At 48.0% G+C, this 135035-nt stretch overlaps 6 protein-coding genes, 1 long non-coding RNA gene and 1 pseudogene across 12 annotated transcripts in view; 4 read left to right on the top strand and 4 right to left on the bottom strand.

Moving 5' to 3' along the window:
* LOC144144397 (mitochondrial fission process protein 1-like) overlaps positions 1-1190 on the top strand; it is a 9231-nt gene extending 8041 nt beyond the window's left edge. Inside the window, exon 3 of the mRNA XM_077675825.1 lies at positions 745-1190. Coding sequence (XP_077531951.1) covers positions 745-1050 — 306 coding nt within the window. The 3' untranslated portion in view covers positions 1051-1190. The remainder of the gene's footprint in view (positions 1-744) is intronic.
* Positions 1191-13486: 12296 nt separating this feature from the next.
* Positions 13487-36590, bottom strand: LOC144144396 (tubulin alpha chain-like). Its single transcript, XM_077675824.1, has 6 exons — positions 36270-36590; positions 34991-35531; positions 26563-26571; positions 15411-15929; positions 14549-15076; positions 13487-13853 (listed from the first exon to the last, which is right to left on the bottom strand). The coding sequence occupies exons 2-6, from the start codon at positions 35516-35518 to the stop codon at positions 13554-13556; spliced, it is 1884 nt and encodes a 627-aa protein (XP_077531950.1). The 5' UTR covers positions 35519-35531; positions 36270-36590; the 3' UTR covers positions 13487-13553.
* A 17971-nt stretch (positions 36591-54561) lies between these two features.
* LOC144144394 (tubulin alpha chain-like) lies at positions 54562-96474 on the bottom strand. The gene is made up of 6 exons (XM_077675822.1): positions 96317-96474; positions 94918-95462; positions 90550-90554; positions 56535-57053; positions 55655-56182; positions 54562-54939 (listed from the first exon to the last, which is right to left on the bottom strand). The coding sequence occupies exons 2-6, from the start codon at positions 95447-95449 to the stop codon at positions 54640-54642; spliced, it is 1884 nt and encodes a 627-aa protein (XP_077531948.1). The 5' UTR covers positions 95450-95462; positions 96317-96474; the 3' UTR covers positions 54562-54639.
* LOC144144395 (uncharacterized) lies at positions 78891-85125 on the top strand. The gene is made up of 2 exons (XR_013317241.1): positions 78891-81449; positions 84709-85125. It is a non-coding gene; the product is annotated as an uncharacterized LOC144144395 (long non-coding RNA).
* Positions 96475-99371: 2897 nt separating the features above from the next.
* Positions 99372-102643, top strand: LOC144144391 (glutathione S-transferase C-terminal domain-containing protein homolog). The gene has a single exon (XM_077675817.1). It carries the CDS (start codon positions 99558-99560, stop codon positions 101319-101321), a length of 1764 nt encoding a protein of 587 aa, XP_077531943.1. The 5' UTR covers positions 99372-99557; the 3' UTR covers positions 101322-102643.
* Positions 102644-104922: 2279 nt separating this feature from the next.
* LOC144144392 (E3 ubiquitin-protein ligase RNF185-like) lies at positions 104923-122288 on the top strand. 4 transcript variants are annotated; one of them, XM_077675818.1, is made up of 6 exons: positions 104923-105158; positions 112240-112404; positions 114491-114619; positions 119617-119674; positions 120095-120212; positions 120979-122288. In XM_077675818.1, exons 1-6 carry the CDS (start codon positions 105097-105099, stop codon positions 121071-121073), a joined length of 627 nt encoding a protein of 208 aa, XP_077531944.1. In that variant the 5' UTR covers positions 104923-105096; the 3' UTR covers positions 121074-122288. The 4 variants fall into 4 exon arrangements, with proteins under 4 accessions (XP_077531944.1, XP_077531946.1, XP_077531945.1 ...); XM_077675820.1 differs by lacking the exon at positions 104923-105158 and adding an exon at positions 105234-105639; XM_077675819.1 differs by lacking the exon at positions 104923-105158 and adding an exon at positions 105246-105544.
* A 4484-nt stretch (positions 122289-126772) lies between these two features.
* Positions 126773-130569, bottom strand: LOC144144390 (selenoprotein M-like; annotated as a pseudogene). Its single transcript, XR_013317240.1, has 4 exons — positions 130321-130569; positions 130121-130191; positions 129500-129578; positions 126773-127599 (listed from the first exon to the last, which is right to left on the bottom strand). The product of XR_013317240.1 is annotated as a selenoprotein M-like (transcript).
* Positions 130570-133478: 2909 nt separating this feature from the next.
* LOC144144389 (putative N-acetylated-alpha-linked acidic dipeptidase) overlaps positions 133479-135035 on the bottom strand; it is a 46245-nt gene continuing 44688 nt past the window's right edge. For both annotated transcript variants that reach the window (XM_077675816.1, XM_077675815.1), the window contains one exon: positions 133479-135035. This exon is cut by the window's right edge and continues 3399 nt beyond it. The gene's annotated coding sequence lies outside the window, so the exon portion shown is untranslated.

Raw genomic sequence — 135035 nt, 5'->3', positions numbered from 1 at the left:
AACATCTGCATCTCAAAGGCATTTTAGGGCGTCACAATGATCATGAGGCTCGATATTTAACTGAACTTTGAGTCGAAAAAGGTTAGGTTTGAACACATTCAAGACGCCAGTAGAGAACAGGTGTCAAGGAATTGCATTGCCCAGAATTAAAATTCTCCATAATGGAATTCAAACGAAACCAGATACACTGATATAGAAGTACAAAGGGGAGAAAGGCTAGTTGTTTGAAGTGCATCATGAAACGAAGCGAGGTTTAGAAACATAGATGAGAATGGGGAATGGGGCCAGTGCTTACTACCTCCAGAAAAAAAATTTGCGCTCATGCGCAATGATCCCAAGAAGATTGAAGGGTCTCTCTTTCCTCGCCTCCGTAGGGACACTGCGAGTCCCCTATGCGTATGTGGAGCGCCTTGGCTACCTCATGAGTTACGCGATTGTAATGTGTGAAAACTGTCTGCATGCATGCAAACCGCAGGACAGAATGGCATTTCGCACAACACAGCACACCTTTACTCATGCGATCCTTGTGGCATAATTTTACTCGACTCTTTTGCACCTACACTGACCACAAGAATAACGGAATAGCGAAGCTGATGGTGTTGTCACTGCTTGATGGGATGGATTCAGCAGGATGGGCCAATGTGCCCCGAAACCTTTCAGTTTTTCCTTTCAGCGCTCTGCTCGGAGTGCCGCTTTGCCTGATGCCCTTTCTTGTGCAGCTGATGTGAGTGTTTTGGCGTGCAGCTCAAGTGCCCGGGTGCCAGGGAGCAGCAGAGAAAGTTGCTGACCACTGCCGTCGACACGCTGGTCTGGCAGGCCCTGGCCTCCATCATCGTGCCTGGCGTCACGATCAACCGGGTGTGTGCCCTGTCGCTCTTCCTGCTCAAGCGCTACTCGAGGCTACAACTGCAGACCTGCAAGTGGACGACAACTGGCGTCGGTCTCAGCTGCATCCCGTTCATTGTCTCACCCATAGACCATGGCGTGCACGTGCTCATGGACAGGACGATTCGGCAGTGGTTGCAGATCCCCAGGTCTGATTCCGACTGACCGTTTTACTGCTAGGGCCGTTCTGTTTTGTCTTCCCAGGCTAGAGACCTGTACGATCTATGCAAGTAGACTTTAGCGAATAGTTTTATAACAGGACAGCTTTTTGGGGACGCAACCCCACAGCCATTTTCAGCAGCGGCAAGCCAGGTGTTGTTTTGAGATGTTGAAAAAAGTCATTAAGCAGCTAGAACCTTCTTTCTGGAGTTTTGGGGTGTGTGAATATCCAAATGTTTGAATGTTTAAGAAAATAACATGACATTCAATTTGGCTTCCAATATTCAAAATCTTCAAATGTCTTGGGAGTAATTTTGATGATGAGAAACATAAAGGAATGCTTGAAAGGGGATCCAAGATGCATGAAATTATGCATAGTTGAGAACAACGCCCCAAAGAAAGCAAGAAAAATGTTTTCTTTGCGATGAGTCAGAAATTTATATTGGTATATTTATACAGGCACCAGGTATATATTACACTTTGAGCACTTACACCTGACTGCCACAAATAATGTCTTGCTTTCTCTGGTAGCAGTGACAGGCTTACCTGCAAAGAGCACCAGTGACGTGCCGCTGGGGAGGAACCGGCAGGCGCTTTTGAAGGGCATTTTAGTGTCTCCTTTGAATTGGGCCAACGCAATTCTCATGCTTCAGTGTTCGCATCCTAACAGCACCACTCACCCTGCCCTGGTGTTGACCTGCCCCATTGAACACTATCCAGATAAATAAAGCCTAGCTGCATGCTGCAGTAGCCCTGGTTTCCTGATCAAATCATGCAAGAAGTGCATCTTTTTGTACGTAAGGGAGAATGACAGACTCGGCTAGCATCGTACTCGTAGACGCAGAGACAAAGCTTTTCTGGTGTGAGCAATAGATGGGGTATATCTGCTAAAGTTTGCGCCATCAATCCATGGACAGAGCACAACATAACGCAGAACGACAGGGTGCGTGCTGACAGAAGTAACGTCAAGCCAAGCTGGCAGCGGTGGCGCTAAAGCCCTTCCATACTGCTCTTGTCCGCCGCCCAGGTTGTCCGCGCAGCTGCGGCCTTGCTCGGGAAGCGCCACCTCCTTACCGCATGGCGGGCCCAGCGTCCGAGCGTACAATGGCCCCGAGTAAGCGGCAAAAGAGAATGGAATGGGACAACGAAGTGCCAATACTGGTGGACAGCAAAGGGCGTGACAGGCGGCCAGTGTGGCTGCTCAGCGAGCCAATGTGACCACTGGGGCGGTTAGAATGCAAAGCATGAGCAGCGTGCGCCGCATCGTGGGCTTCTAAAGCCTAAGCAAGGCGTGAATATCGAGCTGAGCCTCAAGTTCGCAGGGGAGAAGGATTAGAATCTCACGCATATTACAGATACACCAGTACTTCTTCCATTCATTTTTTCTTTATAGAGATGGAAGAGTGTTGACACTGTGGTGCTGGCAGAGCTAATTTGGCAAGTTTGCACGCCTGTTTTGCAAGGACACTCGGGCAAGCCTTTTTTTTCTTTTACAAGCTAGTAACTGAAGCATGCCCAAGAAATTATAAATTCCAGATTTTGTATTGAAAATCACTTAATATTCACTTTGACTTACAACTGTTCATATTCACGTCGACTCGCAACTATTCCAACAAAGTCATCATTCAGTTTGTATTTGCTTGGGGGCATAAATCACTATTCGCACACCCCTATGAAGAAATGTGTACAATTTGTGGAAATAGACTTTAGGAAGTACCTCACCTGTATATGATGCTTGACCTCACCGCCATTGCAATAAGAGACATGTGGTTCTTCCATTAAAATGTTATTTCCGGAGATTAAAAGATTTCTTCTAAAGCTTTTTTCATGCTTTCGTGGGTTCGCTCGAATACTCCAGGCTTCCATATGCTCCAAGTAGAGCAGCCAAACGGGGAGCCGTGCGAGTAGTAGCACAAGCAATTTTCAGCGGAAGCTTCGACACTGCTTTTGCTTGGCAGACTGCACAGTGGATTGAGGAGAAAATGCAGAACACAATCACTGATTGACAAGAGGTGGAAAGCTTGTACTCAGCTCAAGCCCTGCTGACATCTTTTGAATGGGCGTGCTTTGATCCTCAGGGAGGACAGTGGCGTGTGGTCCTCCTCCGCTGTCCCGTGAAAGGAGGACCCTTCTGATGAGAAACACAGGCAGGTAGGCAGCAGTGGATGCCACTGTCCCGCAAGAGGCGGGATCTTGCTCATTGATCCCCTTCCCGCTTCAATGAGGACCAGGCAATGATGTTGACACGCTCTCATGACGTTTGTTCGGAAAACTCTTTTCTTTCGTATTTTCTTTCTTTCTCTTTTAGAGGTGTGTTTCCATGGAGAAACAAAAAAAAGAGGCCCACCACATGGTACTAAAGTATTCCCCGCAAGGCTCATATATGAATAATTTCTGCTTTTTTTTTTTTCTGCCCTCAGTCATCAAATAAGCAAAGCATCAAACAGTAGATTTTTATCTAGACATCCCTTCCTTTGTTTGACCTTTCACATATCCAAACAGGTCATCATTGCAAAGGCAGCGAGTGCGTTGGGGCTTGGCATAATTCCCAGTATTTCAGGACACGTAGAGGGCACAAAACATTGAAGGCATCATCACTGTCATCATCAGGCACACCCTCGAGTTGATTAATCCAGAGCACAACTTGGCATTTTTTAGTGGATCCAGATAATAATAGATACAGCTAGAACAGCTGGAAGCACATGGTACACAGTTACTTCTTTTGAAAAAGTCTGTATTTCCCAACCTTGCAGGCACTATGTATTTCACTTTGAAAAAAAAAAAAAAAAAAAAGAGGAAAACCGCTAAAGAAGTTAATGACACATGCAGAAACGCAGGCCGGTCCCACACTATCCAATTTGCCCGGCGCTGATGTCATGGAGCGACCGTGCTGGGGTACATGCTAAGAACTGCAATATTTGATGCTATGTAAGCGACGTGGCGTAAACAACTCATGGCGTCGACATGTTCACCCGGTTCGAAAGGAGATCGCATTGAATTCGTGACATCGTCTGCTTTTCTCACCTAGTTTGCTTGTTGTCAATGCAGTATCGTATGTGCAAATTAAACCTGAAAAGTTACAGAAACAACTTGTGTCACGTTCACAATACTCGGATTAACACACTTTTTGCACCACCCAGAGGAACAGTCAGCTGCGGTGATGAAATGTAGGGGCAAGTTCTGTTGCTGTTCTTAAGTTGTACTCGGATATAGTCTATTTTGCTACCTTGCTGCTATACTGCTGGTTCCGGAGGGGGAGAACTGCTGTTGACAAATTAAAGAGCATCTTCCAAAACGAGTTTCACTTCGTTCTTCCTGTGCCAGATTCCCCTTTCAGTTTGTAGTCACTGATTCTGTTGAGGGTGGATGTTAGGCGATGAGGGTGGGTGTTAGGCAGAACTAAGAGGCATTTATGGTGACACACACAACCATGATAGCTGTCCCAAAATGCATTTTTGTGATCATCGCCTTAATACAGCGACTGAGTGTTATCAAAAGCTTTGGCTTGCACCCTTGAGAAGGTGACTGCTAACAAGTTATCCCAGGTGACCAAAGAAACGAATGCGTAGGTGGCATTTACCAGGCTACTTGATTATTTTATTTCTTATCATAGAACGAATGAAAAACAGTACACCACTGGTATTTAAACAACTCCCTTGCTAATGTACGAAGGAGATTTGACAGTATGCAGGCCCAACTCTAGAAGTTTAATGGTGAGCGTGATGGGCAATTCGACAGACAGAATTGAGAACTGGGAAAAAAAAGGGGGAAGTATTGGGGGGGGATTGTATCCTACAGTTGCGAAACCTTTTGCAATTGCTTTATATAGTCCCTGAAACAACATAAGGGCTGGACAGGAAAGTATCAGGTAAATTGTCCGTACATCATCTGTTTTTCTTAAAAGAGCACTGACACCAATTTTCAGCGTTAATATTATTGCACAGTTCGCTTCCTTCACTCAACAGAATACCCTGGCTGAAATATGAGTGGCCTGCGACGCGAAGAACATAGTTATTGGATCTCATTTATCGCGCCGACAGAGCAGCACGCGGAGCGGCACTCAGCAAATGGACATCAGCGTGACATCACCCCGTGAAGCCAAAAGAAGTGACGCGACAGCACTCGTCAAAAACTCATGACGTCACTTCACGCGCGTGGCCCCACGAGCGGCGAGCAAGCGCAACACCCTCTCAGCAGGCGGGGTTCCGTCATATGTGCCGTTCGGGATGAAAGCGCGGGAATTTCAAACAAATGATTTTCAGGCCGTTCAATGTAATTAACTATCGCGCGCTGAAGTATTTGAAGTGCTGTTTCAGGTTCGCCAGACCATTAAGCATCAATAAAAGCAATAAAAGTGTAACATGAAATTTTCGTATCAGTGCTCCTTTAATATCTGGCATAATTGCTTACCGTTGTCTTTAAAATTGCATGTTGTATTGAAAAAAAACACTACTTTATGTATTATATTATTATAATATTATAATATATTATTATATATATATTATATTATTATATTATATTATTATTAGAATTATATTTTGCTTTTATGGTCGCTTTCATTCCTGAAATGTTTATTAAATAGAATAGTGGTGTTAAGGGAAAGAAAGGACGGAGGGGTGGTCCTCCTATTCTGGCGGGTCAAGTGCTGCGGGCCTTGGCTCGGTTGATCAGTAGAACCTGCTCTTCCAGCCAGCCACTCACAGCAAGCACTCCCGCCTCTCCAGAAAAGGGTGGGATGTTTGGGGCATAGCCATACTAGGTGGGTGGTAGTGTTGAATGTGTCTGGGCAGTGGGGCAGAAGTACGAATCTGTTATGCGAGAGATGTGAAGGTAGGTATGATTGTAACAGGCATGTGCTTGAAGTCTTCACCCCATGTGGACTTCTTAGGTGTTAAGGGATGGGTCGGGATGGGAGAGTGTTCGATAGGAAGTCTGCAATGGTGGAGGATGTCTGTGTAAGTTGGGGACAGAGGGAGTAGCTGGGGGGGAGATGCCAGTGAGCCATCGTTATCTTCCACTGGGAAGGCGTGGTGGGCGAGTTTGCGGCGTGTGCAGACTCGTTCCTAGGAAGAGATGTGTGTGCAGGGGTCCACAGGATGCAGGTGGCGGGGAGATCACCTCGTTGGCTTAGTGAGGGTAAGGCGTGAAATTCGTCGGGAGGCCTAGTGACGGCAGGTCAATTGTGAATCCGTACTGATGGTGATTTCGGGGTTCGATGCGTGGATGATGGTCAGTGCGATGGTGGCCTCTTAGTGCATATGGTGGATGTGGCGAGAGTTTGCTCACTTGAGTCGATGGCAGGTGCTTCATAGCCCCGATGTGTAGCGGCGTCGGTGCATCACATGTTCTGTGGTGGTCGGTTTCGTATCGCCGGAGGAAGAGCTTGGTGCGGTGGGCAAGATGTCCTGCACTGAGCGCAGAACGCATGTGCTTGGGGATCGGCAAACTCTTATTAAGTTCCCATAGTCGGTTGGCAGAATATGCAGAAAATAGAGGTCGCAAGGGGTCTTGTGTCCTAGGCATTAAAGGAGTGATCGTCCTGCGGTAGTTAGGTGAGACGGTGGATCAGACTTTAGTGGTGCACTTCAAAAACGTCTGGAACAGTGTTGGGCATGCCGATGTTCTGTAGGGGTGAATGATGGTAGTCCCAGGGCCGTCTTTGTGGCTTGTCAGAGCATGGTGTAAAGTTTGTTGCAGCCTTGCACCTTCGGTGAGATGTAGGGTGTAGCTTGTGCGACTCGACTGATGAGCACTGCTTGAACGAGTTGGCAGGTGTCCCTTTCGCGGAGGCCCCAGCAGCGGGTGCTTGATGAGATGGGTCAGCTGAGGAGAGACTGTTCTTTTTTGAGTGGCAGAAGAGCCACACCCGATCCATCATGGTGGTATGGCACACCAAGAATTTTGAAGATTTGGACTTGGGTGATCGGTTGGCCATTGGTGTGGATTGTGGTATCGGGTCGGCGGATGGTTGGGATGGCTGCAGAGCAAAGGCACTGAACAGTAGGAGGGCAGATTTTGCTGGCTGAGGCCAATCTTTGTGGATAGTCAGTGTCGTGTCGACGGCAGTTTGTAGGGTGTCTTGCTGCTGTCTGGTAGATCCTTGGGTAGTCCACATGGTCGGATCATCCGCATATAAATCGTGTGACGAGTTGGGTATTTTTTGGAGGAGTGACTAGAACACTGCACGGGCCTGATTTTAAGGGGGGAGGCTGGTCTTAGACAAACTTTTTTATTTTTCAAGCTATTGAGATGAAAACTTCCAAACAGATGTATTTCAGCATTCTGATTTCAAATATCAATTTAGATTTTGGATATCACAAGTAGTTCTAATTTCATACAGATTTCATTGTTAAAAGCCTATCCCCAATTAAAAAAAAATCTGCTTTAATGATGCTTCTAAACTGCACTTCACTGCATTGCTTAGCAACCAGGGAGTGCAATAAAAGTATTCCCATGCTTCTAGCCTTCCTACAACCAATTGTATGAGGGTTCAAACTTCGTTGTTTGAACAAACTTCGTTGTATGAGGGTTCAAACTTTGTTGTGTGAACCCTCATACAATTGGTTGTAGGAAGGCTAGAAGCATGGGAATACTTTTATTGCACTCCCTGGTTGCTAAGCAATGCAGTGAAGTGCAGTTTAGAAGCATCATTAAAGCAGATTTTTTTTTTAATTGGGGATAGGCTTTTAACAATGAAATCTGTATGAAATTAGAACTACTTGCGATATCCAAAATCTAAATTGATATTTGAAATCAGAATGCTGAAATACGTCTGTTTGGAAGTTTTCATCTCAATAGCTTGAAAAATAAAAAAAGTTTTGTCTAAGACCAGCCTCCCCCCTTAAGGCCCGAGCCCGGCCCGAGCCCGACCCGGGCCCGTAACACCGAGCCCAGGCCCTGCCCGGGCCCGGGAATTCATAAGTGCACCTAGCCCGGGCCCGGCCCGAGCCCGTCGTCTCAATCCAAGGCCCAGCCCGGGCCCGTAGTCTCAGGCCCACGCCCAGCCCAAGCACGGTCTTTTTTTTTTTTTTTTGAGCCTAGGGAGGGCCCGCATGTGTGTGACCAGGCCTGGTCTTAGACGTTGAAGAAAATTTGTTTATTATATTTGGTCGAGTGTCTTCGTGGCGGGAAATCAGACGGAGCATGTAGTCTGTACAAGCACGCCCTGAATTCTAACGCAAAAAATAAGAGTTTAAAAGTACACGTAGTTTAGCTCACACCGTCTGCAGTTCACGCCACATGGGCGTAATAATAGCTCGTATTCTTACATGAGAGACACCATCAACTTTGTTGACCAGACTCTTGGCAACTTCATGGGGCTGTTTCGGTCACAAGTTGGTATTAATGAAATTTCTTGCTCTCCATTTCAATCCACGAGCATGTGCGTGCGTTGAAATATTTTCCCTGGAGTGGTTGTTAAGCGGCGGCGCTTCTCTAGCACGCGAGTTTGATTTCCAGCCACGGCAGCCGCATTTACATTGGTTCGACATCTAAAACACACGTACATAGACATAGGTGCACAGCTCCAGGGTGGCATAATTAATTTCTTCCCCGCTAGGGCATTCCATGTAACCGTATCTTTGATATGTTATACACCAAAATATAAAATCTTGATGCAGTACATGAAATGTCATTAAAGTTACAGTATAGTGACTATCAGCCCTAGCAAAACACGTTTTTAAAACAATGTGTACAACTAACAGCAAGAAGCGCGTAAAAGTATACTCAGAATAATCAATTTTATGCTCTTTTCTACACTTCACGTCGGAACTATTAACGGCCGGGCCTATGAATTCAAGCCCGAGCCCGACCCGGGCCCGTGGCGTCGAGCCCGAGCCCGGCCCGGGCCCGCTGCACTGAGCCCGAGCCCAGCCCGGGCCCGCAGCACTGAGCCCGGGCCCGGCCCGGGCCCGCCGATAATCGACTTGGGCGGCCCGGCCCGGGCTTTCGGGCTGGACCGGGCCCGTGCAGTGCTCTAGGAGGGACGGTTGGCCATACGAGGCAATGTTAAGACCTAACGGGGATATAACAGATCCCTGTGGGATGTATTTGGCTGGTACCATTATAACGTCGGAGGTATGTGGGCCGATGTGTATTTTGGCTGCACGAGGTGGAAGGGATGCCCTTATGTAGTAGTTGGAGCCTGGTGAGAATTGCCTCGAGTAGAGGTTGGATGGTGGTTCTTTACGCTAAACTTATGCTCCGATGTTGGTATCTGCAGTGGTGCCGCTTGGTGCAGCACTGGTGACACGACAACCGCTAAAGTGGGTTTTTAAAAGTGTATATTTACGTGGGAAACGTGCACGGTATTTGCACGATTGAACATAAACTTGAACAAAGTAAGAAATGAAGTGAGTGTTCTAGCCAGCAAACTTTGCGCTACCTGGCCACCCACCAACGACAAACCCTGGCCTAAGCCAACCCGAGTGGTGGGACTTGGCTAGCGCAGCGCGTGGGACACGTGCAGCGTCCATGGCGCCGGGGAACCTTGCACCTCGTGTGCGACGTTGTCAAAGGCCCCTGGTGGGTGCAACTGAGGCGGTGCATACGGGCTCCTCTTTGATTTGGAAGTGAATGTCTCCGAGCGGGCAAGCGGGAGCGAAAGCCAAACATGGTGTCAGGGGGGGCCTCTTTCCTCGAGGAAGTCCTCGGGTCTTCGGGTAACCAGCAGTACGAATTAGTTTCCCCGACACTCGAGGTTAGGGGTATGGGGCACAAATTATCTGTTGTGACAGGGTTGTGCGGTTTTCGCAGGTAATGTCTGCGTAGCGCCAGTGGGTAGGATAGAAGGGCTCCTAGTTGGTGGTCGTTCAAGTTTTCCAGGAGGTTGCGCAATGCTATTTTATCACAGCCTGTGGGATGTGCGATTTTTGTCAGGGCTTACTAGAGTTCTTGCATTGTGAAAGGGGCGTCGAATTTAGGGTTTGGGTCTCCCCGATTGTCAGGGTGAGCTTGGATTAGTGGGGTTGTGCCAAATCATTTGTCCTGGGGTGAGGTAATAAGCTGCTGGGGCGTCTTTGGGTGGTTGTGTAGGGGGTCGGTCGACATCTTGGGTTCTGGATGATTGCGCAGGAGTTGTGCCTAGATGTCGGATAATGCAACAGGTGTGCTTGGTGGATAGCGTGCCTTCGAGTTTTTCACAAAATGAACTACAAAAATTTTTCCACTCTTTGCTAGTAATTAAACTCGCCGAACCTGTTCGCAAACTGGCTCAAGGCTTGTGAACCTGTTCAGTAAGTGGTCAAGTCGAACCGGAACATAATAAACTCACCCGAACCGGTATTTTTCTCAATTTGGCACACTGATATCAGAAGTTTAGCAGCGAAACTCTTTAGCAAATCAACTTTCCTCTTCTGCAGCTAAAAATACCAAAATGCAGAGCACTCGTGTGCACATGCCTCGCGGCGCCCGCCCAGTGTCCTGGCACACGTTTGTAAAGCCAAGCATAAAAAAATGAGAGAGAGAGAGAGAGAGAGAGAGAGAGAGAGAGAGAGAGAGAGAGAGAGAGAGAGAGAGAGAGAGAGAGAGAGAGAGACCAGCGTTCGCCATAATTGCGGCAACACTTGCTCAGAACAAGAGACGTCTTAGCGTATGCCCCTCCAAAGTGCAAAGTGACGTCTAATGATTATCGCTTCCAAACAAATGAAGGAAGCTCACACTTATAGCAACGATTGAGTAAAGGTTGTTGCGGCAGCGAAGAAGCAAATCGGCTGCAATCGTGGACTTAAACCGTCCTTTACAACTGCTATTGGCGGTGAGATGTTTGAGTGGCGCCCCCTGGCTCTGACGTCGGCTTAGGGACTCGCTCCACTGTCGTCTGCTACATTCGCGCCGCTGCTACACCCGCGCCGCGGCCGCCCGCTTGACTGGCAGCAGTTCCTGTGCTAGAAATCGCCCCCTTTGATGCTTGGGTGCTTTAAAAAGCGTATTTTCAGTCAGATTCAGACAGCTCTGAATGATTTCAAGCTCTATACCCCGCAAGTTTACAACACACGAGGAGAGAGAGAACGACTTTCATAGAGCATCGCTCAGACGATCGTGTGTACCTCGTCCAATCTAGCGTATTTGCGAATTTCAGCGCTCAGAGCTAATCGATAAGTATTCAAAATGCGTAGGCTTCCCTAAACTATTTCTGAGATGCCCTTATGAAAACTCAGCAGTCTAATGCTACGCACCAAGCAGCGGGTCGGACAGCAGGAAATAAAACGGGTGTCTTTTATTTCTTTCCTTGTTGTTGACTTGTGTTAGATAAATGTTTTTTTCTGTGCCAAATGCATTAATTTTTCTGCGCCGTCCCAAACGTTCTAGGAGATTTGGGGATGTTTGCGAGGCTCACAAAGTTCGTGTGGATATTTTCTTCGCGCTCTAAGGTATACAGTACCTTCGAATTCGGAAATGGGCTTTCCTTATGGCTGCGCACAAAGTACATACCCACAGCGCGAGTTGTTTATTCACATTTAAATGCAATGAGAAGTTTTCAGCTATATACGCCGCCGAAAAACGGCGCAGATAACGTTGTCCACAGTACTCAAAGGCGGCTTTTGAGCACCGAATTTCTATCGAACCATCATTATCGTAACGAACTCAATCTCAACCCAAACAATTATGTCATGATTACGGTGTTGAAGGCTTGCTTTACTTGCTAACGAACGCTAATAAATAGTATACATGCCGGTTTTCAGTATAACACAATTCGAAACCGATGAATATGTCCAAACAGCTCTTTATTGTTTTCCTACCCCTTCAGTCGCACAGAACAAATCCTGGCCTACTCGGGATGACGTTCGATGAATTGAAGAAAATTACTCTTACTCCCTCGTCTTGGCCTGAGGAGCCTGCCCACTAACCAGCTCGATTTTACTGTTAAAGTTTTATCCTCCTCCTCGTCCTCCTCCTCTTGAGTGCAGTTTTACTATAACGCCTATCTGAATATTGGGATGATATGGCTGCGGTGAATGCACCGAAATATCCCTCCAAATCTGAACAAACATGGTCTTACTGTGTGTTTGCCATACAGGTAACTCGTTTTGCTCAATAAGCCTCCATACTGGTTAGAAGCCTGGTATAAAATCAGCGCGCGCCTATACACACAGCAGGTTTTTTCGGAAATCAACCTACATTATTTGTGCCCCATAGTGCATGTCGGCACACTTTCATGCCGTGACAACGTAAAGTGACTTGATACAATAGTTTCGAGCGTTAGGTAAGGTTGCCAAATCTGTTTTACCTTACATACGATTAGCTGGAATCGTAATGCCTTCTGCCAAAACTGACAGCCCCGAAAGCCTGCAATTTGTTTTGGTCGTCCATTTTCGCTGTTGTCAGTTGTCATACTCCGGCGGTTACCTTTGTTCGAAAGATTGCTGAATACAGAAGCTGACGCCTAGCTCCGACTCTTCACGCTCCGCACAGGACCAGCGTCGTAGCAATGCATGGGCGACGCCGGCAATGTTTTTTTTCCGGAGCGGTATCAAAAACTATACTTAAAATCACGCCTTAAGCTAGTTCATGCGATTTTAAGTCTTTTGTTACGAAAAAAAGTTGTGCATACGCGAGATCTCCTACGGACAAGCACAAAAAGTCAACCGCGCGCGAAGAAACAGCATTGAGAGCGAGCCCGAGTGAAGCAGACGACAAATGCGAGAATCCCTAAGCCGACGTAACGGAGGCGCGCTCCGCAGCGCCGCCCGTGGTCGCGCTCACCGCCAATATCTTGAATAAAAAACTCCCAAGCATTTCCCCGAGGGTGAACATGGTTAAGTGCGAATGCACGGGGTGATGCTATGAGGGGGAGTAAAGTTAAAATCCGTTGGCATTCGCCCGTGAGCGCGCGCGAGCCGACCCACGGAGGTCTGGCAGTTTATCGCTGCATATATAGGGGGGTACGCCGCGCCGAGCGCACCGAGCCAGGTGGCTGAGAGAGGAGGCGAGCGCAAGGGGAGAGGGACAGCGGCGCACGGCAGCTGCAGCCGAGCGAGGGGGAGAGGAGAGAGTGTGACGTCACGGTGGAGAGAGAGGCGCGCGGCAGCTGCTGGGGAGAGGAGGCACGCTGTGACGTCATACCATGACGTCACGGCGCGAGGAGCGGTGCGGGGAGCGGCGCGCACCCGCGCAGCCACGGCGAGGAGGCGGAGCGAGCGTGGTCACGTGGTGAAGTGACGTCACCGCGCCGTTGCTACCGACGCTCCTCTCCGCTCCACGCCATTGCTAGGGAGAGGAGGACTGCGGACGCCACCGCCGCCGCCGGCGGTGGAAGGTTTGGGGTCGCTTATAAAGTGCATTCGCACTTAAAATGGCAACTAAACGTGGCTTTAGTACCATGGCATGAACGCATTTGCTTGGTACGCAACCCTGTCAAGGTGGTTACAGCAAACCTCGGGCTTGTCTGTATTTAAATGCAAATACAGAACGGGCGACCAAGTACAGAGACAATACAAGAACGCAGGTTTCACACTGCTCTATTTTATTCCATGCCTTGAGCAGAAAGGCAAGAGAAAGCTTTTTTCTTTTTAGAACTCCTCCCCTCCATCATCCTCTGCGCCTTCAGCAGAGTCGATGCCCACTTCTTCGTAGTCTTTCTCCAGGGCAGCCAGGTCCTCCCTGGCCTCGGAGAACTCGCCCTCCTCCATGCCCTCGCCCACGTACCAGTGGACGAAGGCCCGCTTGGCGTACATGAGGTCAAACTTGTGGTCCAGCCGGGCCCAGGCCTCGGCAATGGCCGTTGTGTTGGACAGCATGCACACGGCACGCTGGACCTTGGCCAGGTCCCCTCCGGGAACCACTGTTGGTGGCTGGTAGTTGATGCCCACCTAGTAGGGGGGGGGGGCAGGCAGGGGAATTGAACAGATCCAATGCATAAAAGGAAGCTACAATGATTCAGACCAGGCCTTAAGCCCCTATGTACTGCTCTCGTCGACCACCAAGGTTAAGTAGCACCAACTTGCCCTCCCCATCTTTGCTTTGAGCTGCGGAAGGAGATATATTTCGCTGCCACTGTTTCCACCGCCCACTCTGAAATCGCACTATGGTGACTGGCTGCAGCATGCTATGGATGGAGCTCTGTTATTTTGAATCGCAAGCTGTGTCTAAGGCCCCTGAAATAGTGCTTTCATCATCCGCCCAGTGAACATGATCGAGGGCTTTATACTTCTCCTCGTTATCTTCAAACGACACATGTGGAAGTACTGCCATGATGGTGAATGCAACCACATCGTGGCACACCGGTACATGCAGTGTTATTTTGTAGCATAGAAAGTCTGCATGGACAGCCAAAGAGGGTTTGGAAAGCACGTGAGACGACACGTATTTACTGCCCGTGAGGGTTCTCGCCAAACATGACAAAAAAATAGAAGGAACTCGTTTTCCGAATCTGCAGGAAGTGAAACTAGGCGGCGGCACTCTTCAAAGGTTGGCACTATGCAATAAAGCGGTTGTGGACGCAATGAAAGGGCTGTAACGAGGCCCAGCCTAGATTAACTCTGCGTAAAACAAGGATTGTTCGTACCTTGAAACCAGTGGGACACCAGTCGACAAACTGGATGCTGCGCTTGGTCTTGATGGCCGCAATGGCAGCGTTGACGTCCTTGGGCACCACATCGCCCCGGTAGAGCAGGCAACACGCCATGTACTTCCCGTGCCGAGGGTCGCACTTGACCATCTGGTTGGCCGGCTCGAAGCAGGAGTTGGTGATCTCAGAGACCGTCATCTGCTCGTGGTAGGCTTTCTCGGCCGTGATGACCGGAGCGTACGTCACCAGGGGGAAGTGGATGCGCGGGTAGGGCACCAGGTTGGTCTGGAACTCTGTCAGGTCCACGTTGAGGGCTCCATCGAAGCGCAAGGAGGCCGTAATGGAGGAGACGACCTGGCCGATCAGCCGGTTCAGGTTGGTGTACGTGGGCCGCTCAACGTCCAGGTTGCGGCGGCAGATCTCGAAGATGGCCTCGTTGTCCACCATGAATGCACAGTCAGAGTGCTCTAGGGTGGTGTGCGTGGTCAGGATGGAGTTGTAGGGCTCGACGACTGCTGTGGAGACCTGCAGAGCACGGCATACCAGTGAGATTGCAGTAAAACAGAGAAAATGGTAGACAGGTAACTGAGGATCTGCGAATTCTAGAATGTCCCCTGCATGGTTTGTCCCCAGTGTCCTTGTCCAAAGGACTACACGAAGAATATGGAATATGCAGGGGTCTAGCCCACACCGGCGAGTGCCGGGAACAAGGCTGCTTTCAGACACTGTGGCATGGAAAACTGCGCAGGCAGCCCCTGGGCCACCAGGATTAGCCAGCAGCCGAGCCAGAAGCCGGGCCGCCGACACCTGCCTTGCGTCTTTCACCCACGAAGAGAGGGGGAAAAGAACGGAGACTCGCCTGTGGAGCTGGGTAGATGGCGAACTCGAGCTTGGACTTCTTGCCGTAGTCCACCGAGAGGCGCTCCATGAGGAGCGAGGTGAAGCCCGAGCCGGTGCCCCCGCCGAAGCTGTGGAAGATGAGGAAACCCTGCAGGCCCGTGCACTGGTCTGCCAGCTTCCTGATCCGGTCCAGCACCAGATCCACAATCTCCTTGCCGATCGTGTAGTGGCCCCGGGCGTAGTTGTTGGCCGCGTCCTCCTTGCCCGTGATCAGCTGCTCGGGGTGGAACAGCTGCCGGTACGTGCCCGTGCGCACCTCATCCACCACTGTGGGCTCAAGGTCCACGTAGACTGCGCGCGGAACGTACTTGTCCGCACCAGTCTCGCAGAAGAACGTGTTGAACGAGTCGTCCCCACCCCCAATGGTCTTGTCGCTGGGCATCTGGCCGTCCGGCTGGATGCCGTGCTCCAGGCAGTACAGCTCCCAGCAGGCATTGCCGATCTGGACACCGGCCTGGCCGACGTGGACTGAAATGCACTCGCGCATCGTGGCAGGTAAGCTACGAGGGGGAGAACGGGAATAAAATGAAGATTAAACTTGTGCATCCTGTCGCGATGCGCATAGTGCGCACAACATCCAAAATATGAATAAATACGCCATTTTACAAATGAGGGAAAAAAAAAGAAAGAAAGAAAGCTTTTCCCCGCATGGCTTTTCTCCTGTGCCATTGTCCAGAGGACCGCACAAAGATATGGAATATGCGGGGACACCACCCTCACCCACCTAACACTTAACAGCTGGACGGTTTCACCCTAAGAAAGTAAAAAAAAAAATTCACCATCCTCGTGCCGTGCACACTATTCAGCAAACTATCCTGGAGTTGCATAATTTAATTTGGCATTGCTGTGCAGACCGTCAATTTATCCTCGTGAATGCACTCCACCATGGTTGCTCACCAGATGATCCTCATGCCACACCTATAAATTGGCACTGCACTAGACACCTCCCTGCAGAGCAGTCTGGCACAAGCAGTGCGAGCCAGGTTCTACAACCCGCTCAGTACATCCGACTGTCATTACTTCCCCCAGTGGAAGTTGCCTACATGACTCCTGGAAGATTCAAGACTCCTTTATGACTGCACAAGCTATAGAAGAGACATGCCGCTAAAAAAAAATTGCCGTTAACGAAGCGTGGGAAGAGCAGAGAACTATAGTTCATACCACAAGCTAGGTGCAACACTGTGGAGACATTATTGTCAACAGTGCGCCCACTGAGGGCGCCTAACTCGCCTGAAGGGTAGCCTTGAAAGGCGATTCCCTTCTCCCCTTCCGGCAAGTGGAACCGCAAGGCCCCGGCGCCTTTTGTCGCTTCCTTTGCGGTGAGTCATGCGTCCTGAGGGGGTGGGTTGTTGACAACAAAGTAGCCTCCACAGTGCTGCACCTAGCTTGTGGTATGAACTATGAGTGCATGGATGTGGCAGCGCTGGCTTCACATGGCTGCTGACATTGCTTTGGAGACAAAGTCGAAGCGCGGCTCGTCACTTGCCCGCCTCTCGAAGGGCGCTGTGACTCCCGGCACTGCTTGTTCATGGTGTAAAATGGGGGGCACAGCCGCTGCAGTGCAACAAATGATGAAGGAACCGATATGACGGCGGCCAAAGCCGGTACTGGTCGACAACAAAAGGGCGACAGGCAGCCAATGCCACTGTTGAAGCGGGAAAAGGTGGCTATAAAATAAAAGCCCAAAGCAAGGTTGGCGAGGTGTACGAGCGGCGTGCGAGGAACGCTGTGTTTGCGGACTTGTATAGCTGAGCAAGGTGTGCACATCGGGCCGAGCCTCACGTTCGAGAGGGAGAGGGACGAGAGGCCTCCCCTTCCCCAATAAAAAGTACTACTACTTCAAGCTACCAGAAAACAATACTAGCTATAATATATAGGTGTAAGCGAACAGAGCCTTCACGGGTAAAGTGAGAGACACATGGACGATTGGTGCACGCGATTCGCATGCACCTGATAGTTATGACCGGCTTTGGCATCGTTTGCTGGTCAGAGGAGGCTCGCGACATGCGACTGGCAAGCCAGATGCAGTCGTGCCATCGTTGCGATCGTCGCGAGGCCACAGCCACAGACCGCAGCCGCACCCAGCCGAACCGATCGCTGCCAGAGTTGCAGTCGTTCTTTCGTCGTGCGTACGTCCATGGCATTGTCGACGCCGTCCTCGAACCCTAGCGCTTGTTGTACAGTGGCGTTGACTCTGGCAGGTGGGCGCAGCTTGTGGCAGTGCAGCATCAGGTGCTCCATGCTTTCCTCGTGGTCGCCGCATGCCCTGCACTTTGCTGCTTGAACCTCTGGTGTGCTGTCGTAGCGCCGGCAGTACAGCAGCTTGCGCAGTGCCCCCGCACGGGCCTCGAAGGGGAGCGTGCTGCCGCTGCTGTTGTCTTAGACATGCATCCGGCCTATATCTTGCCTGTGGCTGCGGTATAGTTCCGGGGTAGACTTTTGGTGCATTGCGGTCTGCCAGTGAGCGCGTTCCTCCTCTTTCACTCTGGAGTGCACCTTCTCCGTGATCTTGTGCGGCGGGCCCACCTCAATTGGGCTGGTAGTGAAGCCGAATTTTCGACGGAGGTGGTAGAGGTTGCACCACTGTGTGTGTACACCCTTGAATGCCATGTAGTGGAACAGTCGCCGCGCCCAGCGTTCGTCGTTCATGACTCGGAGTTGCTCTTCGAATGCAATCTTGCTGGTAGCCTTGCGAACATCAAACACTGACCATCCCAGGTCACCTTGTATGGCCTCCACAGCCACTCGGCCATGGCAGCCCAAGGTAAGGCGGCCCACCTCTCGCTGACCACGCTCGAGCCACCCCCATGTTGGCGCCGACACACACACACCACAGCGTTCGCGAAGGTGAGACATGGGACGTGCACAGACTTCCACAGGTCACGGACCAACAGGTATCGGTTGCACACCCATAAGCACAGTCTGCGCAGGATACAGCTGGCACGTCTCGACTTTTCTTCCATTAGTGCCTTGTGTGTAGCATACTTGTCGCCAGTGGTGCTGAAAGTGATGCCAAGGTAACAATAGCTGTGCATCGATGGAACCTCTTCACCGCCAGGCAGCAGCACAATGCGAGCTTTGTCCTCTGTCCTCTGGGTCGGAGAAGCACAGGACTGCTGACTTGCGCGTGTTGAAGGCCAGTCCCAGTGTTGACAGATGCTCAGCCGAGGCGGTGACAAGTCCCTGTAGCTCAGCCACACTTCCAGCGAGCAGGACAAGGCCATTGGCGAAGACCAGCCCCGGAAGCATCCACATTTGCGGGAGTCCATCTTCAGAATAGGGCAGCGCGACACCATGTCCCGACGCAATAAGGGCTTTCTCTAGCCCTGCTACGTACAGCATGTATAGCAGCGGGGAGAGCGGGCACTCCTGCTTCAGTCCCCGGTGTATTGCCACTGGCCCCGTGTGGACTTTTCCAAAGCATGCCACTGCCAACGCGTAAATGTGGGCTAGTTGGTTCGAACTGCGAAATATGGTTAATTGGCGCGGCGGTAAGGACGGGACAAAAGTAGAGACCACACAGCACTACCGCTAGACATCAACTGAAATTTTTGTCCCGTCCTTACCGCGCTAATTAACCATGTTTCACATGCCACTGCCTTGTTTTCGGTGTATAAGCGCCGCAGAAGGTCAATCCATTTGAATGGCATAGCCAGCTCGCTCATGTGTTGCAGCATAAGGTCATGTGGGACATTGTCATAAGCCAGCTCGCTCATGTGTGGCAGCATAAGGTCATGTGGGACATTGTCATATGCCTTAGTGACGTCGAGAAAGCATGTCACCAGGCCCCGGGATTCTTTCCGTGCAATTTCTATGCACTGGGAGAATACAAACAGGTTGTCCTCCACCCGACGACCCCGTCTAAATCCATTTTGCAGCTCCGTCAAGCGACCACTTTGCTCCACCCATGCGCTCATCCAAGCCTTCAGTACTTGGGCAAAAAGCCTATACAGCATGCTGGTGACTGTGAGTGGCGTGATCACTGAGAAGGCTGCTGTCACCACCTTTCTTTGGTATTAATGACACTTTTCCCAGCAGCCATGCCTTTATGATGGGGTCGCCATGGATTATGCCAGTGAGTACTGCTGCAAGGTGTGCTTGCGCCACTTCCCCCAGACACTTAACCAGCTGCGCAGGGATGCCATCAAGTCCGCTTGCCGTGTGAACCCCAATGCAAGCAAGAGCACATTTGAGAGCCAGCGGTGTCACTTCCCATTGGCAGTCAGCCATGTACGAGTCCTGTTTGCTTGGCGGCTCTCCTATCGGGCTGGCTCTGTGTTGGACGTTACCTTGGTTGGGTGCATGTTCAAACATTCTCTCAAGATGCGTTATGAGGTGCCGACGTATATCAAGCACTGTGTCACCCGTCATTTCATCTTGGAGCGTTGGCAGTGGCGATTTGCGGTCGAGTGAAGAAACATAGGTCCAAAACTTCTGGGTGCTGCTGCAGCCTGCTGTAGTGATCTCCTCCAGTTGCCATTGGTCGTTTTCTGCAATTTTGCCATTGGACCAACTGTTGCACTGCTCGTTTGCAGCGCAGATACTGTTCCCACGCTAGGAGGCATTCACTGGTTTTTCACTGCATACCTGTGTGCCCGGTTCGCTGCACGCCGCTTTTCAAGGGCCTCTGATTTCACTGTCCCACCACCGCTTCGTTGAGGACCTTCACAAGAGCCTGTGCGAACCTCATGTTTGCGCATGATTCTCGAGCTCATCGACATGAGTACGTTGCCTTCCTTGCGTGGACGGGGCTGCACTCGAATTCGTTGGCAACTGTTTTGCACGCCGGTGCCGGCGGATAGCGCTTTGCATGTTTTCGAGACTGTCGCACACGTTTTTGCACACGTTTTTGGTGGGGCGATGATGATGATGATGATTAAAGGCCTCCCCTTTGAATCGGGGTGACGGCGTGCGCCATCTAGCCTATCTTAGTAGTTTGAATTTAAATTTAGTCCCTCAACTCGGATTTCTTTTTAATTCTGCCCTGCCGCTACCCCTGGCTGGGATGTTATTTTATCGACTTCCCTGCTTTTTTTCCACCAATACTCTAGCCGCTGCTTAGTAATACCTACTGCTGACCAGTTAATGCTTCCATCAATTGCGAATCCCAGTGCCTCAGGAAGTAGGACTTTCCCCCCAATTCTATCCGGCTGAATCTTTTGGCATCCTATTACTATGTGGTCGATTGTTTCTTTATCCCTGCCACATACAACACATGTATCATCCTGGGACGAATATTTGCTCATGTAGGTTCGAGTTCTCAAGCAGCCAGCCCGCACCTCAAAGAGCAACGCACTACCTTTATTGTTGTCATAAAAGTTCTCTTTCCGGATCTCTTTTTTGCTTGCTTTGTAGATTCCCAGCGATCCCTTCTTTTCCATCCTCTCTTTCCACATGAGCGTCTGTTTCCTTCACTTGCTTTTTAACTGCCCCCCCTTGTTTATTTGCCGCGGTCAAGGTATATTTAGTCGCCAGCTTTCGCGTCCTCTTCCGCCATTGGGTGTCCACACTTTTAAGGTACATGTACCTGTGCACTCTGGCTGCCCAGTTCTTCTCATCTAAATGTCTAAGCCGCTCCTCAAAACGTATCTTACTTTGCGCTTCTCTCGCCTCAAATGAAGCCCAACCCATATCGCCTTGTACCGCCTCATTTGTAGTCTTACTGTGAGCTCCCAGTGCTAATCTGCCGACTGCCTTTTGGTTAACCTCCAGTCCCGACAGGATATCGGACTTTAAGCATAATACGGCATTAGAGAACGTGAGCGCCGGCACCATTACCCCTTTCCAGATGCCTCGCACTACCTCGTACTTATTGTATCCCCACAGTGCTCTATGTTTCATTACTGCTGCATTTCGTATCCCTTTCAGTTTGAGGTGTTCTTCATGGGCATTCAGGTACCCTTTTCCTTCATTAAGCCAGATCCCCAAGTATTTGTACTTATTTACTAATGGTATGGCTTCCTGTTGAATTCTTATTGGTGCTGTATGAGCTTCCTCGTTGAACACCATGACTCCAGATTTCTGTGGGTTAAAATGTAGGCCTAGGTACGTTGCCTCATCCCCACAAATGTCGGCCAATTTTTGAAGGTCTTCCGCATTATCTGTCAGCAACACTATATCGTCCGCGTACATCAATCCCGGAATCCGTTGCTCTACCAACTCTCCATTGCTTCGGTACGACAAGTCAAAGCCTAATCCACTCTCCTCCAATCGGCTTTCCATTCCTCTAATGTAAAGTGTGAACAGCAATGGCGAAAGGGGGCACCCCTGTTTTAAACCTCTTCGAATGTACACGGGCTCTGTGCCTGTACGTCCTTCCCATGTAATATGCGCCTTGTTATCCTCATATATTGCCCTTATCAGCCCCACAAATTCTGACCCAATCCCCTCTTCTTCCAGTATATGCCACAGCAATCCCCTATCTACGTTGTCATAGGCTCCCTTTATGTCCAGGAACAGTAGCCATGTTGGTCTACCCTGTGCTGCCGAAATTTCGATGGTCTGGGTTATTACGAAAATATTGTCTTCTAAGCGTCGACCCGGCCTAAATCCATTTTGCAGTTCCCCTAAAATACCGTTACTTTCCACCCACTTCAACAACTCGACTTTTATGGCTTGTATAGCTAATCTATAGAGCACTGACGTGACTGTAATCGGCCTGTATGAGCTCGCCTTGTCCTTCTCTCCCTTGCCTTTATAAATCAAACTCATTCTGCTTTCGCGCCATTGCGTGGGAATCCTCTCGGATTTTATAGCGCGCTCGATGGCTCTATACAAGTGCGTCTTTCCCGCTGGTCCCAAATGGTTGATAATCTCTATTGGGATACCATCCGGTCCTGTTGCCGTACTTTTGGGAACACCGTGTTCTGCCTTTTTCCAATCCAAAAATTCGATATTGAATTTTTTTTCTGTCGCTCTTCTATTGGCCACATGTGTCCGGGTAGCCGATATCTCGCGTGTTTGGCCGAAAGTATTTGCCATGACTCCATGTAGGTATTTTAATGCGCTGTCCCCCAGGAGAACGATACCGTCCCCGTCCTGTATCTGAGTCTGCACCTCTTTAGTTGTCGTTCCCAATGCTTTTAAATGATTCCAGAATTTTTGGGGGGCGCTCTTATCCTTCTTACGTATACCTGATATCCATTTCTCACTCGCAGTTTTAATCTTTGCTTGTACTAGTTTTTGCTTCCGCGCATGCTTCCGCGCAGGTAGCGCCATCTCTCGGCCGCTCGGCGCACCGCGCGCCGCGGCGACCGGTCGCGGCAGATATATGATCGCCGCTTTTAAAATAAGCCCCGATAACAATCCCTAGCACAATTTTTCACCACACTAACGCCTACTTTCTCGCGTGTGGAACTTGTTTTTAGCGATCAGATTGATTCGGAAGAGCAGCGACAAGCGGTTGCTACCGTGGTGCGCCGGTTCGAGCCGCTGAGTGTGCCGAGCTGGCAGGCGCGGCCGCCGTGTGCGCGGACTGTTTCCGAAGGCAGAAAACGCTTCACAATTGCCTGCTTTATCCATTTCTGGTGAACTACTCGCAGAATTCACAAATTCAGCTCGGCGATCGTCGTAGTTGATGCGGGTGAGTCAAGGAACGAGCCGCAGGTTTCGCTTCAGCCATGGTCACGGCAGTCTCGCTGGCTGCGAGAGCACATGCAAGAACGCTCTCCAGCTTTGGGGCGCCCGCATGGAGTTAAAAATTTCCTCCATGGGCGCCCGCTATTTCGGCAAAATTGCAGACAAATGCTGCCAGCGGCACCTACAGCCATCGCCTCATGTACAGGAGGCGATGCTACAGCATGGACGAGCGGATTCATGGGTGCTAAATGTTCCCACACCGCTGTACTGATAGCACTATTCATTATCACTGCAAGTTGATTCTTTTCCAGCTCGGATATTTCTCTTGCACATATCTAAATCGGCCAGAGTGCGCCGTAACTGCTTAAATAGGGGGGCAAGCATGGAGCAAAAACACTGGGCCCATGCAGTGGGCGGAGCGGCGCCATGGCGCTGACGACGCATCGCACGCGCGTATCATGCCATGTGTCTCAAATTCACGCGTACGACTAGTCGTGGCGACAGTCATAACGATCAGTCGCATGCGATTCGCATGCACCAATCGTCCATGTGTCTCGCGCTCTAGGATCACGGGCTTAGGCCATGGAGGATACACCCACGTAACCGGTCAAGGCGCGGCCGCGGTCAACGGAACGGAGCGCCGTTTCATTCCCCTGGCCATGAAAGACAGAATAGCCAGAGATATGCAGGTACACGCAATAACACGAAGTTCTCACAGTTGAGCGGTACAACGTGGAGGTAGAGTAATCACGTAATGATAGCCGAACGGTACTCACGATAATACGGACCGCACAAACCGTCCACCGACGCTTACGATGATGCGTCAGCAAACAGAGGGTCGAATACGGCCGTACCGGTCGCAGCGGTTTATATAGTGCGGCGAACGTCGTCCGCGCGCACTTCCGTTGAGAACACCTCCTTCCAAGCTTGTTCTATAGTGGTGACGTCAAACTTTACAATTGATGAGAAATAAAACAACGTAAAAGCGTTAAAATATTGTTTAAATGTTTTTTTGTTGTTGTTGTAGGGTATGCGTTACTTTTGAATTCGTATGGCACTATATTTTGCAGCGCAAGCTCTAGGAGACGTGCCGTTGTAACGTTCCGCCCAAAATATTCAAATATGAAAAAAACGTTCAACGGTGAGAGGCAACGTTTTTAATAGACTAACGTTGTTGAGAAGTGACACAACGCCCAAACGTTACGCCCGTTACGCATTGCAAATAGTAGAGCTATACTCGGCAACAAGTTAAGAACGGCACCAGCTCAGGTACGGTATCACTCCGCCTAAGCGACGGACCCGGATGTCAACGGGCGCGCGCGTTTTGAAAGGAGACTGCCACGAATGCGTGATATCGTCTGTCTTTTCTCACGTAGTTTGTTTGCCGTCGGTGCAGTAGTTTATAAGCATTTTAGGTCCAAAAAGATACAAAAATGGCTCGTGCCATGTTCAAAATATTCCCAGTGCTGCGCGGAGTGACATCCGGCTGCGGTGATGAGGCACAGCGGCAACTTCGGTGCCGTTAACCGAGCACTCTATGCATGGAGGAAGAAAATTTCTTTCCTCCACTTTTCTTTTCATGACTCTATGATCCAAACCAGGCCTCTCAAGCTTGGACGTTCCCTGTCTTCCCTATAGGCACCGGTCACTGCTCAGAGGGCGCGACGAATAAAGTACACCCAGCGCCGCCCCGCGGAAGCTTGAGCTAACTCCGGGTCGGTGAGAGCCAGACGGCCGGCGCGCGTTCATAGATTCGGCACCTCTGGGTTGTTTGTTTGTGCGATTCTGCGATTGTTTTTGAAAGGTGTCTCGTGCTTGAAAACTGTTCTGGCAAATAGTTACCCCATGTCTCAAGTGCTTCTGTGCGATTTCCGGACAATTACGGGGCTGAGCTACTAGTGTCGGCCTCGCGTGCGCGAGAAGTTAGAGATTGTACGTTCCCGCGCGCGTATGCGCCGTGAAAGAAATTGATAGAACAGACATCGTTGCGAAGTCCCATTCTCAGCAAGTGTCAGCGGTCTCCGAAGCATCGGATAATTATCGCGCCGAGAATGCTTGCGCCGAGAGGCGAAAACGAAAGCAGACACCGGCGGCCTGCCGAGGGGACCGGGCTCGGATCACGAAGCACTCGAAACCACCACCGCCGCAGCGACCGCGGCCGGATGTTTACACCACCGAGCGTTATGGTGCGAGCTTTGGACTCTCGCGTGGTGCGTGTGTGTGCTGTTCGCCCAAGGCAGTCGCCCCACGCCCGAGCTGCGCGCCAGACGTCTTCTTTGAGTGCTCCTCCGTCTATATATGTAATCCCAGTTTTTTTCAGTTAATTAAACATCTTTTTAAATTCTCAAACCCCAGTGTTTTCCCACTCAATATGAGCCACGATCAAGCTGACACAAGGGAAGGTTATTTACAGCGCCAATTCAGGTCAGTAGCCAGCGTATACCACGGCGCTCCACGACAGAAGCGTGTCTGTGTTATTGTTTCCTCTGCTCGCCCAACCACACTACAGTTACTTTTTCGGTTGCCCTTCTTCAGCTCGGTTGGTGTTGTCACTGATTAAAAACGGATTCCAAAAGCTTATGACACAGTAACACAGTAAGCGCAGTTCACACAGTTGGAAATCTGCTGTGGAGCTGCGGTTGTTTTTACGAAGATTTCGTTTAGTTTCGGCTTGTGTCGTGTGTGTAATGTTAGAGTCGTATAAGCGGCTAATTGTGATACAGTTTGTTCAGGCCGTTCAGAATTCTCCAAAAAAAGTATTTCCTCCTCCTCCCCATCCTCTGCTTAAACAATAGCAACCTCAACTTTCAGAGTACGCAAAACGCATTAAAGAAGTCAGCGCGAGTGAATGCAACCTTGCCTTTGATAGCTTTCCACGCTCTCGCTTGGAATGCGTGGTCGAACTCTGTACACTTCGGGAAACAAAGTAGGGCAGTAAGTGGGATGCGTACTGACCGTCTTGCCATTTCTTTTGGCATCACCCGCGAAGTGCTGTGAACATATTCTTGTACCGCCTTTTGGCATCCATTCGATGCTGTGAATGTCGCTAAAAAAAGGTTACTGCTGATAAAACAATAGTGGGGGAAGCCGTAATACCTTGTGTTATGCAGATACTACGACGGCATGCGATTCATCTCAGCGCGCGATGTGTATGGAACACTGAAAGAAAACATTTTAGTTTTACGGCCCTTCGTGTCTGCGCTGCGCATAAACAGTCATCGTACTCATAATACTCCTTCCACTGACAAAAAAAAAAGTCATGGCTTTCTTACTGCTAAAATCCATTTCTTGCGACGCTGCCCGAGAAACCTGTACAGAACGATGGCAGGCTGCCTTCCGCGATTGTGGCAGTACTTCACGCAGCAGTAGCGGCGTGTCCACTAATTCTTTCCTGCAGCATTTTGATCCTTTCGGACACTGCAACTTGCAATTATAACTATGTTTCTTAAAAAACTTCCGCCACACAACGTCGAACCGCACGCAGCGCGCGTGTTTTTACGTGCGCTGAACGGCCGGTCGCGACATCCACCGACCCGGAGTTGCTAAGCGGCGGCGAGAGATGGCGCTGCAGTCGCGCGCAAACTTCACTGTCCGGCGGCGTAAAAATCGACGCCCCACGTGACCAACCTAAAGCGCTGTTTTCGACCATCAAGCCCACCAGACGGCGCAGGCAAAATGTTACTTTTGGTATAGAATACAAAAAATTCATTCCGTGACTCAAAGAGCCCACACAGTTCGCTTACAATGTGTTATTTAAAAATACTATTAACAAGTTCCGCATCAAACATTCGTTGAGCAAAAATGTACGCAACTTTTTACGAACAGCCGACTGGTGCACCACCTCGTTTCTGAATTCGCAACCACAAAGCCGCCAATTCAAATTGAAACCGCTGCAACGGCCGACCGTTTCAATGTGCGCGGAGCACCGGTTTCGTGACTGTTATTGCTGTTATGTGCTTTTGCGTCCATCAGTTGTTGAGAGGACTGGCAAAACACGGGAATTGAGTGCTTGTGGAATGACAAATGTGGGAAATTCCGCATCGGAAGACAGCTGTCGAGGCCAGAATATTCGATTCTTCCAACAGAAGGTGAGTGTTATGCACTCCGCTAGAAAGACGGTGCAAAGGAAACCGTTGTCGCCGTCAATACTTCATTTGTGCCCTTCGTTCGAAATCTTAGCGCAAGTGAACGAGTTGTTATGGCAAAAAAAAAAATGTTGTCACGAAAGCGACGTACAATTGCAGCGATCGAAATGAAATGATGTCCTGGCCTCTGTAAACTTGCGGATGTCAATAAACGATTTGTTCTCACTTGCTGCTCACTGTGGTCTGTGCCAGTCGAGGCCATCTGGTCACCTGGCGTAACATCACTTCACTAGCGCGGCGCAAGTAAACACGCGACCAGCGTGCCAGCCAGGAGCCAGCAGGAGCAGCCACGGCCGGACTCGACGCCCCTTTCGCGCGCGGGAGGAGGAGAGTCGAGTCCGGCCGTGGAGCAGCGAGCCGGCGGCCGCCGTGCGAGGGCATCCATGTTATTAAGGAGCTCAAGCGGCCTGTGCAAAAAGCATCCGCCATGTTTAGATAGATAGATAGATAGATACTTGACGGTCGTTCCCTTTGAAGCGGGCGGGCGCCTCAGAATAAGGTCACCCAGACCAAACATGAAAACAAAAAAGCACTAAAGAACAAGGAACAATGGGCTAAGTAAAAAGAGAGAAAACAATAAATCAAAAACATCACTAAAGAACAAAGAACTATGAATGACAGGACGCAAACAGCAAAGAAGAAAAAGGAAAAGGAGCAGATACAACACTAAGTGAGGAACAAAAAGGCGAACAAGCAAAAGTCCGATCACACGACAGAGTCCTATATTCTCGGACAGCTGCGTACCATTGTCCACCAGTGCGTTAGGCGGCGCTTCGTCGTGGTTACTACAGCGTCCGCACTTGTACACATGGCACTGTCGGTGGCGTCGTCTGTGGGCTGTGGTTGAAACCCAAGTGCCTGTGGTAGGGTGGCGCCCTCTACTGGGGGTGGAGAGACACCCGGACACAGCATCACAATGTGCTCCATCGTCTCCTCGGTGGCACCGCAGGCTCTGCACGGCGCTGCCCGCACTTGGTCGTCACCGTCAAAGCGACGTCTGTAAACGAGCGTGCGCAGTGCTCCTGCTCGGGCCTCAAACAGCAGCGCGCTCCCAGGACTGTTGTCGTAGATCCGCTCCACTCCTATGGAAGACTTGTGTTCACAGTACGTGGCAAGCGTCGATTTGTCCGCACTGCTTCTACGCCACTCTGCCTCCTCTTCCTCTTTGATCTGTAGGCCTGCCTGCCGTTTCCACGCTGTCTCAGACTCCGCGCGTAGAGGAGTGCGAAAGAACCCATACTTCTTTTCGAGGTTGTATAGGCGCTTGGTCCACTTGGTGCGGAGACAACTGGCCGACAGGTGGTCGAATACACGCCTGGCCCATCTCTCACGGCTCATGAATTGCAACCTACCCCGGTATGCCAGTTTGCTTGACGCCTCGCGTGCCTCGAAGCTTGACCAGCCAAGGTCTCCCTGGATAGCTTCCTTGGCCACCGCCCCATGGCACCCCACGGCTGTGCGCCCGACCTCCCTTTGGCGACACTCCAACCACTCTCGGGTGCACGCTGAGAGGCAAACCACTGCGTTTCCAAAGGTGAGGGCCGGCACGTGGACCAGCTTCCACAGGTCGCGCACCATCACATACCTGCTACAGCCCCACAAACAGCGGCGGCGTAGTATGGCCTGGGCTCGGAGCGCTGACTGACGGATGGCGGCCTCATGCTGCTGAAAAATGTCCAGTTCATTACACAACAACACACCGAGGTAACGGTATGACGCCCCGACGCTGAGGGTTTGGCCATCCAGCGTCAGAGTCAAATTCTCCGTTGCTCCTGCAAACTGCACGACGACGGTTTTCCTTGCACTGAAGCGCAGGCCTAGATCCTCGATTTCGGCAGCGCATATGGAGAGCAATCGCTGCAAGTCCCCTTGGCTCTCGGCCATCAGCACCAGGTCATCCGCAAACGCGAGCCCCGGCAGCCGTCGGCTGTCTACGCCCGTCACGCTGCAATTTAGCCGAAAGCCTGTGTCCGACTGCAGCAGCTTCCTTTCTAACTCGGACACGAACAGCAGGTACAGTATCGGGGATAGTGGGCAGCCTTGTCGCAGGCCTTTGTGGACGCCAATTTGTCCTGTTCGTACCCCTCCAAACTGAGCCGTCACCGTATTGTCCAAATATAGCCGGTTCACCATGGACAGCAGGGTCTCTGGCAAGCCCAGGCCAGAGAGGCGGTCGAAGAGCTTTATGTGGGATACATTGTCGTAGGCTTTCTCGACATCTAAGAAGCAGCAAATTAGCTTCCGTCCCTCTTTTCTTGCTATCTCGACACACTGTGTCAGCGAAAACACGTTATCCTCCAGGCGGCGACCACGGCGAAAACCATTTTGCATCTCTGTGAGACAATGTTTGGCCTCCGCCCACGCACTGATCCAATCCTTTAATATGTGCGTAAAGGCCCTGTACATGACACTTGTGACCGTGAGCGAGCGGTAATCACTGATGTGTTCCGCTTGGCCTCCACGCTTTGGAATCAGTGCCACGCGGCCGTGTTGCCATGCCCGCGGTACCTCAGCCCCGTTGATAATGCCTGTGAACAGGGCAGCAAGCTGCTCACGTGAGTCCGGGCCGAGTAGCTTTAGCAGTCGAGCTGGGATGTCATCAGGCCCCGTCGCCGTGTGTGCACGAAGGTGGGACAATGCCCGATCGACGCTGCGGCTAGTGCACTCCCACTTTGGTTCGCACGAGTCGCGAATAGCTTGTCCCTGTGACGTCCGCATATGCTTGACGGTTTCTCCTGCAGACCCGTACAGAGATGACAGGAAGTCAGTGATGTGTTTTCTCAAGTCCATGACGGGCTCTCCTGTATCGGGATCTTCAAGGGCAAAAGGTGGCTCAGCATTCCTGTCCAGTGAACGGACATAACGCCAAAACTTCTGGGACGCCGACTTTCCATCCTCCTTAATGCTCTGCATTTGACGCAGGTTGGCGTCCACCAGTTTTGCTTGTACGAGAGCCTGTACCTTGTGCTTCTGCTGAAGATACAGTGCCCAAGCCGCTGCAGTCGCCTTGGAATCCCCCGTTTTCACCATGCGACGGTGGGCCCGATTAGCCTGTCGACGTGCCTGCCACGCCTCCGCTACCTCCTTGTCCCACCATTGTTTGCGTGTCTTCGTCTTGGATGTCCGACCAATCATGTGCTTGAGCATCACCTGCCGTAGAGCTTCGACATATTGCTCATACGAAGTAGCTTCTCGCCGCTCCCCGCTTTCCTCGAACTCTTGCGCCACAGCCTCCAGCTCTTTCCAAGGTAGGTAGGGGGAGCATTTGCCCTTGATTCTCTTGGTCGCCTGGTGTGAGCGGGAGAAGTCTAGCCGGAGGCGGTTGTGGTCACTGCTCAGGCTGTACACGCCCTCCTCGTCTATGGTGATGCGTCGCAGCAAGCCCGCAAGGCGAGGCGACACTAGCGCGTAGTCGATCGACGTTGCACTACCCCGCGCGCACCACGTGTACTGGCCCTCACAGTGTGCACTCAAATTGGCAATTTCTAGGTTTAGCTGGTCCGCGAGTCGAAGGACGAGGTGCCCATTCCTGTCCGTGCACCCATCCAATTCTGCTATGTGGCCGTTAAAGTCACCAACTATCACTAGCTCCTTGTCTGTAGCATACCGACGGGCGTCCTTGAGCATACAGGCAATGAGCTCCACGTTCTTCTCTAGTCGGGCGTTTTGCACTGACAGGTATACTACACAGACAGCAGCAGGTATTCCAAGCAAGTCGCCTGTAGCCCACAGATGATCAACGCACTCGCTCTGTTCGCTGCACCTCCACGGTAGTTCTCGGCGCCACAGCAGCCCGACAAAGCCGTGTTTACAGCGCCATCAAGCGGGCGTACTGGGTAGTTCACGACGCCGCCACTACGCTTTTTCTGGCACTACAGGCAAAGCTAGACCTTTGCTTCTCTAAAATCCTCCCTGTTCTGTGTCCAAACCATTTAAGGCATTCTCGCCGTAATATACAAAAAGCTTCCGGAAACATTTTTCGCAGTGCGCCTGGCCCTGCACATGCAGATGGGGCCTCATGAGGCGATCACTGATAAGCAGCAGTGAATATGAATCGCGGAACAGCAGCTTGCATTGACTAATGATACATCATATATGAAGACCAAAAAAATGTTACAAATTGTACTCTGAGACGCATACATAACGTACAGAACTTGTCGTGTTTTGTTGTATCCTTTATTTTCATTTTTTATTAATTTTACAGCCGACCTAAGAACGCGCACATAACAGCAAAAGAACGAGGTAGGCCTTGTTTGCCGCCAAAGCCGAACGAGATTGCGAAAGCCGACCCTAGCCGAAAAATGCCGCCAAGCCAGCCGTCAACCTCTGTTGTTGCGTTTCCGTAGCAACGTCTACGACCGCGCCGAACAACCATTGACGCTCTCCTTCCTTCTCCGGCTGCGCCACATGCTGCTCACGGCGACTCCTTCGCAGGCGCGCCGTAGAGGGAACGGGAGAGTTTTTCCCCGTGGCCCCTGGGGCACCTTAGGCTCCATATGTATGCCTTGTGTCACTAGGTGTGTCTACGGCCCTTGGGATTGCGGAGATAGGGTTGAAACGCGCCCGGAAATACTCGCAGAGCTCCTCCGAACCGAAATGCTGACTATGCCAGCACAGGGTTCGGTGCACGCATGAATTAGCCATACAAAATTTTGCTTCATGCGTTGGGGTTTATAATATACGCTTTTACCGCACCTCCGAATACCATTTGAGTTCAGGATCCAAGTAGGCAACCCATGGAGAAAAAGCTTCCAAATCTAATAGGGGCAGATGCAAGTGCATAGCGGCAAAAGAGGGAAGGGATTTTTAATTGGAGTTAGGACCACATATAGAAGGATACGGAAGAACCCCCCACCCCTCTTCATGACTGTGCAACAGGTGGCAGGGCAACGAAATATAACATTAAGTGACGAGCAATCCTGAATCAAACAGAAATAGTTCGCGACCATGGGTCTAAGTTTATTTCCAAAATGCATGTATGATCTCCAAATATGAAGTGGGCGCTCCTACGCGAAGCGCCCACGCCGAGAAGTGGCGAGAATCGGAGACAGTCTGCACGTGCGCACTATAGCACCTAGAATCACTGTATCCGCACTGACCACATGAGAACGCAGTGCGCATGTGCCGGCTGTCTCCGATTCTCGAGCGCAGCATCCACGCGCTCGCCGTTTCCCTTTAACAGCGGACCCCACTGTACATTGATGGCCGGCGTAGTTAAAAATACCAAAAAACTGCCAAGCCCCGCGGTGACCGCCCAGCAGGTAAATGCCTAGCGCTCGTGTGTCCCAGCGTCCCATGCGTTTGTTTGTCAAGCCAAGCGTACCAACTTAGGGAGATTGGCCACACACACGTGTTGTCTTGTCTCTCCTTGTGTTTGAGTCTTTCTTTCGCTGGTTTTCCCATCCGTCAATAAGTACCAACTGACCCAGCAAGCTGCACTTCGTCGAGTATATGACAGAGACTCTGACAAAATGAAGCACAAGATATCATACCCGGGGGGGGGGGGGGGACTAAAGACAACTGAGGTGTTTGCTCCAACTTTATTGCAACACTAAGGCAGATGACGAAAAAAGCAGAAGCTTGACTGCTGGCCTCTCTTCTAATACTCCTCTCCACCATCATCCTCGCCACCTTCAGCGGAGTCTATGCCCACTTCCTCGTAGTCCTTCTCCAGGGCAGCCAGGTCTTCCCTGGCCTCGGAGAACTCTCCCTCCTCCATGCCCTCGCCAACGTACCAGTGGACGAAGGCCCGCTTGGCGTACATAAGGTCAAACTTGTGGTCCAGCCGGGCCCAGGCCTCAGCTATGGCCGTCGTGTTGGACAGCATGCACACGGCTCGCTGGACCTTGGCCAGGTCTCCTCCGGGGACTACGGTGGGCGGCTGGTAGTTGATACCCACCTGGTGGGGAGGGGGGAGAAGGTAATTTAGCACAACTGAATGTTGCAACACAAAAGGAAGCTACGGGTACTAACAATCCAGATTGACCCTGCGGAAAACGAATACTTCGTACCTTGAAGCCAGTGGGACACCAGTCGACAAACTGAATGCTGCGCTTGGTTTTGATGGCCGCAATGGCAGCGTTGACGTCTTTGGGCACCACGTCGCCCCGGTAGAGCAGGCAGCACGCCATGTACTTCCCGTGCCGAGGGTCGCACTTGACCATCTGGTTGGCCGGCTCGAAGCAGGCGTTTGTGATCTCCGAGACCGTCAGCTGCTCGTGGTAGGCCTTCTCGGCCGAGATGACCGGGGCATACGTCACCAGGGGGAAGTGGATGCGCGGGTAGGGCACCAGGTTGGTCTGGAACTCTGTCAGGTCCACGTTGAGGGCTCCATCGAAGCGCAGGGAGGCCGTGATGGAGGAGACGATCTGGCCGATCAGCCGGTTCAGATTGGTGTACGTGGGTCGCTCAATGTCCAGGTTACGGCGGCAGATGTCATAGATGGCCTCATTGTCCACCATGAATGCGCAATCAGAGTGCTCCAGGGTGGTGTGTGTGGTCAAGATGGAGTTGTAGGGCTCAACGACTGCTGTGGAGACCTGCAGAGAACGATAAAAGATTTGTCAACTTGCCTTATATGATGGTAACACGCTGCAAGAGTAAATATACCTATGTGCAGTAAAAGCTCCTTAATTCGAACTTACGGTTAATTCGAACTGACGCCATGGTCCCGGCACAGCCCTGTATATTTCAATGGGTGAAAACTCCTGATAATTCGTACGCATCCGTATCTGAAACGGTTAATTCGAACTCTGATCCCCTGGTTTGCATCACTCCTTGCAGAATAAGTCAGCCCTGAGGATTACAATGTCTTGCAAATTCAAACCAAATTTACTACAGATGCAAAACAATAAAACAGAAAAACAACAGTGTAGCGCGTGCCTGCACTGCAGCGACAGCTTTTTTTGCTTCCGCAGCGGACTGAGCAATTAATTTCGTTCGCTGTTCGAGCTCCATGAACATCATTTATGAAATCGTCTGCCACAAACGTGTAGTAGCACATTATCCGCGATAACAAGTTCAGAGGTGGCTTTTTGTGTTCTGTCCGTGCAGTGTGGTGCGACGTCCATTCATTGTAGCACCCTTCCGCTAATTCGAACAATTTTATGGTCCCCTTCGAGTTCAAATTAACGAGCTTTTACTCTATAAGCACCTCTAACCGGCATTCACACAAGGGAGCCGAAGAATGAGGAATGCGTATATGTTAATAAACTGAAAGACATATCCTCTCTTTGCTTCTCTGAATTGCCAGAGATGGCAGGATGGTTTCTGCAGCTTAGGCAAAGTATACAGCCACTGCGATATCACCACAACCATCACCGCCTGCTCTTGTAACATACATCTAGGTGCAATATTCAGTTTATGATATGCGGCGCAGTAAGGGAATTGATGTTTTCCGCAGCGTGAATAGCACTTTACGTAACGTACCTTGATGGTATCTTTAAGGCATTAATGTGAAGTGAGCTGAAGTCAACAGGTCACATTTATTGAAGTCAACCAGGTACTTATGGTACAGTCTCATACCCATTCTTATTGAATGGAATCCGGTAGTCTAAATGTACACCAGCTACTCCAGGAGACATTTCATGCAGCAACTTCAGAATCACTAAAATTAGCCAGCCTCCAAGCTGAGAGCCAAATGGTTACAATAAAACAAAAGTCAAGGAACACATAGCACTCACGAAGTGCATTCCTTGGCTCTCTCTGCTTTCTCTCACTGTATTATGCTAGAGTAGCCCAAAGCTCTCATGAAGGGTCTCCAGATCACCCCTGCCGTCACACAAAAAGATTTACGTGGCCAGGGTGGCAAGCCCACCTGTGGAGCTGGGTAGACCGCAAACTCGAGCTTGGACTTCTTGCCGTAGTCCACCGAGAGGCGCTCCATGAGCAGAGAAGTGAAGCCCGAGCCAGTGCCGCCGCCGAAGCTGTGGAACACCAGGAAGCCCTGCAGGCCCGTGCACTGGTCTGCCAGCTTCCTGATGCGGTCCAGCACCAAGTCCACAATCTCCTTGCCGATCGTGTAGTGGCCCCGGGCGTAGTTGTTGGCCGCGTCCTCCTTGCCCGTGATCATCTGCTCGGGGTGGAACAGCTGCCGGTACGTGCCTGTGCGTACTTCGTCTACGACAGTCGGCTCAAGATCCACATAGACTGCACGAGGAACGTGCTTGCCAGCGCCAGTCTCGCTGAAGAACGTGTTGAACGAGTCGTCCCCGCCCCCAATGGTCTTGTCGCTGGGCATCTGGCCATCAGGCTGGATGCCATGCTCCAGGCAGTACAGCTCCCAGCACGCATTGCCGATCTGGACACCGGCCTGGCCGACGTGGACTGATATGCATTCACGCATCGTGGCAGGACAGCTGCACAGATGGAGAATGAAGTTAGAGCGAAGTGCATGTGGCAACAGACACAGTTGCCCACAGAAGCTGAAAGCATAGTCCAAATGCCCCACCTGCATTGTGGAAGCGAAACTACTGAGAAATACAGCCACTTTCGCCTTGTTTCATTGTCGAGAGGTAAGGGTTAGGTTAGGTTAAGACAGCCTAGCAACAGGGCAACCCAGCTGCCATCGAACAGCTTCAAGCGCTGCGACGGACGGTGACGTGCCATACCTGTACCTCTGAAGAAAACCAGCTCTAATTATATAATCATATCACACCCACTGCTTTAATGTGCAAATCTCTCCAGCGTGGGTACACTAACCGTTCACTCGCATTCAGAAAAGTATTGTAGAAACAAAGGGGCTGGGCGACCCGCTTATGTATTCTGCGGTTTTTAAAAGCTTTACGCAGAGACTTGCAGCAGGTCATGGCCACTGACTGAAGTAGCATTGTCACTGCCGGCTGCGTTCAAAGTGGCGTAGACTTGCTACGACCAAACCTTCAAGAAAGGCGGTGGATAAGCCCCCAGACAAATTTTCTAGTTTACAGCTAAGCCAGACACGAATAACAGTAGAGGTCCGATGGGCCACTAAAATCTAATTCTAAAAAGTTAATGTTAACAGGCACAGTGATTATTAGAGGAGTGAGAAGAGAAATAGGCCACACCTCAGCTGGGCAGTAAAACGGTAAAACTATTGATTTATGAGTCATACTTACAGAAACCCAGCCGGACAAGCTGTCAACCGACGCTACCAGGGAAACGGCTGCACAACCGACGAACACAAGGCCCAAAATCGTTAAAATTCCGATTCAGTCGTTTATATACGCCGGCAACGCGCACTGCGCATGCACAGCCAACGGGCCAACGCCTTCTTTCCTGTCAAGTTGCTAGCAAGCCAATAAAGATCTTCTTAGACTAAACGACTCAGCTGAGCTACAGGTGTTTTAAGCATAATTAAAATAGTATTCTAAAAATAAACATGGAATAATGCTTGTGACATTTACGCAATTTGGCAAAGGGTATGTCTTGTGCTACACATAATGATGATGATGATGATCAAGGGCCTCCCCTTTGAATCGGGGTAACGGCGTGCGCCATCTAGCCTATTTTAGTAGTTTGAATTTAAATTTAGTCCCTTGACTCGGATTTCTTTTTAATTCTGCCCTGCCGCTACCCCTGGCTGGGATGTTATTTTATTGACTTCCCTGCTTTTTTTCAGACCAATACTGCCAATACTGCCAGGGCAGCGTCTTCTGCCACGCGTGTGGCACCAGCCACGCCCCCCTGGCAACGGCTGCTGCCACGCGTGACGTCATAATGACGTCATAACATTAATAATTGTCATTATTTTGTGTAGTGTAGTCCGAAATACGCATTTTTTTTATTTGCAGTACAAAATAACGCACCATTGAACTGATAAAACTTTTCTAAACAAACAATTTTTGTTTTTGCGGGAGCAGCCGGCGATGCTCCTGCTGCTGCCAGCTGCCGTATCGCCAGTATCGCGTACATGGAGTCGCTTATCCGAAAGCGTGACGAAGCTCCGATTTTCTCGGGCCGACAACGTAGATAAACCGGAGTTCATATTGTTAGAAGCACTATCTGAAAACGTGAGAAAGTTGCTTGTGATTATGTATTGCGTGGGGACCCAGCCAGCCTTTCCAGACCGCAGCAAAATAGCCGCTCTCGAGTAATGTTGACCTGTGACCGCTTGGTTATGCTTGGTGTACGCCGATGGTACCTGCGTACAGTTTCAGCGTACGTGAGACGACATCGCACAGCCGACTGGCCCCATTCGAACAAGCTACGTTCCACACAAGAAAAGACACCGTCCGAGCGTAATTCTGTGAACCTTCCGACGCATGTCGGCGCGGCGGCATCTGCTATCAACAGTTTGCACCACGGCAAGTCCAGAATGCTTGAATGGGCGGCCTGAAATCGCGGTGTGTGTTCTCGAAATGAAGACAACTTAGCAGCGCCAAAAGATAATCAGAATGTACACTGCCGAGGACGAAGGTAGTGGCGGCAACCGTTTTTTTACGGCACATGTGCGCATTACAATTACAGACAATTGCGCCAAGAATAGGAAAGGTAATCTTTGGTGTCCCCGCACATGTACCACGTACGTACCACTACAGTAGATCTCCTCTTCTGAAATATTAGCAAGGAAAACTTCCAAAAATCGGGCACTTGTTATTTTCTAGTGGGCGAAATTGTAGCTTAAAATTTGTTTTACACCCACGATACGTTTTATGAGCAGAAAAGTCTTGTGAGCATGCGCCACAAGGATCATAATTACGTGATATTCAGCGCTTAAAAAGATTTCCTAGTAGAAACCAAAGATTTCGTAGTAGAATACATGATCTTACGACAGTTTAGGACCTGCGACCTTCAAAAGGTAGACTAGCTAGACGCTTCATCTCATAGCCACTGCACTGGTATAACTTTCACGTCTCACTGTACCGTGGTGTACGCTATGTTGGCCAGACTTGACTGAGTCCCTCATGCAAAGGAATTTAATTCAGGACACACACCCAGACGATAGGGTCAGAGAAGAGGCTGTACAGACGGTAATAGGAAGGGTGTACGCTTGGCCAGCCATCATGTCTAATACACCTACATGCACTCCAGCATATGAAAACCTATGGGTTCTGCACAGGCTCAATAAGCAACGTCAAAGAGAATCGTAAGATGTGCTTGGAACGTGAAAGCATCTACGGATTGTTTGTGTAAACAGGTATAAGCAGCGAGCATGCTGCAAATGTAATTGATAGGCAAACGTCAAGGCTGTCATGGGGCGAATTTAACAAAAATAAATGGTGAAAAAGATCCCAATTTCAAACTACATTGATGTTATATGTGCATGCACTATAAACACAGTCATCAGTATGTTAACTGTACGTAAACACTATGATCAAACGGAACTAGAGGCCCCACTACAATTGCCCAGTTATGTTTCTTTGCAGTGGAATAGGTCGGTATCTGTTAGTCGCACAAACAAGATTCTCTGATGGCATGGAGAAATAGCTTGAAAGTGGCTATGGAGCTCCGGCTGCTTTACACATTTTCTGTAATACCAATTATTTGTTTGAAGTTTGCAATAAAATTGATGTCATTTGTTAGTCTTTTTAATGAACGAAACTTTTTGTGGCCACAAAACAGTGGTCGATAAACAAATGCTCACTTTCTTTGGTAGCTTGTAAGGATTCACTAAAATTTCCCATGGCCAACCCAAGGAACCCATGGCTCGTACACTGCAGGGTAGTGCTAGTCTCCAAAAACATTTGACAGGAGGACTGGAAACTAGCACGGCCCACAGGCTCCATAGGTGGAAACCAGCAGCCCACCCACACAGTGCCATAAAACAGCTAATGAATGGAGTGTCTCTGCTAAATATTAAGCAGGTTCAAAGGGTAGGTTCGCATCGATAGATCTTATGCCATCGTTCACTGTACGTAGATTAACTATTTAACGGGCACAATAGTCATTTTTGTTATTTCGGACAGTTCTTGAAGGGTTGCCTAAATGTTCTTTAACAAAACAAAAAGTGAAAGCTCTCAGTTAGGGATCTCAAAAACATTGTTTAGCCTCTCCAGCAATTGTCCCAGCCTGAAGGAACTCGGCTGACAGTTGGGCCGACTGTCGTCCTCGCTTGTTAGCTGCCTGACCAAGCACATGAATGCAGTGACTAAGAAAGATGGTGACCAAAGTGAGAAGAGAAGGTGGATCCCGTACAACAGTCCTTGATCATCTAAACACCAGAAAAAAGCGCCGATGACTCACAGACCACGACTAGGGCGTTAAAATACCTTTTGACATACAATTACAGGGCATTTACAACCTTTTATCAAAAAAATCTTATGATTACACACAGTCCCTCCATGGACAGGGTTTGTTTCTGACAAGGTCGTTGAAATTTGTTATTAGTGACAACATAAACTCGTCATTGGTCCCTTTTATTCAGCACACTTACGGGCTTCGTTTTAAAAACCCTGCTGTTTCTATTTCACGTAGCAATGAACTGCTTATGCAACATTCCCTTATTTACCTATGTTCGAAGTAAACTGTGTTCTACCGTAAAATGTGATGTGCTGAGTGCATGCAGGTGTAACATTCTTCAATGGGACATGCAGAACATGAAGCTCAGTGCTGATAAACTTAAATCAGGGAAAATAAAGCTTCCCATGTTGCTTCTTTATTTTTGTAACTATTCTCTACCAAATACCTTGGTGGTAACTCAACTAAGCTCACCTTTTCCCTAGGCCTTGATAACTGTTTTGCTCTGCAATTATACATTCTCAGCTGGAGCATGCCTGCTGAATTCAGGCCCCAACCACGCTTTGCTATTTCACAATTGCAGCTGTATGAAATGTTGCTGTTCAGGTTTTGCCAACGATTTCCAACAGGTCACTTAACTAGTGTCAAAACCATTTTATACCTTTAATTGCTATTTATAACAAACAGTATTATATCATTTCTCATAACACATTTTGTTGTAACCTCATTCAATGATTTTGTTACCCCGCCAGCCTGGTTCATAAATCTTTGCGTGAACATAAATGTCTTGCAGCTAATCTGCAGTAACAGACACCACACATTTTGGCTTTCCAGCGTAGCTTTGGTGTCCGCAAAAAGGAATCTTTTTCTTGGCTCGTCTGCAGCGCTTCGTAGAAAAAGATCACTTGCTGGTTTGGCTTTCCTGTAGGACTAGTGCAAGAGAGTATCGCTTGCTTATTCCTTTTTTGTTGAGGTTTTAATGCTGTGCATCTTCCAGGAGAACTCTCGCATTTTGTTTAGAAACAGCTTCACACCACAAACAGTGCACAGAAAGTAGAGCTACTCACTTTTTGCATAGACACGGAAGTTTGGCAGATCACTTGTCATTGACAAGCAAGTGTTTGACTTCTGACTTAAGGTGCAACGCTGGGATAGTTTACTAGTTGGGGGGAAAAAACGCAGCGCTAATAAACGGCACTGAAGTACTAGGAAAGGTGCCGTGATCAACATGGTTTCCATGTGTTGGCAGCTTTTTAGTCCAGTGTTTTTCATGAATATTTGCCAGGGGGCCTTAACATGGCCTGCTTTTATGTAACAAAAATGTCAACAGTGAAGCACTTATGACTGCTCACATGCTGCTCATTGATACCAGAGCAAAAGTACGTTCAGCAGTCATTTTATTGTTAAAGCCACCCATGATCCATACACCTTCCAGCTGTACTGCAACTTTCACAACCACCGACAGGCATTCACATCCACGCACATGGCCTTGGCTCCAGTTCTTGCACAAGGTATTAAGAAGTATTCTCGGTAGTGGGCAATGTCACGCTCGACACCAACCATTACCCCGAAGTTGTACGTGATAAACTATTTTTTAAGCCTGTTGGCTTAAAGGATTGTTTAAGTACAGCAAATACAGCAAATACAGGAGGCGATGCTTTGTGGTCGATTTTCTCGATTGTTTCTTTATCCCTGCCACATGCAACACGTGTCTCATCCTGTGACGAATATTTGCTCATGTAAGTTTGAGTTCTCAAGCAGCCAGCCCGCGCCTCAAAGAGCAACGCACTACCTATTGTTGTCATAAAAGTTCTCTTTCCGGATCTCTTTTTTGCTTGCTTTGTAGATTCCCAGCGATCCCTTCTTTTCCATCCTCTCTTTCCACATGAGCGTCTCTGTTTCCTTCACTTGCTTTTTAACTGCCGCGGTCAAGGTATATTTAGTTGCCAGCTTTCGCGTCCTCTTCCGCCATTGGGTGTCCACACTTTTAAGGTACACGTACCTGTGCATTCTGGCTGCCCAGTTCTCATCTAAATGTCTAAGCCGCTCCTCAAAACGTATCTTACTTTGCGCTTCTCTCGCCTCAAATGAAGCCCAACCCATATCGCCTTGTACCGCCTCATTTGTAGTCTTACTGTGAGCTCCCAGTGCTAATCTGCCGACTGCCTTTTGGTTAACCTCCAGTCCCGACAGGATGTCGGACTTTAAGCATAATACGGCATTAGAGAACGTGAGCGCCGGCACCATTACCCCTTTCCAGATGCCTCGCACTACCTCGTACTTATTGTATCCCCAAAGTGCTATATGTTTCATTACTGCTGCATTTCGTCTCCCTTTCAGTTTGAGGTGTTCTTCATGGGCATTCAGGTAGCCTTTTACTTCATTAAGCCAGATCCCCAAGTATTTGTACTTATTTTCTAATGGTATGGCTTCCTGTTGAATTCTTATTGGTGCTGTATGAGCTTCCTCGTTGAACACCATGACTCCAGATTTCTGTGGGTTAAAATGTAGGCCTAGGTACGTTGCCTCATCACCACGAATGTCGGCCAGTTTTTGAAGGTCTTCCGCATTGTCTGCCAGCAACACTATATCGTCCGCGTACATCAATCCCGGAATCCGTTGCTCTACCAACTCTCCATTGCTTCGGTACGACAAGTCAAAGCCTAATCCACTCTCCTCCAATCGTCTTTCCATTCCTCTAATGTAAAGTGTGAACAGCAATGGCGAAAGGGGGCACCCCTGTTTTAAACCTCTTCGAATGTACACTGGCTCTGTGCCTGTATGCCCTTCCCATGTAATATGCGCATTGTTATCCTCATATATTGCCCTTAGCAGCCCCACAAATTCTGACCCAATCCCCTCTTCTTCCAGTATATGCCACAGCAATCCCCTATCTATGTTGTCATAGGCTCCCTTTATGTCCAGAAACAGTAGCCATGTTGGTCTGCCTTGTGCTGCCGAAATTTCGATGGTCTGGGTTATTACGAAAATATTGTCTTCTAAGCGTCGACCGGCATAAATCCATTTTGCAGTTCCCCTAAAGTAACGTTACTTTCCACCCACTTCAACAACTCGACTTTTATGGCTTGTATAGCTAATCTATAGATCACTGACGTGACTGTAATCGGCCTGTAAGAGCTCGCCTTGTCCTTCTCTCCCTTGCCTTTATAGATCAACCTCATTCTGCTTTCGCGCCATTGCGTGGGAATCCTCTCGGATTTTATAGCGCGCTCGATGGTTCTATACAAGTGTGTCTTTCCCGCTGGTCCCAAACGGTTGATGATCTCTATTGGGATACCGTCCGGTCCTGTTGCCGTACTTTTGGGAACACTGTGTTCTGCCTTTTTACAGTCCAAAAATTCGATATTAAATTTTTTATCTGTCGCTCTTCTATTGGCCACATGTGTCCGGGTAGCCGATATCTCGCGTGTTTGGCCGAAAGTATTTGCTATGACTCCATGTAGGTATTTTAATGCGCTGTCCCCCATGAGAACGTTACCGTCCCTGTCCTGTATCTGAGTCTGCACCTCTTTAGTCGTCGTTCCCAATGCTTTTAAATGATTCCAGAATTTTTGGGGGGCGCTCTTATCCTTCTTACGTATACCTGATACCCATTTCTCACTCGCAGTTTTAATCTTTGCTTGTACTAGTTTTTGCACCTCAAATTTCTTTTCTCGGTACTGGCTCCACCGTAACTGCACCTCTTCATCCTGATATCCCATTTGTTTTGCCTTTCTGTGCAATCTAGAAGCCTGTTGTCGCTCTTCAATAACCAGTTTAATTTCCTTGCCCCACCAGCTGCGTGGTTTCCTTTTACCCCTCCAGCGGTTTTGTTTCCTTACTTTGTATATTTCCTTCTGTATACAACTCACAACCTCGTCATATTTTCACACCTTCGTGGGCTGGGCCTCTAATTCTCTTTCGATGCTATTGACGATGTCTGCTATGTGCTTTTCACCTAATTTCGGGAGCCCAACCTCCGGTGTTTCCTGCCTAGCCCCTCCACTGTCAAATTTCAGGATTATGTGCCTGTGGTCGCTGCTCAGGCTGTGTTCTCCTTCTTCATCTATCGTCATTTGGTTCAACCGCTCGTACGTGTGCTCTGAGACCAGGCCGTAGTCTATGCAAGACTGTCTATTGGCGCTTTGCCACGTTATCTGCCCGTCGCATTTATGCTCCCGGTTAACTATTACCAGTTGCTGTTCTTCACACATAACTAGAATTATTGCGCCGTTATAGTCCGTATATCCATCTAGATCCTCAATGTGGGCATTTAAGTCTCCTACTAATATCACCTCGCCGGATTCTTTAAATTTCATTATGTCCTTCCTGAGGCAGTCCACCCACTCTTTATTTTGTTCTCTGGCGTCATTACCTGTCCACAGATAGGCCACTCCCAGCCGTGTCTTTTTTCCACCCACCGTTCCACAAACCCATAAGTGCTCCTTACAACCCTGATTCTCCCTTTGCCAATTCCCTCCTCGCCTAATCAACATAACCACGCCCCCACCTTTTCTCTCTCCCGCTGCCCTGTTGCACCCCACCCATACGTAGTCATCCATCACTGGTGGCTCCTCCATATCTCTCAGGTGGGTTTCAGTCAGGGCGTACACGTCAATTTCTTCTTTCTCGAGTTGGGTTTGTATCTCAATCCATTTTTCCTGCTTGCGGCCGCCTTGCATGTTTATATAACTAATTTTAGTTCCACGGTTTATTTTCCTTTTTTTTGCTTTACGTTTCCGCCGCCGTGCATCAATGCCCCCTCCTTCCTGCCTTTCGTTACCTCCTCCACTCAGTCCGCCTTCTTGAACCTTCGGGGCCCCCCCAAAAAAGCCACTGCGCGAGCTGCCAGTCGGTGCCCTACAGGCTCAGCTAGACGGCCACTGAAGTGTATGCCGTCGAACACAAACGCCCCGTTGCGGCCTGCACGGACCAGGTCCCGGTTCAGGTTGACCACCTCAAAATTCATCGTTTTACCCAGGGTCCAAAGCTCCCTGTTTGCCGCAACCACTGCCCTTTCTACGTGAATCCCTTGTTTCTGCACCTCCGGCACCGTGCAGACCGCAATCTGCACATCCTCCGAGACCGCCCTCAGCTCTTTGACACCTTTCGCAATCTGCTTCGCGAACCCTCCCCCGCGTCCCTGCAACACATCGTTCACACCCCCCATTATCACTACCAAGCTGCGGTCCTCCATTCTGTCCCACAGTTGTCCCTTTGCTTGTTCCATCACTTCCCCTACTCTTTTTCTGGGAAGTTTGCTCACCTTCACGCGTTCGTTGTCTCCCACCCTCCCCTTGATCGCCTCTCCTACCCTGCCCATGTTGGAGTCACCGACAACGATGACTTGGCGCCTCCTCTCGTCTTTAGCCGGTATTTTAGCGGGTGTTCGGGGTCTACTGTGTTTGACCACGGCAGCAAATGACCTGGCTGGCGATCCACCATTTTCCGGCGAAGCCTCGGTGCTTTCTTTGCGACCCGAGTCCGCTCTGCGTTGACGGACACCGCTCTTGCGCGCAGCACCAGTCACCCTCTGTGGCTCTTCGTTCTTGCCGGCGTGCCGCTCATTGTGCTGATCCTGCGCACTCACGTCGTCTCCTACCACCGGAGTCACGAGCTCTTCCACCCGCTTTTCCAACTGTGCCTGCCTTTCTCGCGCTTCGTCCAGCTCGGCCATCGTGCGCACCAACTGAGCGGTCTTCGCCTGCCCCGCCTTGTCGAGCTCGGCAACCTGCGCCTCGAGAACCATCCGCGCTTCTCTCTCCTCCCTCATGTACCACTCCAGCTCCTCCACCCTAGCATTACACTGCTTCTCGAGGCGCTCGAAGCCTTGTCTTGTTCGTTGGCAAGGCCTACATTCGAAGGGCGAATTCTTAGCGTCAGCCACACCTCAAACTCCGTCTCTCCCAAGTAGCACCAGCGCAGGCACTCTTGGCACTGCACTTGGTCTTCGTCCCTAGTCCTCGGGGCCATCGTTCGGCCAAACCCTAGGCCTAGGTCGCCCCGTCCCACAAACAAAGCCCTCTTAGAACTGTTTTTTTTTCCCACTCGAACACCAAAAAGCCTGTCGCGTCGCCACCGTTCTGTCACTCACGTTGCTCCTAATCCTCAAAACATCTCTATCGCTGCGCTAAAACACAACAAAACAAAACAAGAAAAAAAAAACACTAACTGCTACCACGTAGCTTTACTACTTGTTACATTTATATTCCTGTTAACTCACGCTAACTGCTCTTTTACCTGCTAACCTTTATTAATGAAGTCGAGTCCTACTTCTGCATCATTATCACAAAGAAAAAAAGGAACAAAAAAAAAACCAAAAACTTATCGTTTTTGTCTTCTGGGCCGTCACCTCCACTGCCGCGCGCCCCACGCGGTGGCTGCTGCCACAAAGAAGTGACGTCAAGCTAAACTAACATGTGACTTTCTTTCACGTCACAAATGACACGTCATGTTTACGTCACTTGCTGTCACTTTTTTTTGTCTGCAAACGAGAGACAGAGAGAAATCACTTTATTTTCCAAGCAAGTTGGCTAGGAACGCGTGGTGGCTGCCGGCCGAAGGCTGGCGGCGACGGCGGCAGCTGGGTCAACCAGAATTAGCTGCACCCCCGGTTGCGAGCTGCCCACTGCGTCCTCCCACTGCTCGACGCTGGAGATGGGGGGGGAGTGGGTTAAGAGGGCAGGCCCACATGGCGTGGGTTAGAGTGTCCAGGGAGTAACAGAGGAGACAGTTGGGTGAAGGGAACTCAGAGAGATAGATCTTGTGGAGGAGGGACCGACTGGCGGGGGAGTTTGTCTGAAGGAGTCGCCATAGGCGCTCCTGATCGTTGGTGAGGGATGTGTGGGCAGGGGGATAGCAGCGGCGGGAGAGGCGGTAATGCTCCGTGACCTCTTGGTACGAGAGCAGTCGATCGCGGGCCGACCGAGCACCATGGTAGGGAGGAGCGAGCCCAGCACGGCTGGTGAGTTCTCGTGCTGCTTTGTGGGCTGCCTCGTTGCCTCCCACCCCAGTGTGGGCCGGAGTCCAGACGATGTCGACTGGTTGATGAGGGGGATTTTGGAGGAGAATTTCGAGTGCCGTAGGCGAAATGCTACCGCGAATGAAGTTTTGAATGGCCGTCTTCGAATCAGTGATTATAATGTGTGGTTGCGGCCTAGTGATAAGGGCCAAGGCTATTGCCACCTCTTCCGCCGTTGCGGGGTAAGGTGTCCGTACGGTAAGGGAAGTGACTGGGGGAGAGTTGGGGTGAGTGACCACTCCGAGAGCAAATCTCTCTGCGTGTCGGTACTCCGCAGCGTGTACATACATGGTGGTGGGGGAGATGGGGTATTTATTTGAAAGGGCACGGGCTCACTGGCACCTGCGCTCCGCGTGATGCACTGGGTGCATGTTGCGCGGGAGTGGACGTGTGCAGAGGCAGTCTCGGATGTCTCAAGGCAACGAAGCTTTGTTGCCGGGATGCCAATGTCGGAGGTAGTAAGCTTAAGGTAGGGGAGAGCGTATGTGGTCCGACTGATGATGAAAGCCTGAACTAGACGTATTCGTTCTCTCTCCTTGAGCCCGTGTTGACGGCTAGCGATTCGTCGAATAAGGCCAATTGTTTGATTTACTTGAGAGTGAAGTAGGGATAGGAATTTAGCGTTACCTCGATTGTGTTGTATAATTAGGCCTAGCACCTTAAGGGTTTGCACCTCTGGGATTATCGGTTGTTGAGGGAAACTTGTATGTTCGGCGAATCACGACAAGACCGGGCAGGGAGAATGAGCAGGGCAGATTTTTCTGGAGAACAGGATAACCCAGCCAGTTGCGCCTCTGTCTCCACGATATGGGCACCCTGTTGAAGGATGGTTTCTATCTGAGCATCGCTACCTCCAGGTACCCACATCGTAATGTTGTCGGCATATAGACAGTATCGGAGGCCAGGTACCGAATCTAACTTTTTGGGGATGTTCAGGATTGCCGAATTGAACAAAAAAGGGGACAATACTGAACCCTGGGGTGTACCTATGGAAGGAAGTCGGATGCGATCAGAATGGAGCTCGCCTACCTGGAGTGCGGCGGTGACGACGGCAGCGCGATGTTCATGTCTTGTGTCCTCTTTACCCATGGTTCGAATGACAAGCGTGACGCATTGTTATGTCCTTACCTCCCTGTACAGCGGCTGCCTCGCGGCGCTTTGTTCTTGTTGGGGGATGGCTTGTAATTATTTAGATTGGGTATATTTTGTGAACTTGCTTTTGCACGCCTTGGTAAGCCTAACGCATCCTTCACTGCACGCTGCTTCGCCCCACTTTTTACATGCTCCTGGAACTGTCGTGTTGGTGTTTAATATTTTAAAAGCTGCATGTTGTCTTGCAGTTCGCTTGCCATCGGCTTTGCGCGCCTGCATTTGTTGTCTACTTGTGCCTCGCTACTTCCATGCCAAGCCTTGTGTTCTGATTCTGGAGTGATGGCTCAATAATAAAACGTGAGGATCAGTATTTTCCATCGCGTCGCGCCGTGGCTAACGAGGTAGCTATCTTTGATGACATGCCAACGCGAGCGACGTAGTGTCAGCGTGTGCACGAATCGAGTGTCATCAGGTAGCGCACGGCATCATCGAACGCAATCCGACCTCGCATGTAGCTTCTGCAATTTTTCCCCCGGGGCAGTAGTACTATCGCCGAGAAATGTATCCTGACTATTCCGCAGAAACGATCTGTGCACGCGGCGCTGCAGAATCCGTGCAGGGAGCGCAGCTTCACTTCTTTGGGTGGATTCCAACTGCCCGTCCATGGAAATCTACTCAAGATACCACTGAAATCACTCGCTGACTGGCTGGCTTCTTGTGCAAGGAGGCTCAAGCTCCAACTGTGCTAGCATGGGAGAAGTGCAGCCGATAAGATCGCCGTGTGGGCCAAGTTTGGCACTTCTGCTAAATTGTCCTTTGAAGTTTGTGGTGTGCATAAAGTAAACAAGTGACAGTTCAGTTATAGTTCATCTACGTTGTTCAAATTTGTTGCTTCGAGCACCATTGTGCTTTCAACTTGGAAAGTCTTATGAAATGATAAACAATACTTAAAATGAGCTGCGAATTTTAAGCAATCTGTAAACAGCCATTATTGAATGCACACGAAACAGATTTATAATGTTTTGTCTACCTTGAAATTATACACAGAGGGTACGTGGAACTGCCAGCTGGCAAGTTTGATGAAAAGTTCTTATCTGCTCAAATGGATGTAAAGAAGTGGCAAAGGATGGATAGGATAGCCCTTCATCCTCGCCAGTTGATTGTCTGCTAGCACCACAGGATTTCGTTCACAATTACTGCTTGGATTTTATTTCCCTTTCCTTTCTCCAGTACCTTTCGCCTCCTCCAACCTGGTTAGGCAACAAAACTTCCTCCTGCATCTGCTTTGAGTATGTATTTTGATAGGCTCGTTCCTTCTTTACTCTTGTGTTTGGCTTGGTTGGAATTGAACATAACAAGCCACAATACCTTCATTCACTCTCAGCAGGATGGGCTAAGGATGATGAGAGCTTATCTCAGAGGCTTGCAGTCTATCCACAAATTCCAAGTGGCTGCGACATCTATATGCCCATCCCAAGCACTCTGCGGAATTCAACTTGACACTAATGCTTGCATTCGCAACTGGTGAAGAGTGTTTAAGCGTCTGCTATCCAAGCCTTTTGGGTAGTGAACAGGAAGAGTTTCCAATTGTGAGGGGACGTTTCACATTCTATTGCTTTTTAACTCCGCACTGTGTAAACTGTTTTGGAGAATTGCTCAAGTGAATTTACTTAGTGGTAAGGGGCATTATAAAAGGTCCCACATCTTGTTCACAATGATGCAAGTCTCGTCAGAAGCCAGCTGCTAGAAAACACATTCACGGGTTGTGTGTTGTGTGCCCATTAGCTGTTTCTTTTTCTTCCACAAAACGGGCACTTAAACAATCCTTTAAGCCAACAGGCTTAAAAAATAGTTTATCACGTACAACTTCGGGGTAATGGTTGGTGTCGAGCGTGACATTGCCCGCTCCCGAGAGTACTTCTTAATACCTTGTGCAAGAACTGGAGCCAAGGCCACGTGCGTGGATGTGAATGTCTGTCGGTGTTTGTGAAAGTTGCAGTACAGCTGGAAGGTGTATGGATCATGGTTAGCTTTAACAATAAAATGACTGCTGAACATACTTTTGTTTTGGTATCAATGAGCAGCACGTGAGCATTGATAAGTGCTTCACTGTTGGCATTTTTGTTACACAAAAACAGGCCATGTTCAGGCACCCTGGCAAATATTCATGGAAAACACTGGAAAGAAACTGGACAAAAAAGCTGCCAACACGTGGAAACCGTGTTCATCACAGCACCTTTCCTAGTACTTCAGTACCGTTTATCAGCGCTGTGTTTTTTCCCCTCAACTAGTAACCAACTATCCCAGTGTTGCACCTTAAGCCAGAAATCTAACACTTGTTAGTCAATGACAAGTGATCTGCCAAACTTCCGTGGCTATGCAAAAAGTGAGTGAGTGGCTCTACTTTCTCTGCATGGTCTGTGGTGTGAAGCTCCATTTCCAAACAAAATGCCAGGGTTTTCTGGAAGATGCACAGCATTAAAACAACAATAAAGGAATGAGCAAGTGATACTTTCTTGCACTACACTAGAGTCCTGCAGGAAAGCCAAACCAGCAAGTGATCTTTTTGCTTGACTACAAAGCGCTGCAGAGGAGCCAAGAAAAAGATTCCTTTTTGCTGACACCAAAGCTACGCTCGAAAGCCAAAACGTGTGGTGTCTGTCACTGCAGATTTGCTGCAAGAGGGGCATGTGAATGTATTGAAATAAGGCATTTATGTTCACGGCAAGATTTATGAACCAGGCTGGCGGGGCAACAAAAACATTGAGAGAGATTACAACAAAATGTGTTATAAAAATGATAGAATACTGTTTGCTATAAATAGCAAATAAAGGTATAAAATGGTTTTGACACTAGTTAAGTGGCCTGTTGGAAATAGTTGGCGAAACCTGAACAGCAACATTTTAAACAGCTGCAATTGTGAAATAGCAAAGCATGGTTTGGGACCTCAATTCAGCAGGCATGCTCCAGCTGGGAATGTATAATTGCAGAGCACAACAGTAATAAATGCCTAGGGGAAACGTAAGCTTAGTTGAGTTACCACTAAGGTATTTGGTAGAGAGAATAGTTACAAAAATAAAGAAGCAACATGGGAAGCTTTATTTGCCCCGATTTAAGTTTATCACCACTGAACCTCATGTTCCACACGTAACACCATCGAAGAAAGTTACGTCTGCATGCACTTGGCACAGCAGATTTTACGGCATAGCACAGTTTACTTCGAACATAGGTAAATAAGCGAATATTGCATAAGCAGTTCATTTATACGTGAAATAGAAACAGCAGGGTTTTTAAAACAAAGCTTGTAAGTGTGCTGAATGAGAGGGATGAATGAGTTTATGTTGTTACTAATAACAAATTTCAACCACCTTGTCAGAAATGGACCCCTTCCATGGAGGGACTGTGTGCCATCAAGCTTGTATGTGTAATCAAGTTTGTAAATGCCCTGTACATGTATGTCAAAAGGTATTTTAACACCCCAGCTGAGGACTGTGAGTCACCAGCGCTCTTTTCTGGTGTTTAGATGATCATGGACTGTTGTACAGGATCCACCTTCTCTTCTCACTTTGGTCACCATCTTTCTTAGTCACTGCATTCATGTGCTTGCTCAGGGCTAGCAAGCATGAGGACGGCACTTGGCACCAACTGTCAGCCGAGTTCCCTCAGGCTTGGACAATTGCTGGAGAGGCTAAACAATGTTTTTGAGATCCCTAACTGTGAGCTTTCACTTTTTTTTGCAAAAGAACATCTAGGCAACCCTTTGAGAACTGTCCGAAATCACAAAAATGACTATTGTGCCCCCTAAATAGTTGATCCACGCACAGTGAATGCCCTGCATAAAAATCTATCAATGCAAACCTACCCTTTGAACCTGCTTAAATTAATACTTAGCAGAGACTCACTGCATTGGCTGTTTTATGGCACTGTGTGGGTGGACTACTGGTTTCCACCTATGGAGCCTGTGGGCTGCACTAGTCTCCAGTCCTGCTGTCAAATTTTTTTGGAGACTAGCACTACCCTGCAGTGTACGAGCCGTGGATTTTTTGGGTTGGCTGTGGGAAATTCTAGTGAATCATTACAAGCCACCAAAGCAAGTGAGCATTTGTTTATCGACAACTGTTTTGTGGCTACGAAGGAAAAAATAAAAGTTTCGTTGATTAAAAAGACTAACAAATGACATCAATTTTATTGCAAACTTCAAACAAATTATTGGTATTACAGGAAATGTGTAAAGCAGTTGGAGCTCCATACCCACTTTCCAGCTATTTCTCTATGCCATCACGAAATCTCGTTCCTGCCACTAACAGCCACCGACCTAATCCACTGCAAAGAAACATAACTGGGTGATTGCAGTGGGGCCTCTAGTTTCGTTTTATCATTTCACGTGAGTGTTTACATACAGTTAACATACTGATGACTGTTTGTAGTGCATGTCTATATGACATCACTCCTGCCCATATTACATCCATGTAGTTTGAAATTCGGATGTTTTTCACCATTTCTTTTCGTTAAACCCGCCCTATGACAGCCTTGACGTTTGCCTGATGCCCTTCAACGATCATCCTGCCTCAAAAGGTGCCTCAAAATAAACGACCCGCGTCGCTTCTTGTTCAAGCATTTCCCATAAATGTAGGCCACACTCTCAAATAAGTGCGCATGCACGAAGTTTACGGACTTTGCAGCCAGATGGTGCAGCATGCGTCGGAGGCTGTGCACTCCGTTGTTCGCATTTCTTTTAATCCCCCTGCACCTTTTGAAGGACCCAGGTCCTGAGAAATCAACTGTTATCACATCGACTTGTTCTTTTGACTTTATCGCTGTAGCAAAAGCATGCAAAGGAAACTTTGACATTCACCCAAATGCAGCCGTGTGGCTACAAAGGAAAGCTATACGGCTTCCTCGGAACACCGCAGTTGAAGCGGTGGTCCAGGGTTCGAATCCTGGACCAGGACGAATTTTTCTTCAACTGCGAAGTTTCCGAGGAAGCTATATAGCTTTCCTTTGTAGCCGTACGGCTGCATTCGGGTGGATGTCAAACTTTTCTTTGCAGAAACTTACTCGACCTGGGGGATTTCTCCTAAATCCGGTCAATTAACACCTGTCCTTCACTTCGAGTTGTTGATCAATTCGCTCTCGCGCTACAAAGGACTAGCCTCCTGGTTAGTTCAGTTGGTAGAGCAACTGCTCCGGTTAAGCGGTTGTCCCGGGTTCGAATTCTGGACCAGGACGAATTTTTCTTCAACTGCAAAGTTTCCGAGGAAGCTGTATAGCTTTCCTTTGTAGCCGTACGGCTGCATTTGGGTGGATGTCAAACTTTTCTTTGCAGAAACTTACTCCACCTGGGGGATTTCTCCTAAATCCGGTCGATTAGCAAAAGCATGAACGGTTTCAAAGAGCTGAGTTTCAGTTGAAAGGCCTTTTCTAAAACCATGTTGTTTATTGTAAAACAGGCGATTCTTTTCTTGAAATGATATTTGCTGTAACTTTGCAAGCCGTACATGCGATAGAAATTGGGCGATAATTTGAAAATGGGCGCAACTCTTTCCAATAACCAATCTTAGCAAAAAAACAAGAAACCCAATCACAGTAGCACCTTAAAAAATTGTTAGGGAGCATATCGGGCAGGTGATTTTTTATGATCAAATTCAAGCAGTAATGCCATTACACCTTCTTTAGATATGGCAAGATTGGCACTGGTATCGAGCGTGCGGCCTTTTTTTCGAATCACCTATACTTGCGGAAAAGACCGTACTAAAGTAGTGATGGAGTGCTTCAGCAATCTGAATTGGTTCGCTACGAGAGGTCCCGTTTATATAAAGCCGCTATTTCATACTGAGAACGAGACAGGAACCGCCAAAATTTCTGGGGAGGGTTGGTTATGCATGCCGACAATACATTCGTTCGAAAATTATTTTTAGCTTGCTCTACTTACCTATCTTCGTACCTGAGCACTAATGTCAGCAATAACAGACATTCTTCTTGATATTTTGTGACGGGCACGACGTAGCTGCCGTATCAGGTGAATGATTCTTCCAGTAATCCACAGGTTGGCTCTAGCCGTTCACTTTACTCTTTGTAAAACAAAATGCGACAATCGTTTACTACCCTCTTAGAGTATTCCCAGAGCTCATTTATGTCATCTGTAGACGGGATGGCGTCAAAAGCCATTTCGAAGTAGTCCGGAATTGAAGCATCATCTGCTGCCTGAAAATTGTACACATTTACTTTGGTTATTTCTTCTAATTTATTATTTGGTTTAAGAGTTTCTGCAACCATCATATGATCAGAGATTTCTACCTCGACGTGTATTTCATAATCAAACACTACCTGTGATAAAAGTCCACCAATGCCTCGGTTCATCCTTGAACTCGAGTGGGCTTGTCAATTACTTCAACTAGGTCGTACTTGATCATTAAGTCAAGCATATTATCTGCAAAGGGCCCGTTTGGTAGCGCCACAACTCGTGCATTCGTCAATACCTGGTAAATTAAAATCACCTGCGATTATTACTCTGCTTAATAACTAAAGGTTGGGTTACAGTTCAAAGGCCTTTTCTATAACCATGTTGTTTATTGTAAAACAGATTATTGTTTTCTTGAAATGATATTCTCTATATCATATATAAGGTTAGTAGAGACAGACACACGAGAAAGACGTAGAAAATAGAAATAAGTTTACCGACGTTTCAAGAAGAGGACTTCCTTGAAGAAAGACTTCTTAGTGTATGCCCCTCCAAAGTGATGTCTAATGATTATCGCTTCCAAAAAAAAAAAATGAAGGAAGCTCACACTTATAGCAACGATTGAGTAAAGGTCGTTGAGAGAGCGAAGAAGCAAATCGGCTGCAATCGTGGACTTAAACCATCCTGAAGGTTGCGTACAGCTTCGCTACCTTCGAGTCTTGGGCGTTAGTGCAAACTTCCTTCATTTTTTTTTTTGTCCTTTACAACTGCTAGATCTTAAATAAAAGTGGCAAATAAACTTGGCTTTAGTACCATGGCATGAACGCATTTGCTTGGTACGCAACCCTGTCAAGGTGGTTACAGCAAACCTCGTGCTTGTCAGTATTCAAATGCAAATACAGAACGGGCGACCAAGTACAGAGACAATACAAGAACGCAGGTTTCACACTGCTCTATTTTATTCCATGCCTTGAGCAGGAAGGCAAGAGAAAGCTTTTTTTCTTTTTTGCCTGGCTTAGAACTCCTCCCCTCCATCATCCTCTGCGCCTTCAGCAGAGTCGATGCCCACTTCCTCGTAGTCTTTCTCCAGGGCAGCCAGGTCCTCCCTGGCCTCGGAGAACTCGCCCTCCTCCATGCCCTCGCCCACGTACCAGTGGACGAAGGCCCGCTTGGCGTACATGAGGTCAAACTTGTGGTCCAGCCGGGCCCAGGCCTCGGCAATGGCCGTTGTGTTGGACAGCATGCACACGGCACGCTGGACCTTGGCCAGGTCCCCTCCGGGAACCACTGTTGGTGGCTGGTAGTTGATGCCCACCTAGTAGGGGGGAGCAGGCAGGGGAATTGAACAGATCCAATGCATAAAAGGAAGCTACAATGATTCAGACCAGGCCTTAAGCCCCTATGTACTGCTCTCGTCGACCACCAAGGTTACGTAGCACCAACTTGCCCTCCCCACCTTTGCTTTGAGCTGCGGAAGGAGATATATTTCGCTGCCACTGTTTCCACCGCCCACTCTGAAATCGCACTATTGTGACCGGCTGCAGCATGCTCTGGATGGAGCTCTGTTATTTTGTATCGCAAGCTATGTCTAAGGCCCCTGAAATAGTGCTTTCATCCTCCGTCCAGTGAACATGATTGAGGGCTTTATACTTTTACTCGTTTTCTTCAAACGGCACATGCGGAAGTACTGCCATGATGGTGAATGTGCAACAGACACCACTGACTAACGCAACCACATCGTGGCGCATCGGTACATACAGTGTTATTTTGTAGCAAAGAAAGTCTGCATGGACAGCCAAAGAGGTTTTGGAAAGCACATGAGACCACACGTATTTACTGCCCGTGAGGGTTCTCGCCAAACATGACAAAAAATACAAGGAACTGGTTTTCCGAATCTGCAGGAAGTGAAACTAGGCAGCGGCACTCTTCAAAAGTTGGCACTACGCAATAAATAGGTTGTGGACGCGAAGAAAGGGCTGTAACGAGGCCCAGCCTAGATGAACTCTGCGTAAAATAAGGATTGTTCGTACCTTGAAGCCAGTGGGACACCAGTCGACAAACTGGATGGTGCGCTTGGTCTTGATGGCCGCAATGGCAGCGTTGACGTCCTTGGGCACCACGTCGCCCCGGTAGAGCAGGCAGCAAGCCATGTACTTCCCGTGCCGAGGGTCGCACTTGACCATCTGGTTGGCTGGCTCAAAGCAGGAGTTGGTGATCTCTGCGACTGTCAGCTGCTCGTGGTAGGCCTTCTCGGCAGAGATGACCGGGGCGTACGTCACCAGGGGGAAGTGGATGCGCGGGTAGGGCACCAGGTTGGTCTGGAACTCTGTCAGGTCCACGTTGAGGGCTCCATCGAAGCGCAGGGAGGCCGTGATGGAGGAGACGATCTGGCCGATCAGCCGGTTCAGGTTGGTGTACGTGGGCCGCTCAACGTCCAGGTTGCGGCGGCAGATGTCAAAAATGGCCTCGTTGTCCACCATGAATGCACAGTCAGAGTGCTCTAGGGTGGTGTGCGTGGTCAGGATGGAGTTGTAGGGCTCAACGACTGCTGTGGAGACCTGCACAGCACAACATACCAGTGAGATTGTGGCAAAACAAAAAATGGTTGACAGGTAACCGACAAATGAGCTCATACAACAAGCATTTGCAAATTCAAGGATGTCCCCTGCATGGTTTATCCCCAGTGTCCTTGTCCAAAGGACTACACGAAGAATATGGAATATGCAGGGGCCTAGCCCACACCGGCGAGTGCCGGGGACAAGGCTGCTTTCAGACACTGTGGCACGGAAAACTGCACAGGTAGCCCCTGGGCCACCAGGATTAGCCAGCAGCCGAGCCAGAAGCCGGGCCGCCGACACCTCCCTTGCGTCTTGCACCCACGAAGAGAGGGGGAGAAGAACGGAGACTCGCCTGTGGAGCTGGGTAGATGGCGAACTCGAGCTTGGACTTCTTGCCGTAGTCCACCGAGAGGCGCTCCATGAGGAGCGAGGTGAAGCCCGAGCCGGTGCCCCCGCCGAAGCTGTGGAAGATGAGGAAACCCTGCAGGCCCGTGCACTGGTCTGCCAGCTTCCTGATCCGGTCCAGCACCAGATCCACAATCTCCTTGCCGATCGTGTAGTGGCCCCGGGCGTAGTTGTTGGCCGCGTCCTCCTTGCCCGTGATCAGCTGCTCGGGGTGGAACAGCTGCCGGTACGTGCCCGTGCGCACCTCGTCCACCACCGTGGGCTCAAGGTCCACGTAGACTGCGCGTGGAACGTGCTTGCCCGCACCAGTCTCGCTGAAGAACGTGTTGAACGAGTCGTCCCCGCCCCCAATGGTCTTGTCACTGGGCATCTGGCCGTCCGGCTGGATGCCATGCTCCAAACAGTACAGCTCCCAGCAGGCATTGCCGATCTGGACACCAGCCTGGCCGACGTGGACTGAAATGCACTCGCGCATCGTGGCAGGTAAGCTAGAGGGGGAGAACAGGAATAAAATTAGATGATACTCATGCATCCTGTCGCAATGCACATAGCGCTCGCAACATCCAAAATATGAATAAATACGCCATTTTACGAATGAGGGAAAAAAAGAAGAAAGAAAGAAAGAAAGCTGTTCCCCGCATGGACCGCACGAAGATGTGGAATATGCGATGACACCGCCCTCACCCACCTCACACATAACAGTTGGACGATTTCAGTTTCACCCTTAGAAATTAAAAAAAAAAAAAAAAAAAAACGCCATTCTCGCGCTGTGCACACTATTCAGCAAACTATCCTGGAGTTGCATAATTTAATTTGGCATTGCTGTGCAGACCGTCAATTTATCCTCGTGAATGCACTCCACCATGGTTGCTCACCAGATGATCCTCATGCCACACCTATAAATTGGCACTGCACTAGACACCTCCCTGCAGAGCAGTCTGGCACAAGCAGTGCGAGCCAGGTTCTACAACCCGCTCAGTACATCCGACTGTCATTACTTCCCCCAGTGGAAGTTGCCTACATGACTCCTGGAAGATTCAAGACTCCTTTATGACTGCACAAGCTATAGAAGAGACATGCCGCTAAAAAAAAATTTGCCGTTAACGAAGCGTGGGAAGAGCAGAGAACTATACCCCTCGAGTGCGGCCTGTAGGGGCGCCACTGAAACCCCCCTTAGCGGCCAGTTTCGAAAGGAGCCGTGGGAGTCCCCGGCCTGCTCCCCCACCTGTCGCCGTCGATTTTTGGGCTCATTCAAGACTGCGATTTACCGTTTGCACGCGTTCGAAATACAGAATAATGTGGAGCAGGCACTTTGTTTGCAAGCGTGGTGTGTCTACGAGAGTATAAACATTTACGACGAAATCTTAGTGTGGTGCATTCTGTCTGTATGAGCGCCAGGTGTGTCACACGCCGGCGTCCCGAAGCAGTCGTATGCATACAACTGATTGCAATTCCAAATTTAGTGGCAGTGTCTCCGTAAGCAGTGTTTCCTCTGATGGTCATGTTGCGGTCATACACTACGATGTAAATCGGCTTTGTGCACTTACATAATCTATCGGAGCACTCATACCTGACAGCACGCAAGTTACGCTTGCCAATATCACATATCAGATATCAGACAATGCGGCATAAATTTCCCAAACATTCTACGAAAGAAGTACTATGGATAATGCAAAATTATACTCGGGAGTATAACAATTTAACAACAAATTTAATGCTAGGTCGTCTTGTCGCGAGGTGAGCGCTCGCAAAGATTCATGTGTTACATTTACCCTCCACGAGAAGCGCGGAGACGGGCTTATAGAGTAATTCGCGTCCACAGCCTTCACAGCATTGCACTTGATGTATGAAACTGAGTATAGAGGAGTGGCTAGGCCCTGTGGGTAAGTTGGAGATGAGGCGTATAATTGCCAAGATGCAAGCAGGTACAGCGCCTGGGTTGGATGGTTTTGCGGCAGCTCTTTTGAAAAAACTGGGCCCCAAACAGAGTCTCGAGTTGCGGGAGATGCTAAGTGTCATGCTGGAGATGGGGGAGATCCCTACGGATTGGAGATGTGGCCGCATGCTGTTTCTGTACAAGGAGCTGGGCAAGAGGAGCAGCTTTGCGGCCTACAGACAAATCACCGTAAAGTCCATTATGTACAGGGTACTCGCCCAGGTCCTCAGGTGGCGGATTCAAGCTTGGGCAGAACGGACTGGAGTTCTGGGCGAACTCCAGAATGAGTTTCGGCAGGTGTGGCGCTGGGAGGACAATGTGCGAGTCCTCACGCAGTGCGTGGAAGTCGCGTGCTCGGAGGGGCGAGAGCTGTGGGCAGCATTCTTGGACGTGGAAAAAGCCTACGACTCAATGGAGCATGTTGCGCTTTCGAACACGCTGCGAGATATGGGCCTCCAGAGATGGTGATCCAACGAGACCAAAGCCTCTATTCCGGCACCGAGGCGGTCGTGGAGTGGCAAGGCCGAAGCTCGCAGCCAGTGCCAATAGGGCGTGGACTACGTCAAGGCTGCCCGTTGTCACCGTTGCTGTTTATGCTGCTCCTGTGCGATCTGGAGGGGGACTTGCAGGAAAGCGGCAGAGGGTTTGACCTCTCGTACATGGAAGGTGGCGAAGTTGTGCACCAGCGACTACCCGGTCTGCTCCATGCGGACGACATTCTGCTTACAGCAAACTCAAGAGTAGAACACCAGGAGCTGCTGGATATCTGCTCGCGGCATGCAAATTGGCTGGGTCTGAGGTTCAGCCCCCGAAAATGCGCGGTGTTGCAGGTATTGGATCGTGGACCCTTGAGGCTGCAAGGAGAACTGATTCAGGTTGTGTCCTCATACTGCTACCTGGGGGTGGTGGTGTCGACAGAGCCAGACTACCTGCGGCAGCACGAGCAACGAACGAAGGAGAAAGCAGTCTTGGGCCAGAATGTGCTCAAAGCGAAAGCCTTATGGTCCTTCAACAGGCTGGAGGTGCTACGGGGCTTGTGGAAAGCGGTGTCAGTGCCAGCCCTTACGTTTGCGAACAGTGTCCTGTGTCCCTCAGCTGCTACAAGGGAGTTCTTGGAGCGCCGCCAACGAGAAGTCGGCAGAATGGCTCTAGGGTGTCACAGGACGACACTGAACGAAGCAGTGCAGGGTGATGTTGGGCGAGCGTCCTTCGAAACCAGCGAAGCCATCGCTAAGCTATGCTTCTGTGGTGCCGAAGAGGAGAGTGTGGAACATGTAGGGCTGGCGTGCCCACAACTTCAACCGGCCAAACCTAGTGGGCTGACTCTTGAGCAAGCGCTGGGCTTTTGGCCCGCCCTGCCACCAGGCAGCGCTGCAGTGGCTAGTGATGTGGCAAGTGAGGTGAACCGTGCGGGCGCCGGTGGGGCTGTGCAGATCAGAGTTGCTTAGTAAGCATACTAGGGAGGAAACTGTGCCTTGTACGCCATGTCGTCGTGGGGGTTCATGGGAAGACCCCCCCTTTTTGGCTTGGGCTTGGCATGACAATTGGATTCTTAAGCGGTTTTTGGGATTTGCTTTCTTCACTATGCATTAACATGTTTACGAGCTACAAGGAAGCCGAAATCCTCCCTGTTTTGTGGCAGCCCTGTTTGGTGAAACAGCAGGCAGTGCGTGATTGCACCTGACGTTGCTAATGCCGCAGTCGAAGGACGCATGACTGAGCGGGTAATATGCAGCCGCGAAATTTGTAGCCGACGAAAAGAAACAAAACGTACTTCGACAAAGACATGATACGACCACGGGGATACGACAGATACGGGCCCTTGTATGCGTCCTATCTTGTCATCGTGCAAGACTGTTTAACGCCACGCTTTCTTTTTTCTTGTTGAACTAGTTGGCAGTCGGTGCACCAGTTCACCATGAAAGCAACGTTTCAATAGGCACGCTCAAAAAACTTTCCAAACTCTTCAAACAACTCATTATTTGCAATAATTGTAAAATTAATAAAATCAGAGTCTCTAATGAGTTTCCCCCCAAATATTAACCTTGTTCGTAACTACAACCTTGTCCTGCGGAATAGCAGGCACAACCGTTCCGGCAAAAATACGCTTTACTTCCTTTTTCCTTAGTTTTAAAACAGCCTGTTTTTATTTCCCACTTACATAATTGCACACTATTCTTCGCGTTTTGTGGCACTTTGTTTAAATTTGCGGTCACTAAAACGTTTCAATCCAAGCCAATGATGAAACTAAGGCGAGCGCAATATATAATGGCGGTCCATGATGACACAGACGGCCTTGATGTGAGCCGCATAGACGCTAGCGCCAGATTCCTCTCTAGTGTATATTGTAAGAAACTATGGTGCAGGTGCATGGCCTCCACGATCACCCTGCATGCATATTGCTCCGGCCGTCCCAATCGGCTGGAGGGAGCGCAAGTTGAAAAAGGGGCGTGGCCGCGTCTTCCCCCGCACTGCGGCGCTCACCACCTATGCATGAACTATTCCGCTGCAGCTTGGCGTAAGCGAGGAAACGAAAGTTTTCACAGCTTGAAATCAAATTGAGTCCAGCAGCCAGCTTTAAAATGAGAGGTAAAAGACAATAACCAACAAATTAATTATGTTTAATTTAATATGAGGAGCCAAGTGCAAAGGTTAAGCAGCAATCATACGAGCGAAGCGCAGTCGGTTCTGGCACTCTCTTCTGCGGTTTCGCGTCCATATTTTGATTTTCTTTAGATTTGTCAATGTGTATATACACGCGGTGCGCTTGAAAAAACCCTCACATCCTCATCCAACATCATGTACAAGAGTGGCGACTTGCATAAGCATTAGGGTTGCCACCTTTCGCAGAGAAAAAAACCTGTGTTTAAAAAAGACGCCACGTTTTGGCATGCGGCGCCATTTATTGTAACATTTTCTTAGAGAGAAATCAACATAACATTTGCACTGAAAGTGATTGAGAGCTTGGTTATTGCTCTGTATGTGCTTTACTGAAAAGTGACCGCAATTTCTGATTGCGGTGGCAGCATTTCGTTGTTTTAAGTATGGACCGGCAACCAGCCCGCTGTTTAAAAAACCGGTCGGGTCGGTCCGAAACCGGGCAGGTGGCAACCCTAATAAGCATCAGTCACATAAATGCAATATTAAGATTGTTTCTGATTGGTATGCATGTCGCGATAGATTTGTTGCCGCGGCTTTTTAAGGCAGGCTTAGAAAATCGTAAACACGAAGGTCCGACGCAAACCAACGGTGATACATTCAGATACCACTGTCCGTTGCAACTCAGTGTCAGTGAGTATTTGTGATGTTTTAGTAAGCGCTTTGTGAAATAACATAGAGCATTTGTGCGGCAGTTAAGAAAAGCCAATCATGGTCTGTAAAAACTACACGATACATCGTAGCATATAAAGCTGCATAATTATCGCAGGATGTGCGAATTATTTGTCTGTGTTTACAATTAGAATGCTTTTTGCTTGTATACCTGTGTGCGCAGATGGCTCAGCTAGATTGGTGGTTCCATATAAATTCAACAATTAAATGTGCCAACTCTACTATCTTTTTATTTTGTAAGATTACTTTGAAAATTTGTTATTTTATTTTTGTTGTTTTTTGTTTTCAAGCTACATTCAATTAAATATCTCCATTTACGCTATTATTCATATATATTAAACATCTTATCATGCGATTATGCACTTCATGCAAAGGCAGGGGTTTACACGGTTGGTCCTTCTCACGATATTTTTGTGCGCGTTTCCTAGTTTTCTTGTCAGTTTTTTTGTCTTCCTTTTTTGTAGGGTTGTATGAATGCGCATTTTTTTATTTTGTAAGCTAGTTTTTACAATTAATTATGTCCTGCTTTTGGTTTTTTTAAGATTCCGTACAACCAATCTTCTCCGTTAACACTATTATAACGATTAATTACACATGTTAACTCCGCCAATTATACTTTTTTTGCGCAAGGGCAGGGCGTTACACTTTGGTCAGTTTTCACGATTTTTTTATTCTTGCTTCCGTCATTAATTTTTGTCAGAGCTTTTTATTATTTTCTTCACTTTGCGTGGGAGATGTATAGAACTCACATTTTTTAATTCGGAAGTTCACTTTTATAGTTTTGTTCCCAGTTTCGTATTTTTTGTTGTTAAGATTCAGTTCGATCGATTATCGCTTTTCGCGCTATTATGCATTTCTGTGCAAATACAGGGTGTTACAAGGTTATGAATAGGCTGTTCGCGAGATTTTTTAATACACATTTTTGTCATTTTGCTGCTCCTTTATTTTTATATAAGATCTATATTATATAAGATTTATATTTTGAATTTGTTAATATCACTTCTATATTTCTTATTTTTCTCCTTTCTGTATTTTTGTTTTTTTTTCTAAATCGAGTTCGATTAATCATTTTTATTCACGCTTTGTAGTGATTAATTATATTAACTCCACACATTTCTGTGGAAATGGAGGGCTGCACAGTTGGTGCCGTACGTGGGGTACTCGACGGTTGTGTATGCGTTCGCTCTGGAATCATGCAACAACGATAGGCTGCTCTTTTTCTAAATGCGATTGTACGCCTCATAGCATAAAACGTATATTACAGTTAAATGTTGGTTTGCGCTCCGTGGAAGAGCGCGAGGGAGCAGTGGTGGGGTCCCTTTATGAATCAATGAAGATCAGGGGGCTCGACCTGCAAGGGCAAAGGCCTGTGCCGCGAAGGAGTCGAGTTCTCGCCTGTTCCAATGAAGGACACATCCATTACAGATGTTCTGTGTAAGAATCTTCAGCAGGAGCTGAGCAGCAATGCGGCCAATAAACTCGCAAATACACTCGTGCCAAGACCAGGAAAACTGCAGCGTTCACATGCCGCTAAATTCCGCATAAACAGCGGCCCAACGGGCTGAACGATGCATTCGATGCATAGGTGCGCACTGCCGCCTGGCGGTGCGCAGAGATTGGGACGGCCGGAGCAAAACGCACGCGGGGGAATCTGAGGCCATGGCAGGTGGAGTTGACGGGAGCGAACTAAGCGATCACTGGAGTGTATGAGTGCAGCAAGGACTGACTGATGCAAACTATGTGGCTAGGACACTTACACCAGAGTTATTGAGAAACTCAATGACTTGCACCTTGTTAGAGTGAACTAGAACACAGAGTGGTTCAAACGCCTATACTTTCAGTACATCAAATGTGAAGCAAAAAATGGGTAAAATCCTTTAGGGGCGCTGCAATCGCAAGACTTCAAAATGTGGCGCAGTGGTAGAACACTCGCTTCACACGCAAAAGGCCGGGGTTCGATTCCCACCAGCACCACAGTGCTATACCTTTCTTTTTTTAGTTTTTTTCTTTTATTGTCCACGAAACCTTGGGCAAATACGCTTAAGGGTCACTATATAGGCCTTTAGTACTTACTTTCTGTTTGGCACGACATGCAATAGTCATACTTTGACAGTGAAATAAATGTTCATGCTTCCTTGGAACAGACAGTCACGGGCAAATTTGTAGATTGCGATTAAAGAAAAGGCAGCACCGCAATTTTCTTAGCACCGAATACGTCATATTTACGCCTACCTATACACATAGTTTCATACAAATATTATTATATGAAACTATGCATATACATGCTTTTGTTCTATGCAACGTCACATTTGCTGAATCTCCGCCTCATAAGTGCGTGTTCACGCAGCGAGTTGCTTGTCAGAGCCCGGCAGCACTTTTCACCAAACGGTAAAAACCGAGGGTAGATTAGGCGAAGAAACATATTTGGCGAACTGATGCGCTACCGATTCATATTTTAAATGATAGGATTACTCGCTTCACGCCGGTTTTTAACATGTATGCGCTGTCTTCAAGCCACGGGGTGCAGTATCATTCATGCGATGGCTCCGCGACGCAGAAGTCCATGTAGCACACGACGCGAGAGTTGTGGGTTGCCGCCGCATGACGGCGCCGGCATCGCAAGAATAGTAATTTTCTCTTCACTTTCGCAGTCTTAATAATAAAGTGCAATTATGTAAATAATTATTTGCCTGCTTATATTTTTATATAACTTTAAAAAATGTTGATTTGTTTGTTTGTTTGTTTTTAAATTGTCCACGCAGAAGCTCAAGTTGCCACTGACCACCGTGCAGCGGCGAGACTATCGCAAGACTTCAGGGGATTCGCCTTCCGATGCCGTTTTTGCTTCATTTTTGGCAGCTCGTTTGAACCACTCTGTGTTCTAGTTTACTCTAACCTTGTCTAGTGAGGTAAACTCTATGAATGAGGTAGTTCGCCCGTTTCAAAGGGAAAAGCCTTTAAATCCGTATCCGTTTTCGTACAGTGGGCGGAGCGACGCTATGGCGCCGACGACGCATGGGACGCGCGTATCATGCCAAGTGTCTCAAATTCACGCGTACGACTAGTCGTGGCGACAGTCGTAACTATCAGTCGCATGCGATTCGCATGCACCAATCGTCCATGTGTCTCGCGCTTAAGGATCACGCTTAGGCCACGGAGGACACACCCACGTAACCGGTCAAGGCGCGGCCGCGGTCAAGCGCGTCGGCGCCATATTGCATCCCGGAAGAAAATGTATTTTTTACACTGCATCAATCACAACCAGAAACACGGACCAGCTTGCTCAGATCGCAACGCTACGGTCGCTCTTAAACCGGTATTGGAATAGAAGTTTAAATTCATAATTACGGACCAATTAATAACAATTTTCATCCGTAAAGAGAAAGGAGTTGTTCACATCACAGAAACTAATAGGGGGAAGCGAAGGCGGCCGAAGACGGAACGGAGGGCCGTTTCATTCCCCGGGCCATGAAAGACAGAATAACCAGAGATATGCAGGTACACGCAATTTCGTGACCATAAAACACGAAGTTCTCATAGTTAAGCCGGTTAAGCGGTACAACGTGGAGGTAGAGTAATCACGTAATGATAGCCGAACGGTACTCACGATAATACGGACCGCACAAACCGTCCACCGACGCTTACGACGATGCGTCAGCAAACAGAGGGTCGAATACGGACGTACCGGTCGCAGCGGTTTATATAGTGCGGCGAACGTCGTCCGCGCGCACTTCCGTTGAGAACACCTCCTTCCAAGCTTGTTCTATAGTGGTGACGTCAAACTTTACAATTGATGAGAAATAAAACATAACGTAAAAGCGTTAAAATATTGTTTAAATGTTTTTTTGTTGTTGTTGTAGGGTATGCATTACTTTTGAATTCGTATGGCACTATATTTTGCAGCGCAAGCTCTAGGAGACGTGCCGTTGTAACGTTCCGCCCGAAGTATTCAAATAGAAAAAAAAAACGCCCAACGGTTTTTCCTCCATGGGTCAGAGTATGGTGTCAGAGGGAAGGAGGGTGTGTCCATGGGTGTGTCCCTTGTAAATCCTTTTAAAAATTCCGCGTTCCCCCCTCCCCCCCCCCCCAAGAATAAAGAAAAATAAAGTGGGGAACAATACCCGCTCCAGCAAGGCTATGGCAGGTTTAAAGCCAAAATAGGGTATGTCTCCTGCCACGTGGCAGGAGACGTCAAGCTAAAGTAATCAAGGAAGGTTAGCTAAAGTAAAGTAAAGTAAGTCGAGTAAAGTGAGTGTCAAGTAAGTCAAGCTAAAGTAATCACGTGACTTCCTGTGACGTCACAAAACAAACGTCTTATTTACGTCAATTAACATGTCGCTTTTTTGTGTTAACGACGACGGCAGCAGGCTGTTCACGTCTTGTGGTCTTGTGTCCCGATGTTCTCCGCCCGTGGTTCGAATGGCAGGCCTGACGCATCGCTACGTCCTTATCTCCCTGTACAGCGGCTGCCTCGCGGCGCTTTTTTCTTGTTGGGAGGTGTAGATTATGTATTTTTTGTGAACTTGCTGTTGCACGTCTTGGTAAGCCTAACGCATTGTTTTCTGCACGCTGCTTCGCCCCGCTTTTTACATGCTCCTAGAACTGTAGTGCTGAGCTTCACGTTGTCTTGAAGTTCGCGTGCTATCGGCTTTACGCGCCTGCATTTGTTGTCTACTTGTGCCTCGCTTCTTCCATGCCAAGCCTTGTGTTCCGATACTGGAGTGGTGGCTCAATTATAAAACGTGGGGATCAGTATTTTCCATCGCGTCGCGCCGTGGCAAACGAGGTAGCTATCTTTGATGACATGCCAACGCGAGCAACGTAGTGTCAGCGTGTGCACGAATCGAGTGTCATCAGGTAGCGCACGGCATCATCGAACGCAATCCGACCTCGCATGTTGCTTCTGCAATTTTTCCCCCGGTATCCCGACTATTCCGCAGAAACGATATGTGCACGCGGCGCTGCAGAATCCGTGCAGGGAGCGCAGCTTCACTTCCGTGGGTGGATTCCAACTGCCCGTCTATGGACATCTACTCAAGATACCACTGAAACCATTCGCTGACTGGCGGCTTTTTGTGCAAGGAGGCTCAAGCTCCAACTGTGCAAGCATGGGAGAAGTGCAGCCGATAAAATCGCCATGTGAGCCAAGTTTGGAACTTGTGCTAATAGACCTTTAAAAGTCTGGTGTGCATAAGGTTAACAAGTGACAGTTCAGTTATTGTTCATCTATGCTCAGATTTGTTGCTTAGAGTACCATTGCGCTTTCAACTTGGAAAGTCTTAATGAAATGATAGGCAAGGCTTAAAATTACTGCTTGGCTTTTATTTCCCTTTCCTTTGCTCCAGTACCTTTCGCCTCCTCCAACCTGGTTAGGCAACAAAACTTCCTCCTGCATCTGCTTTGAGTATGTATTTTGATAGGCTCGTTCCTTCTTTACTCTTGTGTTTGGCTTGGTTGGAATTGAACATAACCAGCCACAATACCTTCATTCACTCTCAGCAGGATGGGCTAAGGATGATGAGAGCTTATCTCAGAGGGTTGCAGTCTATCCACAAATTCCAAGTGGCTGCGACATCTATATGCCCATCCCAAGCACTCTGTGGAATTCAACTTGACACTAATGCTTGCATTCGCAACTGGTGAAGAGTGTTTAAGCGTCTGCTGTCCAAGCCTTTTGGGTAGTGAACACGAAGAGTTTCCAATTGTGAGGGGACGTTTCACATTCTATTGCTTTTTAACTCCGCACTGTGTAAACTGTTTTGGAGAATTGCTCAAGTGAATTTACTTAGTGGTAAGGGGCATTATAAAAGGTCCCACATCTTGTTCACAATGATGCAAGTCTCGTCAGAAGCCAGCTGCTAGAAAACACATTCACGGGTTGTGTGTTGTGTGCCCATTAGCTGTTTCTTTTTCTTCCACAAAACGGGCACTTAAACAATCCTTTAAGCCAACAGGCTTAAAAAATAGTTTATCAAGTACAACTTCGGGGTAATGGTTGGTGCCGAGCGTGACATTGCCCGCTCCCGAGAGTACTTCTTAATACCTTGTGCAAGAACTGGAGCCAAGGCCACATGCATGGATGTGAATGTCTGTCAGTGTTTGTGAAAGTTGCAGTACTGCTGGAAGATGTATGGATCATGGGTGGCTTTAACAATAAAATGACTGCTGAACCTACTTTTGCTCTGGTATCAATGAGCAGCATGTGAGCAGTCATAAGTGCTTCACTGTTGACATTTTTGTTACACAAAAGCAGGCCATGTTAAGGCCCCCTGGCAAATATTCATGAAAAACACTGGACAAAAAAGCTGCCAACACATGGAAACCATGTTGATCACGGCACCTTTCCTAGTACTTCAGTACCGTTTATCAGCGCTGTGTTTTTTCCCCCAACTAGTAAACTATCCCAGCGTTGCATTTTCCCACAGGACTCTAGTTGCTTTCCCGCAGCATTGCTTTCAAGAAATCGAACACTTGCTTGTCAATGACAAGTTATCTGCCAAACTTCCGTGTCTATGCAAAAAGTGAGTAGCTCTACTTTCTGTGCACTGTTTGTGGTGTGAAGCTCCATTTCTAAACAAAATGCCACGGTTCTTCTGGAAGATGCACAGCATTAAAACCTCAACAAAAAAAGGAATAAGCAAGCGGTACTTGCTTGCACTACACGAGTCCTGCTGGAAAGCCAAACCAGCAAGTGATCTTTTTCTACAAAGCGCTGCAGAGGAGCCAAGAAAAAGGTTCCTTTTTGCGGACACCAAAGCTACGCTGGAAAGCCAAAATGTGTGGTGTCTGTTACTGCAGATTTGCTGCAAGACTGGCATGTGAATGTATTGCAATAAGGCATTTATGTTCACGCAAAGATTTATGAACCAGGCTGGCGGGGTAACAAAATCATTGAGTGAGGTTACAACAAAATGTGATGAAAAATGATATAATACTGTTTGTTATAAATAGCAATTAAAGGTATAAAATGGTTTTGACACTAGTTAAGTGACCTGTTGGAAATCGTTGGCAAAACCTGAACAGCAACATTTCATACAGCTGCAATTGTGAAATAGCAAAGCGTGGTTGGGGCCTGAATTCAGCAGGCATGCTCCAGCTGAGAATGTATAATTGCAGAGCAAAACAGTTATCAAGGCCTAGGGAAAAGGTGAGCTTAGTTGAGTTACCACCAAGGTATTTGGTAGAGAGAATAGTTACAAAAATAAAGAAGCAACATGGGAAGCTTTATTTTCCCTGATTTAAGTTTATCAGCACTGAGCTTCATGTTCTGCATGTCCCATTGAAGAATGTCACACCTGCATGCACTCGGCACATCACATTTTACGGTAGAACACAGTTTACTTCGAACATAGGTAAATAAGGGAATGTTGCATAAGCAGTTCATTGCTACGTGAAATAGAAACAGCAGGGTTTTTAAAACGAAGCCCGTAAGTGTGCTGAATGAAAGGGATTAATGATGAGTTTATGTTGTTACTAACAACAAATTTCAACAACCTTGTCAGAAACAAACCCCTTCCATGGAGGGACTGTGTGCCATCAAGCTTGTATGTGTAATCAAGTTTGTAAATGCCCTGTACATGTATGTCAAAAGGTATTTTAACGCCCTAGTCGTGGCCTGTGAGTCATCGGCGCTTTTTTTTGGTGTTTAGATGATCAAGGGCTGTTGTACGGGATCCACCTTCTCTGCTCACTTTGGTCACCATCTTTCTTAGTCACTGCATTCATGTGCTTGGTCAGGCAGCTAACAAGCGAGGACGACAGTCGGCCCAACTGTCAGCCGAGTTCCTTCAGGCTGGGACAATTGCTGGAGAGGCTAAACAATGTTTTTGAGGTCCCTAACTGAGAGCTTTGACTTTTTGTTTTGTTAAAGAACATTTAGGCAACCCTTCAAGAACTGTCCGAAATAACAAAAATGACTTGTGCCCGTTAAATAGTTCATCTACGCACAGTGAACGTTTGCGTAAAATCTATCGATGCGAACCTACTCTTTGAACCTGCTTAATACTTAGCAGAGACTCACTGCATTGGCTGTTTTATGGCACTGTGTGGGTGGGCTACTGGTTTCCACCTGTGGAGCCTGTGGGCCGCGCTAGTTTCCAGTCCTCCTGTCAAATGTTTTTGGAAACTAGCACTACCCTGCAGTGTACGAGCCATGGATTCCTTGGGTTGGCCATGGGAAATTCTAGTGAATTGTTACAAGCCACCAAAGAAAGTGAGCATTTGTTTATCGACCACTGTTTTGTGGCCACGAAAAGTTTCGTTCATTAAAAAGACTAACAAATGACATCAATTTTATTGCAAACTTCAAACAAATAATTGGTATTACAGAAAATGTGTAAAGCAGCCGGAGCTCCATAGCCCTTTTCAAGCTATTTCTACATGCCATCACAGAATCTTGTTTGGGTGACTAACAGATACCGATCTATTCCACTGCAAAGAAACATAGCTGGGCGATTGCAGGGGGGCCTCTAGTTCCATTTGATCATATCACTTGAGTGTTTACTTACAGTTAACATACTGATGACTGTGTTTATAGTGCATGCACATATAACATCAATGTAGTTTGAAATTGGGATCTTTTTCACCATTTCTTTTTGTTAAATTTGCCCCATGACAGCCTTGACGTTTGCCTATCAATTACATTTGCAGCATGCTCGCTGCTTATACCTGTTTACACAAACAATCCGTAGATGCTTTCACGTTCCAGGCACATCTTAAGATTCTCTTTGACGTTGCTTATTGAGCCTGTGCAGAACCCATAGGTTTTCATATGCTGGAGTGCATGTACGTATGTGTATTATATATGTAATATACATGTAATATACATGTATTAGACATGTACAAGGGTGTACACAAGTGTACACCCTTCCTATTACTGTCTGTACAGCCTCTTCTCTGACCCTATCGTGTGGGTGTCCTAAATTAACTTCCTTTGCATGAGGGACTCAGTCAAGTCTGGCCAACGTAGCGTATACCACTGTACAGAGAGACGTGAAAGTTATACCAGTGCAGTAGCTATGAGATGAAGCGCCTAGCTAGTCTACCTTTTGAAGGTCGCAGGTCCTAAACTGTCGTAGAATCATGTATTCTACTACGACATCTTTGGTTTCTACTAGGAAATCTTTTTAAGCGCTGAATATCACGCAATTATGATGCTTGTGGCGCATGCTCACAAGACTTTTCTGCTCATAAAACGTATCGTGGGTGTAAAACAAATTTTAAGCTACAATTTCGCCCACTAGAAAATAAGAACTTCCTGATTTTCGGAAGTTTTCCTTGCTAATATTTCAGAAGAGGAGATCTACTGTAGTGGTACGTACGCAGTACATGTGTGGGGACACCAAAGATTACCTTTCCTATTCTTGGCGCGGTTGTTTGTAATTGTAATGCGCACATGTGCCTAGCAAAAAACAGTTGCCGCCACTACCCTTCGTCCTCAGCACTGTACATTCCGCTGACCTTTTGGCGCTGCTAAGTTGTCTTCATTTTGAGAACACACACCGCGATTTCAGGGCGCCCATTTAAGCATTCTGAACTTGCCTTGGTGCAAAGTGTTGATAGCAGATGCCGCCGTGCCGACATGCGTCGGAAGGTTCACAGAATTACGCTCGGACGGTGTCTTTTCTTGTGTGGAACGTAGCTTGTTCGAACGGGGCCAGGTGGCTGTGCGATGTCGTCTCGCGTACGCTCAAACTGTACGCAGGTACCATCGGTGTACACCAAGCATAACCAAGCGGTCACAGGTCAACATTACTCGAGAGCGGCTATTTTGCTGCCATCTGGAAAGGCTGGCTGGGCTGGCTGGGATAGTTCTTATAACAATATGAACTCCAGTTTATCTACGTTGTTGGCCCGAGAAAATCGGAGCTTCGTCCCGACAACGGCGTGGAAAAAAGAACTGGATAGGCAGCAGAGGGAAAAAAAAACAAATACATATGGTGTTTCACTTATAAAGTTCGCCACAAATGTCCGACTAGAAAAGTAGCTGTTAGACTAGAAGTCCAGTTGGGGTTTTTCCGTTCATGAGGCCCTGCTGAAACAGCGAACAGATGTGCAGTATTTACGAAATACAAAACGAAGCACCGCCAAGGCACTCTAAAAGTAATAAATAGAAAGTCACTGGGTCCAGCGTAAACAATATGCAGCTATCACTGCCACTCACTGTCACATGGTACACACGATAAAAAAAAAAAAGACACCACGCTGAAGAAAGGCATGAATTGTACCAGGGAACAGGACTCCAGAAGGAACACGAGTTTCATGTCATGTTCACTGAAAACACAATTCGCACGTCACGTGGGAACAATTTTTTTTTTCGTTCGCACGCCGCGTGCAAACAAAAAATAAAAATTGTTCGCACGCCTTTGAGCCTTCGCCCCATGCTTCTCCGCTTCTTCCCTTCGCCTGCTTCGCGACCACCGCGGCGTGCGCCGCTTGTGCTGTCCTTTTCGAATCACTCTGCTCTCTGCTGGCATACCCCAACCTTAGTATTGTCAAGCTGCCCGCATAGCTGTTGGCTAATCTGTGGTAGTAAGTAGCTCAGTATTTTGTTGCTGTAGCAGCGATAAATTTGATAAACAGGTTAGCCAACATATGTTGTATTCGCGGGGCCACACGCCCATATGTTGAGTTGTTCTTTCGGGAAGTTCAGTGTTGAAGCTGACTTATCTCCCCTGTTAACTTTTTCTTTTTTGTAATTTCGATAGGCATTCGGATGTTGCTCCACCAGGGAAAGCTCTACCCCTGTAGTTTTTCTTCGCTCTATCATATGTATGTGACCGATGAGAAGTTCTCGGGGAACCATCATGCTCAGCGGTTAAGTGCGCTGCTCATTGAATTATGCATATTTCTGGAAATAGATCGCTTGATACTTTATGAGAGTACAGCAGGCACGTGCAAGCTACTGCAGAGAGGAAAAGCAGTGATACGTCTTGGTTTTACATTTTATGGGTGATGTTTGTTTACGATATGTCTTTTAGAGAGGCGAAATGCGTTCCGGAAATTGCTGCAGAACATCATGAACTTCTCGATATTTTAAAGCCATAGTTAGGTACGATTAAATAGAAGAAACCTTGGAATGCGAAAGATGGATAAAAATTTTCTGTTTTTGGTGTCAGCTTGCTAAATCCACATATGTATTGTGTTGATAGGAAACAACTTAGGTTAGAATATGGCAGCTTGTTTTCGCCAAGGATGCACCGCTGTCTCCTTGCGTTCACTATAATAGAATCAACTGGAGCCAACGTATACTTTATGCACATTGCCATTAAATTTGTGGATATCTACAGAGGGATAGGACAACGCCGCCTGTATAAACAGTGCCTAACGCGTGAGCGAAAAATGGCCAAACAGCCACTCTCCTGTTGCTCTCTCCTACCCTTCCCCGCTCCGTAGCCTTCCAGCGTGCTTTCGTGTCTGCCAGCCAGCGCCGCTTTTCGGAAACTATGCAAAATAGTGGAAAGTTTGTTTAGCGTTCCCGAGGCGGCGCTCATACGCCTTCTTGTTTTTCACCATGCCTGTCTGTCTTGGTCTGTCACTGATAAAACTTCCTTTGTCACGAAGCAAAATCCCTTGCGCTGCCGCAGGCTGATGCCGGCTTTGCGCGCTTATCTACTCGGATCACAGGCCCTGAAATTTTCTGAGTGGGGCATCCCCCCTCTATCCCCTTCACATTTAGGTATTGTTTTGACCCCCCTGTTCGCACTCCGCATCGGTACGCACTTCTAAAATTGAGGACTGTACTGTAGAAGCGCCCGGACAGCGTGGCGGGATCGCAGCTGCTTACCCTTTTGTTTCCTATAATTTTCTGAATTTTACAAGCACATGATATTATTGGAAAGTAATCGTAGAAGTGAGCGCCTGAACAAAAAACGTGCACGCAATTTTTTCTTCTCTAAATACTCCAGAAAGAAAAATATCAGTAAAATAATGGCTGCCCCATCCGAAAATATCGTTTTTCTGTTAGCTATATGTCTACCCGACAATTAATATGTTCTTACACTATCTCAGTCCGCCTCCGTCTTTATCTTTGGAAAAATGCAGCAAGTATGAAGCGAGCGACACGTTGAACGAGATCCCCCAGTGCACCACAGAACTAGCGCCCCGTCACGGCCAAGATGTAAGCGAAACGGCCCTTGAAGCCCAACAGGCAAGCTGACAGACACACGTCGTAGAAGAGGGTGCAGCGTTCGCGACTCGCGAGCAGTGACGTAAGGCGAGATGTCCGCCGGCACGCGCCACATAGCGGATCAGTGCCTGAACTAAGCGTCCCTACCCTTCCCATTGAAAAGCGCGCGACGCGTCAGGCAATGTTAATACAGGCGGCGTTGGATAGGAGAACCTGTAAACCAGCAAGAAAGGGGTACTGCTCCTGCACCACATTTTAGTGTAACCAGTATTAACGACAGGGACAATAGATGGTATATTGTCTTCAGCAGCAGAGAGCAAACAGGTTCGCAACGTGCATTTTCTTTTTTCGTCTTTGTTGAAATGTTTCAAATTGAGAGGGGACATCCCCTTGCAGCTAATCACAGGCACACAGTTAAGTTTGGTTTCTCCAGTGTTCTTAACTAATTTGCATGTATTGCAAGTGCCTGGCACAGAATTTTGAACCAAAACTGCACTACAGCTTTTTTTTTTTCTTGTGCTGCGTGCACATTTGCGATGAAATGGTGAGGCAGGAAGTGCTGCAACAAATCCAGTGTAGTTACGACGTTAGGCCCCAGTGTTGTACCTGATGCTGCCAGTCGCAAAACCTTCCATGTGTCTTCTAGGTGACACCATGGAAGAGCAGTGGCATAGAGTACAAGCAGCCAGATTTCATTGTGGTAACCTACAAAACATCACAAGTCATTAGCGGTTCACCCATGACACTGACCAGCTGTACTGCACTGCCACTACCTTGTCAGCTAGGGACAACTGCATCTCCCAAACTCTTCCAAGCCTTGCGTTCTCCTTCAACACAATGAGCGCACCCAAATCACGGAAGGCTTCACCTTTCTATCGTTACGTGCTTTTGGGTATACAGCCAAATTACTTTTCTATTCCCCATTTTCAAGTTTGCACCTTGTGTTTTAAACTCCACATTGTTTCCAGAAAAATGTTCAATTCTCAAAATTTTGTCATCATCATAAGCATTATGATTTGAAAAGATACGTTTTAGGTTGGAATTAACTAAACAAATGTGAAAAAAAAGCTGCTATGAAGGGCGGCTCTGCCTCAATGCCTGCCGGACACCAAACAAAAAGGGAGCAGTAGGTTTCCATTGCTTATGCAGAGTCACTCACAAGCATTGCCTAGTACATCATCATGATCATTGTCACTCTTGTTATTGTCTGAAGTCATTGTGCAGTCACAGAGAAGTTCAGACTCACTCTCGGAGACAAATCCGAGGTATTAAGCAGATGTTCCTGCCCGAAATATTGCAAAAAAACTTGCTTTTTTTTTTCTAGAGACAATGCCACCACCATCATTCCTCATGTACGACACGATTTTTATGTTATCTTTGCCAAACAGGTTTTTTACAAAATTCTGAAGGGCCCTTGGTGTTAAATACAGGTACTAGAACTGATTACTGACCATAAAAGCACCTTTGGTGCCAAGAAGCACAGCATTGGCTTCAAAGAGCGAGGCTTGTGATTAACTTCACTGGTACAAATTCCAATACAGTATACAGCTCTGGCTAGAGAAGTCATGATAACAACAAAAGAGTTTGTTTTCAAGAATTATCGTGACAGCTGCAAGATAACTACAAGGGTTAGGTCACACGCGCTGCCCAAGGGCGTCCGCAGAACTTTTTGCAAGGGGGGCATCCGTTACCGGGGGGGGGGTAAGGTTGGATGGCACCAAAAAGGCGCTATTTGTGGTTACAAAAATTACAAACAGCGAATCAGAACCAGACTTGGAGAATATGCATTGGATTTTATTACCGAACAAAGAAATAAAGTTAATAAAAAAATGGGAAAAGTTACTGACACTTTGTAAAGAAGAGTGGTCAGTCTCGCTGTGTGAAGTTTCTCGACTCACGCCAACAGATCACCAGCACACAGCACAATACGTTCACATACATAACTGCACTCCGTCAATCTTCCTTGAATAGCAGCTGCGGACGCCTCAGGTTTTTCTGGGCAAATTGCGAAATGACATTGAAGTCTGTTGAAATGGCTCACACAATAAAGATACTACTGTCCTCCCTGACTTTCAATGCAGTACAGTCGTACAAGCGTTTTGAGGGGCTGATTTATAGGTTTTGTTTCGGGGCTTGGGTGGTGCCGACATTTCGAAATTTCGAAGGAAAGGGTGTACTAGGTGATGGGACGGCACGGGAGGATGTTACACTCTCCCTACTAAGTGTAGCGGTGAAGATTTTTTGCTAGATATAGCTGCAAATGTCTCCGAAAACTGAGGTTCTTGTGGTAAGACTGCATAAATGTAGAGTTTAGAAAAAAAAAAAAAAGGAGTCAAACCTTTCAGAATTGTTTGCTATCTTCAATAGCCAGCAGAGGCAGTCTGGTTCACTGCTGTCACAAGACCGGCAATGTTAGTCAGTGTCTAAAGTGCAATGTTCACCGCAGTCCTGAAGGGCGTTCCATACGGATACGCAGGACCCGAGTGTGCTAATTATTTGACTAGTGTGGATTGTTGGGCTAGTTGGTTCACGTACATAATTAAGAAACTTTGCGCTAAAGGAAGGGACAAAGGAGAGAACATCGGTGTCGTTCTCTCCTCTCTTCCGTCCTTCAGGGCAAATTTTGGGCCAAACAAGCTGGGCCAACCAAGCTTTGCGGCTTTTCTGTAGTGCATAAAAATATCCGAACCTTTAGGGGACGCAGTTGCCCCCCCTTCTGGACGCCCATGGTGCTGCCTCACTCTGGGCAAATTGCATGAGGCGCAGCCAATGTTGGTTACAGAACAGCGCCTCAGACAATTCATCCACAGTGCGTCATCAGTTTTTGCAGCTGAGATTTTGCATTTAATGAGAACTTTATTAGCCGCTGCACATTACACCACTCAGGAAGCCAGCCCTGCGTTCCGCACAGCACCGTGTCTCCTACTTGGACCAGTTCTGCAAGTGAGTGAGTGAGTGAGTGAAAAGACTTTATTTGATTATCCGGCGGACTACTATCCTAGCCCCACGAGGGGAGGGTCATCGCGATGCGGCCACACATCATCTCGGCGAGCAGCCCTCACTACTCCCACCTTCTGGCACCCGCACCTGCCCGTGCTGGGGTGGTAGCGAGCACCTGGCGCTTTCGCTCGGGCGCTGCTTTTCGAGGACATCCACTGGACGGCCCGTGTCTGTTGTTCCCGTTGGGCGCTTCCCGCAGCGGCCGCAAGCCACGGCGGGATCGTCGTCACTGTCCGTGCCTCCCTCGGATTTTGTTCGCAGTCCCACAAAATGTTGGCCGCAGTAGCCCTTTCCGATGCACACACGCGACACAAGTCAGTCACATATACGCTAGAGCACACGTGTTTGATGAGCACCGGCGTGGGTAGCAACCAAGTCGTAGTTGCCGGAACGTCACTGCCTCGTTTCGGGTCAGGCCCGGGTGAGGCGGGGGCATCGTCCTGCGCCCCAGTCTATACCAGTTCAACACTTCACTATACTCCGTCATCCTGTCTTTGGCTTCGCACCACCACTCCTTCGTCGAGTCGGCCGGTTGGGCGGGGCGGTATGTGAAACCTCGCGCCGCCTTGTTGTGGTTTGCGTTGCCTCGGGCTGACACGTCCCTTCCCATGTGAGCCGGGAACCACTTGATTGTACCCGCTCTGTCCGTTGGGTTCACCGCGCGCAGCACCCGCACTGCTGCCATACACACACTGCCTCTGGTGTAGTTCCGCACCGCGGTCCTGGAATCACTCAGCACGGTCGTGCATCCGGGGTGGGCGAGGGCCAGGCGATGGCTACCTCCGCGGCCTGATGCGCCGACCGTGTCCACACGCTCGCCGCCGCCTTCGTCTCGCCGGTGACCACACTGACCACTGCCGCAGTGAAAGCTCCCCTCCTGACCTGATATTCCGCCACGTCCACATATACGGCACCGCTGTCTCTGGCATGGAGGTCGATCAAAGCCCTTGCTACCCTCCGCTCCCTGTTGTACTGAGGATTTACGTTTTTGGGTATCGGGCACACTTGCACGTGTCTCCGCACACACTCTGGTACCTCCGCTCCTTCCGCAATCTCCTCGTCCGCTCCAGTCCTAGGTTACGGAGCACCTGCCGGCCGGTTCCCGTGCCCGAGAGCCGCTCCAGCTGGGCCGTTCTCTGGGCTTCTGCAATCTACTCGAGAGTGTTGTGCACCCCCAGTGACAGGAGCTACTCCATGCTTGCACAGTCGAAAAGCCCGAGTGTGGCCTTGTATGCCCTTCGTATGAGCACATCGATCCTGTTGCGCTCGTGTACCTTCCAATTGTGGAAGGCCGCCACATAAGCAATATGGCTCACAGCAAAGGACTGGACCAGCCGCGTGAGGCTGGCCTCCTTCATGCCTCCGGCCCTTCTGCTTGATACCCTCTTTATGAGGCGTATGGCCGTGTTGACTTTGGCCATTAGGCGGTTGATGGTTTCGCCATTGGCTCTGCTTCACTCTAGGAGCATGCCTAGCACCCGGATCTTTTCGACGTGCGGGATCACCTGGCCGCCGCTCGTTTGTATTATGATTTTCTCGCTGTGCCTTGCCATGGTGGAGCTGGTGAAGGGGGCAAAGCTGTTCCAGGATCTGGTTCACTGTGCCATGTCACCAATGTCGAGCTGGACCAGAGGCTACTGCAGCTGAAGGCAGCAGTGTGGAAAGTAGGGAAAAGTGCTCCAAGTCCCGTTGCTGAATGGATGGCCTACTGGCACACCGCGCAGCGGGCAGATGCCATGCTAACTGGCTGGCAGGCAGGGATGAGCTGGATTGAGCATTGGCTCGGAGGTTTACCCACACATTGCAAGCTCTCGGGTACCTTCCAAGCTGTCCAGATGCCCCACAGCAACCACAACCCCACTGGAAGTGATGTGATTGGCCCAAGTCATTTTGGGCTGCTTGGGAGCAGCAATACACCTGTTTTGGAGAGAAAATAAAAACAGATTGCAGCCAAAAAATTATTTCGAAGCATTAAAAAGAGACTTTAAGCATAGAAAAATAACACACAGGAACATTATATATACCGCCCAAACCATTTATAACCATATGGGATATAACAATGAAGTCACGGCACCACCAACTTCGCTATATGCTGTATGGTAAACTAAACCGCTTATTAGTTACGCTTATTTTCTTATTATTGGTTATAAGAACTGAGCCTGACGGTATGAGCCTACATAAAATATCTTATTTGGAAATCTGTGAAAGATCATTGGTGCATTGTGTGTGACCAGGACCCACCATTTTCCTGTTGCAATGCCGGATTTTCGCCTACTGAGTCAAGCAGTGCTTTCACATTTATAGTGCAAACCAATGGAACACCAGACATCAGGGCCCGAATTCTCTAAAACCATGGCTGTAATTTTTAAGTTATGTGGCATTGTTGTGCACGTCTTCCTCGGTTGGGGAATCCTGTGGAGGAGCAGGAGAATGAGGGTGCACTGTTTTGCCTGTCGTTTTAAGGTCGAGTAGATGTGCACAGTAGCCAGATGCACTGTGCGATTTCTACAATCTTACGCTCCTCTGCAGGACTTGCAACCAAGGAACACATGCATTTTCGCACCAATACCACATCACTTCAAAATGACGACCATCATTTTAGAGAATCTGGTGTCAGCTCAGCCACAGTCAGAGGCAGATAGCTGCTCAACTAAATGCGCCACTTGAAAAAATTTCTCCCATTGCCGCCTCAAAGACAAGAAGATCCTGAACTCGGGCAACTGCAGCGTACAGTCAATCGGACTAGATAGCCACCCGCTGCCCATAGCTTCTCCCATATCACTTTCCTATATTGCCTCAATAAACGTTTACAGCACCCTGTATGTATGTCTAATGTTTGCCCCTAGAAATATATAGCTGCCCTTTATCTCTTAAGTCTCAGCTAAAGTGATGGTCACCATGCTGCAGTGAGAAACTGAAGCCTGTTCTGAGCAGCTGTGCAGTCCTTCCAGTTTTTTATAATGCACACCACACTTTTTCAGAATTCAAGGTTGCGAGGAATGAATGCCTTGAGGACAGGATGCCATCTCTGCCAAAACATCTCTCCTCAAAGATATTTTTAAGACACTCAGTAGCTGCTTGTGAATTAATTAATTGAGGGCACCGAATTAGCTCTGTTTTTCATAAAAGCAGCCACAAAGATGGCCCTCGTGCCTTCGCTGAAGCAAATGCCCACAGGGACAGCCTGCATATGATGGAAATCCAACCATGGCAAAGAACAGAAGCCTAAAGAATTTATATATGCGCCTCACACAAGAAAACGGAGATCTGAAACGGGGAAATAAAACAATATGAGCACCCACACACAAAATTTTCAGCCAAAGCACTTAATGAATGAATGAACAACTTTATTTAGAAATAGGCCTGAGGCCCTGGGGGGTTATTGGAAGATGATGGAAGGGGGGTCTGGTCAGAAGCAGCGATCTTTCATCGAAAATGTACATGCATGCAGGGCAACGATGAGTATTTTAATGGAAGAAAACGAGTAGGTTAACTACTGGAAATGCTCTGGGAAGTGGGTCTTTGTGCCGGTAGGTGGAAGGGGCGGAAAATTAAACTCTTTCTAAAAATACGTCAGACATACCCACAAAATTTCTTAGATACATTGGTTGTACCCACAAAATTTATTAAGGATACGTCAGATATATACGGAAAATTTCTTAAAGGTACTTCGAAGCACTAGGTTGAACTGGGATGGATTCGAATCTTCACAAGTTTTCCTTTTTGTGTGTGCGTGCCCGTGGATAGCGTTTTGCAATAGCTATACTTAATGCCCGCTTCACAATTCACATAATGAGAGCAGTCAATATTGATTTTTACACAACTGGCCAAACCGCTATTGCTCACTGAAGCCAAGGCTGACGCAGCCATCGCTAGAGTTACGTCCATGATTAATACCAGTAGCTCAGGCTAGTCAGTAAATGGAAGCGGATTAGACAGTTGGGTAAATTAAGGCAGACAGCTCTTGCTTTGCATTGTGAAATGGGCTTAGGATAGCAGCTTGGAGTTCCACCCGGATTAAGCCAGAGTTAGTTCAATCATCAGTAATAGCAATGATTAATAATTAACAGGGACTCTGGCTAGTCAGTGAGGAGACGCATTTTGGCAGTTTGAGTGGATATCAAGAAAGACTTGTTGCTGCATGTTGTGAAGCGGGCATGGGGTAGCGGCTTGGAGTTCCGTTTGGACTGAGCTAGAGTTAATCTTCTGTACAGTTGAACCTCATTATAACGAACACTGATACAGCAAATTATCGGCTATAATGAGCTAAATACAAACTTTGGTTGGTCATGCTTCATTTCAGTGCACGAAGCTGGAACTGCAAGAGCTGCATGCGATATCGGCTGCAATGAAGGAAAAACTCCCGACGCCAAAAACTGCAGAAGTAGAAAAGGCCCTTTCGTGTGTGGTCACTGCGGAAACCTTTATCCTGTTCAGTGCTATGAAAAGCCACCATACGAAGACTTCAAGTAAACAAAAACGCAGGCCTGCTTTGTCAAGTGAACTTTGTCCTGTTGTAATTCCCTGTTCTCATGTTTGGGTCCATTTATTTTGAAATTCCACAAGCAAATAGGTAAGGATTAACTCGTTTACAGTAGGTTCGAAGCCTAGAATAATGTGTTTTCTGCGTCTAGGAATTTTGCGCAAGTCAGATTGCCCATTTGTTAACGCCGTGTTTTACCTGCACTGTTACCAGCAGATATCGCGTACAACAAACTAATTTACTGCCCCAAAACTACTTTGTTATAACAAGGTTCAACTGTAATTATTAATAGTGAATAATAATTAACAGTGATTGTGGCTTGTCAGTGAGCCAAAGGGGTTTGGATGGTTGGGTAAGACTGCTCCGACCAGGGCCATAGCCAGAAATTTTCTTTGGAGGGAGTTATTGGTTATCGGAAGAGAAAAGATTTGCTAAAAGGATCACTAAGCCTTGCTTGCACACTGCCTGGAAACACTTTTGCCAGGAGTTCAAATCCCCAAACCCCCCCTCTGGCTACGTCCCTGGCTCCCACAGCAAGTTGTGCTTCCTCTGGATGACACTTCACTGACAGCTGTTGTTTCATCTGGACAGATGTGGATGGAAAGCACCGAACTCAACGAGCCGACCTGGTGGCAATAGAACAATTGTGACCAGATTGATGTCTCGGGTGGCTTGAAGCTCCTGGATAAGCTCACTAAGGTGGCACGAAGTGAGCGGTTGATAATCAAAGAGGTTCAAGTGCAACCAAGTGCACTGAAGTACCCTTAAAAAATTTTGCCGATACGTCCAACGTATAGTTAAGAAATTTTGCGGGTATGTCCGACATACCTTGATACAGCAAAAATTAAAAGGAGAGTGTATATAGGACGCCAATGAGTACAAGAATGCACGTATTTGCAGATCAGCCCGCAGGTAAATTTTTGAGAGGAAGGTAAGGGTCCCATCCTGCAGGGCTACCCAAAAGTCTGCTTTTATACGCAATAATCTACAGTTATAATACTGCCCTCTAATGAAAAATATACAGGGTGTTGCAATATACAGTTTACTGCTGCAACAGCCAGCAACATACATGAAAAGTGTTGCAGCATACATGAAAAAAGAAAATGTTTTCAGCAAAGCCACTCCACCCGTTACCGCTCAAATTTTGCACGAATGTCACATTTCAGATTAGTTAAAAAATGGACCAGGCACAGTTACTTCTTGGCACTGAAAGGCACCTTTGAGGTGCAAATCTGATGGCAAGTACACTTGAACGCTCAAAAATGGCCTTCTTGAGGGTTTTGTTTTTTTTCTTTTGCAGTCCTACTTTCACATAACTTGCGAAGAATTAAAACGCCTGGTCATCGGTGGCGTGGGCAGCACGTTTGCCGACCACATCAAGCTGGTTGCAGCAACAAAAGCGCGCTCCCTGCGCACGTAACACAAACGCACGCTTTTTCTCTGAATAGAGAGTTTTAGCTGTCCATCCGTTCCGTCGCGTTGACTGGCCCCAGCTAGTGTGTTGACTGGAGCCTGTCTGGGCACTTGGGCATTCGTCACGATAGGGGGATGAATTCCGCGGGCCTGCCTTCGCCATGTCCGCGTCTGCGCCTCCGCAGGCGCAGAAAACCACCCCGTTTCTTTGCCAATCCCCCACGTGGGTATGTGCTACTAGAAGAGGAACAACAACAACAACAACAACCGGTCTCGGTCAACCCGGTAACAACGTAACGAACGGAACAGGCGGACTGCTAAAACTCTCTAATGATGCGAATAGCACGCAGTTGTAAAACCTTCACAGGTCAACGAACATATACGTTGAGAAACGGTACCACTCACCGTCGTCACAAATTCACCCGCCGAAGTTCTGACTCTCACCACTGCTTGAATGTATCACACGTGGCGTTGCAATACAGTCACAAAGGTGCCGGTAACAATTAACTCTACTCACACGTTGTGGGCCAGCCAACTACAAATAATTCTTGTTTTTCTCCATGTAGCAGTCCGAACACGATGTCCCCAACATAGGGCGATGGCTAGACGTGCATTCCTCCTTTCCATTACAGTTGCATGTGAACTAGGAATAAAAATTGTTGGCACGTGGCGTGCAAACTGAAAATAAAAATTGTTCCCACGCGGTGTGCGAACTAAAATAAAATGAACACGACGGTTCTCCGAGAGCTGCTCATCGGTAACACACACTGATCTCCACTTGTAACACATATGACAGAGTGCAGAAAAACTACAGGGGTAGAGCTTTTCCCGGTGGAGTAACATCAGAATGCCTACCGGAATTACAAAAAAGAAAAAGTAAATGGGGTAGATAAATCAGCTTCAACACTGAACTTCCCGAAACACAATTCAAGCATTCAACCAAGAACAACTCGACGTGTGGCCCCGCGGATACAACATATGTTGGTTAACATGTTTATCAAATTTATCGCTGAAACTAACAAACTAATGAGCTACTTACTACCACAAATTAGCCAACAGCTATGTGGGCAGCTTGACAAAGCTTGGGGTATGCCAGCAGACAGCAGAGTTATTCGAATGTAACAGCGCAAGCCGCGCCAGTCGCAAAGTAGGCGAAGCGGGCGAAGGCTGGAAGGCGTGTGAACAATATTTATTTTTTGTTCGCACGCGGCAAGCGAACTAAAAATAAAAATTAATCCAACGTGACGCACAAACACCCCTACGATATCACCAATTTCGCCACCTGGGGACCAGGGGCCGAGTTTTGTAAAATGGCGGTAAGGAAAGAATTACGCATGGAGGAAAGTATTCTTTCCTCCATGGAATTACGGTTCTCGCATTCAAAGCATGCAAACAGCTATTAGCATTCCTCGAAAGCCGTTTTTCGTACGTGTTGCTTATTAGACGCACGGGAGTGGTTAACTCGCCCTGTCACCGAGCGTCCCTGGGCTGGATTCCCGTCTCGCGATGCATGTTTTTCTGAGTACAGGCGCGGCTCTTTGCCCGTCACGTAATTTGAAACTGTATTCTCTCTCGATCGGCTCTCGCGTTTACAAAGGAAATGTGCACTTCTCACGCCACTACTCTGTAATTTCAGAATGACGCCAGAGTAATTTCAGAGTTTCGCAGTCCGACCCAAAGAAGTGTGGCTGCCCTTCGTAATAGCGACAGATCGGTTTTGCTGCTGCTGTGAAACTATGTACTCCTTTTATTTCTTGGTTCTGACTGCAATGTTATATGCTGATTTTTTTTCGGTTCCTTACTTTTTTATTTATTGTCTTCTCTATTGCCAGCTTCTGGTCAATCCCCGCGTGGTTATGGTCTGCACTCTGAGGCAATGAACAACGAACGAACAAGAGAGGGCGGTGGGCAGGGCGGTTAGTAACCGCCTGCTCTAGGAGCAAGCGAGGAAGCTTGCATTGGAAGTCAAGCTGGGCAACTTCAACGCATCAAGCCAATCGAGCCAATACCTGTCTCGATGGAAAAAGAGATTATCAAAAGAGAGTTATATCAACAGCCCTAGATGGATCAGAAGATGGAGAGCTTCATGACTGGCTCGCTTCGGCGATCCCCTTCTGCTGCCCTGCCAACCACGTCGAACTCCGTGCACGAGGCGGTGGTCGACCTTTTGTTTGACAGTGAGAGCGACGGTTCGTTCGACGGTTTTCACGACGAATGAATACAGTGCTAATAAACGTGTGTTCAATCTTTGGCTGCGATACATTGTCAACTTTTTTTTACTGAACACCGAAAGTTCGCCCACGTCATATTTTCACTCGATTTGCTCTCGATCTTAGGTGGGCTATCTCTCGGGATTTTACGGTAGTATGATGTCGCTTAGCACATCGTTTGGATCATTATTGAAGTTATTACCGTATTTACTCGCGTAATCCTCGCACTCGCGTAATCCTCGCACCCCTAATGTGAGCCACCAAAACTTGGATTTTTTGGTTCCTCGCATAATCCTCGCACCCCCAACTTTGCAGCGGCGAAAGTTGCCTGCTCACGAAACCCGCATGGTGCACGCGCTCTCGCGCCCTCCCCCGCCGTCTCTTCGTTCGGCGGAGAGCACTGTGTATCCAAGGCCATCCAGGCGCCCTAACAACCTGCATGGCTACTCCCTTACAGGCGCCCTAACACGCTACTCACACTGTCCTTGAACCGGTTTCGCGTGCGCGCAACTAGACTGTGTTTGCGCAGGCCGCTGTCGTGTCGTCGTGGTCCCGTCGTTGAGCAGCAGCAGTCAGTGAGTTACTCGCGCCAGTGGTGGATAGCTCGCTGCCATTTCGAGAACTTTTTGATCTCTTTGTTTTGTGCTTGGTGCCGCTCGGCATGGGGAAGAACGTCAGCTACACTGCCGCTTTCAAATTGAAAGCGATAGAGTACGCGATCGAACACGGCAACCGCGCCGCAGGCAGGCACTTCGGCGTCACCGACTTCAACGTGCGTTACTGGAGTAGGGCACGCACATGACGACAACGAGATAGGGCGCGCGCCAAAAAGCAAAGGCAGCAATTTCATGATCGCTGATCGACGGGAGACTTTTTACGTTGTAAATAATAAAATAAAAAGAAATAGCTGCTGGTGGCAACACTGAGCTTACATATACAAAAAACGACCGCTACATTTAGCGGGATTGGCAGAAGGCAAATTGGCAACACTGTGCACCGGATTTTTTTTTTTTCCCGCATAATTCTCGCACCCCTAACTTCGCATTGACTTTTCCGAAAAAAAAGTGCGAGGATTATGCGAGTAAATACGGTATAGGGATAACATACCCACTCAAGAGCCCGTGACAATCACAGGTGCCACTGGAAGATCATGTCCCATTCACCAATTTCCACTGAAAGCGATGCCAACCATCTCAAATTCCGACTCGGGCAGATTGGCCAGTGACGATGACAGCTGCATCAGAAGCTCATGACCATTTCACCAATTCCCATTTGCGACTTTGTCCTATGTACCACCCAACTGGCCAGGCATGATGACAGCTGTCACCAGAGGCTCACAGCCAATTCCCGAATTCCAATGGCTTTGACGCCAATATACCCACCAAAAAGAGCAATCTAGGCTGTTCAAATGGACGTTACTGTTTCAGCATCATGAACTCAAAATGCTTAGGTTCCCTTGTACCACCACATATGTGGTGGTACAAGGGAACCTAAGCATTTTGAGTTCTGGATGCAGAATATATCACTCTTCTGCTGCCAAACTTTCAAGTGAAAGGCTGGCGGTGAATAATGACAACTACCGTGTGTGAAGCTAAGTACTTCAGATGGTCGAAATTAATCTGCAGCCCCTTACTACGACTCGTGTCACGGCCCAGAAGTAACTTCGGCATGTGTAGAACTTCAGAATCTGAACTTGAAACTGAAAGCAATGCCACAGTGCGAACACCACTAGTTACTGTGGACCAGGGCTGGGCAGAACACTTCAAAAACTACTCAGAATACAAGTATCACAAGTGTAGGTCACGTAAAATACAAATACTAAGATACATTTAATTTTGACGTATCGGGATTTTTCACACATGCTTTAGCAGATACTAGAAAGAGTAATCCAGTATACAGACTAGAGATAAAGATAATGCCACATTTTTTTCCTTAAATTTCAGCAGCCTTGTCTTCTGAAAGAACATTTGTGGCGGTGTTACATAATTGAAACCGAATGCACGACAAAATTGAATCACTGATACAAGTGAATCGTCAAGAGAAATAAACGCAAGGAAGCAGCATTGATTGCACCCAAGTAAAAGCAGCTTCTCAAACAGCTTTGCAGACTATGTACATCATTCTGCTCGACTGCTTTGTCAATGTTTGATTTTTCGGCCGTTTCTTTCAGAGTGCAAGTTCACTCCAATAAACTTTTCCTAGTACAAATGGTGGGAAACAGGCGCAATTCCAAAGCAATGGAAAATGGCAAAGACTGTCTTCATTCCCAGGTCAGGCAAAACATTGAGAACCTTAGATCTATCTCACTTACATCCTGCTTGGGCAAGCTCCTGGAACTTATGGTGCTCAACACACTCGACCAATACGTGAGCGAACACCACCTACTTCCGGATGTTTGGTTTTAGGCAAGGACTCGCCACGCAAGAGTTACTACTCCAACTACAGCATGAAATCATAGAAGGCAGAGGCTGCTCACCCCGAGATACCAGTGCCGTGCTTGGCCTGGATCTAAGTAAAGCCTTCAATATTGCAACACACTCGGCCATACTTGAAAGCTATATGCGCAACTGGATGTGGCCGAAAATACCTACAACAACATTAGGGATTTCCTCACGGAGAAAACAGCCAGCCTCATTAATCGCTGACCTCAAGTCCAACCCCCATGCAACTCAGAGGACGGGGCTAGCCTCAAGGCTCATTTTATCTCCCACTTTGTTCAACGTGGCCCTCAGACTTGCCAACTGAACGAAATACTGAGACTGAGGTACAGCTGGTACGCCGACGTGACATTATGGGTACCCGGAAGTAGTGATGGAGACCCTCAAAAAGGCCATACAATTGGGCATATAAAGTCTATTCACTCACTCTCTCCAAGTACAAGAAGAACCTTGCATATTTGCCAACTTAGTGGCAAGATGGATGAAGTAGTTATTTTTAATGTTCTTTGGAATGGTTAGCTCTTCCCCTTGGATTGGACAGTCCCATTTTACAGTGAGATCATACATCTCACTACAGATGCAAACACACTTCTTGAATGCACCTTGCTGCAGATACTCAAAAGCACCTCCAAGATACTATTGCACTATCACCCAGCCCTGCCGTAGACATTACCTGCACTCACTTTAGCAACTTCTTTTTTTATTTTTATTTACAATATTGCTAGCCCTTGCGGGCTGTAGCAGGGGTGGGAGGTGAACAGGTGAACATTACAAAATTTTCATGCAAATAACAAGCCCAGCCGTCGTTGAAAGTCCTGTGAGGATCTGCATCCTGTAAACACCTGTAGAGGAAGCGCATTCCAATCAACAATAGATTGCACAAGAAACAAAAACTTACATACATCCACCCGTGATATATACGCCTGAACAACAAATGAGTGATTGGTACGAGCTGACACTCGTCCTGGGGTGATATGCCAGGATCCAGTTTGTAGTTTTTATGATGAAGGTTGTGAAGGAATTTCAAATGAGCTATTTTTCTACATGTAGCCAATGGTTGAAGTGCCCTAGCAAGCAAAAGTGATACAGACTGTGTTCTCTTGCGATTTGAATAAATAAACCTCACTGCCAATCTCTCGTTCAAGTTTGTTAATTACAGTTGTAGCATGTGGGTCCCAGATAGCTGTGTACCCCAGCATTGGTCTAACAATTTTTTACAGTGCGGCATTCCCCAGTTTCCGTCCCAAAAAAACCCAGCTTTCACTTCGCCAGTCCTGTAACATTGTCAATATGCTTGTCCCACTTTAAATTGTTGGATAGAGTCATGCCTAAATATTTAAACTCAGTAGAATTCTTAATTTCTCTATTGCTTATCGTGGATTTATAGTGGAACGGGGATCTTTTTATTTGAAACTGTCATGCAAACAGTTTTGTCAAAATTAATTTTCATGTCCCATTTTTTACACAAGTTATCAATACATCGGAGAGCATTATTGAAGAGAATGTGATCGGAAACACTTTTCACATGACAAAACAAGAGACAGCCATCTGCATATAACTGTATACAAGAGGAGAAACAACCAATGCAATATCATTCATATAAATTAAAAAGAGTATAGGTACTAATATAGAGCCCTGCGGCACACCTGATTTAAAAGAGATGAATGTGCACCGTTTATTCCAACAAACTGCAACCTATTGCGCAAGTAATCTTCAACCGATCTTACAATTTCGGAATCAATACAAAGTTTCAACATTTTTTGAATAAGTTCATGGTGACATACTCTGTCAAAGGCCTTAGAGAAATCAACTGCTGTCACATTGAATTGTTCTTTTGAGTTTATCGCTGTAGCAAAAGCATGAATGGTTTCAAAGAGTTGTTACAGTTGAAAGGCCTTTTCTAAATCCATGTTGTTTATGGTAAAACAGATGATTGTTTTCTTGAAATGATATTTTCTACAACTTTGCAAGCTTTACATGTGATAGAAATTGGTCGATAATTTGAACATGGGCGCAACTCTTGCCAATAACCAATTATTCGGGACAATGGCAGTACACAAAGATAAATTAAAAATTTTAGCTAAGAAACAAGAAGCCCAATCACAGTAGCACCTTACAAATTTGTTGGGGAGCACATCAAAACCAAGTGGTTTTTTATGATCACATTCAAGCAGTAATGCTTTTACACCCTCTTTAGATATGGTAAGATTGGCACAGGCATCATCGAGCCAGCGGACTTTTTTCAAATCATCCATAGTTTGGGAAAAGACCAGGGCCGTAGCCAGAAATTTTTTTCGGAGGGGGGAAGGGGGTAGTCTTGCCAAAAGCAACAGTAAGTATTGCTAACGGGCTGCCTGGAAAAGATTTCAGGAGGGGTTCGAACCCCCAAACCCCCCCTCTGGCTACGGCCCTGGAAAAGACTACTAAAGTAGTCATTGAGCGCTTCAGCAATCTGAATCGGTTTGCTAAAAGAGGTCTTATTTACAGAGAGTCCAGTTACGTATTCCAGACTGAGAACTAGACAGGTACCACCAAAATTTTTGGGGGGAGCTGGTTATGTATTCCGACAATACATTGATTAGAAAATTACTTTTAGCTTGCTTTACTTCCCTTCGTACCTGAGCACTAATGTCAGCAATAACAGACATTTTTTATATTTTCAGGTGAATGATTCTTAGGGTAATCCACGAGTTGGCTTTAGCCATTCACTTTACTCTTTGTCGAACAAAACATGACACACACTCGTTTGCTACCCTCTTGAAGTATTCCGAGAGCATATTTATGTCATGTAGACGGGATAGCGTCAAAAGCCATTTCAAAGTAGTCAGGAATGGAAGTATCAACTGCTGCCTGAAAATTGTACACATTTACATTTATTATTTGGTTTAAGAGCTTCTGCAATCATCTTATGATCAGAGATTAACACCTTTATGTGTATCTCATAATCAACAGACTCCTGTGATAAAAATAATAAGTCCAACAATGCCTCGGTTCATCCTTGAACTCGAGTGGGCTGGTCAAGTACCTCTACTAGGTCGTACTTGATCATTAAGTCAAGCATATTACAGCAAAACCTCATTACAAGAGACACTTGGTTATAAGAGACATTTGAATGGAGGCAGTTTGGTTGGTTCCCCTATGTTCGCCATGTTAGCAACATTGCATACAAGAGACCTTGGTTACAAGAGACGTTTTTTGGTTCCCTCGAGTGTCTCATGAAACGAAGTTTTACTGTATATGCAAGGGGCCTGCTTGGCAGCCCCACAACTCATGCTTTTGTCAACACCTGGTAGGTGGTGGTGGCCCAAAAATGGACAACACCCACTTACGGGGGATTGGCCAAGAAGAGTTCTTTTTTCATTGTAATCAATCACACAAAGCCAAATAGTGCAACAGAATAAAGAATTCAGTCTAAAAGTTCGAGAGAGAGAAAAAGAAAGCAAGAAAAAACAAGAGAGCAGAGTAGGAAAACTTAGGTAAAAGTCGGCCTAATCGGAGCAGGGCAGACAAGCCGTCTCCGAAATGAAGTGGATGGCGTTGCACGTCTCTATGGCATCGGCCCGGATTAACGAATCGGCAGATACGTTGGCGGGACTTGCACTGGACGGCCCAGTGGTGGAAATCATGCCGCACATACAGTTCCTCACCTCGGCACGTTTTCGCAGATTAGGCCTCCTAAAAAGCATGGCTGAAACTGCGTGCGTAGGTTCTGAGCTCGAGCACCTCCGGTTCTCCTGGAAGTGCCGGATTAGCCAATCACGCGAATGCGAAGTTAGCCTAACTAACTTTCGCTGTGGCGTACCAAATTTAAATTATTATTTGTACCGCTGTGATCTGGCCCCTTCACCCCTTTGTGTATTTTGCAATGAATTAGAGACTATAGAACATTTTCTCCTCCACTGCCGACGGTTTGCCTCCCTACGAAAAAGATATTTGGAAAACCCTTTTAATCAATTGGCCCACCCACTCACTCTTCCCCTAATATTATCATTCGGGGCGACAGTACTGGGTTTTTGCCGCGGGGATCTTTGCCGCGCTGTACACTCATTCATCTTTGAATCACGCCGTCTGCCGTGCTAGCAGCTAATTGAAGATGGCGGGCTGCTCTTAAAAACATGTCTGCGCCTGTATCCTTTGCCTTCCCGCTCTCTGCCTCCCCTTCGTTGCCGAATCTTCTTTCTTTAATTTTCTTACACAATTTCCACGAATGTCCTTCGGCCAATCCTTTCCTTATTCATTTGTGCTGATTTTGTAGTTGGTGAGCTCTATCTGCTACCGCACCTTATTTTCTGGCAGTTTACTTATTATCTTTTTACTCCCGCTCATACTCACCTTTTTCTGTAATTATTCACTTTTCTTCTTTTAATCCAAATTAGTTTTTTCTCTTCTCTCAGTTAGCGCCCATTTCCTGGCCAATCCCCCTGAGTGGGTACGAGCCATTTTTTTTTGGACCAACAACAACAACAACAGCTTAGGGCCCCATACGACAAAAGTACAGGAACAGTCATGACAGCCAAAGACGTCGCAGGGGTCTCAGCAGCCTTCACCAATGGTTACAAAATCGGCAGCAAAAAAGGAACGCATGTTCTTCAGATTCAATTTCGTGGCGAAAGTGGCACAAGGGGGAGGTTGTCAAATCTGCCCGATATAGGTACCGATTAAGTCGAGGCACACCACAGTGAAACGTCGTCAGCGATACTTCGCACAAGCGAGTTTGGCAGGGACTTCTTTTCCAGTGGAACCCGAGGTGATCAGAGGCATCTTGCGTCAACAGGTATCGGCGATACTTACCAGCAACACACAAGCTAATGGAGGAAGCACCTCTGTTTTAGCTAACATTTAGCTGTTTCAGCTAACAAAGCTGTTTTAGCTAACATATCAGTGGTTCATGCAGGGCTAACCCACAGTTCCCGGCAGCCAAACGAGCCGAATCTCCTGCACGTGAATGGGGACGCAGGAACAAAAGGTTCTAAGAATAGGATTTACAGTTTGAGTTGAGAGCCATGCACATGGACAGGGAGTCGGTAAGTAACATCACGGAAGAATGCGCCGAATCAGGTTTCAGGATTGCAAGAAAAAAGGCTAGAAATTCTGCATAAAAAATGGGGATGAAATCTGGTAATCGCAATGAAAAAAGACAAATTCAATGCTGGAGGGAAAATACCCACCCCAACCTTCTTATCTCTTAGCGAAGAGTCAGTTGCAACAGCCACGTGGGATGGGTACACGGACAGGGGAGCCAGGAGAATGTAGTAGTAGTCGGGAGAAACTTTGCATTTGTCGGGAAACTATTATCAAACGAAATCCTTACTACAGCGAATTAAAATTGCCTGCAATTGCTCTGCTTCTCGTTATTGTTAACAAAGTCACCCAGTTCCTCGAAAAAAATCAACTGAAGTTCCTGGGGGTGTATAAAGGATGGCTATAAGTAACAAGTTATTGCCCATAAATAATTTGCACACATCCCGTCTTGGGAAATAATTCTTACCGCAGCATTTTTTTTTAATCTGCAAGGAAACACTCCATCCTCAGTCTGTCATTACGCAGTGCATGAAATGGCAAGAACATCGGTATCTGCGACATCTTGAATTGGTGTCAATTTTAGTTTTGCCTGCTGTTTAGTTTCATGTGCTTGACAGTACCCTGTCTAACATTTGGATTACTTTAGCCTCATTTCAAAGCTGGATGTGTTCATTTTCGTGTGCTTTCAAGTAACGAGTCAAACAATATTTAGATCACTTTAGCCCCAGGTAAAACATACTCCAAGGTCCCACTCTGTGGGAGAGGTAGATACCGCTTGTCTGTACTACTGCAACTAGAACAAGCTAATATCCCCTGGTGCAAGTTCAGAAGATATTAGCATTTACCATGAACACACCATAGCCTAGAACAGAAAATATTTTCCCTGTCCCCACAGGACCCTTGCTTGTGTTCAAATGCCCAGATGGTAACGGCAATACTGCAGATTGAAGCTCAGTGCAGCGTGCTTATGCATACCCAGCAGAAAGAAACACGCAAGTGAGTTCTTTGTGCCTCAGTTTATTCCAAGCCCTGAGGGAGCAGGCAAGAAAAACGACTGCACAAAACAGGTGGTCTGGCTCCTCAGAACTCCTCTCCTCCATCGTCCTCTGCGCCCTCGGCAGAGTCGATGCCCACCTCCTCGTAGTCCTTCTCTAGGGCGGCCAAGTCCTCCCTGGCCTCGGAGAACTCTCCCTCCTCCATGCCCTCGCCAACGTACCAGTGGACGAAGGCCCGCTTGGCGTACATGAGGTCAAACTTGTGGTCCAGCCGGGCCCAGGCCTCAGCAATGGCAGTTGTGTTTGACAACATGCACACAGCTCGCTGGACCTTGGCCAGGTCTCCTCCGGGGACCACTGTTGGCGGCTGGTAGTTGATGCCCACCTGGTGGGGAGGGGGGAGAGTAATTTAGCACAACTAAATGTTGCAACACGAAAGAAAGGAAGTTACCGGGTACTAACAATCCAGATTGAACCTGCGGAAAGCGAATACTTCGTACCTTGAAGCCAGTGGGACACCAGTCGACAAACTGAATGCTACGTTTGGTCTTGATGGCCGCAATGGCAGCGTTGACGTCCTTGGGCACCACGTCACCCCGGTAGAGCAGGCAGCAAGCCATGTACTTTCCGTGCCGAGGGTCACACTTGACCATCTGGTTGGCCGGCTCGAAGCAGGCATTTGTGATCTCCGAGACCGTCAGCTGCTCGTGGTAGGCTTTCTCGGCAGAGATGACTGGGGCGTACGTCACCAGGGGGAAGTGGATGCGTGGGTAGGGCACCAGGTTGGTCTGAAACTCGGTCAGGTCCACGTTGAGGGCGCCATCGAAGCGCAGGGAGGCCGTGATGGAGGAGACAATCTGGCCGATCAGCCGGTTCAGGTTGGTGTACGTGGGCCGCTCAATGTCCAGGTTGCGGCGGCAGATGTCATAGATGGCCTCGTTGTCCACCATGAATGCGCAATCCGAGTGCTCCAGGGTGGTGTGCGTGGTCAGGATGGAGTTGTAGGGCTCAACGACTGCTGTGGAGACCTGCACAGCACGGCATAGCAGCGAGATTGTGGCAAAACAAAAAATGGTTGACAGGTAACCGACAAATGAGCTCATACAACAAGCATTTGCGAATTCAAGGATGTCCCCTGCATGGTTTGTCCCCAGTGTCCTTGTCCAAAGGACTACACGAAGAATATGGAATATGCAGGGGCCTAGCCCACACCGGCGAGTGCCGGGGACAAGGCTGCTTTCAGACACTGTGGCATGGAAAACTGCGCAGGCAGCCCCTGGGCCACCAGGATTAGCCAGCAGCCGAGCCAGAAGCCGGGCCGCCGACACCTGCCTTGCGTCTTTCACCCACGAAGAGAGGGGGAAAAGAACGGAGACTCGCCTGTGGAGCTGGGTAGATGGCGAACTCGAGCTTGGACTTCTTGCCGTAGTCCACCGAGAGGCGCTCCATGAGGAGCGAGGTGAAGCCCGAGCCGGTGCCCCCGCCGAAGCTGTGGAAGATGAGGAAACCCTGCAGGCCCGTGCACTGGTCTGCCAGCTTCCTGATCCGGTCCAGCACCAGATCCACAATCTCCTTGCCGATCGTGTAGTGGCCCCGGGCGTAGTTGTTGGCCGCGTCCTCCTTGCCCGTGATCAGCTGCTCGGGGTGGAACAGCTGCCGGTACGTGCCCGTGCGCACCTCGTCCACCACCGTGGGCTCAAGGTCCACGTAGACTGCGCGCGGAACGTGCTTGCCCGCACCAGTCTCGCTGAAGAACGTGTTGAACGAGTCGTCCCCGCCCCCAATGGTCTTGTCGCTGGGCATCTGGCCGTCCGGCTGGATGCCATGCTCCAAACAGTACAGCTCCCAGCAGGCATTGCCGATCTGGACACCAGCCTGGCCGACGTGGACTGAAATGCACTCGCGCATCGTGGCAGGTAAGCTACGATGGGGAGAACGGGAACAAAATTAAGGTTAAACTCGTGCATCCTGCCGCGATGCGCATAGCGCGCACAACATCCAAAATATTACGAAACGTGCCATTTTATAAATGAAAAAAAAAAAAAACTGTTCCCCGCATGGCTTTTCCCCTGTGCCATTGTCCAGAGGACCGCACGAAGATATGGAATATGCGGGGACACCACCCTCACCCAGCAACAAGGCCAGGGGGCGGTGGTTTGTATTCGACACCGCGGCTGTGGTACGGCTGCCACAGAGCAGCTCCAGAGGCCACGCCTGAGCGCGGGAAGAGAGCGCCACTAAAAGCAGCGGCTCCCCTCGACCGCGCTCGCGTGTCGATCGGCATGGGCACGGCCGCATATGCCTGCTACAATATCTGCTGCGAACTGAGCTCCCGGTTAAACACGAGCAACGCTTTAAGAGAAAAGTAATGATCGGCACAGGCACAGCCGGCTCGGTCACGGATCGGCTGCCACATAGCTTGAAAAGGTTAAGGCGAGGCCATGCCAAATTTAACAGCGCTAGGCCTAACAGACACACGACGAATACTTTCAACGAGATATGTTGGTGCAAACCACGAAATACAGTATCGCCATTACATCTGGAAATAAAACCAGCACATTCAAATAAAAGAAGTAATGAATAGATGGGAATACAAGAACACAAACGCGTTGCCACGCCGGCTTCAGGCCTAGGAGCGGTATAAAACGCTTCTTCGCGTCAAGACAAAAGCTCGTTGTAAGAAAAGGGCTACAAATGCTGTTTAAGGGCACTTAACGTTTGCGCTACCTACACCGCAAACAAACTACTTTTCGCATAGCATATTCGGATACTCACGAGAACGAGGGGGCCAAACAAACTGTCTACCGACGCAACCAACGAGCCGCCAGCAAACCGGAATGTCCAGCGACCACTGCGCCGACGCAGTTTATATACAGCGGGGCAATGCGCACTGCGCATGCCCTTTAGATTTTTTTCTGTTTTGAAAGGAGGCGATGGTTTAGTTTGCCCTGGTGTTTTTTAATTAAATAGCTTGCAGTTTAAAAGTTTTAAGTGTCATTTCGAATATACCCGGCAATGCACTGCGGGAAAACAGTGTGAACTTATTGCGGACTATATTTTGTTGCGCATGCCCGAAGGACCGTGTTGTATTTCGCTTCTTTTCCTCGCGGCGCCATAACTTTTCTCTCTTTACCTATCTACTTTTTCTCTACCCTATCCTATTCCATCGCCTCCTTTACTACTATAATGCCTGCGGCGTCACCCCAAAGCGTGCCCGCCTTGCCCTCTCCCACTGCGTCTGAATTCCGCGTGGTGGCGCCACTCACCGATCCTCCCGCTACCGATCCTCTCCCGCTAGGTCGCATGGTAGCAAACGATCCGCGGGCAAACCGTGCACTGAGCATTCCCGCTTCTTGGCAGTGAACGGCTCTTCCTGTTACGTATTTATTACAATACCTGCGAGCATACCTGCCGCTAAATTTGTGTAAGTAATACCTGCCCATTAAACAAGCGACGATGTTTTGCTCGTGAAATTTCAAACCGACGAATACGATATTGTTGCCTCCCATTCTTCAGCGTGCAGAAGAAGGATCCGGATGTCTCCAACCATGAGTTTTCAGTGAACAAAGCCCGGAAAGCACAATGGGTAAAGAACATTTCTAGAAAGAACAGGGAGCCCAACTCAAAGTCCAGTACGTTACTCGATTGTCGGCAGTCTGCACTTTCGGCCGGAAGACCTTCAGAGTTGCAGGAAAAGATAGTATTTTCCCGCACTGTCCTTCGTACATGAGGCCGGCAGTGAAAAGAGAAGCAAGGAGCGATGTCAGCTAAAAAAAAAAAGAAAGAAAGCGGGAATCCGCACCGGTAAGATCGGCGAGATATATCGAACGCAGCAGCTAGTGCGACTGCTGCTTGCCATTAAGTTTCCTGACGCGATGCTTTCGGACCATCGGTCGCTTACGAAGCCCCTCGAAGCATGCTTGAAACAGCGTTGAGCTCATCGCATCAATGCCAGTCTGCAGTGTGTGTCCCGACGAAGCTTTAGGTCATCGGCGAGAGTTGGTGGAACTCATGTGTAGAAAGTTTAAGCCGCTGCTGCCAACCACGCATTTTGATAAGACCGACAAGAATGCAGTGAGAAGGATTTATATTATACAAAGCCCCTCTCACGGAAAGTTCTGAAGCTTTAAAAATCATCCTTCCACTACTATGTACTCCCAGTGTAACGTAACAAACTCAACTTTTGTTTTCGCAATATGTGCAGGCGTGCATACACGCATACTCACAGTGTAATATAACAAGTCGCCCTTTTGTTTTCACATGTTTCGTTTCTGTTCATTTATAATTGTTTTTAAGCTATCTGATGGCGTTTAATTTGTTTGAATTTGTCATAAATGTATGTGTTGTCCGTCTGTCATATATCGTTGCCCAATGCGACTGCACCGCTGCTGTTTCATGCGCGGAATAACGCAACTTTTCACAACATCGACGAGCAGCAAACTGTGTGGAAAAAGGATTACAGGTAGGAGTTGTGGAAGTAGCCCATAAATACGCCGAATAACGACAAAACCGATATACAATTAAAGCGGGCCGGTACACTGTACGGGCGAAACAAAATCTATTCATTCAATGATTGCTCAATAAAGCACTCTGGAAACGAGCAAAGTTGACTAAAATGACATCGAGAACACAGGCGAACAAATTTTATCTTAGAATGTACTTCAGACGAAAACAAAATCGCGCACGAAAACCCGGTATGAGCTGACGCCGCAAGCGCCACCGAGGATCGGTCACTTGCGCCACGGCGCGGTGGGTAAGTCAAATAGGCCGGCGATCTGGCAGCAATGGGAACCGGCGCGACGCCGCAGGCATCGTAGTAGTAAAGGAGGCGATGCCTATTCATCCCCTTCTATATTCCCTACCCCCCGGACTGGGTTGTATGCCGGTGAGCCCCCAGCTGGGCTCAATAATATCCCCAGTCCATTTCTTTTCCTTTTCCATCGAACCACCTACTACTACTATTTTTAATCTTGCGCCGGCGCCGTCCTCGCCGGCAGCCGGTAGCAACATAAAAATTCAAAAAAGAAAAAAAGTTCTTCAATCTTGAGCTACTGTACTCAAACCGATACAGTCGTTTTCTTAGTTCGTAATACAGCCGGTCGTGGTTCGTAAGCTGTAGAGGCTGTAGTACTAATACAATTACATTCTAATTCATTTTACACTTTAACAAAGTGTACTGCTGGGCGAGTTGGTAGTTCATTGTAAGATGCTACAGCGCTCTTCTCGTCGTCTTTCTGTGTCCGTGTTTTATTTCGCGCTGTAGCATCTTTTCATTTTACACTTTTCCCGGTTCACGGGTTCTTTGACCCCAGCGTGAGGCTAGACGGTACTAAAAGTAGCTAAACGTAAGGGGCGGAAAGCACGGTTCGGTGCCAAAAGCGGACACAGTGTGCAGATGCAACTGACGCAACGGATGCAACGCTGACGCTGTTGGGGCCACGCCGGCCATAGTTTCATATGAAAAACTATGACGCCGGCAACGTCGCGACATCGCCGGCATCGCTACATCATTGACGTCACGTCAGTCGCGTCAGGTCGCGTCGCCCCCAGACGCATTTTCCTCCATGCCCAGACGTCGTCGCACTTTTGTTGGTGATCGTGTTGTGGCAACGATCGATCTACGGTAGAAGCACGTGAGATGCGTGAGCTTGTAGGTAGTCCAAAACTGCTCTGGCAATAAAAATTCTATGAGCAAAAGGAAAATATATACCATGCTGCTCAGCCAGCAGCAGTTCTCAGCAGTCAAACATTTCAAGTAAAAGTGGCCTTATACATGAAGAAGCTAACGTGGTCTCTTTGCGCATTACCGCTCAACATTGCGCATTTTTTTCATTATTTTATGTGTAAGAGATGTATTCTTAATGTTTATCGAATTGTGCATTCCAAGGTCTTCATTTGGTTGCTAGTGGACGAAAGCAACGAAAGCGGTCAGAAACAATGGGAAGTAAATATGGCGGCGCCTTTTTGAAAACACGTAGAGGTGAAAACATGTTTTCGCGCGCGCTAAGGCTTAGGCATGGCAATAGAACATCTTGTAATGCTAAGCGCCGATGTTGATGATAATGTAATATTGCGTGTACCTCAGAACACGCTGGTCGCCCTATACGCGTTCGCGTACTGCGAAGTGGAAGGCGTCAGCGTCACTTTCGTAAAGTGCGACACGGACGGCACACTGTTCGCCTTGCCACGCAGTGCCATCCGCAGACTGAAATGCGTCGAGAAGGGCGGTCCAATACCGCAGCCACTGCTGGCCTGCAAGACCCCCGCCGTGTATCTTCCCCACGAGACCACCAACACTTGCATCGGCGGACTCGCGGGCGTGCTGAGGTGGGCCCTGGGCCAACTGGGCAGCCAATCCCGAAATGGCGCGTGCCGAGCATTGCTGGGATTTCGCGGGGGTTGCCTGGCGGCCTGCTCAGAGTCGTCGCTTTGGACCCGCTTCTGTGAGCTCGACATCCAGGGGGTCGTTCCCAAGCTCCGAGCAGGCTGGGGTGACGCCGCGACATTGCGACTTCCCGAGGAACTGCTCCTACTCGAAGCGCACATGCGGCAGCCGGTGAAAACACACAACGTGCGCTTGAAGCAACAGCAGGTTTTTAAAGCCCTGCGCAGCGAAGGCGGCAACCTCTCAGCGGTCAAGCTAGCCGATGGGAAACTACCCGAACTGGAGCACCGTTTCGTCGAAGGCTTTGACGAAACGCTGGCGGACGTGATACTGTTTCCCAGCGTTCATCTGATCCTCGCGGAACTCGCTGCCGTTACCAGCCGGAGCGCACTAGCCGGCAAGCTGCCCCTAACCATGAAGTGGTATGACACAGTCTGCGCCCAAGCACAGACTGCCGTCGCCTTGGACGCTGTTGGGCTCAGACGCCTGGAAGAGGTGGAGCAAACCAAATGCCTGCACATTGAAGAACCGCAGCTTCCCGAGGACAGCTTGTACTCGTCGCACCCCGGACGCACCAAGCCCCGCATTCGCCACAAGAGTCCCGCGGGCATCTTGGACTCGCTCAAGGAAGCTCGAATAGTGCCCGACTTGAAGCCGAACCCCGCGGAGGGCGCCCTGCCCCTTCCGTGGGACCAGTTTCCCGACGAGGTGCATCCCGTGGGCGGCGGTCTGCCCTCGAGCAGGGTAGCCCGCAAGTGCCAGCAGATTGAAAACCTCGTTGTGCTGGCCCTCCGTCAGTCATTTGACGGCTGCACCGTTGTTGACTTCTGCTCTGGTGGAGGGCACGTGGGCATCGTCCTGGCCTACCTGCTTCCGGAATCTCGTGTGGTGATGATCGAAAACAAGGAGGAATCAATGCAGCGCGCCCGCAGAAGGGTCCAGTCACTGGGACTTCAAAATGTCACCTTATACCAGTGCAACATGGACTACTTCCAAGGGGATTTTGACCTGGGGGTTTCGCTACACGCATGCGGTGTGGCTACGGATGTGGTCTTGCACAAGTGCATGGATCGTGGCGCAGCATTTGTGTCCTGCCCCTGTTGCTACGGCGCCATGAAAAGTGCAGCGGGCATCAGCTATCCGCTGAGTCGTACCTTCCGGGACACGGGCATCTCAAAGGACGACTACCTCCTGCTGTGTCACTATGCTGACCGGACAGAGCGAGACACGCCTACCTGCCAGCAGGGCCATTACTGCATGGCCCTGGTGGACCAAGACAGGGCCACGAAGGCAGTTGAGTGCGGATACGAGGTCATCGTCACTCGGATGGTGCCTCACGATTGCTCCCCGAAAGGGCTTGTACTGGTTGGCAAGCCGAGGTCGAAGCTGCATTGATGGCGGCAAACTCTAGGACCAAGCCTTCCTGAGCACGGCTTAGCTAAGCAAACTTGTGTTTAATAAGAGGCGCCTATTTGTAAGGAAGGAGGTTTTGATGGAAACAGATGTTACATCATGCAAACTGTTTTTATCCCGTCTGTAAACATGTAGAGGCAGATTTTTAATGTTTGAGCTAAATAAATACCTAGCTTGCATTCAAGATAACATAGTAAACCTTGTCAGTCACCTCTTTCTTTTCCATTTGCCTGTGTGTTGAGGTTTTGACGCATGTATATATTCCCTGGTGGTCTAAGTTAATTTACAGCCCTCCACTATGGCGTGCCCCATAGCCCAGATGTAGCCTCGGTGCATAAAACCACCTAAATTTGATTTCTAGCCTTTATTGCATCCCAACCGCAAATATAATGTGCAGTTTGCACAATCTTATTGCTGGCTCCAGCAGCACCATACTGTGATGTACTGCTTCTAAACAGCTTGTATGTTGAGGTGACAGATGTGCGTCTCTCGTGTGTAGCGGCAATAATTCTATTATGATGTCAATTCAATTAAAATAGGTGAAAGCAGAAAAAGAAACTAATAAGATTAATTTGGACAAATTAATTTCTGCAACAAGCGGTGAATTTGCCTTGAGAACTAGTGTCTTACATTTTTGCCAGTTAAGTACTGAAGGTTCATGCCCTGTCTTGTCTTTATATTGTAGTCTGCTTGCTATTTTTATGAGAACTTGATAAGGCAGGTTGTATACCTTAAAGAAAGAGGGTGTGGGCGGGAAGTGGAAAGAGGCAAAAGCAGTGGAGTACAGTAGGGTGTCGCAGATAAACAGTGTATTTTACTTACCTGCTAGCACTGTGTTTGTCCCATTGGCCAAGGCGTCGTGCTGCTGAGCCCAAGGACGCAAGTTCAAACCCACCCGGGTGGGGGGCTGCTTTTTTGGTGGAGGTGAAAAGCAAAGACGCCCGTGTGTCGAGATTTTGGCGCACATTAAGGATCTTCGGGTGGTCAGAATTATCCCAGAGCCCTCCACTAGGGTGCGTCTCATAGGCCAGGTGTAGCTTCGGTGCATTAATAAACCTTACAATCGATCAATGCTTGTTCTCTGAGGAGCTGCAGGCTTTGCCCCTGCATCTAGGCTGGCCCCTCTGCTGGTGTGATGTAACAACGTACTGTTTGCTCAGTGTCACAAGTTATGGTTTCCCAAAGAGGGAAGTCTATGGTAATTTGGCATTCTAAAAGCTTGGCAGTTTCACTACCTTTCTGCTTGAAGTTCAGCTTGCACTGATATCAAGCAGTTGTTTGTTATTCTTCTGACAGCTCTGAATTCTGCACACTAGTCATTATGATGTTCAGGTGGAAAATTTTCTTGTCTGTTGTATTTCTCGACTTTGTGGTTATCTTTATTTTTCCTCACAGAGGGGAGCAGTTGCATGTTGTGCATTGGTGGGTCAGGCTGCCAGGTGCCTGCTACAAATGGCAGTCACAACACTGCTGTCCTAGTCTCTCAACTAGGTGCTGCCTACTGCCTTTTGCATAACAAGGGGATTGTGTGCACAACAGCGTCCTGGCAATACACAAACTCCCTGACATACCTCGAACCGCACTTATCTTCCTTTGTGCCATTCTGCAAGCTTTCTTTTACTTTGCAATTGCTTTCTTAACCACTGTAAAGTGACCAGAACCTTGATATTCCTCACTTGATGATCACAAATGTGCCACTTTCCTACGGTTAACTTGAATTTGAGAATCTGCATGGAAGTCCTTGGGTAGTCGATGAACACCAGTCCTGCTATAATGGAGTCTTGAACATGTCCACCATGACATTTGAAGAGAGGCGTCTAGCATTGGCAACCAGAATAAAAGTCGAATAATTATCTAGATACTGAAAACACATTGTGAAATCCATTCGTGTGAGCTCCTGTTACAATCTTCAGTTTTCTATGGCAAGGTGCAAGTCCAACAGGACGACGGGGTAGGGGACAAGCTTATCCCCTCTCTCTGGGGGAGCACTTTACCAAAACTAATCCAGATGAAGCAAACTTAAAAACTGTGTAACGAAGGCAATGACATCCATTTTAAAACTACCGTCCTGAACGAATACCTTGCTCAGCAGCAATGGCGGTGCCCTTCTCAAGGTACCCTTTCTCTGGTACCTTCTGAGAATGTACCAGAGAAAGGGAAATTTTGAGACTGTACACCATCATGGAAGAGCCTTATGACCAGTTTGTGAGCATGTTGCATTTAATGCTGCCAAAAATGGAGATAAAATACTTTGCAACTGCTCAATAACTGTGAAATGCTTTATAGCTACAGCACACATGAATAGTGATATGCAATCTTGTTTTAATTTCTTAATATGTCCGTGTTGTTCCACCCTCACCCTTTGTTTTACCGATGCCCAGATCCCAGATGCGTTTCAAATGAACAGTTATAATAAATGCCTTTTTGCTGCAAGTGTTCATCACACTTGTCCTTGTTTCACCTTTGTAAGCCGTTTACTTTAACGAGGATTTCTTAACAGTTTCACGATTATAAATGGCAGCTAAATACACAACTTTCGTGGCCATGAGGACCTTGTTAACAGCTTGGCAAAGGAGGCTTATGGAAATAGAAACGAACGGGAAACAAAGAAAGCTGGGCGAGTTGGTAAAGCAAAGTGCGAAGAAGAAACGACGAAAACCAGGAGGAACAAATACAATGGGACAGAGTGCTCCATCTCATTGTATTTGTTCCTCCTGGTTGTCGTCGTTTCTTCGCGCTTCGCTTCGCCATGATTGGAAAGTAAAGGATGGGTGCTGTATGATAAAATGCTGAAGTACGTGCATCTTGTAAACTGCGTGGCTCTCTTGCAGGCAATTCCTCATCAACGTATACTTTCAGAAGTTTGTTTGCAATTTTTTTCCAGGTAATGATGCAGTTTCATCACTACACTAAATCATTACATCTTGTCCCTAGTTGTATAGTAATAAAATTTCTAAATTCTGCGAAAATGTTTATGAATGAAGTGGTAACTGTGCATAATGGGGATGGTTGGTGACATGAATTGTTACAGCCAACTTTATTTCATTTTTTTGGCCACGACTTGGCGCTATTTTTTATAAAACACATTGGGGTCTCTACACATTTTACACTGTTTAGTGGAAATAAATCCGCTTACAGATGTGCAGGGAAAGGCAACCGGGGGCGTTTTCGTTTTTATTCACCTTGTACGCGCCAAACGAAACTGGAGCAGAACGGCCAAATGAGCTCTTGGCACTCGTTGTGGGTTGCCTTGAACGATACCTTTTCCGTTCACATGGCATTTTTTTTTTTTTTTGCAACGCCTGTGTAATCATCCCCCACATTCTATATCCGCCTGAACAACATTGTTACCGCCGCGCTCTTGGGAGTAGGTCGCATCCGCGAACGTCTACTGGAAATAAAGAGGTAAGAAAACAAGGAGGCAACATTCTGCGCATTACAGGTGAGTATGCGAACAAACAATTGCTCGCAAGGGCGCAGTGAGCTATGCAGAGATACATATCTCTGTGTCAGCATCGAAGATAGCTGGCACGCTTACTTGGCAGACAGCCCCGCGCCTAGGCGCCCCGAGTAGTTCTCGACTAGTTTGCTCAGTTGCCTCTTGGCAAGGAGGCCGCTGTGAACACGTAACAACTGGCTCGCAAAGTGCCGTTCAGATTGTCGGAGTGAAGTGAAAAACAGGTATCGTGGGCGCGCAAATGAAGCTAAAGCTGCTAAAGCAGCTAAAGGCTCGGTAGGCTTTACAACCGCTTGAAGAATGTCGTCTGCAACGGAGTGCCATCTATTTCCCCCCATCAGTGGCGCCAGCATCGATGATGGGTACGTGGCATTTTCCGAGCTACACTGGCAACGAGAGAACATTAAGATGAACATTTTAAAATCGTTTTTGGCTAAGCTTATTAAACAAGCAAAACTTGTTTTTTGCTCCTAGTATTTACGGTGTAAAAATACGTCACCGGAAGTACGGCAGCATTGTCGGTGGTTTGTTGACGAAACAATATCAGGATATCTGTAAATTTAATTTGCCTAGAACACCGTGGATTCGGCACCTAAGCCGGCCTGTTGCACCATGTCGACCGTGAAAAATTGCTCAGTACGTCCTGAAGAGTTCTGAGAAACTGTTCATTGGATTTGAACTGTTAACGCTTCGGTGCTAGGAGTGAAAGTAGTGCTGCAATCGGCCGCCGCACAGCCCGCGGCCCGAGGTAAGACGCAAGCTCGCCCCTGCAATCTCTATTCCTGTAACGAAGAGCGTCGCAATATCGCTTGACAGTGACAAGTCTAAAGAAACAAAAGCAAAGTAAGCTTGAATCTTCTGCTCTAGCACGTTAAGTGGCTTTGATGTGAACTAAGGCAATCTGAGGCTGCCTCTCGACTCGAAAGATCATTGTCGCTAGTCATGTTATAACCGCGCTGTAAATAGACCTTGAACTGGCATTGGCCACAGGTGCTACGTGCCGCGCAGGTGTGTGTGCTGGGAAGCAGGTTTTACAATGCTGACGGTGGTTTTAACAGTGAGTGATGTAGTTGGCCAGGACGCGGCAAAGGGGGCAAGCAAAAGCGATTGCCTCGTTTCGTCAGGCCCCCGGACAACCTACATTCTTTTTTCTCTCCCGGGTCGCACGTGTGCCCGTTTCCGACGTTTACTTCCGGCTAGTGTAACACACAAATGGGAAACAGTTAGGCTTTGAGTGCACAGCGGCTCCGCTCCAGGCCCGGACAGGTGAGGGCTAGTCGTCGTTACGTGTAGTATTTTGCACCGTGTTATCTCTCGGGCGGACAAGTCTTTGTAAACACGTATGTATTGTATCTTGGAGCCGCGGGAACGTGCAGTCGCAGGCGAAAAAAGAATACGATGAGTACATTCGGCGCAATCCTTCCGATGTTTCATCATCCAGCGCCGGAAGTTGGGTGTACTTTTGCGTTGTATTCCGCTCGGCATTCGCGTGTGCCGCCAGCAAGTGCGGGTCGAGGCCGTTGCTCGCGCACGCACGCATACTCGACTGAGATGTCGTACCGAAGGCTTGACCTTGCCTTCTGGACGCGCGTTGCGCCTACGATGTGAACGCTGATAACACCACTTCACGTCTATATTAGAGCGTCATTAATTACGCGGCCCCTACGTGCAGTGTAAGGTTAGCGCAGCATTTTTCTGCGCCGGTTTTCCTGCATTTTAACCTTTCGGATCATGAGTCAGTTTACGATTTCCAGATGTTCCTCGTTCATCGAACATTTTTCTGACTGCAGAGAAGTGGTCAGTGATATGTAAAACAAGATTGCAAGTGTTGACGTCACTTTGCCAGCACAAAGCCCTATTCGTGTATTTGAGTTCATCGAAGGCCAATGTATCTACGACACTGTAGCCTTCCCTTCATTGCAAGAAACAGCAGGACTGTATTTAATTTTTATTTGATTCTATTGTATTTCTGTACTACCCTTCCAAACTACACGTGCTGCCTCCCCCCGCCCCTTTTTCCACAGAGTAGCATGTTGGCAAGCTCATGTCGGCAAAGCTCTCTGCATTTTCCTCCTTAATGAAGAGTCTCTCTCCCTCTCCAGGCCATGCAGTATGAAAGGTTTTGTTTACTCTGTATTGTCTTGTTAGAATAGCGGAATGCAAATGTGCTTGTATTGTGGACACAGGTTAGGCTTCCTATGGTGCGCTTACTTTTTTTGGTCCATCACTTTGCAGGTTTGAAAGCGTACAATTGTAGGTTTCTGTCCCATAGGAACGAAACACCTGAATTGTACTTACACACATTTAATTGTGCAGTCAACTGGCAATTTTGCTTATATGCCGAGTTCACTGTGCAGTCAGGTTGAACCTCCTGTGATGTGTTGTTCAAGACATAGCAAGGTAGTATAGGCCTCTGGGCACAGCACAGTTTTTGTCCTATGCAGCGGCCCTGTGCTCTGTTTTCCCTGGAAAGAAATATTTCTTAGGCCGCGGAATATGGGAAGAAAATTTTCCTGGTTGTCGATTGTAGCTTAGGCATCAAAAATCATTACAATGGCTAGGCTGGCTGCATAACTTCGTACCAAAGAGCTGTGTTGTAAATGAACTTCTTACAGCCTAGATCAATATCGTGTTGCCAATGGCACGGAATGAACTCTCTTGGGTCAGACGGTGCAAGCCCATTTGTCCACCCATAGTCTTCCCCACAACACGCCAGAGAAAAGCGATTTCATGGAGCTGGCAGCGGCAGGAAAGTGTGAGCTGGAGTTCAGGGATCTTGCTGGTACAGCCTCAGTAGCAGGGTGGTGTTAGTTTTTCGCACGTATTACTGCGGCCTTATCTCACTGTCCAGTACTCGTGAATCATGGGAGCTCTACCTAGCTTTTTCCTCCCCCCTGATTTTTTCCATGTCTGGGGTTTTCTGCTGCGCTGATGCTAATTCAGGATACCACTTGCAACTCTTAGTGGAAGACATAACATTTAAGTCTGCAAAAAGAGAGAAGGTACATGCGTTGAAATGTCAGCCTTGTTTACTTGATTTTTTTTTTCTCTTACCCACAGTGTCCTTCCTTGCTGCATCCATCCCCCCTCCCATAAAAAAAAAAACAAAAAAAACAGTGCATTTACAAGTTTTCAAAAGCGCATGATATGCATTGGGCTCTGAAGAGGAGAGATGGGAAATATAGGAGCGGAACATAGTGCAAGGGTGCCAGCGTTAAAAATACTTGGCTGTGTGTTGTGCCCTGCTTTATTGCTATTACGTTGTAAAAGAAAAGCATTTGATTTCTTGCTTCTAGCCTGTCTCTGTAGCCCAATGAATGACAGCATCTGTGCAGTTTTTCTGCGACACATAGGCAGATGTGTAGGCACGGCAGCTTTAAAAAAATTCCTGGTCGTGAGTTGTATAAATGCTTGGCATTTTTGGAAGCAAACTTTAGAAGTGGGAAACAATTTATCTGCTTCCACTATAACTGAAATGCCATGTGGTGCTACCCTAGTCGTTGCGGTTCTGTTAGCTCTGGGGATTTTATAAATATCTTTTATCTTTAGCACGCAATCCTCCTCCAACTTTGTGCTGTGGGACTTCCTTCTGTGTTTTGTTGCGCGCTACCATTCTTGATAAAAAATGAGCGCTTCTTCTGGGCGATTGGGGCATTGCCATTTGCAACGGGTCCCTGTGTGCCTCACAAAAGGACGCTGAAAAGGAAAGAGAAAACCGTGTGCCCACCAGTGTTCGAGGTGCAGTGTGGACAGCAGGATGGGTGGCCGGGCATTCAACAAGCACTCCCACTATGGTCCCTTCCACTTCCCTCAGAGGGCAGAAGTCATCTGTATATCAGCTGGGAAGCACGCCCGCAACAGCCGAGTGCGCACCACCCTGCCCTTGACAGGCGGCAGGCAGCCAATGGCCGTCACCCGAGTTGTCGAAAAACATCTCCTGGAAACTGTCCTTTTTGCGGGTTGCCAGAGACAGCTTTGCTGTAGCCAGTGTGATCCACTCTGTGGCCTCTGATAGACCCGTCTGGGTCGTGTTCGCAAAGCGCTCTGGTTCTCTACGTCCACCTTGTTGGCTGTTTCAAGCGGATTGTGGGCAGGAATGTTTGGCGAGACACATTGGTCACCTTGTTGGCTGTTTCAAGCGGATTGTGGGCAGGAATGTTTGGCGAGACACATTGGTGTCAGGCCGGTGAAGCAACCTGGTCACATGACTCACTTTTCCCATGGCTTCTGTTGTGCATTGGCCATGGTTGCCCAGGGCCAGTCTCTGACTCCACTCTGCATATTCGCGAGTGCCCTTCAGGTGATGCCAGGTCCTACCACTAGTCTTGGCATTGCTCTGGTCACTTCGTGCCTGTTAAAACACCAGAGGCACTGCTGGACCAGCACTCCCTTATTGCGATACACTTTGTCTTGAGCTCGTTCTCATGGACAGCGAGTTGACAGTTAGCCCTTGCAGTCAGCCCAGGTGTGGTGGCCGTGGCAATTGTACCAGCCTGTAGGCGCCAGGTAAGAGCCTTTTGTTGCATTCCCAGTCCCCACGCAATCACAGCACACCTGTCCCGGTTGAAAGCCTGTCTGCACTCGTTCATACCCATGGCACAGGTGTGCAGCAGCAGGGGCCCCAGTGACGCTGGGGTAACGTCTGCGTAGGCAAGCACAGGAATGTGGGCAGCCTCCCCCTTGCCTCCTTCCTTGTGCTCCGCCTTGGTCTGATTCCTCAGTACGCATGTTGAAGTCGGGCCAGCAGAGGGCAGCCTCATAACCTTGGTGGCCGACGCTACACATGACCCTCCCAGACCACTTGGGCTAGGCCCAAAGCAATCACTCTCTGGACCTTACGTGCTCAGGATACTCCACTGGATCTCCTTGTCCCTGTCGTAGGCACTATTGTAGACCCTGGTTATGTCTCGGAATGTGACGTACTGTGCTGTCTCCACACATGGGGTGAGCACGCACAGGCAGTCGTCGATTAGTCTACCCGTCCAAGAACCCGTCTGTGCTGCTGCTCTCAGTGTGTCGTGCTGTACAACACCAGGCTAGTAGTGGTGAACCCGTAGTTGGAACAGGTCTGCTTTGTCCCCGGAACTGTTGTAGAATGGTCTGAGCAGGCTTCTTGTACAATGCACTGGGATGACCGGCCCCTCAAGGATCTAGAGGTTGAGCCACTTCGTCAATGCCATTGCAGCCAGGTGCAATTTCTAGGGCCACCTTTCTCACTGTATCTTCTATCCCGGCCTGTGTTGGTGGGTGAGGGAGCTCTGCCTCATCCTCATCTGCCCGCTTGTTACTGTGGGGCACCCACAGCTCTGTTTTATGCTGTTCTGGGAAGCCCTTGAACGTTTGTAGTGACCAGGAACTGCCTTTCACGCCTGTTGAATAGCGTTGGGCTTTGGCCAGATGTCAGTGGAGCTTGCTTGCGTTCCGTCTTTGGTGTATTGCTGCAGGCATCCCTGTGCCTTCGGGCGGTGTGACCTCCCTCTCCCTGATGCAGCGTCCAGCTCAGTGCACACAACCCCCGTCATGCTGTCCACCTTCCAGCCTGTTACATCCTGGGGCTGTTGTGCACACAGCTGTGGTCATTGCCCTCTCCTTTCTCGTAGGTGGTCATGAGTGGTTAATGCAAGATTGTAGGTCTCCGGCTGACCATCTGCCAACACACTTGCCTGTCGGGCTTCCTTTTATCAGGCCCTCGGGCTCTGCTGACTCCTGCAGCAGGATGCCTTTGCCATCAGGACGGTCACCTAGGTCTCCTATGGTTAGCGTTGAAGCCAGAATCTCGTGGCAGACCCGTAGGCTTTGAATGTGAACCTGACCACCAATACACAAGTTCAAGAAAAACGGGCTTGCTTGCTATGGTTCCCAGCATTTACACGTGCTCCCCAAATGTGGTGTGTGTTCTGGTCCATCGCTGAGGTTCGGTCCGCAGGATGTTCTGAGCGCACCCTGTTGCACCTAGGTCCAAGCCTTTATTTAGTGATGTTAGTGGCACCCATGCCTGGCTCACCTTTTGAAAGTGAACCATAGCAACTGCAAGCACGCATCCTGCAATTGCCTAGCAAGTTTGCCCCCCTTGTGCTCTGTGTACATTCCGGAAAGCCACCATCGTTGCGCGAGCCTTCCATGGGGTGCCCCTACATTGGCCACCAGCAGTGTGGGGATTCCCCCTCGTTGATGATCCCAGGTGCACCCAGTTTGCATGCCAGTTCCTGCACTGCCCCGGCTTGTCGTTGGGGAGGATGTCGTGAAGGGGTGCGGAGCCTCGTACTGAGGTGGGTGCCAAACATGTCGGTCATTCCTTTGGCGTGGCTGACGCCGTCCAGGCCTCACTGGCAAGTTGTCCGTACAAGTTTGACCATAGGACCAGCCTCCCGGCACATGTTCTGGGCAGGGCTGTTTCATAGCTGGCACGTGCCTTGCCTCTGGCAATGCACACACAAGGAGGTTGGTGTAGGGGGTCCACACCTTCAGTCATGTCTGCAGGGTCTGAGGCCCGCAGGTATCACTGCTGGCTCTTGCCAGTACTTCAACACCTGCAGCTTCCTTTGCACCACATTCCCTGGTAGTTGCCTTTGGATGGGTGCAGGTGGCATCAGCCCCCTACCTTTACTGGGTTCAGGGCTGGCTGCACCTGTCCCTGGCTCTGTGCTCTTGCTTGGTAGGCCACCTCACTTGCCCATCCAGGGCTCCACCCTGCTGCAGCCATGCTGTTGCCGCTAGCCATTGTACGCGTGCTGCTGGTGCCAGTGGGGCAACTGTGTGGCTGGCTATGTGCTCTCCCATTCAGCCCGCAGCTACAACAGCAGAACCTTTCAGGATTGATGCACAGAAGTAGTAATGCATTTCTCAAAGTGCTGTGGCAGTCTAACCATGGTGATGTGGGCAGCCAGGATGCGTTAGGGACGAGAATTTTGTCAAGTTCAGAAAAGGAGTAAGGTATGTTGTTTTTGCTCCAACCAATTTTTTCCCCCTGCTCATGCCTGGTCCTGTGATTCGACTGTGTGTGTGATTTTGAGCAGTATGGCAACGTCAAAGGCGCAGATGCTGTAGGCATGTCTAAGCCAATGACTGCGTGGACCCTGGGGCCGATGTGGCTGCCTTGTGGTGTCGGTGGCTGGCAGCATTCTTTGAATGATCGGTTGCAGTGGTTGATTGGCGGAGGTTTAGGCTTTGCACGGGGTCACAAGCTTGGTTTCCTTACCACGACGGCTGGAATTATTTCAGTGGGTGCGCGATGAGAAAGCCTGCCTGCAGAATATTTAGTGGAGAAGCATCGTCTTGTCTAAATTGATCTAGAGCTCGCTTCTACAGAGTTCCTCAAAGTACTGGTGTTTCTACGGAGCATTTAGAGCCCGGGCCTGGTGTGCTCACGGGGGTGTTTCAGTGACCTTGTGGCATTGGGCTGGCCTGGCCCTGCATGACAGGCGTGTGGTGCTTCTCGCGCAGTGGTATGGTGTTGACATCGGAGAGCCCCAAGGGGCCGTCGACGTCGTCGAACAGTGACGAAGGCAGCGGCACAGGAGGAGGACAGCAGGATGGCAGCTTTGAGTGCAACATCTGCCTCGACACGGCCAAGGACGCCGTGGTCAGCCTGTGTGGACACCTGTTCTGGTGAGGCCACCACGAGGGCAGCCCCATGCATGTGTGGCTGTATGCTCTGAACGTGTCACTACCCGACTTTCCTTTTATTGTTGCTTTGGACTGTGGACGTATCACAACCCGAGCCAGTGTAATGAGACTTGCATATGAGGCCTCCCCTTACTGCTTTTAAAAGGACTCTGAAGAGAGGGTACCTTGTCAGGTTTCAGTTTAGTCTGCTTTAATCCTGTGTTGGGTTGAAATGTAGAACGTGTTGCCCAGGGCATTGAAAAATACTGTTTCCCTTGCACCATTCTTCTTGGAGGACACACCTGCAAAGTAGCAGAGAGACATTTGATGGATTGCGAGCCCATGCATGGTATGAACTTTGCTTTAACAAACACAGTAAGTATTAACCGCGAAAGTTGTAAATGTAAAGATATGATAGCTCAGATAGCATAAAAGCACATTTTGCAGACCGATGGGTGGGTGTCACTGCCACAGTTTGTAAGGTGGCTATTTAGTTAGGATGGTGGACGTTGTTTTATCTTTCCAGCTTTAGGAACAACTGAAGGCTCTATTTTTCTGGCCAAGTTGTAAAATAATAGATGCAATTCAGCCCCAAATAAAAGTTGAGCAAACTCACCTCAATGTCCCTTAAAGTTGGACCACATTTCAAAATGATCTGAAAGGGGCGCAGAAAGCTGAGAAAGGGTGGCAATTGTGCTGCTTGGCAAGCTCTTGTAGCTGCATTTAAGCAATGCAGCTTTGCCTGAGCGTTCACAGATGTTGGTGAAAATTCTTTTAGCAGCTGTGTTGTGTGGACAGATATGATTGCGAGTCATTTGATGCCACAAGACAAGGTCGCACTCTGCTATCCATTGTGAACAGACAAGTCACAGGTTTCCCCAAGCTGGTACTCTAATTACCTGACGTAGCTTTTGCAACACTGCTAGCTTAAGGTAACCACTAAGTGATGCAAGTTTCGAGCTTGCAAATGCCTGTTGCCAGCTTTTGCTAAAGGAAAGATTTGAAGACAATTGGTTTTTTTTTTTTTTTTTGCAAGCAGCACTTGGCATAAATGTGGCCCAAGTAGTGCGACATTTATGCCAAGCAAGCAACTTGGTTTAGCAGCTTGGGACCAAATGACCCATTTTGCCTGGCCCATGGTGCTCCAGAAAACATTTCTGTGATATAAGCAAGGGCAGGTCGCCAGGTTTTGTCAGTGCAAGCATTCTCACGATGCTGGATGTCGGTTCAGGAAGGCCCTGCGACCATTGCTTGCGACGCTCACAGCAGCTGTTTTGGCTTGCTGTAAATGGAAGAGAATTGGTCTTCTTACCTGAGATCTCTGATCTGGCTGTTAAGCTGTTTCTCTCGCTCTCTTCCTTGGGTTGTACAATTTTTAGCCACCACACATTTTCTAAAGCAATAGACTTTCTTTGGGGGGAAAATTCAAGCTCCTGTTCTTGTTTCAATGGGGAAAAATAATAATAAAAAGTGGTGCTTTATCTATTTTATGGCTTGAAAATGTGGTTTGAAGCAAACCAATATGGACATTTACTTATTGTAATTTTTTGTTTCATATTTTGTGAAGTGCTGCACTGTTTTGGGTGGATTAGGTGGGTAGGTGTTTATTGAGCTTGTGTTAGTATGAGCTGGCATGCCCTGCAGATAAGGCAAAATATTTTCATACCTCATTTTCAATCTCTCTGTGTCCTGTCAGAGCCTGCCAGGGGAGGGAACTTTGTGTGCGAGCAAATCATCGAAGCATTTCTTTTTCTTTCTGTTCGTCGTGTCTCGCGCTGTTCCTGCTTTGTAAACGGCTTAGCCCTCTTTCCCACCTTGATTGAGGGAGGGCCAGCTTCCGGAAAGTTGGCAAGGGATGCAAGCAGCTGTTGCCCCAGCAGAGCGAGTCCCGCCATCATTGCTCGCACAAGGAGCCGCCGCTGCTGGCTGTTTAGCTTGCTCTGGGAGGTGGCAGCTCCTGAGCGTGCAGCCCTGTTGTCCGGGCGGCCCAACTGCTTCCACTCTGGTCCAGCTGTGGTGGTGCTGCCACCTCTGGGGAGGCCCGAGTGAGCGAGCGAGCCGTGTCGCATGCTTGCCCCTCTGGTTGCAGCTGGCCCTGCCTGCACCAGTGGCTGGAGACGCGGCCCAACCGCCAGGTGTGCCCCGTGTGCAAGGCGGGCATCAGCCGGGACAAGGTGATCCCCCTGTACGGCCGCGGAGGCTCCAAGCAGGACCCCAGGTGGGTGGCTGTATGGAGGGTGGGCAGGCTGATGGCCATTGTGTCGGTTGCAGATATTCGAGGTATCCCAGTGCAGCTGGAGCTTTTTGCAGCAGCGCTGTTTGCCTCTTGCTCCTGTGTGCCTCCCTCGCATGCATTCCCAGAAGGCATACCCGAGCCAGGTAGGGAGAGGGGGCAAGGGAGAGACTGGAGAGAGTGTGATGCCGATGCTCGGCACTGCATTGAAGCCACAGATGGGGAGCAGAAATGCGGGCTAGCAGGGCAGCCACTCCCACCACCAATTGCATGCACAGCGCTGGCTGGCAAGGCGCAGCAGTTTTAGGCACTCCTTTGGACTGCGTCGCGGCCAGTTGTGTGCTGCTTGTGAATGGGGATAACTCATGAAGCCGTTACAGTAACCTGCCACCATGTTAGTGGTCCGGCCCACCAATTTTTTGTGCCTTGAGATGGGACACTTATTGTTTGGTACTGCATTTCTTGCTACTAGCTGTATGCACATTTAGTGTTCAGTAACTTCACTTTTTCTCTGCCAGAGTTTAAAATGCATATCTGCTGAAGTCCGAATGTGATACCGCATGCATCCCCTCTCTCGCACCCCTGTGCTTCCTCTGCTAGCAAAAAAAAAGAGTACATGCAACAGCTGAATAACAACTCTCGCATACTCTTTTAAACATCATAAAACTATCTTTAGCCATAAAAAGCAGGTAATTTCAATTATAGTAACGATTTTTGGGTGATTAGGTTACTCTGCTAATTATCACTGTGCATCGTCTGCTTGTTAATTTGCTGGTAACAGATGGCAGGACTATATCTAATTACATCAGTCATCATTGCCAAAACCAGGGAGGCTAATCAGGGTTCACTTTGTTACGTATGCCCCATGGAAAGTTTCACAACTCTTTTTACTGAACTCTGGGCAGCACAAACGCATTTTTTTTTTGCATCCATTTTGTGTGCATAATCGTTATGGGTTTCTCAATTTTACAGTGGCCAACAATTGGAGGGTCACACAACTGTTTTTCCACCAAATTCATCTTCTTACACTGCACCTCTAATAGACGCAGTGGTTTAAGGATGGTGAGCTGAAACACCGGTTGGCGTTTTCCACAAACACGTCTTTCTCTTGGCTGGCATTCATCGGCAGCCGTGGAGGTCATGCCTACTTAATGCACTTTGGGTGGCCTCGGTGTCAGCAGCTCAGTGGCTCCGACGTGTTAGACAGAAAACCGGACAAATGCTCCAGTTTGTTCGCCATTTCTGTGGGAAGTCTGGTGGGGCCTTCTGGGCGATGGCCCATTGTCTAGTGCGCTCCGTACTACAGCTAAGACTCGTGTACCAGGTGCAGTTCCAGCACATTACACAAGCGGACTGGGATTGGCTCGAAACAATTAACAGGGCTGCGGTGCGCACCATTGCTGGCCTCGCCCACCTAACACCAACTCCACAGCTACAAGCAGAAGCCCATTTAAACACGCTAGATGAACTCATTCATCAGCATTGTTCCGCGTGCCTGCGGAAACGTTGGATAGTTCCAGAGGCAGCAGCTCTCACCACTTATGTGGGCGAGCTGCCTGATGGGATGCCAGCCTTTTCTGCCACTTGGCTACCCTGGCTGTACCGTCAGGTGATGGACAGCAAGCCTCTGGCAAGGCTACGTGTCCAAACCTCTGGCCTTCATCAGCCCCCTGTCGTAGTCCTTCATGTCCCTGACTGGGCACCTGCTTCGTAACCACGGCCTCGATGGATACCCCTCACCCTGCCTTAAAGGAGCCATGAAGATAAAACACAAGTTTGGTTCATTCAAAAGATTGCCTCGTTAGAATCATACTGCTCAAATAAGCTGTATAATTAGTAAAAAAGGGAACGGTCATGCAACCCACTCGCTTATTTTCCGCAACAGAACCCATGATGTCATACTAGCGAGCACTGCTATTGGCGGAGGCCGGCGAAAGCAAATGCAAATTAGGCAGAGTTTGTAAGCATGCCGAATGAGCTATTAGCGCTTAAATTTAGGGCACATTCTTTTTAAAGCAGTAAGAATGGTGGGACAAACAGTGGAAGTTACGAAAGCACACGTAAGCATAGAAGTACCGATGCGTACTGTTGTTGGTACTGCGCGCACAATGGTTGGTTTAGCTGCACAGGACTGCGGGGATTTGGGGTAGTCTCAGACGATACTGGCCGATTGACGCAAGAAACGGTGTCTTATGTGACCATATTTGTCGAGTGAGCACTATGTTTCACAAAACGATGATTTTCTCCCTGTACAAAAACAAGCCAGGTTCAAATACGGTCAAAAATGAACCAGAGGCAGAGAACGGCTTGCACGGTGTGGTGGCGTCATCTAGGTTTACTAACGGTAAACCAGGCTTCCCAATCGGCTGCAGAGCGGTCGGTTCCTGTGGTGCATTGCAGACCACGAAAACACACGATTTAGTGGGAAAATCAAAATTTTAACTTAAGTTGAATAATTTCTCAGTGAATAAAACATTGTTTGCATCTGTGCAAGCACTGGGGACACTATAAAACGCGAAATCTTTCGAATAAAATTAACTTGTATTTTGTCTTCGTGGCTCCTTTAAACTAAAGCTGCGCGTACAATACCCTCTGTGCTCTACCTAGCCTGCTGGCAGGACTTGCTGCCTTTGGGATGGTCTCGAGGTGCTTGAGTCTACAGTGACTAGTGAGGTGAAGCTGGAAATTTCACCAACTCAACAGCAGACATTCGGGATTTAGGTCACGTTGTGTGGTGTGCAAGCCTGGCTGCATACATTCACATGAATGCATGCAATCATCACTATAACCGACATTCCCTGTCTGTGTTTTGTGGATTCGCCAGGACATGCTTCCTGCCCACAAAGTGGCGGAACGCGCCTGCCACCGAAAAGATCTCCCTTGGCCACTACCACTTCGTGCTCTAGTTCCACTGCATGGAACCAACCCCCCCAGTGGGCTCGCTCTCTTGGAGGAGGTCTTGCTGCGGAGGCTTCAAGTTAGGGTGGCCATACCGTATTTTCACGCGTATAACCCGCCCCTGCATACAATCTGCATCCCTGCCCCCTTTCAGCCCACGGGAAAAGGAAAAAAATCCTCGCGTTTTGCCCGCACATTTGATACAGGAAAGGCTGCACCAAAGCCACTGCTCAAGCAACACATCACATACTATGTAGATTGATTGATTGTAGGGTTTTAACGCGCCGACGCAACATAGGCGATGAGGCGCGCCGTAGTGGAGGGCTCCGGATTAATTTTGACCACCTGGGAATCTTTAACGTGCGCCGAAATCTCGTACACACGGGCGTTTTTGCTTTTCGCCTCCATCAGAAAAGCGGCCGCCGCGGCTGGGAATCGAACCTGCGACCTCGTGCTCAGCAGCGCAACGCCTTAGCCACTGAGCCACCGCGATGGTTATACTATGTAGACATGAAAAGCGTATATTTAGCAAGTAGAACACACTGACTGCAAGGCGGAAGTCACAATTCACTAATGAAATTCAGCTGTTAGAGTGCGCTTGTCCTTGTTTTTTCTTCTTTGCCAGTGTATGTTTTGCACAATCGCTGTCATGGAAGGCTTAGTCAGTGTTACTGTGTAGGAGATCCACGGCACAACGCGCATTGCCGTGAAGCTGCGTTAAAGGAAAAACCCCGCGTATTTTCCGGATCCCTACTTTTCCACTGGAATTATCGCATTTTTGGTGCGGGTTATACGCACGAAAATACGGTATCCCCAGCAGTGACCCACGCTTGGCCTGCCCGCTATCACACGCCATTTGCGAACAGCTGCCCCTTCTGTGTGCTTCTTGCATCAGAAACTGAGGCCAAAAACCTGCTGGGGACTTGCCCAGCTCTCAGAAGTGCACGATGGCAACACCTCAGAGGCACAGGGCTCAATCTCCTGGGAGACCCCCAGATCTTAAGCGCTGGATACGGGGGCCCCAGCAGTGGTCTCTTCTTTTATTCTTACGTGAAACGGGTGCACTGTTGTTCCTTTGAAGACCTTCCCATGTACCGTAGGGCAATCTCGCAAAAAAAAAAAAAAAAATCACTTTGTGTACCACTACAGTAGCAGGTAGAACAGCATGTCAGGTGGTATAATAATGTACGGTTGGCTTTAACATTTGTTATGCAGCAAAATAAGCTGCTGCTTATGATGCTGCGATCCGGTTACAATTCAATTTGATGACACGAAAGAAAATGTTTGGATGGTAATGAGAAAGATCTGCCACGTTGTTGTGGGCATCTCTGTGCTGCTGCCAATTTTTTCAAACATTCCAGACACTGCGTTGCTGCGTGTGTATTATCTGCGCTGCATTTCCTGCCTTCCTAACCCCTGGAAAAGTATTCAACTGCTCCATTCTTGTTGGCCGCAAGAGACCTTGCGTTTTCCGGACACTCATTGGTTGCTCTGTTCCGTTTGCCTCTCTGTACCAGTTCAAAGCTGCTCCAATCTCCGTGTTAGCCGAGAAAGGACTTCCCCCTTCATCTTCTCGGGTTCAACCTCGCATGCTCTTGCACTGTTCAGCTGGCCAAGGCCATTATTGAACATGTCTCCTCCTGGGTTATGCAGGCTGGATTGAGTCAGTTGGCAGTGCTTAGTGTGGCCGTACAGTTAGTTTCTTGTACAAGATTGTTTTAAAAGCTCTCTACGCCTTGGAAATAATATTTTTGTGGCTAACCTGGTTGCAGTAGGTATTGTGACAAGTGGGTCAGACTGCAGCGGGTCGGACTGTCTCCCAAAATTTCGAGTGGCCGTTTCACAGAACATGCAATACTGTAATGATACAATGTGCCAGTGTCAAAGCAGTTATGAGGTTTGGGGATTTCGTCTCCTGCACTGGGGTTTGATCTGATACCTGTCATGTCCCACTTCCAGCACTACTTTGTCACAGCCCAGGAAAAGTATCCTGGCTATTGTCATTACCCTAGTGCTGCAGCACTTTATGTGCTTGTGGTTAAAATAGCTTTTTTCCCCCTCCCTGACAATTTTTTTTTGCACAGGGAAAAATTGCCCCCTCGGCCACCTGGACAGAGATCTGAGCCTGAGAGTCATCCTGGGGTAAGGATTGTTGCTAGTTTTGTTTCTCTTTGTTTTTTCAGGCCTTGTTCTCTGTTACGGCTGAAAATGTGGTAAAGGCACCGCACATGCCACAGCCAGGTTACATCAGTGGCCTTTTTGTTGCAGAATAAGCAGCGGGGGGTGGGGGCTGCAATGTTGAGACAACATTGCTGTTCCGGTGACGTGCACTTGCAGTGCACACTGTAATGTGGCAGCTTTGGTCGAGGGCAGTACTGTAATTTTTCTTGTAATGAAGCACTGAAATGAAACTAAGTGCCATGTCGAGCATTAAGCATGAAATGGAAGCATTGATGCATTATCGTCCTCTTGAGTGAGCTCTTGCGAGTGCTTTCATCGCTTAGGACCCGATAGGGGAATGCGTAGCAGCTTAGTTGATGTCGCCCTGTTCCCTCCTTGCAGTCCTTCACGTCCTTTGGCTTTGGAGACACTGGCTTCCACATGTCGTTTGGGATCGGTGCCTTTCCCTTCGGCCTGTTTGCGTCCACATTCAACTTCGGCGATGGCCGCCCTCCACCGAGTAAGCACCCTCTGGTTCCTGCGTTTTGCGACCATTTTGACACTCCTGCAGTGGAGGCGTCGGGTGCCACGTGGCGAATGGGAAGTTATCCGTCCGCACACATTATTTTATTTGTACTCTCGAGGGCTTCGTTGTAGGGAAATGACAAAAACAAGTGTCCTTTTATTGGAGCTCTCTAGACACTCAGTAGAGGCATTTTTTTTTACTAATTGATATCCCCAGTAGGACTCTGCACTTGTCTGCGCGACACTGCACTAATCTGCACCAGTTCAGGTTAAAAAAATGCCCCTATTGTCATTTGAAGTTTGCTGCTTTGTGCTATTGAGGTTTACTATTGGTTGACTGTTACAGTGTGCCATTTGTTTGCTTGCAGCCTTCAATTGCAGCCTTTCTAGCAAACCGTGCTGGCTGTTTTCTTCTCTCTCTCCTTTCTGGCTCGCAATTTGAAAACCGTATGGGGGCAATGCCAGTTGTGAGGCTTTTGTCCTTCTGTAGTTTCTTCAAGCAACCTTTGGTCACCAGTGTGTTATAATCTAGGCACATTTATCACTTGGTGCTCCTTTAGCATCCAGTGTTTTTGGAGAGGCAAGCACTACGTCTTTTCTACAAAGACCTCTAAAAGAATAGTGTAGCAAGTGATGTCACACCAAATCCAGGATGGTTTAATAATTGGTTCCCGCCTTTGTCATGCCTATTGCGCATGATTTTTAGAAAGGCCTCGCCTTTCGTTATTCGCTTGTACCTAATCTGCTTGTCCCTTGTGCAGCCATGGGCAGCCAGGAGCACCGACAAGACCAGATAGTGTCCCAGGTGTTCCTCTGGGTGGCCTGCATCTTCCTGGTCTGGCTCATCATTGCGTGATCGGCTGTCGCCACCTGCAACCAGGCCGGACGGATACTGGATGGGGCAGCACTGGATGCTCACAGCAACCACTACGATGACCACCGAACTGGTCTACGCCGGAACGATGATGTTTTGGGGGCTGCTCTCTCCCTCTCTCTCCTTCGACGGTGGTTTCTCTGCCCCCCCGTATCTTTGTTGCTCCCTTTTTGTATGCTTCGGGATTGGCAGAACTGCTCTGGGGCTGACCCATTGTACTGGCGGGACAGTGTACATGTGACATATGATCATTAAGACTCCTGCCACGGTTGGAGAGAAAAAAAAAACTAGAAAAAAACTTCATTGTGTACTGATGCCATGTGAGAGGGGGCCGAACTCTCTGGGATTATGGGCTCCGTTTTCCCACTGCTGGTAAAGATCGCGAGGAAAAGCCAGGCTGCATCAGTTGTGTGCAGACTGCCAACGTAGTCACTAAACGGGATGCGAAGCGAGCAGTGCTTAGTACTTGTCACTTTGTTTTGGATGGGGGTTCTTTTTGTGGTGTTTATTTTTATTTTTTTATGGGGAACAAGGTGACGACAGCTAAACGAACTTCAGCGATCAAAGTTTGTGTCGACGTGTGTGTGGGGCTAGTGTGACTTCGTCAGACAGGCGAGAGGTGTCTGCACTTCGCAGAGATGGTTACTGTTACCCCTTGACTCCTCTGCACTTCTGTTATTTGGCTAGGACATTTTCTTTTTCTCTCTCTATTTTTCCTTGGGAGCCGATTTGTTGAAATCTCTGCACTCGTTTCCAACATTCCCTCCTCCTCCTGTTTTTGGCGACAGCAGAGGTTTTGCAGACACTTTGAATACAATGCAGGGGCTGCAGAGGTCCCCATCTCACTAAACAGAGTACGAAGGCATACCAGGCAGTTGCAATGAAGTTGCTATTTTGTAATAATATATACTTGTGTATACATAGAATGGAAGAGCGTTTGGCACTGCTGCTCCATTGTGTCTGGTTTGTTTTTTTGTTTAGTGTGTCTGCCGTGTGTATATAAACAGGCTTGTGTAAATTGTGTGGAAAACAAATATTCCACTTAATTAACTGAAGTGTCAGAGCCTGTTCAGTTTTTGGGTTCCAGTGTTATTGCAAGTTTTTGGGTTGTCTGGATTTAGTAGCAATCGTTTGATTATGACTGTTTTGCTGTTGAAATTTTTTATTTTGAGTGGGAAATAAACAAATGCCAATTCATTTGCTAGTTCACAGTCTCGCTTATTTGCTTCGAAATAGAACAAAATTGGTTGGCTATGTGTCTGTCATAAGCTCCGAGTTAAAGGGCCATGAACACAGCTTAGATGCTTATTTATTTAAAAAAGAGTCTTTGGCTGTGGAGGATGTTGTTTTCACCAATAATTCACAGGCACCAACAAACAAATTTCTCTCTGCACAATATCTGCAGCTGTGTCATTGGCGAGTGTGCTACCGTTCAGTCGATGGGACCAGAGGCACCACTGCAATTGCAAAATCATTTTTGTTTACGTAGCTTCTGTCGCTGGCCTTTAGTCGCGCCATTAATCTTTGTGGTGTTGCAAGAGCATTGTGAAAAAGTGGCTGATGAATTGCCAGTCTTCATCTGCCTTAGTTGTTATTTTTTATTAAGATCAATTGCATGAAGTTTGCCTGAAAATGAGCATGATCTGCCCCTCCAAAGTGGTAATCTTGCAAATAGAATAAACCAAAAAAATGTAGTAGCACGTGATTGATCATTTTTGTTTTTCATACGCTGTAGTGATGTGAGCAACAGGGCCGTTCACGCCATCTGCTGTCGAGGGGGCTTTGTATCGGCTGCCGTATGTGATGTTTGGCCAAGGAGCTAGAAAGGGCAAATCTATGAAAAACAACCTTTCACTAGAGTATCACTATTGGCTGCAAGATGACATCTACACAAAAACTGACACTGCACACGTAAAAGCTAGACATGAAAGTCAATTAGTGCAATCATTCTGTCAACGCTGAAATTTGCAGTACCTTGATGCTGTTGTCCCTGGCCAATATGCTGCATGCTTGCTCTCTTTGTTGGCAGGGTAATGCAAAGTTATAAAATTTTATCGACTTCAAACTGAAAGTTGCAACAGCATGTTGTTTCCCGCAGCACCTCCTTTCCTTGAGGGAGACTAGGCATAGTCACCAGAGGCAAGGCTGCATGACCTGTTGCAAATTTATGAAGACAACTGATAGAGACTCCCTTATAGCTGAATGCTCTGGACGCTGGCTTAATACATGCAATATAAAGCACCATTCTGCTTGCTTACTACATAAGCAGCAGTGCCCAGGTACAGGCCATGCAGAATAGGAAAAGGAATCTTCACTAGCGCGGTTGCATTGCATGGTTACGGCAGCAGCAGTTCTACTGCGAGTGGTTGCACTACCATTGGACACCTGTCACTCAGGCCCCCTAGGGACGTGAGGGGGCAGAGTAGTGGATGCCAGCAGCCACCTGGCATCGCAGTGGCAGACAAAATACAAGTTCATTTTATTCAAAATATTTGGTGTTTTATAGTGCCCTCAGCGCTTTTCCGGCAGCAAACGGTGATTTATTCGCAGAAATTAATTCAAGTTAAAATTTTCATTCTCCTGCCAAATTGTGTGTTTCGCAATGCCTGCGCAGGTCTTCAAGCGAACGTTAGTGTGCCGTTTACTCTGCAGCGGACTGCGGAATGCCTTTTTTACCGTCAGTCCACCTAGATGGCGCCACCATATGGTGCAGGACTGCTGTCTGCCTTTGCTTTGTTTTTATTTCCACCTGGCTTGTTTTTGTTACAGTAGGCAGTAATCATTTTGTGAAATGTGGTATGTTCAACAAAGAGGGTCACGTAAGAAAACATCGCTTATGCCAATCAGCCGGTGTCGGGTAGGACAACCCCAAAGTGCCAGACTGCTGTGCAGCTATGACAAGCATAGTGCGCGCAGTACCAACAACAGTACGCACTCGTACTGCCATTGTTTACCCCACCATTCTTACTGATATAAAGTGAATACGCATTACATTTAAGCGAAAATAGCTCGTTCTGCAAGCTTATAAGCGCTGCCTAACTTGCGTTTGCTTTTGCTGGCCTCAGTCAATCACAGAGCTGTGCATATTACGTCATGGGCACTAGTGGGGGAAATGGGATAGTGAGTCGCATGGCCATTCCCTTTTTTCCAACTATACAGCTTAATTGAGTGAGGTTTACATCAAAACTGGTGTCAGTATGATTCTAACGAGGCGCTCTTTCGAATAAACCAAACTTGTGTTTTGTCTTTTAACCTCCTGAGCAGCAAGCACACACACACACTTGCAGCTGGCCGGCAAGGATGTCTTGGTAGCTTCCCCATTTGTGCTCCCTTTGCTGGCACGAAGCTGAAAACATGCAGAGGTCACCTCTTTGCCCACACACATTTTCAACTGCCACGTTATACAGGTGCCACAATTTTATCCCAGAACTGTTATGACTTGTGCAGTCAATGCTATCTGTGCACTTGTACCAGTCTCGGCAGTCCAAGAATATACCAGTGTTCACGCAGTATTTTGTGCATAGTAGCAGGAACACTCGGGAGCAAAATTGCACACTGTAGTAACGAGTTCAATTGCGATAAAGGTGCCCCGATGCAGCTGTTTGCGTGCTTTTCCGTCGTTGCCAGTACAGAGTTGACCAAAAAGCTAAACCACGAGTGCTGTCACCCGTTGGCCATGGAGCTGAATGGGCCTTTTACCGTGTTACCTGCTTAGGTAAAGTGTCCGGCTATCACATCATTTGCGAAATAACACTGACAGGCACAGCAGCACATTGTGTCGTTGCCCTCCATGGTTCTAATTTTGCCATACAGCAGATTTCGTGCTTCGAACACAAACGCTGCAAGGGGCCGTGAAGACTGCGACGTTGTACAACTTTGCGCCACTCAAATGACTGTCTCACAATAACCCTAATTTTAATGTACACATGGTCTTGTGGGCTTAAAAGAAAATTAATATTAATTTGCAGCAATAAGGTGATCAAAAAATGCCCGCAATGCAATAAAATTTCAGGAATGAAGATGAATTGGAGGCAAACAATAAGTGCCGCGGAAATGCTGCACCCTCTCTAGAGTGGCTCTTGCAACAGCATGGCACCTGTTGAAGTCCAAAAAAATTTGCGAACAAATTGAGCTCGCTGTTCCCTCGGAAGGTGCGGTATGCCAAAGTCAGGTATGCCCAAGTCAGCCTATTCTAGTCACTTTCATCAATTGATTTACTATGCGGTTTAATGCGCCATCGCTACACAGGCGATGAGGGGCGCCGTAGTGGAGGGCTCCGTATTAATTTTGACCACCTGGAGATGTTTAACATGCGCCGAAATCTTGAGCACATGGGCGTTTTTGCTTTTTGCCTCCACCAGAAAAGCGGCCGCCACGGCCGGGAGTCAAACCCGCATCCTCGTGCTCAGCAGCACAACGCCTCCGTCACTGAGCCACCGTGGTGGGACTTTCATCAACAGAAGCCCCACAGCTGCGATATTTCCGATAATTAGGTTATTAAACGCTGAGCTCTTTGCTAAGTTTTAATGTGGAGGTGTTAATTGACTTGGCAAGTCAAAAATCCAGCATCGCTGCAAGCAAAATATGGCCCACAAAATGTCTGACAGCACAAAGAGAAATAGTCAAATTGAGAATTAAGAGAATGGGGTAAATGTTTGTGCGGATGAGAATCAAAGCCAGAGCCTCCAGAAAGCAAGTTGAGCACATCTCCATGGCTCTATCTGACTAAAAATGGAGCTAGTGAATGCACTGCCACTTATTAAAAACGTGCTAAGGACCGGTACCGTCCTCTTTGCTTACACTTTGAGCGTGTTCGTAAACTGCGCGTAAGGTTACTAAGGACACTAATTCACACTTTGAGCTCCAACACTGTCAATATCTGAAGCTTGATGAACGAGTTTGCTCTGCATGTAGCAAGGCTTGGCTTTACGACTATGCAATGGCTAGTCATAGATACAACAAGGGCAACTGGTCAAGGCTCAGAGTCACAGTAAAGGAGGGAACAAAAAGGCACAAAGGGAGGATAATGACAGGTCACGTTCGGCAATTGGCCACCACAGTAAGCCCTTATTATAATGACACTGCATTATTCAAAATTCCGCTCTATTCAGTGTGGCCCACAATCCCCATTGCAGTGTTTAGAGAACGCATCATACGATTAACAAAGCACCGGTTATGGAGAGATCAGTTTTCTACCCCAAGGAATTCATTATAATAAGGGTTAACTGTGATTGCTTTCGCATTCACTACCTCGCAATTAGTGCCGAGTCCTTGCAATGTTTTATCAAGTTTATTCAGCTATTCCAAGCTTGTGCTTCTTCACAATGGCAGTAAGGCAGCACACCAACTACTTGTTCTTGGCTGCTCTCCTCCAAGTACATCGCAGTCCTGCTAGTATATATTATGGTGCAGTAAGTGAAATCCATTCCTTTAAACACCAATTTCTCCCTGATGGCAAGTGAGCTGCCCAGTATTTTTGTTTGTCTTCTAAGTCCTAAAAATACACTATCTGCTGTATAGATGCATACAGCAAGCACATTTTGCAACTGTTTCATGCAGTAGTTGAGCTTTCTTGAAATACAAATCGCTACTTGCGAGACCAACCTTATACAATAAGTCTCAGGCATGCAAAAACGTTTACACCCCATTCCCCCACTTCAATAATGCACTCAACAACGCAGTTATCCCAAATCTTTCTTTATTTTTGTGCATCACCAACACCAGCCAGAGCTCCAAAACAACCAAAAACCAGATGCAGGGCATCCATCGCAGCCGATCCTAAAAATTTCCGGCAGCAACTTCATATGGGCCTCCGATTAGTGATCGCAAAGAAGTTCACATGCTGGCATAAAGTGGCCAAAGCAAAAGAAAAGATTGCAGTACAAAAGTACACCCGAAATTAAAAAAAACCTCAACAAAAAGAATCTCGACAGCAGGAACTAGAAATTGAGCTTGCTCTGCAGTGCGCTCCACGATTGCGCTTTCCCTCCAAGGAAGGTGCAGATACCTACTGGCAATTAACATAGAAGTCGTGATGAGCCATCCGTCAATCATGGGCTTCATTACCTCAAGTTAGAAAAGTATGTACTGCTTCCCATAGAAATGAAAGTGTCCAACACCGTACACAAATACTCAATCACGCTCAAACTGTGCTGCCGCAGAAAGGTTTAAACCACACTCCGAATACACAAAAATGAGGTAGGATTTCTTTGCCGTCTCTTGGTAAACAGTAAATTTTAACCACACTGCTGGCTACATGGACTCGGCGAAGAGTCCCAACGTCCCCTCGTCTCCAAGGAGGGATGAACGACCGTGCTGCGCACTGCACAGCAGATGCAGGATTTACAGGCGCATGTCGAGCTCTGAGCTGAGGTCCGCTCTACAGTTCGCCCTTGACTCCGAGCTGCTCCTCCTCCTCTTCCTCCTCCTCCTCCGCCTTCATGCGGAAGCCACGTTCACGCAACAGCTGGTTGCATTCCTCGCGGCTCCTCTTCTCCAGGCTGTGGCGCTGCGAATTTAAGCAGACGTTGCCCGTCAATCAAGCCAGCACACGCTGCCAACTTTGACAGCTACGTGAAACTAGCACACAAGCACAAAGCTACGCACGAAGCTGCAGCACACCACAGCCCAGTGTGCAAAATGGCTTGTCCAGCATGAACCACTTGGCTTGGACGCTGTAGCTACTACAAATTAGGGGTAAGGAAAGGAACTGCGCCTTGACAAAGCTTCCCCTCCGCTGCACAGATTTTCCAGGAAGAAACGTACACAAAGAATGACACGCAGATTGCAGTACACAAACACAGCATAACAGCAGCACCTGCTTAAATTGTCATGCACTTGTGTTGAATTCGTACCACCTTCATCGCCCCTTTGTTAATGAAACGCTAAGGCTGTACTCAAAAGGTGGTACTTATGTTTGTGATGAAGTCGACAAAAGCTTTATCGATCATTCACTTCGGCTTGCAGGTTTGGTAAACCTAAACATGTACCTTAAAGGCCCTGTTGGGCTGAGCTTTAGGATAAACTGAAATGGATTTTAGTTTCCCTTTCATTCAGCTTAAAATGAGTGCTTGCTGCGCATCTCGCACATTAAATTTTGGTTGCAGCCTTGCCAACATGTATATCCCAGGCCTTATTCACCATGAACGTGCACGCACTATGGTCCGTGGGCAGTTCATCAAACGCCGTTTTATCGAACACAATTGTTGCTGACGGCTCTGGCCCTAATTTACAAATGCTTCCATTAAATCATGCCTCTAACATGCAATAACTTTACATGCACAAATTCCACTGCATATTTACATTTTCCTGGTTTAATTTAACTCTCCTCAGTCTCTTTTTTGTTGCTTTCAAGCACTTTCGTTTGAGAATTTTTCTCCTTTGAATTAATGTTATGGCTTTCGAATAGTTTTAATATAATGCCAAATTTACTTTCATATTAGCAGCCCTTACCACTCAGCTTTAGCTCCGTATTATCAAAATTTACAGCCGCCTTGGTATTAGCTTGGATAGATTTTACCTTATTTGTGGACCAGAAATTGCCAACTTATACCTTGCCCAACATGTTCATGACCATGCTATTTGTAAGCGATTTGGGGCTTGATTATGTGACTGTATCCTGCCAAGCCTTTTGAAGAGATTAGTGCTTTGGATTGATAAGGGGAACGGTTCCTACGTAGACATTGTGGCCATGTAATCTCAAATTACCCAGCCAAAGCTAGACTTTTAGCAGTGCACTTTATTCAGCTGCTGGTATTGTGTTTCACATCTGGAACCATCGGGTATCAAACTATTGTATTGAAGGCTTCGCAGTGCACAGGAACGAAAACCAGGGTTGGGGAAACAAGCACACAAAAACTGAAAGAAACAATTGCTATCTTGCACCTGCCGTTTTTCGCCTTAGAACGTGTGCCTGGAAATGCAATACTGGTTCAGGAAAACAGGGATGACAACACAATGGGATATTAATAAACAAACATTGTCTGAGCCAAGAAATGCAAACGAAAGCGTGGACTGAAATGAAGTGATATTGTTAGGTGCAAAAAAGAGAAGAGAGATACATATCGAGACAGACCAACACAGGACATGGTGATTTTGTTTGTTCTGTTAAGCACTGCTACAACCTTGGTTACATAAAAAGCTTTTGTAGGGTGCTTTCGATAAAACCACTTTGGTGATACATTTACCAATAAAATGGCGCTTGATCAAGCAGCTTTGATGAAAGAGTGTTCGATAAACTGCCGGATTTCGTACACATCTTAAAGATAAAATTAATTTTGCTTTGTTCGATAAACACAAATGTTAAAGGCTAAAAATCAATTTAAGCAAAAGCTAGCGCACAAGATGAGATTGCTTAAAGCTGATTTACGAACTACCCTTTTTTTTTTTATTTACAGAAGCATACGTACCTCGACTTCTTCACCTTTGGCGTTGAGAAAAAGGATCTCGGGCACAGCCCCAGCGATCACTTTAAACTCCGTGTTCTCACTAAGGGCAACCATGTTAAGGATTCGCTCAGTCTAATTTTATGCTAGTGTAGAACAAGTTGTGATACATAGTCAGTCATGCAGTGCATTGCGTGTGAATTTCTTGCATTTTACAGTGGTGTATTTTCGTGTTTATTCATAATCATATCTGCCGTAGATTTTTTTTTTCGAAGGACCAACTCACAGAAGAAAAAAAAAAGCGTAACGTACTCGGCTTCGGGATTAGTTAATTGCAGTTAATTGCACTACAAAATACAACGTGCTCCGTGTTTGCGGGCCGGATGCCGTACGATTGAACATGCACGGAAGATGGCTGAACATGCATCAAAACGCACAATGCATACGTGGCAATGTATTGTAAGGCGTGGATTAGTTGCCGGGGCCACAATTTGCTGGTGTCGACCTCAGTAGAAAGATCAAATTTACCTCATCTACAGGGCTCTCAAAGCTAGTGCACTGCACTAACCACGGTGAGTGCTATTACAAGCTACGTCGCACAAGCGTCAGAAACAACTAGCGTAATTAGAGCGCAGTAAAGGATACAACTTGGGAATGTCATCATAGACAAACCGCTTGACTTCAGGATAGGCATTCAATCGTCATCCACCGCAGCTCTGAAAGGCAATGAAAATGAATTAGCAGGTTTGTAGTCGCTGCGTACTTTCCTACACGCGAGAAATTTTCAACGATCGACGTCCACGTACGTAGAACTTTAAAATTTTTGCTAAAGAGTAAGCACTCACCTCCACGCGGGCATGGGTGATCACAGTGTCTTCGACTGCTTTGCCTTTGGATTCTCCTTCCTCTCCTAAAACTAGGCCAACGCATAAAAGCGCGACTAAGAAGCCGCGAACCATCGCGACCGGTGTTTTCAAACCGGCCGTATGAACTGCACTGGTGCGAATCCCGGGCTGGCGATGAGTTTCAACGCTCAACCGGCTCAACGGCAAGTCCAGCCAGCTGTGAGCTGTGCGTAGGCCGCGCCCCATGCGTTGGAAAACCAACCAGCGCACGCCACACGCCACGAAATCACAGAACAGGGACGAAATCGAGCATTAATCTACAGTCACATGACCACATGGTCAGGACGCGCGCATTACACGCAGAAATATTTATATAGAAAGACCGCAGCGGTATGCAAGTAGTAAAAAAAGAAAAAAAAAGCGATCAAGTGGGACGCAATTTTCTTGGCGCTAATTTTGAACTGTTTTACGTTGCTTGCTTGAACCTAGCAGGAGCTGCACGGACAGTATACACACAGAACAGGGAGTATACAGTGGAAAGGAAAAATAATACGTCGTTCTTTCTTGTAGCTGATTAGGAAAGGAAACCCGAAAAAAACCAATTGCGTTCATGAAGAAAGAAAAATGGCTGATGATTTCCCTCCATGTACGATACGATCAATACGATGCCCCCTACGCGAAACCTGATCGCAGCTCTTTAGCCGTTTCGACGCCGTTTCGGCTTTGCAAAATACGTTGAGGGGTTGAGGCGAAGAACTTCAGACAGACATACATGAATGGGCGGCGACGGCGGTAAGCCGGCCTCTGCGTCGGCGGCGCGAACTGCAGTCTTCTCGGCGACGGCGCATAGCTGCTGCTTCGGCGACGCGCACGTGCCTCTGCATTCTGCATAGCCTCCTTTATAACGCATTCTGGCACAGAACAGGGAGGATTATTCTGGCGTCGGTGGCGCCAATCCACTGCTCTGGCAGCTCATTTACCTGCAGCGGCAGACGGGGCACTTTGTTTCAAGAAGTGATTGCGTCATCGGCGAACGCACGACGGCGCGCGCTACTGGCGTTATCTCGGAGCAGGTCTCCACTGCCTCGGCGTACCGCACATTTTCGCCATGCTCTCCTCCTCCACTTTCCTCGTCGTTCTCTGAGTTCTGAGTTACATCTAGGGAGAATGGGGAGGGACGCTGCGAAACCACAGAAGCGCGTGCTTAAAAAAAAAAAAAAAACCATTGAATGCCCTTTTGCACATTGCCTCACCGTACTGTCTTTCTCCATTCTCCAGTGCTGTAGCATAAGTCTATTTTATTGTTGAAAGTGTAATTATTTTACTTTCTGCAGTGACCGAATTCCAAGTGCCAAACAAATATATGATGAAAGAAGGAAGACAACCACAAAAAATACAACCACAACGCCAAGTCCACATCTTCTCTGTGTAACCTGGCCGACCAGTGGGAGGATCGACGTGTTGGCCAGCTCTCATGGCGACGACCAAATCTGCACTGCAGCCAATGACCACGGGCAGCTGGTCTGAGGCCTCCCCTCCCACGAAAGAACGGCTGCACCATCTACATCAGCACACCACAAACGTTTGCTCTCTATTTGCGCAAGCTAGTGCTTCATCCCGTTTTTGCATTGATCTTTCCCGTTAAGGCAGTATGTCATAAATAGTTTGTGACGCCCTCCCCAAAACTCTGCCCTCTTCCCCCGTTTCTTTTCTCCTTGCAAACCTTCCCAGCAGCGCAGAAGAGGGGCTTCGCTGCATCACGTGTATGTATAACTTATTTGCATAGTGCACGTTTCGACACTTAAGTTTTGCACAACATGCCAGCTGCGCAAAAAAGTCAGACATGCAAAAAGCACTTGATAGGGGTTTTGGCAACTTTTAGGTGCCACATACAGGTCCGACCCAAAATTTGGGCACCGAATAGGTGCACGGGCGACTTTACCTGCCAAAGAAACTTGACTGAAACTGACACGGGTAAGCACAGTTCATCGTGGGGTCCCCCTTCCCTTTTGCAGGCCCAAAAGGGGTACCCGGCACACTGACCGAGAACCACAGGTCTAGGTTATAAGCCCTTCTAGTGGGTATCCAATGTTGTCAATAAAAATAAATTATGACAACCATGTGTACAACGGTACCCCGCCAACATTACAGATTTTTTAACCATATCCAATTTTCAACGAGCCTTACAATATCAGTGTTGCACAGCACAGTAATATGAGCCAGTTAACGCCATGACAGCCAGAAAACCTACTTTCCCTTTCTTAATCTAAACTGCAGTTTTCTGTTCTAGCACTTGAAGCACCGACTTTTACTGTTAGCACACGAAAATGAAGCAATACACAACAGACTAATGCTGTTCTGCGGATGCTCTCCGAAAGGAGTTGCCAACTAGCACCCACCCGACGCTTTTCCACACGTTTGATAACTTCTCTCAAACGTCTGCATGAAAGCCTAATGCAAGGGCCAATGAAGCATCAAATTAACACACAAAACATTCAAGGAGGCACATTTCGTGTAAACAGAGTGACTTTTATTTGCAACATTTACATAACATCATCCTGCACGACCAACACGTTATCACTGGGGTTGGATGGCAACACTGTGGACAGAGACCATTGGTGAATAACTGGCACATACCAGACAGTACATGCTATGTAAATAAAGACTATATTTTTAATCACTTCAGTTAACCTCGACCATGGACAAATAAGACTAGAAGGAAAAGTAAACAGCTTGTGAATAGACCATACACCACAAATAAACGGCTAAAAATTTCCCAGTGATGCAACAGTGCCCTACATCAAACACTCTGACTCGGCTGCATGCTGGAGTTGGACGTTCTGCTGGCGGTCATTTCATAAAACACACGTCTAGACAACTTAACACACACTTTTACTAGTCTTGACTGCAAACGGGAATGTTAACATTGCACGCACATACTGCGCTGTAGCTTTTGCACACACTGAAATGCACAATTGTCATAGCTGTGCAATAAATAAAAGGCTAGACTGTTTCTTAGCAGAGAAATGCTAGGTCTCCACTGCCAGGAAAGATAGCCTTCAGTCAGTGAGATATCACAGGCTACACTCCTTCATTTCAAACTATATACAGGAAGAAAAAAAAAAGTGAGGGCCAAATTTTTTACCTTATTTTATTACAGAAAGAACAACAAGATGCAGATGCTTAAGAATTGAGAAGATTTGTGAGCAATACTAGCAGCCTGAACAAATTCTTTGCTCAAGAGTGAGATGGTAATCAAGCGCATATTGTACAAAGAGCAACCTTAAAAAAAGAAGACAAGGTTAAAAGTACTTTTAAAGAACAAAAAATAAATAAAATGCAAATAATACCTCAGCCTTTTGAAATACAAAAATGAATAAAATGCAAAATGATACCTCAGGTACAACGCTGTAAAAATTCAGCATAGTCAATTTTGGAACAAACTTTTACCAAACAAAGCCAACAATCTCCATACACACAACATCTGCATTTGTCAAAGCTGTATGGACGCAATTTCTCTCGGGAAATTCAGTTTGGCAAAATGAAGAGGTAAAAATATATGTCGATGCAGTAATCCTGCCTCACAACCACATTCAGTTCTAAATGTGCAAGTCATGCAAGTTGACAACAGCTATAAAAGTTGACGAGGGCTACGTAGTTCTAAAACACTTCTTGCATCTTTTCTGGCTGCTACATCTGCCAAACAAGGCAGGTAATTACAAACATGCGTGTGGAATGCGACTAACCGTAAGTGCTGGAACCGCAACATGCACACACTAGGTCTGAAAAACACCAAGTACAAACAGTTCACAGCTGCCCCAGCCTAGCACTGCCAATCTAGTTCGGCCAGAGCCTTTTACAATGCTAGGTTAGCACCAGTGCAACACTAGTGTAAAGCCTAGCATACTGCCATTCTTGTTTGGCTAGGTTAAGAGAAGTGCCAGGATTAAAACACCAACCACTTCTTTCCTTGAAAATCAAGCCCAGATTGATTTTCGATAGACTGGCCACATTTGGCACATGGTGCTTGTGTGCTTGGTGGCTACTATGTGGTTGAACATGATGAGTGAAAGACTTGGCAAGCAAAAATGTCATCCACGGGCTTGCATTACACAAAAACAGGATTTAATAAGCCAACTTGTTGTGGTGCACTGCTCAATGGGCACTTTACCGGCTTTGAGAAATTGTGATAGTCCTTGCATTTCTGTCAAAGGATTCAAAGACAGTAATAACTACGGTTTGATTACTACAGGAGTAAGTAAAGACATTAATATTGTTAACAGTATTGCTGAGGTGGGTAACAATCGACAGTATTAGCCACACTACCTTGGAGGAACATTTTTGCAAAAGAAAAGTGGCACTGACGAGGCAAACGTGCTACACAGCACAAAAAATGTGCAACTAGTCACCTGGTTTGGTCTTCACCAAGCCAGCAGTGACTGGAAACGGATGATATAAATACAGATGGTAACAAAATGTAGGTGCGGTCAGATCTGGTGCATTTTGAGCCTTCGGCCTGCCAACCCTTCAGAGATACTACCACCAGCATTGGGGATGGAGGCATTGGGACAGGAAAGTGCCGAGAGCTTCATGTCAACAGGAATAATACGCGGCAGATGAATAAAAAGAAAATTAGAAGCTATAGCAGCAGGTCCCCCCGTTACCAGCAGAAAGAAGAGAGATTTATCCCCGGGTGAACGATTCCCTGCAGGATA

Source organism: Haemaphysalis longicornis, unplaced genomic scaffold (genome assembly GCF_048455015.1).
Source record: "Haemaphysalis longicornis isolate Haplotype H1 unplaced genomic scaffold, Haemaphysalis longicornis Haplotype H1 scaffold_7, whole genome shotgun sequence".
In the NCBI taxonomy this organism is placed as follows: domain Eukaryota; kingdom Metazoa; phylum Arthropoda; class Arachnida; order Ixodida; family Ixodidae; genus Haemaphysalis; species Haemaphysalis longicornis.
Note: the sequence above shows the minus strand (reverse complement) of the source record. Positions and strands in the feature narration are given on the sequence as shown.

Excerpts from the sequence above, each read along its gene's own strand:
- LOC144144396 (XM_077675824.1), bottom strand. The coding sequence starts at position 35,518 with ATGCGTGAATGCATATCAGTCCACGTCGGCCAGGCCGGTGTCCAGATC. Across the intron at positions 15,077-15,410 it reads CCATCTACCCAGCTCCACAG|GTCTCCACAGCAGTCGTCGA; the intron begins GCGAGTCTCCGT and ends CGTGCTCTGCAG. Across the intron at positions 13,854-14,548 it reads GGTGTCCCACTGGTTTCAAG|GTGGGCATCAACTACCAGCC; the intron begins GTACGAACAATC and ends CCCCCCTACTAG.
- LOC144144394 (XM_077675822.1), bottom strand. The coding sequence starts at position 95,449 with ATGCGCGAGTGCATTTCAGTCCACGTCGGCCAGGCTGGTGTCCAGATC. Across the intron at positions 56,183-56,534 it reads CCATCTACCCAGCTCCACAG|GTCTCCACAGCAGTCGTTGA; the intron begins GCGAGTCTCCGT and ends TGTGCTGTGCAG. Across the intron at positions 54,940-55,654 it reads GGTGTCCCACTGGCTTCAAG|GTGGGCATCAACTACCAGCC; the intron begins GTACGAACAATC and ends CCCCCCTACTAG.
- LOC144144391 (XM_077675817.1), top strand. The coding sequence starts at position 99,558 with ATGGCAATAGAACATCTTGTAATGCTAAGCGCCGATGTTGATGATAAT.
- LOC144144392 (XM_077675818.1), top strand. The coding sequence starts at position 105,097 with ATGTCGTCTGCAACGGAGTGCCATCTATTTCCCCCCATCAGTGGCGCC. Across the intron at positions 105,159-112,239 it reads GGCGCCAGCATCGATGATGG|TGGTATGGTGTTGACATCGG; the intron begins GTACGTGGCATT and ends CTTCTCGCGCAG. Across the intron at positions 120,213-120,978 it reads CGATGGCCGCCCTCCACCGA|CCATGGGCAGCCAGGAGCAC; the intron begins GTAAGCACCCTC and ends TCCCTTGTGCAG.